We start from the raw sequence: 119317 nt of genomic DNA on the forward strand, positions 1-119317 counted from the left end.
AACGCCTTTTCCCAGGATGGTGGTCCTGATTCGGGGGAGGTGTTGTGAGATAGACCCCTTTGTCTTTGGGTTTGACTCCTTGAGGGGGTTTCACAGCAAATAGTAAAAGTTTGGTTGCCCCTTAACAAGCTATCCGAGACTTTCAACCATCACAGGGATGTAATCCGAGGGCATCCAGCTGTGGCTAATTGACGTAAATTTCACACGTTTCTGATTTGCTTCTCTGCAGAGTCTTCGTTCTTTTCTCCCGGGATGAATCTATCAGCTCATTCCTGTAGTTTTCCTTCAGAGATGTCAAGCAGTCGGTGGGGTAATGGCTGGCGTACCTCAGGGCTCGCTACTAACCCACTGTGTAATTGAAATAATAACGCACGCTGCCTGGAGCACTCGAAGCGATTACTTTGTTTGGGTTGCTAAAGCCACTTTCCCTTCGCATGACTACAAACACAATAACGTGTCGGCCCGCCTTGCAACCCTTGTTTGTTGTTTTTCAGTTGCCTGACGACTGCGTTCCCTTCCACCCCCTGGGAACATGTAGTATTCTTGTCAATTAAATATCTTCAAATGACCGCAGAGATACGATGACCCCACGTCAGAGAAAGCGTGCATCCTCAAAAAACATTACCAACTATAATCCGATGTTGGGAAGACTTGATACTTTAAAACTAGTTTTAGACTACTAGTAATCTAAACCTGTGTAATACTAATCTCAAGCTTTCCTTCACAAAGTTAAATTGTCGGGATCAACTTGAATTACAATTCAAATTGTATTTATCTGGCACAGAACAATACAGATAGGGATTTTAAGATTATGTTATCAAATTAACAAGACACATTTACATTTAATACATTTGATAAAAATAAAATAAACTATAAGCATTTACATAAATATTAATTTAAAATAAATGTTTCATATTTTTTGTTTACATCTTTTTAAATAATAATTTATATTTTGTATAATAGTTTAATTACCCTACAAGTTTCCTAAGTCTTGGAAATGTTTGTTGTAATTCATGTGACACTATCAATTTAAACGGATTGACATTTGTTTCAACTAATAAAAATAGAAAATAATAATTTATATTGATGAACATACTGCTATGCCTCCAAACATGTTTTGCTACCGTTATTAGTGCACCTACACATTTCTACAAAAGTCTTTGAAAGGTTTGTTGCGACTATCAATACAAACAGATTTCAATTTACTGAAGCCTCTGATACTTAAGCATCTGAACATGATTTGCTAACGTTATAAGCTGACCTACTAATTTCTCAGGTTTCTGAAAAGTTTGTTCTACTTAAGGTGACACTATCAAATTAAACTTGTGAATGTAAAACTACTCTGAGGTTGGTATTTCAAGCAGTGCGTGAAAAACAGGTAAAGGGGGAATAGTCTACGAAAGTAGCAAAACTTGTGGGACCTAAATAACTTCCACACAGTTGCTGACTTGAGTTGTGGGAAAATATGGGCGGCGCCCAGGGAACAGGTCACACCGCATGACCGTAAAATGAGCTCACCTCGGATGATTGTTCACTTTTGTGTTGTTGTGTGCTTTGTGCCCGTTCGACCGGTTTGGAGCGTGATGTGTCGTGCACGCCTTTGCCTTGGGCTTTGATAGCCTCCACATCATTTTGTCAACAAATCTGTACTTTCCCTTTCAAGGAGCCGCAATGTTTTTGTGGGAGTGTCGATTGTTTAGGCGTCCGATTACAGATGTAATCCGTGTTTGTTTACTGATAGTTGATAGTGGGAGGGAAACTATTATACAATCTGTGTTTGTAGTGAGTTAAGCTTGTGTCTGTTACAGCTCCATTTGTTATAAAGGTGTGTAATTCACTGATACCAATTGCTGTTATGCCCACGGCTAGAAACCAATGCGACATGGTAGTGACGCACAGCAGTGACATTAAAACATCCTTGCTCTAACATCCAATTGCTGTTTTTTTCTCTCTCGCAGCTCTGTTTACCAAAATAGCAACTGCCTAACAGGGCCAACGGCTCCACGTACACAGATAGATATGAATGAAGCAAAATAAACACGCTCAGCTGTTCATCTCACCGGACAGCGGGAGGCTCAGAGAGGTTTCGTGTCACTCCTCTCCAAACATTGCCCCGTTTCTCTTCTGCTTATGTAATTTCAAGGGTAATAATGTAGGCCAGAGTGTCCTAGCTGGTCTGGACTTAGGCACACACAGACAGGAGGGGTAAAGGGGATAGAGAAAACATACTGCTGTTTTTTAAGATGCCCTGTTTTAGTTAAGATTGAAGGCAGCCACATATGTAGGCTACAGTACATTAAGGGAATCCCAGAATGCATTGCGCTAAACTCGAATTGTAGATATGTGTCTGTCTTTCTGTATATCTCTATGTCTGTCTGTCTGTCTGTCCGCCCCTCCGTCCGTCCACCCGCCCGGCTGCCCGCCGTCCGAATCTGTCTGTTCATACTGGTGGATGAATGTATGGGGCCAGCAATGAGAAAATAGAGCTCTGTGTGTGTGTTTGGATGATGAATGGCCAACAGTGTTCACAGGAAGTGCATGATAACACACAGACGTGATGGTAGAAGCACAAAGACACAGCAACGAGACCAATGTGAAGCTACCTTTATTCTATGCCTGTGAGCGGGTTCAGTCGGCATGTTTCCAATGTGAAGGCACTTCTATAATATTAAACAGGTTATGGTTGCCTTTTTAAAATTAGGCTCAAATGTATTGTAGCATTGCATTTACAAATCTAGCTATTTATTTATTTGTCTGTCTGTCTGTCTGGCGCACACACAGTAGGCTACTGTTAGTTACACAAATTAAAGCTGACACCCAAGCACCCAAGGATGTTTGTAATGCGTACAGTAGCACCACCCCTCCTCCATCCAGCAGACGCCAACAAAAACATGCGTTTCCAACACCCTTCCGCACATGCGCGTGGAATGCGTCCACAAACAAGCGAATACGCATGCGGGCCAGAGTCGCAGGTGATGTCAAACAAGGCCAGCAAGCCCTCCCCCCAATAACAGCCCCCACTGCAGATTCACTAAAGTCATGCTGGGACAGCATCTGCCACCGCCAATACCTCCACCCCCACCCATTCCTTCCAAATATCTCCTCCTGCTCTGATATCCCCCTTCCACCACCCTTTGTTTCCGCTCTACACAATTCACACACACACAAACACACAAAAGGTATCTGCCCTTTTATCGCCCAATTTGTCCTCTATACACATACTGTCAGTCCTTTTTGAAAACATCTTATTAGTCCTATCAGTACTTGAAAACTGAATCAATGAAAAAACAATGGTAATCTAGTTTGGACATTGCAAGGAGTTTGTCTCTTTTTCTGTTTCAGTTTCAGGGGTGTCGAGAGCATTCGATTGGACGAAAATCTGTGCAACTAAGGCGAGTCATCAATTTTTTAACAGAGAATGTAAATCTTCTATAAGTTCACGTTTGCCACTTTTAAAGTCTTAAAAACAGTCCTTGCTCCAGGACCGATCTCTATTTTTAATACACTTCCTAGTTGCCACAGTGGGTGGCCCAGGATATCCTAATTGTGATCAACCCTCACCCGAGCTCTTTCTGGAATACCCAGACTCTGCGTCTCGCATGTGAAATCCTCTAGTCTCCTTAGGCATCTGTTGAATTGGCATATAGCTAGAATCGCAGCGAGCGCGTTGCTGTAATCTTTCGGTCTCGAGCGGGTCACTGGAGCGGTTGACTAAGCAACGGGATCATGTCGGTGCACAGTGATCCGCTGGACTGCCAGGGCTTGTGGGAAACACATTTAATAAGGGTTTAATGTCGACATTGGCACAGAGTTCGGTGTCCTGCGTCTTCACAGCAGCGTCATTTACACACGTGTTCACACACACCTATTGAAATGGACATTATCTCCTTGACAGATTGGATGGGACAGTTTAAAGGGTGGTGCCCACTGTGGGCAGGTGTTGAGGGAGATAAGAAAATCTAGTTTGATGACAGGAGAGGGAGAGAAGATAAAGCGTACTGTATAAAATGAATATTTTTCACAAAGTTGAAAACTGTAGCAATGTGGTCCTTATGTTTTGGCATATGATAATACCAATTTTATTAGACGGGTAATGCGGAACTTTGTCACTGTTTCTAAGCTACCAGCAAATACAGTAACAAAAAATCAGGCCAACATTTTAGAGTTACTTCATTAGTGGACCAGAGAGAGAGAGAGAAAGAGAGAAAGAAAGGTGTTCTTTCATATCCACTGGTTCCATATGGCATTAGTCTTATAGGTGGAGCTTCTCAGTGCCTCGACTTTCCTGTATCACTTTTCCTGTATTGTTGGTAAGAGCTGTGGCACAATGTTTCCTTTGTGTTTTTTACAAAGACCACTGGATAGCTTACGTTAAAAAAAGTAAATAAATCCCCCTAAGCCATTTGTTTAAACTCCACATTGCAAAAACGTAAACTTTTTTAAGTCTGACAGGAAGCTTGTTTTGTTTTTCGACATCATATCATGTACTGTTACTGTAAAACTTTGTGTCGTGTGTAACTGAGCTCACGCATGTTTATTGTTGTGGCAGCTGACGGTTACTAAGCCACTTTGACTCTCCGGCACAAAGCTTGTTGTGTCTCCCTAGAAACATCGCCACACAAAAACACTCACGCTTACGTAAAAAAAAGAAAACTGGCGACCTTGACCTTGATTTTTGGACCCGTTTGGACCTAGATGACTTCTCTCTGGCATTCTATTGAAGGCAATGTTCCCATGGAGTAATGTTTATGATATTCATTACTTTCTAGGGAAATAAATATGTAAGGCTGTGCACCGTTAAAAGACAGGGAGTTTGCTGCATCATATGAGTGAATCTGTGGTGTTTAATGGACTTTTGTGGACGGGTGAGTCATGGTGCGCAAACAAAAACCCCTCCAAAGTGAAACTTTCCCCCAGCCTCAAAAGTGAACTTTGACTTCCACACTGCGGTTTACTTGCTTGAAACCGTCCGTGTGATGGATGCAGGTACTTTTAGGCATGTCAACTTTGATAAACTTCCTTTTTTTTCTACAAGTGCACAAAAGAAGATATGTTGAAGAACGTTGGTAGCCAAATAACATTGGACCCCATTGACTTCCGTTGTAAGGGCACCAAACCACTAAGACATTTCTCAAAATATCTTCTTTCTTAGTTCTCACATCTATCAATTGCATGGCTCCTGTACGAACATATGACCCTCCCGCAACAACAAAACAACATGAAAAGGTACACCAACCTGCTTTCTCACAGCCACCATCTGTCTGCCCTAATTGCCCCAACTTCCTTTGACATGCCCCGGCTTGTAGCGTTTAAGTCACTTAAACATTCAACAATCACATAACAATCTTATAAGGCTGAATAATCAGAAATAAATTTAATTTCTCTTTTTACGGACAGTGATGGTTCACGCAAAAATGAATTTCTCTCCCTCTTGTCATTTCAAACCTGCATCCGCAGAACACAGAAGAAGATATTTTGAAGAAAGTTGCTATCCGAAAAGTGCAGGCACGCATTCACTTCTATCGTATGGACACAAAACCAATGCAAGTCAATGCAGTTAACCACTTTCTTCAAAGTATCTTCTTTTATGTCCTGCCAAAAGAAAGAACGTCATTAAAAGGACAAGAGGGTGAGTAAGTAATGACAAAATGTTTATTTTAGGGTGAACTATCACTTTAAGTATAAAAAAAACATGAATTTTGTGCTTTCACAATGCTTTACCAATTGACACACAGGAACACTTCATCATTAAGTCTATAAATCTTTCGGCAAGCAGCGGTTATGTCTTAACCGTAATCAAACGTGACCCCACACTTAATAGGAAACACACGTCAACGTAACATTCCCCTTTCACTTTCTGTAGTGCCCGTGTGTAATTTGTATTCTCAGAGAGCATTGGTCGTCCGGCCCGGTCCCAAAGGGTGAACCATCCCTCCCGCCTCTCCAAACCACAACTGCACCCCACCTCTTCCTTCGCCATCCCAGGCTGCTCCTGTTACAGGAAGCCCGGCCCTGTCACTGATTCCATGCTGGCATTTTTCCCAGGATACCCCTCCCCCGACACCGATCCCCTTTTCTCTTTTTTACCCCCCCATCCTCTTCCACCCTCCCCCCGGCCAGACCCCTCCGCTACTGTTCCCTACCAGTTTCCCAAGACAAACAAAGACTTCAGTTTGTCTGGGGTCAAGCGGGATGAATGACGGGGCCACGGCGAGGGCCCTTTTCTCTCTGTTCCCTTAAAAGACCACTGCCGATTCGCCTTTGTGATTCTGCCGTGGGGGGAGGGCCGCCAAGTCATTGCAACCTTTGAACTACTTCGCCATTATAAATTTGAGTTCCCCATTTACTTTTATTGTCTGGTATGGCCTTAGTTTCCCTGTTTGTTTGAACATTGTGGTGCTAAATGATGTCGTTCCCAGATCAGATATGTCTATAAACAAATGGTGGCTTGTTTTGCGTTTCGGTAATGTGCGCGCAATAAAAAAACTAGTTCTTTACCATTCTGGGAACGCACCACAAGACGTTGTTCGTTTGCAGAGCGTAGGGACTACATTCCATCAAGAACCCCGCGTTCAGAAAAACCAGTGGCATCTTGTATTGCCTTCTAAAAAGGGCAGTAAGTCGCTCTTCTTACTTCGTAACTCAGTCTGGTCAACCACATCTCTCACAACATTCAAAAAACTACTTAAAACGCATCTCTTCTGTGAATACTTGACAGGCAAATGAGAAAATAAACAGGTCTTGGTCTGGCTTTTGTTGAAACTAGTAACTTTGTATTAGCACGTATTATGTTATTGCTCCTGAATGACATAAACATTTTGAAAGATAGGAGTAAGGAATTCACATTAAGTAATGTCTTATATGATGGCACAAATGCAGGAAAACGAGTGAGTGCAGTATGGAAATTTATTAGGAACAATGAGGTAATATGAAAATATATAAGGAAATATAGACATTTCTCTTCACTCTTTCCTCACAGTAGGTGGCACAAAACTTTGTTTGCAACCTGCCATAAAACGTACAAAGAAGTACGGCGAGAATGACTTATCACGAGAAGAATCAAAATACACTTGAATCGCATAATACCATTAATGGAAACTTAGTCATTCCGTGATATTGTTTTAATCGACATTAAATTTTGCGCAAATCTGTAATGAAAACCTGGCTATTGGCTCCTTTAAGCCACGGCGTGAATATGCGAAAGTTCGCAAGTACACAACTTCAAGATTCTTAAACATTGAGTGTATTCTTTATGAATCGTATGACGACTTCTGCTGTTCACCCTAAATACAAGGTGGATGAGTAACCTATACTGTTCAAAGCCTCAGCAGAGGTTCAATATGTTGTGGATATTGACTAAATAATTGACGAATCATAGGTCACGTTTGATGTTTCAGCAATAGCCATCTTCTTAAAGGAGAGGCGGAAAGATTTCCTGACTTTCTGTTCGTGGAGAACAAAAGGACTGCCGCCGGGGTAGATCTTGTCTCTACTTGTATCCAGACTTGTGTTTTGTTCAGGCATCTCTCCGCCCGCTCTTTGGTAAAGGGGTTGGACTGACCATGTTACACGAAGTGCACAGCTTTTAAAACCCAATAAATCACTTCGAGAACTAAAACATTGACCTCGTATCTGTATCTCATACCCTGTTCACTTAAGGTCATCATTGTTTTCGATCGCTCATACCTGTGGTAAGAGATTTGAACCAACCCCAATGGACTTATTTGGGAGTTGAATCTATAGTGCGGAAACCATATAGGGCCCCCAGAAATGTCCGTCAACTGCAGGAAACGTTTTCACAACTTTGCTATTCCCCCCACCTCCCACCCTCTTCCTTCCAGGACACAGGAATGCAGAGAGGCCAGTCAGGAGAGGACAGCTGTATGTGTTTAACTGTATCCAAGCCACAATCGCAGTACAACGGTGTTGCATCACATGCAGATTTGTCATGCATTATATAAAAGAACATGTTCAGGTATTTCAGCATGCTTTCTGAAAATGTTAATGTTTTAAAACACAATACTGATTATGATATTCCCTCTCTGTCTGTTTTGAGGAACTGTAAAATTTGATCAAAAGTCCCAACTTGGAATCAAGGCTGCGTCCTCTGTATCCTTCTCTAGGCTCTGAACCGGTCAGCTGACCAGCCAAGGCCGGGATTTCAGTGACCCACATTTCTCATACGAGCGCGGTGAGGGAGCAGCTTTAGTCATGCCTTCTGGTGTTTCTCGTGGGGAATGCGTCTATCAATAGCTGTCCATGTTTGTACGAAAGAATGCGGTCGGGCCGGCCACGGAGATGGTCCTGCTGAAGTTGCCGTCAGCTTTGAGATAAAAAAATACTTTTATTTATATATTGAGGGAATGTCTAGTTGATTCCTTAAGAAGCTATTAAGAAGGTTGAACTACCCGATTTGACCCTTACTTTCTCACGGTTTCTGATCAATGACTTTTCGTGTTTCACTTATATGTCAGAGCTGAATTAAGAGACCGTCACGATTTCAAATCAGCATTTCTAGATGCGTTGTGGCCATTGCAGTTCAGTGTTTGTTGAATTTCAACTAAATCAAACCTCAGGAATGACATAAAGTCATCCGACAGCATGATAAAAATCGAGGTTATCACATAAAATAATTGGTTTTTGAACCTTTCCTAAAAACATGTACACATTTTATTGTTGTATTGCTTAAAATTGAATATCAACTTGTTTTGGCAATGCCAAGGTCATGGTTTGAACACCAGGGGATTGCACATATTTGCCAAATGCATAAATGTAAAAGTAAATTTTACCCAAGCACATATCTATAAATAAGACATTCTGAAAAACTTAAGATGGTCTTTGAAATGGTCTCTATTTTCCCCCAGCTATTTGATTTTAAGATTTAACAAATTAGATTCCTTGATCTTTCAATTTTTCGCTGATGTTACAACCTAATCTGTGAGCTTTATTAGGTCGTGTTAATACTTTCCCAAATTTTTAAGCCGTCGGTCATAAACTTTTTGATGCATGTTACAAGACTCGTTCTTACGACTCTAAAGCAACAAATTTCACCATGACACAAAAACAAAACTTTCTGGTGGCCAAGATCATGATTGTCATTATTCTGCACTATGAATTGATCAACTATTTAAAATAATGAATACTCTGTGCATGAGAAGGGTTCGTGAATCAATGGCTGTATTATGACTGGCTTCAGTTGTAAGAAAAGTCATGTCGAATGTCCGGGAGCAGAGAAAAGCTCTGATAGAGGAGACTGCAGTCTGCGCTGTAACTAAACTCTGCATACCATGCATGCTTGAGGGACACAATAGCTCTCTTTACAGCATGCAGTAAAATGGCCATAAAGCGTTTCAACAACAGCTGATCGACCTGAGAATACTTGTTCTTATTAAACTTGTTGGATCGCTTTCGGCTGGCTGAAGTTACTTAATAGTTGCGCGGAAGAACGCTGAGCTGTTTGAAAGGTGTGTTGTGAATATTAGTTACAGTCGGTCTTTATATGTAAAAGGAATTTGCATGACCTCTCCAGTCATTCATGATGAGTACAATGAAACTACAAGCGTGTTATCCACAACTTCACCAATGGCTTCATCATGACTGGATGGTTTCAAGTTAAAATATTACAACCAGATCATGCTATGTAAACTAATAAATAGGCACCTGTGTATATATTCAAGCTGACTGAATCAGCTCTGCTACATTGTATGGATTATTAGGCCTCTAGGAGTTATATCCTTAAAATGGTAACAGCATTACCACTTTTGGGCATCATTGGGCGAAGTCATGTGTATTTAGGCCTCTCTTTAGAATCACAATTTTACAACCCGTGAACACAAAGAAGAGGGAAAAAATGGTGTAATTTCACAATGTTTTAATACGTGAGCACCACGTAAATTGTCATGATGGTAAATACCAAAATACATAGATTCAATGCAACAATATGTACACACACTCAATATTAAAAAATGTACAGGTCTTTATAAAACAAAGACGTTAAAACTGTGGCATACGTCTCAGAGTTTGCTGTGAATCAAGTCCATAACACTTTTGCGTATGTTGCAATACCACCATTCCTTTGCATGGCTTATTAAACAGAGTCTGAATGAGAGTTCAACACTTAAGTTCCTGTGCGGTGATGTCAGAAGCTGTAATCCAATTATGTAGCACCAGTATTCATGCCCAGACATCTTCACAAGCCAAACTGAGCATGTAGTACCGCCGAAGTGTGCTGGCCGGGAAGTCCCACGCCTCACCACGTGTTACAGATGCATCGAGGGCCAACCCGGATGAGAACCTACAGTACAGTTCGCCGCACGTGGCTTTGTTACAGTCAGAAAGCCACTATCGCTGTACTCCACGGGTTTAGGTTTTTAAGCATTTGGTCGCAACAGATTTGTCCCGACCCAGAGTCGCTATCCTCCGCCTCGGCCTCGGGTTTAGCGCCATCTTTGCTCAGAAGTCCTGAAAAACTGGAGCCAAAGATCGTTATGAGGTTAGACACGTTGCCCGTTTCCATTTCCTCGCTTTCCTCGTCGTCGCTCGCGTTTGAGGAAGTAACTTTGGTCCGTTTCTGAGGCGCGTCGTCGCGCGTCGACCCTTCCGCGCTTCTTTTCCTGTTTGTACAAACGTGCGTTTTTAGCGGGTGGCCCGATTCCCCGAGCGTCGCGTTCGTACTGTCCGCGAGACTCTCGTGATTTTGCTCGATAGCATCAGACACCGATGATTCAGATGAAACGCTATCGGCCAGGTCCGAGGATGAGCTCTGGCTTTGCTCTTCTGGGGTGGACGTACGGTGCTCTGCGTCTGGTTTAACCTCCTCTTCGGCGGCTTTCTGGGCCGTGTCGTTTATCTGAGGCTGGTCGTTTTGTCCGGTTTCCTCCGTCTGGTTACATTCCTCTACGGCGGGCGGGAATTTCTCCCGCTCGGAGTCGACAAGGTCCCATTCCTTCCCCTCGCCCTGCTCGTTCAGACACGCGCCGCTGTAGTAGTCGCTCAGATAAACCTGGCGCGCGCTGCGGAGGACAAGCGAAACCAGGAGGTTTTTGTGCAGTTTAATGCCGCCTCGCTGAACGCGAGAGTTGTAGATTTTCCCCAAGGAAATACTCATAATCCGATGGGCTTCCACTTTGAATTCCATGGCTGGTTTCGATCCAGTAAAGGTCGCTTTTGGGGGTACAAAGTTCACCGGGCGTATGGGTCCGATTTCCTCTCAGGATTCTTCCAAAAACGTTACCGTAAAATCGCCAGGGGTGCGACGACACACTCGCCGATAACTTCCGAGCTCTAAATCAAATAAATAAGGTTTTCCCTTTCTGTAGACGAATCACGTAGATAAATTCGTCCCTTTCTTTGATGTTGTGGTTTTAAAACCAAGAGACATACGATTTCCTCATTATACTTAAAATCGGCGTTATTGGGTGCGAGTACGAGATTTTACAACCTTACACATACCCTTCTACACTCAACAATAGTCTAGGGAGGAATGAGACCGTTTCTATTTTTAACTTGTATTTATACTCCAGCGTCAGCGACTACACTAGCCAATCACATCGCTCGTTGAGTTCTGCCACCGTTGTGAATCACACCCCGCCAAACCTGCGAGGACCAATCAGCAAGCGGCATGGCGATGAGTCATATTTAAATACAAACGTGGGAGAATTGTTTAAAGGGAAAGAATTGTTTATAAGCTAAAATGGAAAATATTTTGAAGATTCACGCTGGGTGATTTATAACATAAACAAGCTATATTTAAAGCGCAGTTTTAGTTTGATAACGGATTTGTGTACAATTTACATGTAACATAAACTCAAACAAGTTAAATCTCGTTTAACATGTCTGTGGTGTTATTTCATATTTTGTATTTCCAAATAGTTCACGTTTAAAACACGTATTCGTTTTTTTGTATGGGTATTACTACTGTTTCCGAAAAACATGTTTTCATTCGTTTTACCGTCGAAAGAAAAAAGATTACTTCCCCTTTAATTTTTTTATCGACTTCCTCGACTGATGTAATGGTTTGTCTGCTACAGTCGTGTCACATGACTCTATTGTGCAACTCCATTGCGGTGTCTGGGCAAATGTGAATGGAGCTGTGAGTGGGGGAAGGGCAATGTTTTGTTTGAAGAAACGGTTAGCTACTACGATTACAAAGAATGTGGGAGACTTAACTTTCAGCTGAAGAGGATACTTGTACATAGAGATGATTTCACGATATTTTTTTATTAGTAATCCTTGTGCATTGGTTCGTGCGCGTGCCTGCATTAAGATGTGGGTCATAAACAAACCTGACAGGAAGAGCGGTGTATGACGTAAGGCACTCTCGGTGATTGTTTACCTAAAAATATGAACGATCACATCAAGCGCACAGTTCTTGTGTTCTTATAAACTGATCTTTGATCATCTTAATACTGAAACAATGTCATTATTTAATAGCAAATATTTGCTATTAATAAGGACCACGAGAGTGGTATTAAATATATGAATGAATGTGGCAACTTCTTTTTATTCTTACTTTACATATTGAACCTGTACATGTTCTACTTATTGTATACCGATATAGTGCATGCTAATGATAGGCTGCTTAAAAGTGCCAACTAGTGCTATAAATGTCCTGGCTCATAGATAATTCATTTATAAAGCTTTAGTTACTAAGTCAGTGTTTCTGGCCGATTTGCTGGTTTACGCAACAACAGCGAAGACAGCACTCCTTTAGATAGTCAATAATGATAAGGCGATATGATGCAAAATGAATGAAGTGCTTCAGAGGGCAGATGTGCAACATCTGATAGCAACATTGATACGGCAACATACCTTTATATTTGTTAAATGGTATGACAACAAGCAAACATATTATTCATGCATTTGTCAGACATTATTGTAGAACTAATGCTTCATTTTATTATGCAAATATGTTTTAGTTGAACATTTTTTAAACAATTGTATTTCGTGGGGAGAGATCTCGTGTTTATGTGTTAGAGTGGTCTGCTTTAAAATAAAATGCAGTGGTGAAATGTAGTCATCAATACAAGGAACCAAGGACAAACGTGTCGAAGGGTGTGTATATTTAATTCATTCGTATGTTAAAAACATGAATATATATAGGCCTAATGCTAAAGTACACTTGCCCCTAACGATATAGCTATTAAATGTAAATAGTTAATATAGACTATTACAAGCAGATATATACGGACTATCAGATGTCCCTTCTTCAAATATATGTATGTTTATAAATATATTTACACAATGTGTTGTCCTTTTAATACAATAAACCAAAACAACTCGGTTTATTTACCCGCAAGCATGTGCGCGTGTCTAGACGCTCTATGACCCGGATGTGATTCCGCCGAGTAATGGTGGTTGAGCGGATGCGGGCTGCGTCTCACATGTAAACAACAAACTAAGCGGCTAGCTCTTTGTCTAAGGCAAGCAAAACCAGCGGCGATCAGGAGCATGAGATTATCCCACGAGAGTCGCCTCATCTGAGAAATAAAGAAAATGTCGATGGAAGATCCGTTTTTTGTGGTGAAAGGGTGAGTTATAGTTCGGATCGGAAAATGCGGGGGCTTTAATAGAATAGGCTTAATAACTTACCAGATCTGCGAATGGTGAAGAATCGGTTTAGTAAATAAAGTGCTCGCGAAAAACCATTAGTTAATTTAGTTAACCTGTTTGACAAACGACTCGCCCATCAGCCATCACTAGTCAGAACCGCTGTTTCACAGGGATCGTGTTTGTGTTTCCATGGCAACCATATTATCGATCGTTCCCGCTGTTGTGTCATTTCACGTAATCAATGTCTTTATCGTTTAAAACGTAATTTTTGTATAGTTTAATGCTTCTGGCTTAGTCTGTGTCAGTACTAATGCAATACATGGTACCAGCATGTTTCTTTGATGCCAAAGATAATTTTCATATATTTTATGAATTTTATACATAATAAATTGCTGCATTTGTCGTTGATTTGTTTACCACAGGGAGGTGCAAAAGGCCGTGAACAACGCTCAAGGGCTTCATCAAAGATGGTCGGAGTTATTACAGGACTTGGGTGGGGCCACCAAGGAGGAAGTTGACTGGACCACCAATGAGCTGCGCAACAGCCTCAGGTCCATTGAATGGGACCTGGAGGACCTGGATGAGACCATTAATATCCTTTAAGATTTTGATGTGTGAAAAACGATGTTCAGATGTTGTAGTTCATATTCGTGCCTTAACTTGGGATGCAAGTATTGTGGAGGCCAATCCAAAGAAGTTCAATCTGGATGCGATGGAGCTGGCGAAGAGAAAAGCTTTCATCACGAGCACAAGACAAACAGTCAGGGTACACAAACTTGAGTGACACGCAGCTGTGAAGCAAAGTTTATGTATAAACAGTGGATATAGAAAATAATCACCCCCCTTTAAATGAAGATGGACACTGTTTTTTGTTTTATCCAGCTGTATTTACTCAGTGCAACTCATAACATCCAAGAGAAAGACATAACACCAACATGTCAGAAAATAACGGAGTTGGAAAAAGGATCCCCCCTTGTGTCAGTATTCTGTTGAACCACTGTTTGCTTTAATTATAGCCTTTAGTCTGTTGGGATATGTCTCTAGTAACTTCGCACATCTAGACTTCAGTCTTCTTTGCGGAACTGCTCAAGTTCAGTTAACTTTTCCATGTGGCTTCAGAATCTTTAAGGTGCGTTTTGGCAAAGCTCAGCTGTGACTGCCTTTCTTGAGGGGTGGCTTTTTTCTTGCAACCCTCCCATACAAGCCGGATTTGTGGAGAATTTGTCACGTGCACAAAATGACCACTCTTTGTCATACATTCCTGCAACTGCTTCAGTGTTGATGTGGGCCTCTTGTGAGCCTCTCTGAACAGTTTCCTCCTGGCTTATTCATCCAGTTTGGAGTGACGCCAAACACCTTTCACTTCTTGATAATATACTTCACTGTGGTTCTAGGCATTGATAAGCCTTAGAAATATGTTTATATACATGTCCTGACTTTTATCTGTTAACAACTTTATCCCAGATATCTTTGGGCAGTGCCTTGCCACCCATTGTTGATTGTTTGCTTCGGTTGCATTACAAAGGACTGAAATCGTCTAGGAAATGCTCTTTTCATGCTGAGCTAATCAAAATGACCACAGTTGAAAGTCAAATTGCTTTGTGTGCCATTTAGTAAGATGATGAATTACACCTGATTGAGTTAACAAGTAATTTGTAGGAGGGGTGATCCTTTTTCCAACTCAATGATTCAGTTTTATATTGGTTTCTTTTCAAAGCAACAAAATGTGGTTCTGGGGGTGTGATTCTATTCTATATCCACTGTATCTAATATGCCGTGTTCGATGTCTTGTTTTACCAGGACCTGAAAGACAACATGGCAAGTCCAACTGGCATTTCAGTATCAGAGAGGAAGAATCGACAGGTTTGTATTTCTTGATCTTTACAATCCAAGTTATGTTATCATGTCACAGTTTTTTTTATTTGTTTTGATCAAAGCCTGTGTTACATTGTGATGGTTCGTATTTATATTTTTTAAATTAGACTTTGATGGGGGATAGTGGGTCTCGTGGTCCTATCTGGCAACCCAGCGGTGATAAGTACACCAGACTTGACAATGAGCTGCAATCTGCAAACTCCCAGTTCATAGATGAACAACAGACCCAGCAGCAGGTACATCAACTATTTACTTTTATTATGTAAAATTTCTATGTAAATGTATGAATGAGTAGCAAAATCTTTTCTGTTTTTGGGATGTTCGGCAGCTCATAGCGGAACGACAGGACGAACAGTTAGAGCTGGTTTCAGGAACCATCGGCGTCTTGAAGAACATGTCTCAAAGGGTCGGGCAAGAATTGGATGAGCAGGCTGTGTAAGTCATCTCAGAACTTAAAGGTGCATGTAGAATTTTGTATTCTGGATCTGAATTCATTTAGACTGTATGTCTGTCTGGCGTGTTTTCAGAATGCTGGATGACTTTTCACACGACATGGACAACACGCAGTCCAGGCTGGATAACGTCATGAAGAAACTGGCTAAAGTTTCTCACATGACCAGTGGTAGGTGATACTACAGAAGACTGAACTTTGTTTACCACCTCGCATGATTCGGGATGTGGTTAGAAAACACATTCACTATGCATTAACTTCCTGGTGTCGCTTAAGGTGATTGGATGTAGTGAAACAAAACATAGTACTACTGGCCCTTATAAGGCAAAGCGTGGGGATAACAGGAAGTCAAATTTCCGGTTGAGCGACCGAGAATTCTCACCTTCTACGACACCGCAGGGGAAATTCTCAAAAACATTTTGTTCTGACTAAGCACCCTGCCTTGTAATGACATCACAGTACATCTTACTTATTTAGCTCTTGATACGATTGATTTCATCTGTTTTTTTATTGTGGTTTGATCCCGCAGATCGAAGACAGTGGTGTGCTATCGGCATTCTCCTGGCCATCCTGTTTGTTGTGATAATCCTCTTCATTGTTCTGTGAACAAACACTCCGAGCTTTAGGCATTGCAGGTCTCTGCATATATTCACAAAACCAAGGTGCTTGGAAGAAAGAAAACAAGCGAAAACATTTCCCTCTCCTATTCCATACTATAGTAAGATGCTGCTTTGTACTTTCTTCTTATATTAATAGACCCCAGACGATAAGACTGACACGAGTGTCTAAAATGTAGATATGCTTGTGAACAAACAAGCAGACGAATGGCAGAGAAAATCGGTTTTGTATTAACGTGGTAATTCAGGGTAAAGTATTTAAAATGTGTACTTTTGTCATAACAGAATCTAGGGCTACTAGAAAGTATGTTCGACTTAATGTTCTTTACTTTGCACTGCTGTAACAGTAGGTTTAGACCACTGTAAATAATGAATACTAAATATGAAGCTCTGACAAGTTACACTGGAGTTTAACCAACTAGATACTTTATAAGCAGGTATGGAACTAATAATACTAATAGTAAATTACCTATTCACTAAAAAAGAAAACACATTTCTGTGTTTTTTGTTTACTTATTCCTTTTTTTAAGAAGTTTGTGTGGATTTATAAGTGCGATGTTCACTATGGACGTTTTGACACTTCTTGAAATTAGGGTTTTATGGAAATATTGATGGTATAAATCGCTCTGAATTGTATAGGCAAGACAACTGAAATATCCCCGTATTTACGAAATGTAGTTTTTATGTTTTACAGTTTTGTCTTGAAATTTTTGGGGTTTAGCAAGAATCGCAACACTCTGGATTGCTAGACAATGTTTGTTTGTTTGCATGATTTATCTGTACAAAGTCCAAGAAACGATGAGTTAGTTTTTGAAGGTCAAGTCATATTTTCATTAAGTCATTATTCATTATTGGTTAAGTACATGGATCCTGTGAAGTATAGGTCAGTATTTAGCCAGTGCCTTAGCAGTGAGAAGGGTTGAGATCCATTTCATTTTAGAAATCAAATGTTTGTGACTGTGACGCTTAGTGGAATTTCTCATATTTAGGGTTAGGGTCATTGTCTAGCTTCGGTCCATTAATACTTTCACTAACCGTTGAATTTACTTTCTTATGCTAACGCAAATGAAATCTATAAAGCAGCAGTTGCTAATATGCAAATAACTATTATTTTTTGATAGAGCGACACTACAAATATTATGTTTAAACATGGAGCACATTTACCGTATTGCATTGTATTGTTTGATGTATTTTGTTGTTACATTTTTTGGAAGATTTACGAAGAAACACCATGTTTCACAACTACATATTTCATATTCACATCTGAATATTTACCATGAAAAAATATTAAGGCATAGACTTTTCCATTGTTTTAGTATTTCAAGGCAATTGGATGCATTTACGATAATGCAGTTATGAAAGCAACCTTGTATGGATACAATCATAAAAAGTAAAAATAATTCTTTATTAAAATGTTCATATCTTTTGGTTTGGGTGAAATATGATATGTGCATGGGTTGATGGACTTTACAAGACTCCTCCTCCCTGTAAATGTTCACTATAAAATTTCATTGAGAGAACAAAAATACAGGGACTTTACAGTATTGTTTTACCATAAATCATATCTGTCGTCTTATAAAACAGTATTATGACTAAGTCCCACTGCCCTTCGTCAGTTCAGATTGGTTTGAAATATGACTGAATTGATTTCTCAGTAATATGCAATTTAACAATACAAATAAAACCTCCCCCAAAAAGTTCACTGTTCTAGATGAATAGCAGATAAATGCTGTTCTTGGGTGAATTACGATTGTACATGTTTGCTGTGTTTGTTTGACCTGCCTCTTGTTTATCCTTGTCCATCAGAAAAAATCTGTGTAAACCCCCATATGTTCTCCCCACCCGTCAAGCACTATGTGAAAATCTGAGCCCCATTAAAAACAAATAACTGAAACTGTGTGCCGTGGCGTTGTTTTTTTAAATAACGAAAGGATAATAACAGGATTAAAAAAATCCCTTTTTTTCATATATTAGGTCTGAAAGATGTTTGTTTAACTCGGTTGTTTGTATTTTGTGAAGTAAAAAGCTGAAACAGAAAGTGTTTACGTATTACAAATGTCTATGATCAGATACGCTGTCTAGTCCCTCAGAATAAAAGTCGACAGTGCGAGGCATTCCAGAAGATTTAAAGCAGAAATGTTTTGCATGAATTCTTGTGTAGTTGAACTTGTGTCAGTCATTGTTTCATGATGGGACTTTCAAGCTTCTGTTTGTGTTTCTGACCATTTCCGTGGATGGATATCCCTTGGAAAGTCCCTTTCTTTGTCAGTGCATGTGTGCACATGGGATACAGTGTGTGCGTTTTACTGACCTTATGGTCAATGACGGCGTGGGTACGGCACACATGATTATTTTAATGCTACGAGTGACCGTTCAGCCCCATTGACCTCCATTGTAAATTCCGGCTTGAGATTAGACGCAAGCAGTGCCGCATCTATCAGAATATCAGCATCGATCGAGTGTTGTGTTGACGGTGATCGTCACAGTGTGAGCAGGGCTCTATTGATCCAATAAGCCAGCAGGCTGCATGAACGGATGCAGGGAGGGCATTCAAGTCTGATCTTATGACAGGTGGCGTCTTTCTCCTCCAACCAACCCTGCCCCCCCCCCCACTCGTCCTTTGTCTGGCCTAGTAATGGTGAGAGATCAGCACCTGAGACCGGCAACATTGAACGCTTTTCAAAGAACCAGAAGATTATGATTGTAATCTATAGGGGCATTTAATCACCCCTTTATGTTGTTGTTTTCTTAGCCTTGCTGTTTATGCAGAATTATTTTCTTAAATGTCAAATTATAGGATTATTCATTCAGCCTACGCATGCACGTTTATATTGAGGCATTTTAGAGGTCGACGTTTGTATAGAATGTGCGGGATAGGATTTAAGAAATGTACATACTTTTGACTACTACGAGCTTTATTTTAAACCTTTTCAACTCTCACAATGAAATTCGTGTTAATGTTTACGGATGCAGCATTCGTGACACGGCACATTATAGGATTCTTTGTGTTTATTATTTGGGTAGTCGACAAATACTGAACATGTGTCCTGTGACCCGGCAAAAAATGTGAAAAGAAATTGTTATATTATTTATAATATAGGGATTTCTCTTCGTTGTTTCGAAATTCTTCCTGTCACACCATTGGACACATTTGTCAACATAGTATAGAATATTTAGCACACATTTGACCAAAACACAAAATTTGGGAAGTACATTGTAGGATTATTAATTTAGGATGCCCCATTGTATTAAGCTATCTTAATGTTTATACGGAAACAACATGTGTGGAAAGAAGCATATCTGATTTGTTTGTTCATTCATCAGATGCCTGTGCCCTTTTTTTCAAGATCCCAAAATTGTGGAATAACACAATATATATTTGCTTCAGATTTCACTTCATATTCCTGAAGGAGAGCTGTAAATAGACTCAAATAGCAGTGGCTACAACTGGTTTTGCATCGCTGAAACGGTTCTAAATATGGATTTAGTGTGTGTGCGCCAGGCAGCAGGTGCAGGATGCAGGTTCTGCATTTGGCTCTTTTATCCCGCAGTAAGTGGAGGGGACAGCTGAGCTCGCGCGCCCGTGGGGAGATGGGGGCGGGGCTACACACAGCTGAGCTCATTAGCATCCTTACACAAAACGAGACAACACTAACGCGACATAAAACCGACCACTTGAGAGTCGTCCAACCCGTGTGGGTTTTAAGGGTGTGCTCTTGTGTAATGTTCGTGTGAAATGCCATTTAACCATGTTCACGGACACCTGGGAGCTTTTCTGCGTGACGCTATGAATGTTGGGTAATGAAGGGTTAAATCTGATGATGACAAGACAACGCGCTTATATGATTTTTAAACACTGCTGAAACGTGTTAAAATAAATGCCTTGCCGAACATTACCAATAAACAGAAAACATACGTTACAGGAGTGACGTGAGCCGTCATACTCACGGGGGCGGGGTTTTGACGCGCATCAATACGCAACCAATAAGGCACCACGCGACCAAACAGACCTTAGCAACTGAATAGCAATGCCCTGGAAACAACCCGGTGTAATATTCTCGAAAAATCCAGTTAAAATACATTAAGTTTCCCATTTTCATATATCTGGAATCGACTGATGTGCCTTTAATGCAGCATCACATGACATCCATCAAAATAACCCACCCACCTTGACATCTTCCTGTCTCCCACGTGATATCTAAACGCATATTCTCTGTATTTGGTGTCGTTGTGAATGATGGGGGATCAGGGTGGGATCAATCACTGTCAAATCACTCGGGGAGGACAGGAAAGATATTGACTATGACTAACCTGCCTCCCCCATTTGCCACTCCAAACTGACAGCTGGAGACCCTTTTGCACATCTTGTATTCTCCTGTATTACATCAAATCTTTTCACAACTGAAAAGATTCAGTCGTGGGCACTTGGAAGTATATATATTTTCGTATGGCTTCTTTTAGTAAAATTATTCTAATGTATATTGATGCCCCCTTTTAGGAATAAAGAGAACAAAGTGTCCCACAAAATCCAGATGTTTTATTTCATAGGAACACATATAAATAAATGTAACAAAACAGAATACATTAGGTTGGTGTCATTTGGTGTTGCATGTACCGTAATACTGATTTGATTATGGACAGTAGACTAATGGTATCAGATTGCACAGTGGAGGCGTTTTATTGCACCAGCTCGCGGAGATGCATGGAATTCATTTACTAAAGAGCATTTTGAAGTTATAATCGATGCAACTGCAGCTTCTGTACCTCTACGTTGGTTGGCATTCTAAGAAAAAATGCTGGGTTTATTTTTGCATTGCATACAATATAAATTGTATTTTGCATTAGCGTGTAGAATTGGCTTTACATCATCCAACCCTTTGGATATAGAGAAAAGCAAAATCAATTTGTTTCATTGATGTTATTGAAAACATTGATCTTTATGTCAAACATATTTAAGTTTGAATGCAGACCATCCAAGCTCCTCATAATTTTATAATGTTTATACATATGTGCTTCAGAAGCTTAATGCATTAGTTTTGCCCTTCGCTTTAAAGGAACAGTGTCACACCATCATTGCTTAATAGTGCACGAAATGTTCCCTTAACCGTCTTAACTACAAACACCTCGAGCAGTAAAACACAACATTGCCAATTTCACACACAATCTCATGGCTGACTTCATTCCTAACACTGTTTGACAGTTATCGATTGCAGTTATTGGATGTTACTGAAACAGTCGATCAGAAGCTCTGTGTGGTCTGATCTCAGTTTTTAGCGCTGGAGTCGTCTATGCTGCAGAACGCGGATGGACGCGGTGCTGTTCTGAGTCATTAAACGGGTCACCAAGTCCAAACTCAGTCCAGAAACCTTCTCCCCATTCACCTCCAGAATCTCATCGCCGACTCCGAGCAAACCAGCGTAGAGCTTTTCAGTGTTGCTGTCGCCCATCTCTTCAATGTACACCCCTAAAATCACAGATGGGATTTATATAGTCAGCAATGAGGGGAGAGAATTTAGTAACTCGACTTGCTTACAGCACCAAAAGGTTGTAGAGTTTAAATGTACTGACATTTTATAATGTAGGTTTTGTTAAAAGGCGAATGCCAAAATTCAGAAAGCAACTGATTGACTTTTAAATGTATTAGTACTTGATCAGATGTACATTACATTATAAAGAGACACATATGCATAATTCATTCGGCAGATGCTTTATCAACACAGTATACAACACTAGAAATGTATCTTGAAGGCATAAAATACGTTTAGGAATCTTAAAAAGTGTTATCAAATAAAAATATTCGTAGAAAATCTTTAACTAAATGATAATGAGAAATGTTTTGCGCAATAATAAACTGAAATAAGTTTCAGCTGAGGCACTAAAATAACTAAAAAACAAATAAAAGATAATATATGAAATAAAGAATATATATATATATAATATATAAGCTAATTAAAATATGTAAATTACATTAAAACTAAACTATAATAGCTCTGCTTCAGGCACCAAACAGTTCATATACTGTATGCATGCTGAAAAATACACCAACCTGGCAACTCAATCAATAACCATCTTAAATTAGCTTACTATGAAATCTGAGCATATCATGTGAATATCAGAGGGGGTCTCTCACCAGAGTCTGGCCTGCCTTTGCCCCGTGAGATGAGAAAACCGAAGGGACCATTTGGAGGTCTGGAGAGCTCCAGAAGGATTGTGCCGTCAGGGAAGGCCCGAGCCACACGACCCACCGAGCGCACCGCACTGGGCCGCCCTACGTCCTCTACACTCAAGGCACGCTGGAGGTCCCTAAAACACACATACACACAGATTAATTTACCATAACCACAAAAATGCAAAAACCATGAATCCATGATGAATGACATGCATTCAACACGATCATTATTTTAAAGATATTATGATTATCTTTATTTGAGTCTCCTATGATTGAGAGACTAAATAACAACAGTGCTCATACGGATGGCTGTTTTTGACCCTTGTAGATCAGCATGTCTTTTTCTGACTCGCTCTCTCAGATGCGTCCGAGATGCCAATAATAGCATCTCTGAGTAACAGATCCTTGCGTTCTCATTGGCTCTTGAGGAAGATGATGTAAGCAGTAGTCCTGCTCCAGTCACTGGGGCTGGAATTTCCTCTCTCTCTCTCTCTCTCTCTCTCTCTCTCTCTCTCTCCCTCTCTCCATCTCCTCACACATACAACTCACTCATATAAACACAACATCACAACAGCAGTGAAAAACACACTACAAACCCCCCCCCCCCCCACACACACACACACAAACTCTTCTGGAAAGACACGCAAGAAGCTGAATTTAGCAGCAGAAGTACGTAGAGAGCTGATCATTCCAGAATTCCACTTATGTCTTTGGCAGACCCACGCACCTCTATTTATATCCCCTCTCTCGCTCTCGCTCTGAGCCAGTCAATGGAAAACACTTGTCCTGTTGCACAACATGACAGCTGTCTGGACCTTGCAGCAGTATACTGCTTGCTTTACAGAACAGAGCATTTACATTGTAACCTTCCAGTGCTATCAATGAATTCAGAGATGTTAATAGACAGATTGATTATTCATCAAATTATCATGATTACACTGTATGTATGATTAAGAATAAAAAAAACAGCTAGTCATAAAAGATGCTAATAGTGTATAATTTCAACATATGTCTTATTTCATAAACATTATTCTTATTTAATGGCATTTGTGTGTTCATATTATACCAAGGTGATACAAAGAATACTATGGTTTCACCATCATGATAGTCTCTGAATCTATGGTATCGTAATTGTGCTATGCTGAAAAACATGGTATTACCATGGCACTTTGAAAGTAAACCTTATTTTAGGGTATAGAGTATTATTTAGTATTATATTTTACATAAATATACAATAAATGATACAAAACATTATATTATAAGGATATCTTATTATAATATAATGTATTATTATATTATGTTATGTTTGTAATGTTATCTAGTGTCATCTCATGTTATACAGTATATTCCTATATTTCATTATATTGTCAGATATTAATTATGTTATGGTTATGCTGGGTGAATTATTGTGCTGTACCTGGTGAGTACAGGGCTACAGGGCTGTTCTCCTGGACTGTATGCTGAAGATCTGTCTGTTTTTTTCCTAGTGATCTGAAGGTTTTGAGCGGAGGAGGATCTTCTCAGTTGGAGAAACGGAGACCCCTGGTGGTGAGTCATGATACAGTCAGATTGAATATTCATCACTTGCACTGATCAGCCAGCATTGCAAATAGCTTATTCATTTTTAAACGATAAAACTATAAGAAAACACCCAATATAATGCAGTACTTTCAGATCTCTGGGAATGAGAACAAATATTTGTTTTGCGATTTTGGCTACTTAAAATAGTAACCCTTACAGAACTTCAATAGATCAAATGGTCATAATGGGAATTAAGTTGGTTTTAATTGAAATGCTGTGGGATGTTATCTAGAGGATGTGAACCATACATCTAAATTGAAAGGCACTGCATTTTGTACATTGGTAATGATTTTAATGGTGAACAGATGAGGGTTCATAATGGTATTACATTTTACGATTAAAGTAAAAAAGAAACAATTAGAGCGCTAACCAGGCGGATGGACTGTAGTGAGGGAGCTTTCTTCAGCTGACTATGGTGTCTGTGTGTTGGGCTGGGAGATGTTGAGGGCGAGGTTGGTCTTGGGTTCGAGGTCAAGTTGGGTTTAGGGTGAAGGCTGAGATGATCCATGCTGCTCGAACGTCCTTTTCCCAGCAACCCCGCGCTGTTCAGTCCCATGGCCGAGAAGAAGCGCCGCAGGGACAGTTTGGACCGACCCTCCCGGTGCTCAGCATCTGTCCCTGCTCTAAAACACAGCAGAGTTATTTCAGTACCAAAACATTATCATAGGTTTGAATGAGACACAATAAGATGTTGTGATTCTTAACCAATAGGGGGCAGTACAGCTTTAGAAAAAAATAAATCCTGCCCCATATTTCTCCTGACCTACTTTGAGACTAAAGTGCCAGAGAAATCCGTACCACGAGCCCGGAAATTAAATATTTCGGAGACTGTACGAATTTAAAGGTCCGAACAGAGAGGTTATGGGTAGACTTTCCTGCAGCTTCTGTGAATGTAGAATCTGTTCTTACTGTGAACGGTTTGGGCTGTTGGCCCTGTGAAGCACTGATTTGATTGGTCCTCGGACATGTACGTCATTCAGAGGGCTTTGGGTTGATTCAGCACTGCCGGATGTTGCATCAGATCCCAGCGGTCCTGGAGCTTGCTCCAAATCTGCAGGACATAAATGATGGATAAAGCAACCACAGGCTCATTTCCATAACGTACTAATAATACACATAAAAATATTTATTAATAATAATAACATTTCACTATTATGGTTCATTTTATAAAATGAGTAACATTCGTCTCCCTCATATTTGGGCTGTGACAATATCCATACAAACTAAATGATAACACCTTGCTGACTGAGAAATTTCAGCTTGACTCTGGGAAAATCTTTCATTTTTAGATTTCAAAATGAGGAAAAACTTTACATTATAAAGGGTACCTTAAGGGTACCTTCAGCTGATAGAACATTGCAAAGCAAAGGTCATGAATTCGGCCACAGATGTAAAAATGTATAGATGTATACATCCTATTCGGTTGTTATGTGGTGACGTAAGGAAGGCCATTTCCGGGTCCACGGTTTACTAACATCACATATTTAAGTGGAGCATTATTAACTCACAGTATACACTACAGTCTCCAGGTTTGCAGAATCTCAGACATCAATATTTGAGTACATTATGAAAAATTAATCGCTGACTGGCCATGTGGGATTTCGTTATTAAGATAAAGGTTAGAATCGTGGTTTTCCGATAGTTTTACAGCCCACCATGAGCGTAAATTAGCATTTTTTGTTGTTTGCCTATGGCATCTTATTGACCCCAGAAACAGTATATGAAGACAGTACGTGAAGACAGAATAAACAACCGAATATGAATCAATTGTAAGTAAATCTACAATGTATATTTTTGGGGCACTTGAATAAACTAACCTGTCGTTTGGGACCATTCCTCCCCTTGTACGGGTAGGTTTCTTGTTCTGGGTAAAGAAGGGCTCACCACCAATGATCTATCTTCCCAGTAACCCAACCCAGCGGAGGCCTGCTCCTGAGAGAAGCTCTCCACAGCACCCCCTAAGTTAACGGACTCCATGTGCACAACGCAGTACTCCGGGGAAGAAATGCGGGCGACCCTTCGCTGGCCGCCGGAACTGCCTTTGGAGCTTGATTTCAGTGCAGATTTTTTAGGTTGGAGAGGCGGAGGGGTCAGTTGGGGAAGGTTGGGTTGTTCTCCTTTGGGAGGCAACGGAGGAGCCACAGGGAATGTGATTTTCATCTGTCCTGGTTGTTCTGTGGCATAGGGATTGTGCGGCAATGTCATTACTCCGTTTGTCAAACACATCTGAGTTCCGTTGACCGCGAGTTTGTCGCCGTCCATGAGGCCGTTGACATACAAGGGTTCATTCTTGGTCCTAACCTTCTTCTTCAGCTTCTGAAGCGTTCCTTTAGCGCTCAAATAATCCACAGCGTTTGGCGGACTGCAGTGCGTTCCGTCACTCTGGACGATGGCGGGACTTGTCGTTCCGATATACGTCTCTTTAATCTGTTCGATACGAACCAGGCGATTGGGAAGGGTGGGAGCCACCCAACACGGTATTTTCTTCCCTCCGACTTCACCGTTTGATACCGGGGCTTTCGAGTTCAAGCTAGCCCCGTGTACATCATGCAGAAGCGTCCCACAGGAATTGCACTGCCTGTTCGCCGCCGGACTTCTGTAATGCCCGTTGCCGTTCACCAGACTCTTCTTGGCTTTGGCCTTCCAGAATATCGAACCTGTGTCGGTTTCCGTTTGACAGCCGATGTAAGAAGACAAACTGGGTTTAGACACCAGCAACCCCTGGGCTCTTTCTCCGGCCCTGCGGCGCTGGCGAAGTCGCTCCAGGTAGCGCACTTCGGCATCCTTCTCAGATTCGTCTTCGAAGCGCACGCGTGTGGGGGACTGGCCGTGTCTGCGCCTGGTTCCGCCCGCAGAGTCGCTGCTGGAGGAGTCACTGAGGTTGCCAGAGACCACCGCCACGCCCTCCTTTCCCGCAAGAGGAGCACGGTGTACGCCAACCCAGGACAGCAGCTCCCTGTGGACACACAGACGTGTATGAAACCAGATGCATTCTTGTGAGCTTACAACCAGACTGTACATGAAGAAACAGGCGCATGCGGTCTATCTCACAGCATGAGGCCATGAGGATAAAAGCATGTCAGGAATGTGGAGACCGTGCACGGTGGTACCAAAGCCGAATTTCAAAAGGAGGTCGAGCTGGATACATCAGATAAAATCTATTCCTAGTTGTATGCAATGAAGATGTTGTTCAATGTAAATTATTACATTAAGCATTGCTCACAGTTCTTGAACCCTTGGGACTGTGTAGAGCAGTGAATGTGTGTTAAACAGTCGATCCCGAGAGAGGCAGTTAAGTTCACCCTGAGCAAGTCGACAGCAGCACACCCGACATCACAGATCTGTTTTCCCGTCAGGGATGAGCGAGGAGGGAATTAACAGAGGAGAGCGAGAAGAACAGCTGCTGATATGACAGGTGTAGCGGAGCTGAAAGTGGTTTTCTCAAAGATTTGGTTTCAAGCAATTTGACAATAGTATTTTTACCAATTCGTCTGAATTAAACCCTATACAGTGGGGGAAATAATTATTTGATACCCTGCTGATTGTGTAAATTTGCCTGCTTACAAAGAAATGAAGGGTCTATAATTCTTTATGGTAGGTTTATTTTAACTGATATCAACCAAAAAGATCAAGGAAAAAATTTATATAAAGGTTATAAATTGCATTTCAGTCATTGAAATAAGTATTTGATCACCTAACAACCAGCAAGAATTCTGGCTCCACAGATTATGTGCCTATCTGGACCACAGATCTGTCCTTTCACTTTAAGAAAGTACTCCTAAGTCAGCTTTTTATGTCTATAAAATATCTTCCATTTCAACCTCTTCACCACAATGGTCAAGACCAAATTGGTTTAAAGGATGTCAGGGTCAAGATCGTAGACCTGCACAAGCCTTGAATAGGCCACAGACAGAAGCTTACCGAGAAGGAGACAACTGTTGGTGCGATTATTTGGAAATAGTAGAAATTCAAAATAACTATCGATTGCCCTTCGTCTGGAGATCCCTGCTAGATTTACCCAATGGGATAAATATGATCATGAGAGTTGGGACCAAAGTTAGCAAGCAAACCATTGGTAACACGCTATGTCACAATAGATTGAAATCCTGAAGCACCCGCAAAGTCCTCCTGCTCAAGAAGGCCCGCCTGGCTCGTCTGAAGTTTGACAATGAACATCAAAATGATTCAGAAAAGGCTTCGGAGAAGGTGCTGTGAGACCGAAATTGACTCCTGTTTTCAGATGATCCCAAGAACACCATCCCTACAGAGAAGCACAGTTTTGGAAACATAATGCTTTAGGGCTTTTTCTCTGCTCGGGTACAGGATGACTTCACCCCTTTGAGGGGCTGAGGGGCGGGCCCATGTACCGTAAAATCTTGGACGAGAACCTCCTCCCCTTCACTGGATCACTGAAGATGGGTCGTGGATGTGTCTTTAACATGACAATGTCTAAACTGCCAAGACTATCAAAGAGTGGCTTAAGGAGAAGCACATTAAATATCCTAGCCAGTCTCTAGTCCTATAGAAAACCTGTGAAGGATGCTAAAACTCCAATTTGCTGAGCGACAGCCAAGAAACCTTAAAGATTTACAGAGGAGTGGACTAAAATGTATCCCGACATATGTGCAAACCTGGTGACCAACTATCAGAAATGTCTGACCTCTGTACTTGCCAACAAGGGTTGCTCCACCAAGTACAAAGTTATGTTTTGCTCGGGGATCAAATACTTATTTCACTGATTGAAATGCAAATCAATTTATAACCTTTATATAAATATTCTGTCTCTATCAGTTCAAATAAACCTACCTCAAAAATTATAGACCCTTCTTTTCTTTGTAAGCAGGCAAACTCAGTTTTTTTCCTGTGTAGCGACTCGATTTGGCAGATGCTTTTATGCAAAGCGACTTCAACCAAAACAATTTTTTAATCTTGTATTCATCTTCATGTCATTTCAAACCTGTGTGACTTCTTTTCATCTGCAGAACACAAAAGAAGATATTTGGAAAAAAACAAACCACATTGACTCCCATTGATTTCCATTGTATGGACACAAAACCTCTGAGACATTTCTCAAAATATCTTCTTTTGTGTTCCACAGAAGAAAGAGTCACACAAAAGTCTTAAACAACACGAGGGTGAATAAATGATGACAACTTTTTCATTTATGGTTGAACTGTCCCTTAATAGCATCAAATGTGTGCTAATTTATGAATAGGGAGAAAAAGGTGAATATAATTTTTCTCTATGCATGCCGCATTTTGTTGTTTCATTTGATCTGTTCCGGATGTCATCGGAGCAAACGTGGAGGCGGACGTCCGGGGCGGTTCACCCGTCTGTCTTTGTGTGAAAGTGCTGAGGTAGAGAACAAAACGCCGGATGGGGAAGCGGGATTTAAAGGCACTGACCGTGCGTGTGTTGTATAATACAAGTTGTCTTATGTAACATGTCAGGCCAAAACAGTTGTCACTCTTTAAGCTTTTCATATTAAAATTTTCAAATTTAGACAAAAACTAGCGGTATAATGACTTTTTCACTACTGGAAACCTGTGGTCATAAAAAGAGAAACCAACATCAATATTTTTAGTTTACAAAACTCTGCTAAACTAATAAAAACAGTGGAGTTATCAGTTTTGAGACACATAAAATGAAGATACAACTTGATATTTTTTAACAACTTATTTTGTCCATAGTTGTGGGTTTCCAACAAGCTGTGAAATACAAACAAGCACCTGTTGCTTCTTGAAACACTTGCTCATCTCCCCACAATACAGCTTACGCTTTACACCCCCACACAAACACAAACAAGCTCTCAAGTGCGAGGGTTTCCATGTTTCGATCTGCATAGTTCTTTATGTAGACGCCCTCCCTTCCCATGATGCTTAAGCTTCTAAAACAATCCCCCCCCCACCACCTCGAACCCCCAACGAACGACAGACAAATATTAAGAGACAGAGTTATAGGAAACTTACAGGTTGTCCCTCTGGACGGGCAGGATGGTGTGGTCGGCTTTGAGAGGGTTGGACCGGGCCTTCATACGCGCTCTTTCCAGCAGTCGCTTGGCCTGCTCGTGGCGAGGGCTCAGCAGAAGGTCGTCGGCCAACACAAAGGCCCTGTGGGCCCGCCGGAGAGAGAGAGACAGAGAAAGAAACACGTCAGCTCCTGTGTAGAGTCGGGGGGGGATTAAGTGGAGCGGGCCGTCATCACTAATTAGGCTGACGGAGGTTCAGTGTGTGTGTGTGTGTCTGTGTGTGGTTTGTATTATGGGTAAAATAAGCTTATGTTAATGTAATCTGTTACAAAATTATAGGAATATTACTCATAAATACATATTTTACTTAAAAAAAGTAAAAGTATGATGTAATTTGAAATCATAACAAATCATAGTAATGGAAGGGGTCATTCTTATTAAATTTTGCTGTTTGGGTCCCAAAAGTAGTGATGCACTGATGTGTCAGTCGCCAATATTTATCAGATGATTTTTATTACCCCATTTAATATCAATTTATAACACCATTTGCATTTTGGCTACAGATTTCCTGGGTTTGCTTTCTAAATAAAATACTGGAAAAAACATGTACAAGTGCAAAAAACAATGAATGTGTGTGTTGTGGTGTGCACTAGAAAAAGTGAAAGAAAAAAGAAAACTTTCAACGTTTAGCAACAACCCTTTAAATGAAATAAATAAAAGTAAACCTACTGGAAATTTCCAGGAGCATGTTGTCTTGGTTTTCCAAAAAAGGTTGAATATTATCAATTATATTCTAAAACTGCATGTGTCATTATTTCAGAGATAAGTGCAGAGCTATTTCCCTTGTTCCTAAGTGGAGTTAAATATGAGGAAGAGGCAGGAAAAGCAAATGATACGATCAAACGTTTTCCCCTGATCCCACGTTCCCTCGTGTCTTTTTAGAGTAATGATGGAACCGTAATTGTGAGTCGCAAATCAGTGGACAGAATCACTCAGGGAAGCTAAATCTTCTCATTGTGTGCGAATGACAGTGATGCGAGCGCATTCATCTGTGTTGCCCACCTTTGACTGCTCTCGCTACCTTGAAGGGATATTCCAGAATCCAGATCACTGTCGTTCTGGCCACAGATACCTGCAGAAACAGATTGAGATGGATAATGGATTCCCTATATAGTGCCCACCATCCCAAACCAATTGTTTTTGTCATCTGGAATACATCGGTTGTAATATTAAATTTACCACATTTGTTGAAACGTTTTTTTTTTTCTTTAACTTTACATTATCTTTTGTCACCCCAGGTTAAGTTATCAATCTATAGACAATTTCAGTTATGTGATTATTTTTGCATTTATTTTTGCACCCCCTGTACCTGTACCGTTTTATGTCTTATTCTTATCCCACTGTTCCCTCATATCTGGATTATCCGTTGTTCATGCTTATATGACCTCTGTCTTATTAAGGAGGTCGTGTGCATGTTTATAATCCCGATGAGTAATACGGAAACGTGTTGTAGCAGACAATGTCATCTCATCTTTCGCTCAACATGCATTAACACCTGTCTGATATGTTGGGATTAATTCTGTTACGCATGATATCGTGCGTTATATCGGATTTGGCAGAATGCAGATTTACCTCTGCCGCCAGTGTGCGTTGAGTCTAGACGCTGTTCCGGGTTTGTCCCCTGGCCGCCCTCGTCGTATTTAGTCTGGGCTTTCTGCAGCATCTGTTTGAGAAGGCCACGGTTCATCTCGACCCTCTCGGCCAGTGACAACGAGCTCCCACCGCTGCACACACTCTCCAAGCTGTCGGCTCGCCAGAGTCCGCTTTGCATCGTCGATCCGACCTCGCCGTGATTGTACCTGCGCAGGTGGCTCTCCAAACTGTCAGATCTTTGCAGTTCTCTTGGGAACCTGTGGGCCATTTTGGAAGCAACCGAACACAGGGTTCCTTCGTCTGTCCCCACAGGAACATCGATGTTTGGAAGCACCATCTTCGGCCTACCGGATATCCAGAAGCACTTGGATAGTTTATCAGACGGTGAAACAAGGTCACCTTGAGTTCCACCGACATCACTAGACAGGTTTTCCACACTCGCTCCTTCTCCAAGTCCACGTGGAATTGCAAGCATGGGTGTAACATGGTCATACTCGCTTCTTTCCAACTGAGGCTTCGACTTGCGAGGTTCCATCTCCTCGTCGCTGCTACTAGAGCCCCAAGCGTCGGTGAGAGCATATCCCAACATGAAGGTCCCTGGAGCCATCCTCTTGCCCGGGGTCGCACTTGCGCTTTCTTTCCAAATAACTTTGCGCTCAGCGAGATACTTGACCTTGGACTGCAGAGCTGATACTGCAGAGCTTTGGGTTTGTTGGGTGGGAGGCAAGGAGGGAGTAGATGAGGAGCCAGGCTCTGGGCCAAGGATGGAAGGACGACCATCCTCTGCCTGCATGGGTTCCGGTTGCTCCCTGAGATGGGCGAGATCAGCGTTTTGAAAGGTAGCAGGCAGAGGTTCGGCATCCTCAGATGTGACTGCATCCTCCATGGTCAAGTCGGAGAGTCAGAGGAGCATTATAGTGGCTGAGGAGATGGAGGAATACAATCAATGTTGCTTAATGTGCTGATATTTTATCAAATAAACGTCCATTGTTAATTAAATGCATACAATTATCATAAATTTTTTAGTTGTTATTTAACAATATTAAATTACAAAACATTTTCATTGGATTTACAAGGTGAGAAACATCGGCGTTACGCTCCGGTTACAAGTAACACACATTACATAACCAGACTGCTTTTTTGAAGTATTAACAATGCATTACTTTATAAATGCACACATTAATATTGGAGTTATATTTTATCTGGTTTTTCTAATAGATAATCCTGCGATTTCTATGATGGAAAAATTCTCATTATTTTGAAACCTATTTTTGTGTTTAGCTGCACTATTTATTACAAACAAAATATCTAAATATTTATCAGAATTTTCTTTATTCATTACTATAAACTTAGTATAAGTATGAATTGTATTATCTTATTTCAGAATTCCTCTAAATTGTTCTCCTCAGTATCAGAATGAATAGTGAACGTTGTGATTTTATTTCAAAATGAACCTCTAAAATACATTTCTAAGCCACAGCATATCCACACAAAAGTACGAAGATCTCAGATGAGAAAAAAAACACTCAATACTTTCCATACAAGCAATGCTATTTAGTTACATTTTTAAGGAAGAAATGTAATATTTAAAAACATTACTTTTAAAATTAACTTTCTTCAAAGACGGGTAGAGCCTCTTTTTTCTATTACAACATTCTTCGCAACCCTGACAAAAATCTAGAAGCAATATATAGGTATATAATATAATATAGGTTAATGCATGCATTCACATTCTCTAACAGGCCTCAATTCATCAATATCACATAATTCCTGTGAAGGACAGGCCAACCGCACACATTCTTCATTTAAATTGTGTTCTGGAATTTATGTCTGAAACAATTTTTGATCTTAAGGCTTTCCAAACACTTGTAGGCCAGCGGCTTCAGCTTCCAAAAAGTAGTTTCACTGCGACCAGCAGCCGGATACGTGTTCTGAGAATAATGCAGGTTTTACACTGCAAAAGAGAATCCAAGGCACTTTATTCACATCATGGCTGATCACAAAACCACAGTAAAAAGAGCTAAATATCTGCCATCAGTTCTACTCGCCCCGCTTCGAACAATCCAACACCCCTTTGTTTCTGGAGGCGGGGTTTACAAGACGTATGCAAACAGCCTCTGCTCACGTGGCCACAAAAACAACAAAGATGTCTGCAATGACGAACGAGCGTTATCGCAAGCGCATAGCTGTGTGTTTATTTTTCTAAAGGAAAGAGACACTATGGTCTACAGCTTTAATATCTCAATAAGCAGCCATCATTTTAATAATTTTTATAAATATAATGATTTACTGGCTGTTATTATTGCGTAATGTTTAATGCACAACAATACTAAGGTGCAAATAGTAACTATCTGCCACTATTCATAAGTTAAAATCATCTAACTGCTTAATCCAAAGAAAATAGGCCCTACAGCTATTTTCGGTTAGTGCAAATAGCATAACGCTAAGAAATTTTGCGATTTTCACTTAGTGTTAACAGAACTTACTACTATTTCAACTTAGAGTAAGTAGCATCTGACTTTTTTTAATGAAGACATTATATGACCTCACCTTTCCCACCGAACGGGTGGCGCTAACATAACACACCCACCTATTACGTAATGGCCATGGACCAATGGTGTTTCACTTCCGCTTCTTAGTATGTCCCGGTGCGTGCATATTGTTTGGCTACAAACTAAAATGTATATGCTTTTACATTACAAAAATAGTACATACTTTTAGTGCATAATATAAGTAGGCGAATTGGGACACAGCAAATGTGTAAGGTTGGGAGAAACCAAAAATTTAAGGGGATGAGGGGAACCCAATAATGGGATCAACCCTTATAAGATTCAATAGCTCACCTCAACCAAAGAAAGTTGCCAAACCCAAACATATTCACATAAATGAAGTTAAATCTAATTCTGTATCAGCCCAGGAGAACTGGTTGCTTTCAACTGATAGATCCAATAAGCTTCCCTTTGCAGAGGTCTTTGTGGTCCATCACCCTTTCTGATAGTCCACCTTATTAAAGGCCTGAACTCTTTTTTGATATCCTTTCTGTTCTAAACGATTTTTCATATCTGCAGCCGTGCAATTGAAATGTGTCTCTTGATCACTTATACGTCTTAGTCTTTGGAACTGACCCAATGGTATACTGTCCTTAAGGCTTTTAGGGTGAAAGGTATTTGCATGGAAAATGCTATCGCAGTCTGTAGCCTCTTTAAACAGTGAAGTATACAGATATACATCTTGATCTTTATTAATAGTAATGTCTTAAAAATGAATTTTCTCTTGACTGTATTCCAAACTCAATTAGTTAACCTAACCCTAAACAGCACCAGACTGCTTTCAAACTGCCAGCCATCCTTAAAAACTCGCTGTCCTCAATTCGACAATTCCTAAATGAATAAAACTGACAAAGACGTTCAGGTGTGAGGAACATGCGTTGAACAACTGGCAAACATTGTCTTAAATCCCTGGAACATAGAACAGAAAAACCTAGGTTTCTTCTGCGGGTTTCCTCTGTGTTTTCTGGAAGATTAATTTGATTTAATTGTTCTTCTCTAATGAGGACAACGGTGCTGAAGGTTTTTCCTCCAGGTACCACAAATATGTCACGCTCATATACGCTCCACTGTTTGAGCGCGGTTAACTTGCTTGAATACACACAGACACAAACAAAGCAATGGAATTAAGAATCCTTAAAAAATCATGCAAATCTAAGATTTAAAGGGACAGTTCACCCAAAAATTCAAATTCTAGTTGATCTCATGTCATTCCAAACTTGTATGGCTTTCTGTCTTCTGGAGAACACAAAAGAAGATATTTTGAAGAATGAACACTGGCCCCCATTTGACTTCCACTGTTTGAACACCAAACCACTGAGACATTTCTCAAAATAATCTCTAATAAGAAAAATGAAATTATGTCTGTATTCCTCAAATTGTCAACAGTAGTGGATCATAAAATCAAATAGTTTTAATCATGTTTTAGTAATAAAAGGGTCTTAATGCGTAGAAGCTTGTGATCGTCTTGCGTTTATAAGCCCGCTGGCACTGACCCCAGCGCACATAGAGGTCAACGTGTCGAACCAGGAATAAAAACACAATAATCTATTGTGGGAAAGGGTCTCTCGTAAGGGACCACTCAAGGATAACACAAGCACGGGTCAAGAAAAACTGTTTCGAAAGTTATGACTCGGACACAGGTGCCCGTGAAAGCTAGAGCAACAGTTTTGACTTTCCCATTACACACGTACATAATCTGTTCTTTTCGAGTGTCTTACCTCGTTCTTCCTTCACCTTTCTGACTTCCAGAGCGGCCGTGTGAACCCTGTTAAACACCATTTTAAGATGTTAAAGAATCATATTTGCTTAAAAGGAGCAAAAACAAAAAAGCAGTCGGACAAATCCCATCGTGATCTAGATTCACTTGGCCTTTTCAAAGCTTCACACATTTCTCTCTCTCTCTCTCTCTCTCTCTCTCTCACTCCAGCTGTTTCATGGCACAAAAGTGAGGAAAAAGTATGCTTGGTACACTCCCACTTTTTAAGGAAGCAAAGCTGGCTTCATAAACCGTTGTCTCATCTACAATCCCCGGAAATCACAAACCACACACACTGCTCCAAACACTCCTCTCATGTCACCCGGTAAGGGACCAACTGTAAATGTTGACTACATGTGCAAAGATCACCAGGTTACTATGGAGATAGTCATGACCACCTTAGAGACAAACTGACCTGTGAAAAGTTTCTATTGGTGGAGCTGACTGGATAACTCCGCCCACCGGTGGGAGGGGTGTAATCCTACCCTTGAATTTTGGGAGGAACGGAGATGGAAGAATTTGTAAATGCTGAGTAGAGGAAGTTCAGAAGTCTCCAGGCACATATTCCGGCTGCCAAGGAATTTCCTTTGTTGATTGTGAACGTGGAGCGGCCGGCTTGCCCTCGCTCTTCATTATGTTTGATGACCTAGACATGTCGGTGACCTTCACGTTAAGACAATGTCATCTCAGCAGATCGTGGTATGGTCTCTGCTTTGATTTTTTGAAGTTACTTAAACGCATGATTATTTTTCTTGCAGTACATGATTGAATTGCTGATCTGGGACCAGTTATGCAGAAAAGCCAGATGTAACAGAGACCACTGGATTGGGTCCAAGGACGCATGAACTGCAAGACAAAAAAAATGAATAGACCTTCTCATTTGTGCACTCCATGGAAACAGACACAGCCCTGCCTAACCTTGTTCTAGTTAAAGAGGGAAGTATGTAAACAACACTTGCTACGACCAAATTATATTAAATATTTGAAAAAATTGTTGTTCCAAACAAATTCAAGTATTTATGTATTTTATATAATATATCGATTTTTTGATAGTTTTCGGTAAAATCTCAACAAAAAAATCTAAAAACTGACTTTTAACCTATTTTATCAAATACAAACATTTTATCATTATTTGAGTTTAAATACATTTATAATTTCACTGTGGATTTGGACGACAATTAAATATTATTAAAGAAAAAACTGCATACAAACAATGCAACAAGATAACCGTGCATGATTTCCGGTTCATTGCTTTCAGGGCAAACGTTGCAAAACGTTTTTTAAACGGAAACGGTGGTGCGGTTGAAACCTTGATGTGATGACTCAAGAGTTGAACTGTGGGCCATTGTTTGTGTTCTTTTTTAATACATTTCGGAAAACGTAGCAAAACGTTGCCCACCGGTTTGAGCTTGAACATGCCCCTGGTGGTTTTTTTCTTATTTTTATTTTCTTATTAAGTTGAACATCATTCAGCGTTCAGCCATCTTTTCAAAGATTTTTATTCTCCATAAAATTGTTGCTGAAGTTCTCCAAAGCTTTTTAACTACAAAACCGCTGCAGTGTGATTCAACAGAAAGTGAGAGAGCAGCTCCGGGTTTCAGCTACCCGAATGATTATCAATCAAAATGAATAATATATTTAATATGGCTAGTATAATATAAAATAATAAAATATGGTTTTAATTTCTATAAGCCTAACAATATTCTTAATGTTGATGTCACGGCACTAAAAATAATCAGTAAAGCGTCACATGTATTTATTCATAAGGCCTGTTTTAAAAAGATGAACTTAGTAACAAACGTGTGAAATTATAAACAAAAATAACTCCAACAAATAGCACAAGCTGCACTCTAATGACACACATCTCTGACACTTACCTGTCAGTCTCCTCCCACTACATGATTCCAGAGCTTCCCCAGGATGTTATTGTTCTCTGAAGTCTTCAGAAACTCTGATTTAACAAACGAAGGAATTCTCAAAATCAGCACACATCTTTTCCATGGGGCCCCACTATTGGTTCTGATGGATAATCTGCCCAAAGATTATGACCAGCCATTGGTGAGATACTTGCGTGAATCACTTCAATCTGGCCCCGCTGACCTCAGTCTCCAGTATGACTGAACGAGGCTCAGATGAGATTATTTTCACCAGCACTGCATGAGCTCAGATGTTCTCACTGATTTGTGACGTCACCCATTTCCCCAGCTGTTTGATTGGACACTGTCCATAAACTAAAATCAGATTATGTTTAATCTCGTTTGTTCCAAGACCTGTTGCGTCAATTGTTAAAACTGCATGTTTAAGTAATGTGACAAAATATTACTGTATCATGCTGTATCATCAAATATTTTGGTTTATAAATGTTGTACATAAATATTACAGCAGTAACAATATGGGGCACAGTGGCTGTTTCCCAGACAGGGATTAGGTTAAAGCAGGACTGGGCTTTAGTTAAATTAGGACATTTAAATAACACAAAACATCCCTGATGTGCATTTTGAGACAAAACAAGGGCACTGGTATATTTTATGATGCGAGCTATGCATGGTGTTTTCAGTTTACACAGCTCTAACATTTATTTTAGTCTAGGACTATCTCAAACCCTGCGTGATAAACCACGGGGTTCAAACAGTTAGCAGTGACATATCTTGAAATACATCAGTGCAATTGTTTTGTCTCAAAATGCGTAATGTTTTTTCTATGGCATGTTTGTAAAAACGATTTAAAAGTCCCAATTTAACTAAGGACTAGTCCTGGTTTAAACCAATCCCTGTCCGGGAAACCACCCCATATGTGTTGGACAAATGCCTTCGATTTATAGTGAAACTACGCCACCTAGTGGTGAGTAAAATAATCTTTCTAGCAGTTTCCAGTTTATGTGAGTTTAATAGAAAGAGGATGAGCTATGAGTAATGTTTTCTTTTCTATTACATAATGGTTTGATGATGATAGCTCACAAATTAATATCTGCCAATAAAAGTAAGAAAATATACACTCGTTTTGTACCCCTTTAGACGCCATTTAATATTTGGCCACGTTTAATTTCTATGAAAGTTAAAAGTCTCTGTGTTCTAATGTTTACACTGTTTTTATTGTTATGGATCATTACATTTTCTTCGAAAAAAAGTGTTAATTTTGAAATTCCTGAAATGAGTAAAAATAATAGAGGTAAAAACTATTTTTCGAAATAAGTGAAATACGCCAGTTTAATTAATAGATCATATAAATTGTATCGTTGAACGTTATCTGCCTTCGTTTCAAATATAAAACAAGCTCTTAATAAAAGTCTTCTTGATCATATGACGTGATGACATACGCCATCAGCTGAGCTGAGAGTAAAACGATGCTGATGTCACAGTGCTAGTCGGGCACGCGCTTCAGCTATCAACACACACCAAAGCGGGTACGGTTTCCTATTTAATTTATTCATTAGTCACATTTGACACATTAAGATGTCACAAAGTGTTCAAATATGTTTCCGGTTGGTTAAAAGATGTTAGGACGTTTGGTTCTTTGGGTTGTTGTTGTCGTGTTTTAGGGAAGCAGTCGAGCTCGAGCTAACGCAAAAACAAACAGGGAGTTTATCTGCGAATATTTACTGTCGAATATGTACAATATTACAAAATTATATGTATACGTCATATAGGAGTAAATATCCTGTTTTTGTATTTGTATTTTTGTATAGGTAGTTCATTGGAGGATGGCGTTTGTGAAAAGCGGGTGGCTGCACAGACAAAGTGAGTTTACTTTATTAATAAAGTAAACAAAAAAATTTTGGTTGTGTAAATATTTAATGGATTAAGTGTAACTTGCATCATTACATTTTTTTTACATTTAGTGAATTTAACTGACCCGCTCAGTAGTTTAGTACTAAACAAATGAAAACCCTTTTTGATAGTTAGTCTTATTGTCGTCTTCTCTCAGGCACCATCTTGCGTCGCTGGAAGAGGAACTGGTTTGACCTCTGGTCAGATGGACGTCTGGTCTTCTACGATGACCAACAGCGACGGGACATGGAGGATGAGATCCACATGAAGGTGGACTGCATCAACATCCGCAACGCTAATGCGTGTAAAGGTGAGCGTGATGTACACTTCATCTTATGCCTTTTTCAATCTGTGGGAGGTGAGAAACCGGGACACGCTTCGAGTGCCTTATGTGTCTGGTCTGTTTTGTTAATATATCAAGTTCTGTCGATCTTCATTGTTTATTGCAGAGCTCACGGCGCCTGATGGCAAGAGCAAAGATTCCCTCCTGCAGATCGTGTGCCGGGACGGACGCGTCATTAGCCTCTGTGCAGACAGTGCAGACGATGCATTGTGAGTCATTCAAAACTTTCGCCCAATTGTGAGCACGATAAATAGGTTCACAGTAGCACAAAAATCATTGTTTATCTTTTATCTCTCAGGGCTTGGACCATGGCTCTACAGGATGCCAGAGTCAATATGGTGAGTCACCGCGTGCTTGCACAACCTTTTTATAGGTGGGGAAAGCAAACACATGTTTACCTTTCCAGGAGCACGGCCTGGAGGGAGTCAGCAAACTTTTCCGTGCTGGTTGTGGGACAGAATATGTGTATATATGGGTTAAAGCTCGATTTTGTTGTGATAAATATAAATAAATGATCCAGAAGTAACAGGGACGCCTCCTGACATGATTCATAAGAACTCTGTGTTGTTTTTGTTTGTAGGTCGTGTCAGCCAATCAGGTTGGTTTTGCTGAGGAAGTCATGGCATCAGCCCCTCCCCCTTACTCTGAATTAAATCCGACTCCACAGGTAATGTCACGTGAGGGGTATTTAAAGGAATGTGTCAAATAGAAAGCAAACTCTAAATGTGGCATGGATGCATATGTGTATTATCTGTTTGCTTGTAAACTTGTTTGACCAAGAAGGGCAATTGAGGTCAGTTACGTTTTACAAGCGATGCCTCAAACACAGACCGTCATAAAAGTGTGCTGTGGTCATAATCAGTAAAGCGTCACATGTATTTATTCATAAGGCCTGTTTTAAAGAAAACCATTTGTTTTGGTTTCAACTATCTGTGGCCTGTATCACAAAGCCGGTTTGAGTTTTAACTCGGTAAGTTCGCGTTTAGTTTGAGCATAGGTTTCGGGCTCAAGGTGGAATGGGTTTGAGCGGGTTTCGTCGCTGTGGTAAATGGCTAATCTGCAGGTTTTATTCTGGGTTAGAGATCGCAAACCAAAACTGGACCAATCAGCCCTGAGAAAAGTGACGTATATTCAATTTCATATTAATTCTAATTAAAAACACATTCATACAATTATTATATGAGTTGGTAATTAATATTTATGAATGAATATTAAACATAGCATTTAAATTAACACACTATATTTGTATTGTATTACTGTATTGATATAGTCGGTAGCTGCCTTCTCAAAGCTTCAACCATGTTTATTCCTGCCTTGTAAATGTGTTTCAATTCATGACATTTTTTCTTAATGATCTCTTCATCTTTGACAGAGTGACTTGCGCTGATACTCGCTAGAAGTCGATCAAACTGATGATGCTTTCCATGTTCTGTGTGTGTTTGCCGCACAAACTCTGGATCAAACCTGAGTTGACAGAGAACGTTTATACGCAGCGTTGTGCTACAGCTGATCCTGATCTAAACCAGGTTGGGTTCGTCTGGTTTTGTCAACTCAAAACGTACTTCGCAACTCTGTGTTTGTTCACCTCGCTTCTGATACAGGCCACAGGTAACATAAAAAAACCACATCGCATGCATGTTAATTTGCTCCGTTTCTGTTTAGGTGTACTACCCTGATGGATATGGAGGCTATGTGCCTCATCCTCCATCTTACGCCACACAGATGGTGTACGCCGCAGACGGACAGCAGTATGCCGTCACCTATCCTTATCAGTATCAAGGTAGTAGGAAGTTGGTTTACCTTCGCCTTGTTTTATTATGCCATTGTTAACTTGATCTGGGTTTTAACAATGTGGCATTCATCGATTATTATGATTTATTTTTAGGGGGTTATGCACCCGGCGTCAACAATGTTGTTGTGCAGGAACGTCGCCGTGATGACGGAGGTGACATCGCTCTGGGAATGTTAGCCGGCGCTGCCACAGGATTGGCCCTCGGCTCCCTATTTTCTGTATTCTAATGTATTTATGCCAACCCGGCCTAACCCGTGACCTCCTTAAATATCCTACAGCCTATTTAACTTTCGTCTTTACACATTTCCAATACAACACGTACTGTAGGTGTGATATTGTACCTAGGGGTTGTGTTCGTTTTTTTGTCTGTGTCAATTGATCAATTTGGCTTTGTACCAAAAGCATAGAAAACCTGTTTGCTTTGCAAATGTAATCAGTGGGTTTTTAAGGACGTATGCTAAATTATTGACTATTAGAGTCGAGATATTGATTATCTCTAAGGTTAATAGATCACCATTCTCATTAGCTGTCTTTTTGTGCGTCGCTCTTATTAAGTCCAAAAATGACATTATACTAACAATAGCCTGTAATAAAATCGTACAGACCCTGAAAAATGATGGAATTGATCATAGGCAAACCATATGTAATATATACATAGTTTTATTGGTTGGAAAGAATTGCTTCATGGCTACATTAAGAAAGAATGACACTAAATCTTAGATCTACTTTCCCATAATTCTCCGCCTTTCCTTGTGCATGGCCTTTTTAACATTTTGTTTTGACATGTTTGTGCATAATGTTTTCTCCCTTTGTAAGATATATTTATTTAGTTTGAACTGGTGTGTTTCGTCTTGACTCCTGTTTGTGCATGGATATACATTTTATTTTTGCTTAAAGGAGTTAATGTAAAACTTTCAACCGTCTCAAATGAACTAGCACAATTATTCACAACGTTTGTGACCGAACTCTTTAGGTGAAATCAATAAGGGAAAATTTGGTAATGATACACAGCAGTAATGTCGCATTGATTATACTTGTAACATTTACATATAATAGTGCTATTGAATTTGAACTTTGTTGTTGTGCTTTGAACTTGAACATGCACATTAATGAGTACATAAACTTCAATTAATGTAATACAGAATGTTTGTATGAGAAGGAATTTCAGATCATGGCTTTGATTGAACTCTCGTTTGCTTTGTGAAACTTATCTTTGAGTTTAATATACTTCAATGACTATGAAATACCTGGTCACCAATTATATCATATTATGCTCTTTGTGCATTATTGCATTGCCGGTTCAACTTCAAAAGTATGTCACTGCAACATCTAAATAATTTGTATAATCCACCAATATATTAAATTGTGTTATTTAAAGTATTAAACTAAGATGTCCTTTTGCCTGTTTGGTCAATTATGTCAAGTGTCAGATATGTGCACACCCTTTCACAATTGTTTTGAAATACCAGCGATTTACATTATAATGCAGACATCTTTTCAGCACTTTAGTCTGTAATTTACCTTTTATTTTACAAAGTAGGAAAAAACCGAGTAGAAAAATAATAAAAACACTTAAAAAGTTGGTCAAAAACAAGAAAAACACTGAGTTTTGACATTATCAGCCAATCCACAATGTATTCGCGTAAAAATTGTAAACACAACCTCCACTGGTTTCACATTCTGGACCAAATATAGTAAAGATTTTTATACTTTTATTTTGTAGTAAGTCAACATCTGACCAGCCTTTAAGGCACAAGTAACTTCACTCATAACAAAGTGTTTCAATGTCCAATGCTTATTGTCAAAGGCTGACTCAAAAGATATGAAATTACATCATGATCTGAAAAGAAACAATACATCTGTTTTTGGCATTGTAAACACAATGGAAAAATATAAATAACTTCCACCATTTTAAAGAATTAACAAATCCCTGCACAAATTCTAAAGCTGGAACGACTTGATATCCAGAAATATCTGTTGGTTTATCCTTCCTGCCCAAAGTCTTCTGTAAACTTCTTGAGCTTCACCAGATCTTCCTCATTCACTGTAGGCTTGGTTCTCTCTACAGACCTACACATGTCCTCCTAAAGAAACCCCACAAAGATCAAATCCAAGTAAGCTCTGTGAATTTCTGATAAAGCATTATTATACTTACCAAACTAACTATTGGCTCCAGAAGTTTATCACTGGGCACGTCCACCCAGGTCATGGGTGCTGCATTAGGGTCGTTCGGAGAGCAGGGAGTCAAGAGGTCATCCACGGCGACATCAGGGTTGTTCCACGCTTTGCCCCTTACCTGTTAAAACAAGCATGTGAGGCGCTTAATCTCTGCTTTGGGATTGTTAAACTAAGGACTAATAATAAAAGTGCGTTTGTACCTTTTTAAAATGGGTGGACGACTGAACTGTACGAATGGGCTGCATCAGGGCGTCTCGCACCATGATACTGATGTCGGCACCAGAGTAACCCTCAGTTTTCTTCCCCAGCGTGATGAAATCGGCTTCCGTGAGGCTGTTGGGGGTGGAGCCAAGGTGGAGCTTGACCATGAACGAGCGTGCGGGTTGCTCGGGAAGAGGGATGTAGATGCGCTTTTCGAACCTGAGCAATATCAATAAAAATTAAACGAACGCAAATAAAGAAAAATACAGAAACCTGTGTAGACAGAAAAAGGTCAGTACCTTCTTCTGATGGCAGAATCCAGCGTCCAGGGGATGTTGGTTGCTCCGAGAACCAGAACTCCCTCGTTGTCGTTTCCCACACCTTAGATTTTCACAAAATAGGTATAAGGGTCCAGAAAGTAAAATCTCAGGACCTTGTTCCAGCTAGAGTGACATTACCTTGCATCTGGACCAGGAATTCCGTCTTGATCCTGCGAGCCGCTTCGCTCTCGTTCTCGTTTCTCGAGCCGCACAGAGAATCTATCTCATCGATGAATATGATGGAAGGCTTGTTTTCACGTGCCAGATTGAACAGATTCTTCACCAACCTGAAGATGACAAAACCATGTAAACCGGTAAATAATCAGATCTCTACTCCTAAAATAATTGTAATATGATCGTGTTGTCTTTAAGTCCCCATCGTACTTCTCGCTCTCTCCCAGCCACTTGGACACCAGGTCTGACGACGAGATGGAGAAGAACGTGGAGTTGTTGGCCTCCGTAGCCACGGCTTTAGCCAGGTAGGACTTTCCCGTTCCGGGAGGTCCGAACAGTAGAATCCCTCTCCAGGGAGTCCTTTTCCCTATGGGGAAGGGATGGCAAAGTTTAGATCAGTTTGGAAAGACCTGTGTGCACATGTTAATGATTTAACCCATCATACCCGTGAATAGATGGGGGAATTTGATTGGCAGAATGACGGCCTCTTTAAGAGCCTCCTTGGCTCCCTCCAATCCAGCAACATCACCCCACTTGATGTTGGGTTTTTCCATGACAATGGCACCTATTAAATAAATAAATATTTTTTACTTTGCTTTTTGGCTTCTTTCCTAACTAAATAAAGGTACCCAAAGGGATAGTTCACCCAAAAAGGAAAATTCTGTCATAATGACTAACTCTCTAGTTGTTTCAAATCTGTATTCTGTTGAACACAAAAGAAGAATTTTGAAGAATGTTTATAACCAAACAGTTCTGGTGCACCATTGACTAATATAGTACCTGTTTTCCTGTTATGGTAGTCAGTGGTGCCCCAGAACTATTTGGTTACAAACTATCTCCCAAATATTTTTTTCAGCAAAACAACACAATGTATACAGTTTTGAAACAACTTGAGGGCAAGTAAATAATGAAAGACTTTTCAAGTGAACTATCCCTTTAATAAGCGATACTATTTTTATCATTTTACCCTGGAGTTGATTCTTGAATTTCTTTTTCTCTGAATCACCGTCATCACTGTCATTCCTATAAAGTACAAATTGTTATAAGTATGTAATGTATTCGCTCTCTGTGATCTCCGCAGACTCAACGTGAAATGGTTTCTAACCCTTTGTCATCAGACTGAGGGACCTTCACGGGTTTGGACGGTGGCGCGCTCTCCTTCTTCTTCAGGTACTGTTTCAGCTGTTCGGCTCTTTCCAGATATTCCATACATTTCGCTCTGATGCTCTGCTTGGCCTTGTCTCCCTGAGCTTCATCTGCACCATGAAACACAATGCATTACTTTGAATCAAAATACATCTAAAGTGTAAACGATGTAATAAATGTAGGTTCTGAATTGGGTCATCTATTGCTGTGCATGTCCAGAAGCAAAACCAAATAGATGTTAGACTGCTTACATTTGACCACGTGAAGAAAATACTGGATCGCATGTTGATAGAGGCGAAGAGCTTCCTCATAGTTTTTGGCTTTGTCCTCCTCTGACGCCCTACTGGCCAAATCTATGGCCTTCTGATGTACAGAAGAGAAATAAAAGATAATAACATTTACACATTTAGCTATTGTTATTGTTATTGTCAGACCTAGAAATGTGTTTTTGTTACATACTGTTTGTGTTAAATAAGATCGTGTTAAAGTGTAGTGTAGTGTATGAATAACAGGTTTGACCGGTGTAAAGACAGACTGAAGAATGCATGGCAGACATAAGTTAAAAAGCTTTAAAATGCATTAAAAAGTTAAGAAACACGTTGTCACATTTAGTTTACAAGCTAAACATAAAGACCTAATGTGCCTGCCTAGCCAACATACGGTAAACGGAACATAACGATAAATACATCGTGTATATTCTTCGGAATATATGGCGATACATACATTAAATGTCCGTGAATAATTGACAAAACAATAGAAAAAACACACACAATAAATATAAAAAACGTCGTACCTGTAAATTGACATTCGTCATCGTTGTCGAATAAATCGGTCAATATATAATATATCGTACGTCTCTTGAAACTGAACTGATGGTTTGTTACTGCGTCAGTGGAAATGTAACAAATATCCACATTTTTTTCTTCAAGATTCTTAAATAATTCTAGAAAACTGTCTAGTCAAATCTCTGCGTACTCGAGCACTTCCGCGATTTCACTGTTTACCGTGACGTAACAGATGACGAGGAGTTGAGCTCCGCCTTTCCAGACACGCCTTGCTAACGTTTCTCCTCAAAGAAATCCTCAATTGAACATTTCAATAATAATGACACAGACGTATTTTTTCGTTCATTGTATATTTTAAACGATGCATGACTTTTTTATTTTCACAAATATATGTCCTCACAAAGACGAAAGCAACAGGATGTTAAAATAGAATATTTCAACTTGTAAACGAAAAAGTTAGGGTGAAATACAGCATGAGTCCGTCTCCTCAGTAATATATGAACTAGGTTTTGTTTTCCCTTTGGTTGTGGCTGGTTTGTCTTTCATTTTCCTTGGAAAACGACTGATTCATGAACTTCATTGACATGCTATTTTTTCACAATTCTTTTTTGAAGGCTAAAAAGACCCCACACCATAACCAAGACTGATCTCAGCATTGAATGTAAACTGTCACGTTCCACCATATATCCATATGTACATATAAAAGAATACCAGCATTACATTATTTCAATATAACATGACATTTGTGTTGTTGTCAATTGAGAAGCTGCAAGCAAGCACCATCGAAACATCCGCTGTTATGATACTGACAGTCTGTTCTTCTTCACCTCTCCTGAGAGGCTGTAGTGTATTTATCTTTTATGAATTTGACATGGAGCTAAGAGCAAACAAAACAGTCATCAACTGCCTCCATTCAGCATCGGCTGTCGCAGAATCCTAAGAATTCGATCATTCTTTGTAAGATCCTCCGGTAATTCATTATTCTGTAAAGAGGACCAAATGAATTATTCAGGTTAACCAAGGTCGTCTATAAATGATGTTCATTATTGCTGCATTTATCATATTTGAGCTACTACCCTCAGTGGGTTTATACTTATTTGAACTACTTAATCTGCTTTATTCTGGCCAGCGGATATCAATGTCTGATCCACTAGACGTCATGCAATGCATCCCAAATCTCATACTGTATCGCATATCGCTTATATTTGAAAATAGATGCCATCATTTTAAACCTCTTGAATTTGATAGCACCTCATGGGATAGAAAGGTGTCCATCTGATGAATACTTACAGAGGAAGCAGCAGACCATCCAGTATTTCTCGCATACTGATTTTTGCATACTATACAGTATAGAAGTAAGCACTTTCGGGCATAGCGAGGGAGTTATACCTTGTTAGGTAGAGCCGGGTCTGCATTTGCCTTCAGCAAAAGCGTGACTGTTTTTGGATCACCACCCATGACGGCTGCATGAAGAGCTGTCGAGCCGTTCTAGAGTTAATAAAAAACACAACTCAGAGATATTAAGTAAGGGAAGATAATATATTCTTAAAAATAAAAATATCATCCTGTATATATGACAGGCCGAATAAAATGACTTTGGTTCCGCATTAAACCAAAAGGACATTTTCTGAACACGACTGAACTGTTCAAACTTAATGTTACTCAACCAATATTCATAAATAAAGCTGAAACGATTTAAAGTACATGTCGAAGAAGTCAGATGATGTGTTTTTTACATTCAGAAGGCAGAGAGAAGGGGAGAACTTGAGGAGCTCCTCGATTACTTTACAGTGTCCTTTATGTGCAGCCTTGAAGAGAGCCGTGGAGCCATCCTTCGTCAGAAACACAACCCAACACAGATATGAGAGACTCAGACAGGATGCTTTTGGAAGTAATGTGATCAATAACTTATACACACACCTTCCCATCGGCGTCACGGTCTGCACCTCGTAAAAGCAGGACTTTAACCACTTCATCATGTCCCATCTGGGCTGACATCCAGAGCGGTGCTGTACCATCCTGACCCAGAAACAGAGGATCTGTTATTTTCGTTTGTGTAGTGACTGCAACATAGGACACTCATCACAATACTACAAAAACTCACATGCATTAAAAGACGAAGCAAAGTCAAGAGTAGGTGATACTTTTTTTTAATATAAATCAAGTTCGCACCTCTCGTGGTTGATTGACTTTAGCCCCACAAGACAAAAGCTGTCGTAAGACGGTCACATGACCTTCCTGCGAGGCCAAAAATAACGCTGTTGCTCCATCCTGAAAAACAAAAAATGTTTCAGGTGCAAGTTCTGCAAATATGTTGTTATCATCTTTCTCTCAGGAATGTGTCTGGCTCATGAAGTAACCTTATATAAAAGCTGGCACAAACACGTCTCTTACTGGCAACAATACTAACGTTTAGCTGGTCGTGGACATTAGCGCCGTTCTTCAGAAGAGTGTCCACAACTTTGGTGTGACCGCTCTGACAGGCAGCAGAGAGGGCAGTACCACCATCCTGTGCCATAAAAACAAAAGGGTTCATCAAGAGATTGATGTATTTTTCCAGTTCTCTTTTCAATGGATTACCGCACCTTGGTCCGAAACTCAGTCGAAGCTCCAAATTCAAACAGAAGCTTGACAATTTCATTATGGCCCTGTTGTGAAGCGAAGAAAAGGGCAGTTGAACCTGTCTGGAGAAACAATGACACGTACATCAACACCACACATACTGTATATACACATCTGAGCTATACACATCTGAGCCAAGATTTTTAGGTCAGACAGAAATAACCTTTGGTGCACGGCAAGGCATGTCAGTATACTATATTGCTTCCTAGTACTGGATTCTGATTGGTCAATCGTGGCATTCTGGGGTCAAATATATAAAGTATAATTTCTCCAAGCAAACATTTTTCACTATAGCCGTGGTGGTTTCCTATCTCTTGTTTCACGCTGTGGTCGCTTCTTTCCACATAATAAAATAATTTCAACTCAAATGAATATTTTATGTCCGTTTATTTATTTATGTGGTTGAAAGGGGGATCTACAGTCGGTTGGTCATACACACAATAAACCTCTCAGGGTCATGAATATTTGTGATACCACTAATATTTGACCATAATGACATGCTGATTAGACTGTAACATAATGGACATAGACAAGTAGACAAGATACACAAAGCATCCGTACCTCTCTCTGTAGGTTAATATCTGCACCTTGCATAATAAGCTCGCGGACACACTCATGGTGGCCACCGTACGATGCCACCATTAACGCTGTGGTCCCGTACTGTTAAAACACATCAATGATCAGTGGACAAAAAGGGACTGCATTGTTTTGTGTGAAGAAGAGAATTACATACACCATCTTTACAGTCAACGTCCACTCGGCCACTGTTCAACAACAGCTGAAGCAAGGCCAGGTTTCCGTTCCTGGCTGCCCAAAACACAGCATTGGCAAGCGGAGTCTCCTTCTGTTCAACATATAAACAAACACACACACGGGCAGACGAAACAGACAAACACAAATGGTATTTATTTATTTATTACGCTTTCTTAGATCAGAAATGCACATTTACTATTTTCAAACAACTTAGTCAACTTTATACGTTTCACTATTATTTTGACTGTCTTTAATTTATTAGATAAATAATTAACTATTATTTAGGATTAATAGTTTATTTGAAAACACCATGCATTTATGTACTCTATATTGTGTTTTCTATAATTTCTTGTTTTCCTTATTTCTCTAATGTTAGTTCTCAAATCTATTTTTGTAAATCTGCTTTGAAATACAAATAAATGAATATAACAAAACGTAAGCGATAGTGAAATAACCATCAATCGTTTTACGATATTTATATTATTTGTAAAATCCTGTTTTATTTATAGCGTAAATACATAAATGATTGCTGCACTGGGAACACACAGTCTTTTATGTATTTATAATTTTTTTTTTTTTATTGAACATTTTGTTATAATAAAAAAATGTTACAACAGAAACTTAACATAAAGAAACACTTAGATTAACGAAAAGATAGAAAATAAAACATTACCATGGCTCGAAACAGACAAGAAAAGACAAAAAAAAAATTATAACAATAATAAAACAAAACAAAAACAAAAAACAGGAGAGGGAGTTACACAAATAATACAAAACAATACAAATTAAATAGGTTGAAAAGCTTATAAGCAGAGCAAATTTTACAAGTCCTTTGTGCTTTCATATTGGAATTCATATAAATACAGAAATACAATAAAAACATTTTTGTTATTAGAAAATTTACATTCATGTATATAAAATTTACATAGAGAAGGGACACACGGTCATAAAGCCATAGACACGTTCGACTTCACGCAGTGCTGCACATACTGATATGCCTAATTGCGTATGACATAAAGTATCGCGAGATCTGACTGTTTCGCATTGCTCTCAAGACGCTCTCGCGATAGTTTGAAGTTATCTGTCTGCGCAGCGCAGCATCAAGTCGAACACGCCTCAAAAGACGCGCAAATGATGACTGTTAAAATGGCGAAGGTGCGTTTTTAAAACAAATTCTCTCAATTTCTCTTTTTTATGTATAATTTACATTGCAGCAGACTGTTGTCAGTACGCCTATCCGTGTTGATGTTTACCTTGAACGACATCCTTGGTAATTCAGTCGAGCTTCATCCTGTCTCTTTCACATTGTGCGCCATTCATCCACAATGCGGCTTTCTGTCTTTCAGGCAAGAATATACAGTGTTGTCTACCGCAGCGACTGTTTCACGACACCAAGCCTACGCGCCAGATGAACCAGCAGGTTTTGCATCACCAGCACCCCGTTCCCTCTCTCTCTCTCTCTCTCTCTCTCTCTCTCTCTCTCTCTCTCTCTCTCTCTCTCTCTCTCTCTCTCTCTCTTCCTCTCTCTCTCTCTCTCTCTCTCACACACACACACACACACACAGGTTTGTCAACAATATTTCTTATAAATTGATGCTAAACGTCACATCAACAGCTTCAGTACGTTGTAGTAAACTGAAGTAAGACTGCATGCATGCATTTTATGTGTGCAGTCATCCTTGCATTGTTCAGATTATGATCAATAATACTTAAAAGATCTGCACATGTTTATTTTAGGGTCAGTTGTTTGTTACCTACAGTTTTGAGACTTCCACTATAGACATTAAACTCTAAAATGTGTCTGCTTATTCGTTTCATTTTTTTACAGCTGGACAATGGATTGTCTTCCTGATATATTGTCTTGACGGATCTTAATCTCGAGGTGGTCATAAAAGAAGCCCTGGAAAAAAATATCCTGTCTGTTCTACCACTGGAAGCAATGAAAATGACCTTCTCTGAGCTGATGTTCACTCGTGGCAATAAATGTCTGTGAGTGTTCAGGTTGTTTGGCATAATATGCAAGTCTGGATTCTAATATATTGATTACATTTACGTAAAGGGCTTACATTGCATTTCACTCTATATTGTATCTCAGTATGTGCAATACACTGGGATCGAACCCACGACCTTGGAGTTTACGTTTACATTTAGTCATTTAGCAGACGCTTTTATCCAAAGCGACTTACAAAGAGTTCAGGGAGCAATAAGCGATATGTCATACAAAGAGCAACAGTACGATAGGTGCTAATACAAAGTTACTAGTTTCAACAAAAGCTAGACCAATACCTGTTGAGAGAAGAGGGTTAGTGTACGGTTTTTTTATTTTTTTTATTTGTCTGTCAAGTATTCGCCGAAGAGGTGTGTTTTAAGTCGTTTTTTGAAGGTTGTGAGAGATGTGGTTGACCGCATTGGGAAGAATGTTCCACCAGGAAGGAGTTGATACAGGAGTTTCTAGCGCCATGCTCTAACCACTGAGATATTATCTCTATATGTCTATGTTATCAAATATATATGTATTCAGTTTAACCCACTGATTCTGTGACTACTGATTGTTCGTTTGTAGCCTCATTCACTAGTGCAGTGGTTCTCAAACCTTTTCGTTGTAAGGCCCCCTTTGTGTGGAGTGCATCGCTCTGCAGCCCCTCCAAATAAAAACCTATATTCTTAAACTTTGAATTTTAATTAAACCAAAACACATTTAGTTATACAATGCTGGAACATCAATACGTTTGTGCTGGAACATCGATTTGTTTGGTCCGTGGTCTTATTTTTCTTTATGGTTTGATTCCAGAAAAGCTATGATACATTTCTTTACTTCATAAAATGCTTCAAAATCTATGGCGCCCCTTGATCCATCTTGGGGCCCCCAGTTTGAGAACCACTGTACTAGGGAGCCATAAACAAAACAAAAACGTTCTTGTAACAGCTCTTAAATGTTTTTCCATTGCCATCCTGTGTATTCAAACCTCTGCATCCATATGGTGAGTCTGATGAATGAACAAGTGCTGTACTCACTTAAATGTTCTGTGCCCCCTGAAAATAAAATGACTTGGTATTTTCTTATCACAAATGCAGTAATCCATTGTCCAGACAATATGTTTAAATACAACACAATACTATTAGAGGTTTGTGGAATTTAGGAAAACGTTATGAGATTACACGAGGGTGAGTAATTGATGATTAATTCCCATATATTCCCGTTAATTCCCATGGAAAGTTTCCAGTATTGAAAATTCCTGGAATTTTGCAATCCTAAATGTAAGATGTTGAAAGTTGATTAAATATGACGAAAATAGTTAATGAATTAAACGTAACTTCACTTTTTACTGATAATTTCTCTAACAAAATACTCTTGACCCTATACAGCGAAATATGAAACAATGATATGGCGTTGAGGTATGTGTTAGTTAAAATATCATTACTTTTCATTTATTTCATGTATTACAAATGTTGGAAACATGACATTTTCAACTTATTCAAAATTTGATGGCTTCAGCAGTCAACACCGACTAATTTGTTTAGGACTATCAGTATATTTAAATTTATGTAAAGTTATTACAAGATGAAAAAAATTTAATGCATTTTGTAGGTTGTTTGCCAATTGTACTTTAAAAAGCCCATCTTAAATACGACGTACATAGACTGCAAATGACAGGTGTAAATGATGAAATGTAATAACAGGTGTAAACTATGACACTGTGACCTCAGATGCTAATACAAAGAAACGTGGAGAACATGAAAGAACATGACTCTGCTGTCCACCACTAACATTACCTCCATAATAAAGACCGGTGTTGATGGACTGTACTTTGCAGATAAAGTGTTTTAGATGTGCATTCATTATATTAAAACGCACACGTCAGACTATTATTAAAACATTGCTGACTGATTCTAGTGTGAAATACTGGCATTCTTGATTTTGCTGAGTAAGGCATGATCCTGGTCTTATGCTGGACCTGGAACAGCATTAAAATTAACTTCCCAAATCCTTATCATGACCAGATAAACTAGATGAATACCCTGTAACTCAGAGCCAAACATAAACACTGGTACTCACTGTAATGCTAAAATCTGATTCTGGCTCAGTCAGGTTTGTTCCATAACAAAAGAAGATATTTTGGAAGTGAACAATTGGATGGGTATTAAAATTGATTGTTGGTTTCCTCTCTCAGGATGACACAATAAAGCAGGTGTGGACACACCTTCCATGTGATGGTGTATATAATGCAAAAGACATGTTGCAGTTCACAGCGCACGCTACCCGTACCAACCATCCACTTTCTGAGAGACTTTTAGTTTGGTAAGTTTAAACAAAAAGTTTGCGTAAATTTGGTGTATTTATTCTGAACAATGCTATCAATTGAAAAGCGATTATTTTGCAAGTTCTGTTACAATGCTAGGATGTTATCATGCTATCGTGTTTTTCAAGTCAAAAACAACTGAATGTTTGACCTCTTTATGTTCAAATGATGAAACTCAAAATTTTCCTGGTCACTGAAAGCCATGACCTTTTTTACTTGTGTCCAGAAATATGTATAGGGCACACCGGGTGGCGCTGTTTGGCAGGGCAGCGATCTTCGTGCTTCTCATGTCGGGACCTCTGAAGGTGGCATCGGATTCAGAAGAAGAGGTTGTGTCGGAGTGGACGCTCTGGAAAAAACACAACGAAGTGTCATACGATGAAAAAGTAAATGATAAGCAATTTCTAAAAAGCTATATGTTATTATATATGCAAAGTATCACATCGAGGTTACGTTTTTTTGCTATTGTAGAGTGATGATGTTCAGAGAAGAGGCGTCTGGGAAACCAACATGAGAACGATTGAGAAAAACAATGATGATTTTCTCTTCGGACTGTCATCTTTTAGCATGGCGATGAACAAATATGGGGACCTTGTAAGTTAACAAAAGATACACTATAGATTATATCATAAAGGTAAATGTTACATAAAGGTATTTTACCTTACAGTAGATCACATGAATTTCTTTAAAATCTGGTATGTGTGACATAAGCTTTTAATCTTCCCCCTTTACTTTATATTGAATAGTCAATTGAGATGCATTTTTAAAACTATATGTGCTACATAATACACAGTAATATACAGTTATTCTACAGACCCAGGTGGAGTATAAAAGTTTACTGGGTGCCCCTATAAATGGGCCTGTGAACAGGAAAGGAAAGGTTGCATCTGCTCGGACGCTCCGTTCCAATGCCAGTAGACTGCGATCGACCAATGTTGACTACAGAGCGCTGGGATACGTAACAGAAGTTAAAGACCAGGTTGGTTTCTCAATAATAATACTTTAGTCATATCCCAAAGTGACAGAGGTACTTACGAGTATATGCATTCCCTGGACATCGAACCCATGACTTTAATGTTCATGCCTTTAAGTACTAATAACGGCCAACTCTGCAGAATTGAAATGCTGAATGTGCAGGTTGTAAGAAGCGAAACTAAATGTTATCTGTATTCAGGGATACTGTGGTTCATGCTGGGCCTTCAGCACTACGGGTGCCATAGAAGGACAAATGTTCAAGAGAACGGGTCAGTTAATGTCTCTGAGCGAACAGAATCTACTGGATTGTTCCAAATCTTACGGCACGTATGGCTGCAACGGAGCCTGGATGGCAAACGCGTACGATTATGTGGTCAAAAGAGGGTTGCCGAGTTCGGACACTTACCCCTACACATCAGTGGTGAGTGATTGTGACCATGATTATGTTTTTCATATTTATTGATTATAATAGCATATTAATGTTATTTTGTTCTATTTATATACATTTCTCAGGATACCCAGCCCTGCTTCTATGACAGCAGTTTGGTTGTCGCCAAAATAAGAGACTATAGGTTTGTGCCAACTGGAGACGAGCAGGCGCTGGCTGACGCCGTGGCAACAGTCGGACCAATCACTGTTGCCATAGATGCTGACCACGCAAGCTTCCTATTCTACAGCTCAGGTAATATCTAGCATCTTTAAGACACATAAACAAAGAGTAAAATGATTTTATTTGTATTTATACTATTTTTACAACAGGGATTTACAAGGAGAGCAGCTGTAACCCTAACAACCTCAACCATGCCGTTCTTCTGGTTGGTTATGGTTCAGAGGGGGGTAAAGATTACTGGATACTCAAAAACAGGTGGGAGCACCTGCACACTGTTTTATTAAGACTTATCTTACCACAGTACAGATATCTGACCTTGTCTTTAACTTTCAGCTGGGGAACAGGATGGGGAGAAGGTGGATATATGCGAATGCTTCGGGATGGCAAAAACAGCTGTGGCATTGCTAACTATGCTCTATATCCCATTGTGTGAGATGAAATTCAATAAACGCTAATGAAATATTACATCTGAGCCCGAAATCAACTGACTCATAATTCTGGTGATAAAATAAGACAAGCGCTAATATTGTACACTAAGACAAGTCCCGCTATTGTGGAAATATTGAGTTTGCAGCCTTATCACGGGTGACAAAGCCTCTCCCCTTCTGTAAACTCTAAGCGCGTGTGTTTGCCGCCACATGTTGTACTTTAGTTCCCACAATATGCTTTTGACGGAGACAAGGGCATGTTGTTAAATGTTATGTCTTGTTCTAAAGCCTGCACTGTCAACAACCGGTCTGATGCTGCATTGTTGTGGAAACTGTATCCGTTTAGTGCCAATCATACATGATAAATCTGCTGAAACGTTTTTAAAAGCTAAAAGATGAAAAATGTGAAGATTCTGAAATCAAATATTGATAAATTGACTATACAAACATGTAAAGCAAAGCATTAAGAACATTTCAATCGCTATCAATAGTAATCAATAAATACATACACAATATATTCTATTATATCAAAATAGTTAAATAATACATAGTACTTAAATAATACAATGACGTAGTACTTTCCTACTTGTAAAATACAATACTTGAAAATACTTTTTGTAAAGTACTAGTAAAAAGTGTGATAAGTATGCAAAATTAAGTATATTAAAATAAATAAATAATATACTCATTAAATAATAATCATTACAAATTCATATTTTTATACGGATTAGTTCCATGATGGCTTGAACTGAACAGATGACGCATTGTGAATGAAAATACTTTAGTATTTAATATAGTAAACTATAGTAAAATTCCTAGATACTATAGTGTTTTCGAACCTTACAATGGGAAATAAAGACTACCGTCTTTAATACAGTTGATCAATTTATTTTAGTTACATTAGTTAAAATGACTTAAATATAATATACTACGGTGAAAACTAAAGTCTTCTACAGCATTTCTTTTGTGTGAGGTATATCAGGAGTCAAGATCTCTACCTAGAATGAGTTCAAGAAGGGCTGGGACACGCCATAAGTTAATGATTGATGAAGTTCCCTGCGGTCACAGATATTCCTCGACTTTCCTATTGGTGGTGCCAGCACATGGAGAAAAATCTCTGCCCTGCCTCTCCTCTGTACACACACCTAAACAGGAAGAAAACGCTCAATTATTTTGACCGCAAAGAACGAAGGCCACACTTGAGAAGCGTGACGGTTTACCTATTATCTTATCATTCAGCTCGACGATATGCACATTTCTAGATGGCTGAGATTTTATTCTTGGGAACTTCTTGAATTCTGATTAAGAATTTGGTATCGGATCAGGGAATCAGCACTCATTGTTTGTAAAGGAGGATGAATCGGTATTGGGTGGTGTGGACGGGAGTGCTGGTGCTGATAACTGTGGATTTCTGGGTCTCTTCGGATGATTCGGGGTCTCCACGCGAGCCCATGTGGGATAATAATGGACAAGTAAAGAACAATGCTGAAGAAGCAAGGCATCATCTTTTTAGAAAGTACTGTGAATCCACGCACAATAAGGTAAGACGTTTCTGTAGATAAAAGTGTTATATTATATAGGAAAATGCAACGCAAGGCCTCGGGACTGAAAACACAAGAAACAAATGCCAAATCTCTTGCATCCGTTCTTAGATTAACAATTAATAACTGCAAGAATGCGTCTTGGGTAAATGGGTCAAATAGTTTCAGGCTTATTTACGTTTCGTCTAATCTAAAGTAAATCTGATCAGAAGCGTTCACTTAAACGTATGCAATGTTTTTAGGGTACAGCAGATCTGAGACAGGTCAAAACATGTTTTGCCTTAGGTATGTTAGATAAAAGATTTTAAAAGCGTGTATGCACTGGCAAAGAGCCAAAATAAACACATTCAACTATGTGCAATGTCCATGCACGCACTATTGCACATGTATTCAATATACTCTTTATGTGCATTTTGCTAAGTTATGCGTTATGTAGCAAAGGTTCGGTAACAACAAAATAGTGTTGAAAAGTTGTAAAGTAATACTTAGGGTTAAGGTTCAGATTCCTACGGTAGCTTTGATTCGAATACATCGTCGATTAAAGCCATGCAAACCACACAGTCATCCATACACGCAGAAACACCTCAATACTTACTCACAAACTTCTTTTCTGAGAGAAGAACTTTCTTTTTTTCAGTTTCACTGTTCCTGTTGCCTGAAACATATATCATCACCTCATTTGAAAACGTTCACGTGTCAAAGACGAAAAAGGGTTTAAGCATAAAAACAATCTTTAAATGGTTGTTGTTCCAAAAAAGGAAATCAAATTTGGTTTAATTTAATTGCATTTTTGTTTTTCGGAGAAAAAAAGAAAGTAAATATCACACATTTTCCCCTGATAGACAGAAGACACATTTGTCAATAAGATTTTTGAAAGCACAATAAACTGTAATATGCTCCCTTATTCTTTTATATATTTTATTATGTACAAATCAGAATAAGCTATTTTGAGCTATTTTTATAAGCTATATTGTACATAAATATAGTATTACACTGAATGACAATGTAAAATTATTTCAGCCAAATTTTGACATTTTATTCTCCAAAAACTTTACTTGGAGACTTTATTACATTTAATGTTCTTTCTATGGACATTTAAACGGTTTTGAAAGTTTATTTTGATGGGGACAACTTTGACCCTCATATATTCAGATTATTCAGTGTAAATGATTTGATTTTGAGAGTTACATCTATCTATGTTTGTACAGCATTCCAAGATGTATGCCCATATGCTGATTATATATGCAACTCATATCGCTAATTGCTCCCCGAACTCTTTGTAAATGGCTTTGGATTAAAACGTCTGCTGATTGACTAAATGTAAATGTAAACTGTATTTTTATAGGACTGTGGCCGTGGTCAGTATAGAGAATGGAAAGGAGCGCATAAGGGACTGTGTGTGCCGTGCCACTGCAACGGTCTGTCTGATGAATGTGACCCGCATACAGGAAAGTGTCTGGTACGAGGTTATTTTTCAGCTTCATTTTAAATGTCTTTTGCTAATGTTTGCATTTTTATAAATTCGTTTAAATACAATAAATGATTAAATGTTAATCCATTCCTAATGACATGAATCATGCTATAGGTATCCAACATATATGAAATATACTAAAAAATATAGAGCTAAACAAAACTAATACAACCAAAACAATGTTGCATTGTTTCGAACCAGCTTCTAATCTTCAGTAGTAAAGAACTTTATTTAAATTGGTCGAAAACATTGGTTCCTCTAGCTCTTCAAAAAGGTTTTTATGCATGTATAAATATGTCTACATGCATAATGTGTCATGCAGAACTGCCAGTTCAATACAGCAGGTGACCACTGTGGACGCTGTATGGAAGGTTACTATGGCAACGCTGCTTTGAGAACCTGTAGTATGTGTCCGTGCCCCTTCACAGAGCCATCTCACAGGTCTGATGTCGTCTTATGGCATATGAATGACACTGAATACTCCTCTGTGTACAGATTGATTGACAAAATATGATGTTTTGTAGTTTTGCTCTTGGATGTCTGAGGGCTGGAGATGAGTTTGAATGTCTGTGCAAACCGGGTTACTCTGGGACTCGATGTGAAAGGTGTGTGTGATTTATTGAAGTATGTACGACATTGTGCAAAACTCTTTAAATGTTTTCCCAAAATTGCTGTTGGAGATTAAACAATATAAACGATATTTCCAGACAGTTTCATAACATTTTACATGTGCATGTTTTAGGTGTGCGCTCAGATACTATGGCAACCCTTTAGCCGAGAGAGGAAGCTGTCAACCATGTAACTGTGACCATGCTCACATATGTGACCCACTAACAGGCGGTAGGCAAACTCTCATACTGTATTATCATACAGACAACTGAAACAATTGTCGTAAAAGCATGTTTTTTGTCCGATAAACCTTTAAAGTGTCATGTTTTCAGTCATAAATCTTTAGAGCCTTTTAAAGCAAATGCACAAATGTCCACTCGGACATCACTGTATATACATGCGCGGAAAAAATTACGAGACCATTCCAAATTTTAATTGAATCTGTTTTCTAGATTGTGGTCATTCCAGTTCAGAGTCTGTTGAATTTCAACACATTCAAACCTCAGACATAAAGTCATCCAACAGCAATGTGAAAGACTGACAGCCTGAACCTTTGTTTGAACTGTACGAGGAATATAGTTGGTAGTTTACAGAATAAAAATAAAATAATCATTTTGCAAAAAGTAATATCAGAAACCTGAATGGTCTCTTGATTTTTTTCGCGGTTGTATAGTGCACATCATCACATATATAATGTGTCTTTCTTCCACAGATTGTTATGAAGCCGATGATCCAGACACTGACATATGCTTAGGTTCGATTTCACACTTAAACATCATTTTACACTGTACAGTCATTATACATGCTAGACCGGGTTAGACGTAAACCATAACAGACTAACTCTAGATTTTTATCTTGTAGAGTGTGACGACTGTGTTGTTAAATTAATGGAGGATTTGGAAGCAATGGACACCAAGTTTCTCTCTTTGAAGAATCAACTGGAGCCGGTTCGTCTGAATGCGGCTTTAATCGCCGCGCTGAAAAAACTTGAAGATGCCACTGCTGGGACAAAGGTCTCTAAAAACATCCACGACATCAACAGATTTTGCACTCTACCTGATTTTGTTTACTCTACACGCCACATTGTTATCACAAAAAATACTGTTTTTTAGGTTTTGGTGGATAAGTATGGAGAATCTGTCTACACGTTGAAACTGAAGGTGGAAGAATTTGAAACTGATGTCAAAAATGTCAAAGATGATCTTGACGTTCTAGATGACAAGGTGGTGTTTACTTTTTATTAGTGTTTATCTTAAAGGCATAGTTCAACCCAAAATGAAAATGCTGTCTTTATTTACACACTCTGTCATTGTTAACCTGTATGACATACTGTAAAACACAATATTTTGATGAAGCTTGTTACCAAAGACTGTTGGTGCCTGTTCACTTCTATTGTACGGACACGTAACAAATGCAAGTCAATGGGGACCAACTGTTTTCCGTTACCAACATTCTTCAAAATATCTTCTGTTTTGTGAAGAAAGAAAGCCAAACAGGGTTGAAATGCTGACAAAATGTTCCTATAACTATAACTGTGGCTATGCAACTTTACACATCTTTCGCCTGAAAGTCTTGTTTATCCTGTACAGGCGATTCAGGCTTCATGTTCTGCAGTTCAGCTGCTGAAGACTCTTGACCAAACCTATCAACAGGGTAACAACCTGCGTTCTAACAGTGTGAAGCTCTTACGTAAAATCCTAGGTAAAACCACTCGACCCACTTGGCCTCCTCAAATCTTATCTTAACTCACTGACAATTTCTTTTGGCAATCAAAACATCATTGAGTTCAAGTGCCATTGACCCACAAGGTTACCTCCTCCTGTACCTGTATAGAATTTTTGGAAGAGCAGAAGCACTCAAACCAAACAGGTGGTAACACAGAGGAGGCTAGAAGGATGTTGAAAGAAGCCAGACGAATGCTGGAGGAGATAAGAACACACAACTGCAAGGTTCAAAGAGAAATGGCTAACGAAGAACTCGAAAATGCAAAATCAAGTAAGTCGCAAAGTTTGAGAATTTTACTACATCAACATATGTTGGTCTCTAACAAATCTCTATCCAGATTTCTCAATGCTAGCTAAGCATAATGCTTTTATCTTGTGTAGTCTTTGACCTCATCATGAAGAACTTTATGGTTCCTCTAAATGGCTCATTTATCTCGGCTGACCGTATTGGACAGAATCTAATGGATCTGGCCGCTGGTATTAGAGACATACAGGAGGCTCTCATAGACGCAGATCTTGATGTCATGAAGGCTAATGGTGTGAACAAAGACAACGAGGCTCAACTGGAAAATATTTTGGTAATTTCAAAGAAATACCAAAAATTAAGCAGATTTTTACATATGTTGATCTTACATTATCATCCAACGTTTGTTCATCAGAAACATCTGAAGGTACTGGAGAAAGCGCGAAGAAACATCATTGCAGACGTGAACATGACCAGAAGGACACTGACCGATATCTCGGATCTTCAAAACAGGATGGAGGGCTTAACAATGGTGACAAGTTTTGCTAAATCCAATTTACATGATTTTAGGGGGAAAAAATCACACGATGGATTCTTACTTTTCGCGCTCTGTCAGGAAATGTCACAACTTGCAGCTCAGGTCGACGGCGCAAAAAAACTTCTGATCGGAAAACTTGACCTGCTCTCTCAAGCCACATCCAAGGCGGCGATCGTCAGACGGGCCGAGGAGCACGCTAAAGATCTCATGAATCTGGCTATGGACTTTCACATGTACGTGACTCCGATCGTAAGCTATGTGCATATCACGAACGCAGTCAACATGAATTAATTAATTTATTCATACGCGTTCCTGGTCTTTTTGTACATGCTTCATCTTTGCAAATGACTCCCAAAAAGTTTTTTTATCAAAATGTATGTTTGTCCATTAAAGAAGCAAATTTGGAGATTGTAATGGCATCTAGCGGTGAGGTTGCGAACTGCAACCAAAAGCAACCGCTCCCCCCTCCCTTTCACAGTGGCTTCCTGCTAATAATGTCCGCTATTGTTTTAGGGCCATACTTAACGTCACCAACGCATCCGCTGTTCAGAATGCAATCGAAACCATCAAAGTATTTACTGATGTCATTGATGCCATAAAGGAGGCGGAGGCTGCAGCAAATCGGGCTAAAGAGTCAGCAGACAAGGCGCTCAAGGTACCCAGCATGCTTTGTGATTGGCTTCTCTACTTATTATCAATTATATACAAACAAATACATAACTATGTCTATTTCATAAATCATAACGTCCAGGACGTACAAGGGGAGGATCTACAAAAGGAAGCCAATGACTTAAAGGATCGTGCAAACGCTCTGCTAGACAATGCCAAAGATGCACAGATACAGCTACAAGGTTGTCAATTTCCATAACTGCATCCATTCCAGAGAGATAACGTCAAATAAATAAACCCCTTTCTCAAGAGACCTACAATAGCATAAATCCTGTTATGTATGTGCTGCACTGTGTAAACTGCAACATAATGAAACTGTATCTACAGGTGTGACTCAGAAATGTGAAGCTCATAAAGACTTGATCCAACAGGCTGAAGATAAACAGAACCTGCTGCGGCAAGCAATGCAAGATGAGCTGGAGAAGCTGAGCAACATAAAACGGGGTGAGATCATCACTTTGTTGGTCGATTCATGTGAACTACTGTTTTGCGCTAACAGTCCCCTAGAATAATGGAGATTGTCTGTTAAAGTACAAAAAAGTAATACAAAAAAGGGAAGACTCTAACTTATGCAAATGAGCAGTGATGCCATGCCATCAGTCAATGGGATTTAAGAAATGACAGCTACAATGAAAGCTTAGCACAGTCAAATTCACATTACCTCACCAAAAATGTTTCTTATCTTGCCTTATAAAACTCATTGAATTGTTATTTTGTGTAGATGATATTGGTGCTCTTATCAGCGAAGCCAAAGAAGTGGCTTCTGATGTCAACGGCACAGCCAGTGACGCATTAGCCCGAATACACAACATTAGCGAAGAACTCAACAAAACCAGAATTTCCACCCAAGACCCGAACCTAAACAACATCCTCAATGATGTCAACAAAACATGTGAGAATCCACATTTAAACAGACCCAGGCCTCATGAAGATTGGCTATAGATGATGAGTTGGACCTCTAAAGCTAAAACGAAGATTGCTTTGCTAACCCTTAAAAATTGGAATCTCTAAATGTTTAATATTGCACCCTTGACTGAATTTCATAATCCTAAGAAACATCACTCTTTTGTTTCAGTGACAGAACTGGATCAGTCTTTCCCTTCACTCATCGATAAACTCCAAGAAGTGGAGAATCTACGCCAAAACGTGTCGCTTCCAGCCAACATGTCCAACAACCTCCAAAAAATCAAAGATCTGATCGAGAAGACCCGAGACTTGGCCAACAGAGTGAGTGATCTTAGGAAAACAGGAGATGTTTCATCAACCCTGTTATATTATATTATTTGTAATCTCTGATTTTGTAGGTCAGAGGACCAATCTTTTTCTCTGGGAAATCTTACATTGAACTTCGACCTCCTAAAGACATCGAAGACCTGCGAGCCTTCACGGCTCTAAACCTCACGCTGCACCGGCCCCTACCTCGGGGTGACGGAAAACGAAGGCGTAGACAGACGGACGAAGGCGACAACTTGTTTGTTCTTTACCTTGGAAATAAGCACGTGAGAACTCTTGCTTTCTTGATTGAGTATTGAAAGATCAAATGTTGAGAAGCTATTGAAATGGGTTCAGGTTCTTACACATTTTTCTTGTTGACCAATAGACATTTGAGGATTACATTGGCCTTGTTGTGAGGGACGGTGTGCTGTTTTGTGTCTATAAACTGGGTGGGATCGTGCATGAGATGAAGACCAGTGAAATCACAATGTCAAGCAATGAAAAAGCCTTCATGGATAGAGTGGATTTTCGCAGGTATTTTTGTAGTTTATAGCTGATTTGTTATACAGTATTACAATAAATTACACATCAATGTTTTTTTCTTTGTCCACAAATCAGAGTTTATCAAGATGCACAGGTTATATTCACAAAGACCTTCACTTCATCTGAACCTTTACAACTACCTCCCATTACAAATCAGGCTAAAACCACTGTTGGATTACTTAATCTTGATCCTGGTGACGTCGTTTTGTATGTGGGTGGATACCCGAGTAATTTTACGGTAAAACACACATTTTATTGTTTTTCAGGCATTTTTTTATTTCATCTTTTTGACTAAAATGAATTATCTATCAGGGTGAACTACAGTATCCCTTTAATATTAATATCAACTGTTTTTTCCTTTTTCTGGTATTCTGAATTTGGTTTACCAGCCACCAGAAGAGCTCCGGTACCCCGGATACAAGGGCTGTATTGAGTTTGCTACATTAAATGATCGCATCCTGGGTTTATACAACTTTCAACGTGCTGTCAATATCGCAAACAATGACAAATGTCTACGGTACTAAAGTTGATTTTCTCAGAAAATTCTAAGAAGTAAAGAAAACAAATTTAAATATGACTTTTTCTTTCCCCAGGGGAAACGTTCAGGAACTGGGATATTATTTTGACGGTACCGGTTATGGAAAAGTTAACGTACTTAGCAGACACACAGTCATCAATATAGGTGTTCTGAGTCATCAGATGGATGCGATATTTTTTTACATGGAAAACAAGGTACACAGCTTTTGAACTTTTAAATTCAGTCAACTCTTTTATTCTTTTGGTTTATAAAAATAATAAAGCAATAAAATAATAATTTATTAAGTTAAAATGTAAATATCTTTCAATGCTAAACAACGTTTCACTGTAAAAAAATATGTTACCTGTTACCTCCAACATTAAAATAATGTTTTTTTAAGTTAAATTTCTTTTTTTTACAGAACTCTTCCTACATTGTGACAGTGGAAGGAGGCTATGTTGTTTTGAAGGGTGGAGGCAATGACAAAAACACTTATGAAAAGACCCAAGTTAAAGTATATCCCAGAGTAAGTTTTTGACCTTGGCCCAAATTAAGACTTGTTTTATAATAACTTCTAAATAAAGTTGTTTTGATTCAGTTGCCATTAAAAACTAATTATTTGCCCACTTCAGACCAACTTCAACGTGATCAGGATGATTCTGAATGTGCAAAACCCATCAATAAAGATCACAGACTCCATGGTTGTCATTTATCTCGGAAATGTCAAGGGTCTCTTCAGCGAGGCCTACATTGGGGGTGTGCCGACTGAAGTCCGACAAAAGTAATTGTATTTTCGTTTTTACTTTAGATGAGAGCAGAAAAACACCATCAAAGTATGAATCTATAAATAAAAGTCCATGAGTTAAATGCTAATCTAGATTTTTCTCCTCCCAGATATAATATTGTTCTTCCGTCATTAAAAGGATGCGTCAATAACGTCCAGGTAGATATCGCTGCTATTTTTACAGAGGAAGTTGGAATTGTCCCGGGTTGTTCGAATCCTTTACTGGTAAGAAAATGTGGATTATTTGATAGAACATTTGATGCATAGACACTATCTTTTTATTAATCCAGTCTTTTTCGGTTTGGCTGTTTTAAGGGTATCCGAGAAGCCACTTTTAATTTGGGAGGTAGTCTGACTGCTCCACAAACTGTTGAAGACAAAGACTCGGAAACAATGCTTTCATTTGGATTTAAGACATTTAAGGAGTTCGGTCATTTGATGTACGATGGTATAATGGTTAGTTGCTCCAAGTACCTGATATACAACCGTACATAGTTGTATATAATATAGCTGTTTTATTAAAAATTAATGTTTTCTTATCTGCAGAACCTCTCTTTATCCAATGGATTTGTCGAAATGACTCACAGTAACAACATCTTAAGATCCAAAAACAAATATGAAATAGGAAAATGGCACTATGTGACAGCCTACAAAAACAGCTCAGGGTAAGAAAATGTCTGAGTTGAAATCTATTTGACGGGACCGTTTTTAAAAACTAACGTTGAGCATTTTGTTCTCAGGATGCAGTTTCAAGTTGATAACACAAACATGGGAGATACACTGATACCATTTGAACCAATTCTACTCGCCAATGACAAAGTTATTTTGGGCTCCTTCGATGGTTGCTTGAGGAACTTTTACATACGGAGGTTTCAAGTTGTATAATTTACACGCATTGCTATGCGTTTGCATGATAATGCACATTTATAATTGAATGACGTTATGATACTGTATATTAAGACTATGGCCCTGTGGTTTAGTCGACAGAGCAACTACATTCCAGCGAACTTCGTCGCTTTCGTTCAAGAAGGAAACGTATCTGTGGGGTCCTGCAAAACCGAAGGACCCCTACTGAACATCACTAAGAAGAGCGCAAGACATGCCGAAATTACATCTGGCATAAACTGGGAATTTAATAATAATAATGTAAGTGATCAACCTTTAACCTTACCTTTACACCAGAAGAAATGACGTAATTAAGAAAGGTCATCACTATATGTTATAATAATGAAAATGGCTAAATAACATGAATACATGTAAGTTTGCACAAGCAATGATTTTTAAGTATTTTCTTCTATGTTTTACATGCCTCGTTGCTTTTATCGTTCCTGAAAGCTATGATGAAACATATTAATAGTTCATATTATTCGTGCTTTGATAATCAACATCTTCAAAAAGTTTATTTAAAGACAAGATTATAAAACAAACACACATTTGCACGCGCTAGTAGTTCAACAGTCACTGTGCCTCGAACTAAACATTTCGCTATACATACTTTTGTATAGTGAAATGTTTGTTGAAGTATCAAAGTCATTTCGTTATTTGAAACCATGGTGTTATGCAAATTTGGCCTTATTGCGAACTTTTTAAAGTCCCAGTGAACCGGATGTTGCGATAGTTTTTACTTCTGTATTTTGATGGAAATATCCACATCGATAAACTATTTACAATAAACACTGCAATATTTCATGACAAAATAGGCATTTTAATTTTTTATTTCACTGGGACTTTAATACTATGCTGTCTTGTTTGTTCCCGAAAACGTCCTTGTTGCGTACTTAGCGCAGCGAGCGTACTAACCACATAAGGATTTTCAGGATGGTGCTTTCACGCAATTATTTATGCATGCGTCATTTCATTTTTTTATTTTATTTCTATTTTTTTATTAATTATACTTTAGGTTTGATTTAAACTGGACATTCACACATTGTATGTCTTTATAACCATGTTTGTTGATTTTAACAGGGTTTATCTACAAAAAGTTGCAGGAACCCAAGATCTATAAAACACGCCTACCACATTGGTTACAACAGCCAGATGCGGTTTAAAATAGATTTAGGAAAACTCAATGACAGGTCATTCTTGAATCCTTGATTATACAAGTTTACAATGGCTTTGATTCTACAGTGTTTATTTTATCCATGAAACCTTTTTTCTTTGTCCTTCAGGCCCCAGTTCTCTCTGGATGTCCGCACCAAATCATCTGATGGACTTTTATTTCATATCACGGGGAAACGGGGTGAACCAGTTGTCATCTTGAACCTGACCAATGGAAAAGTCAAACTTTCTGTTGGGGGAGACAAAATAACCTCCTCACAAAAGATCCATAATGGCGATTGGCACAATGTACGTATAGGAAATTTAGTACCAAAAGTGGTGTGTATCTGTAACCAGAAACTCAGAATTTTTTGGTCACGGGTTTGAAATTTTGTGTGTACAGATCAAGTTTGGTTTGAAACAAAAAAGCTTTTATCTAGCCGTGGATGGCATCCCAACACCTGATGGGCGGCTCTTAAAGGGGTCCATCCATGATCTTCAGTCTCCTGTCTATGTGGGACAAGGACAAATTAAGACCCTCCCCAAAACACATGTACGCATAGATAATTTTCTTATTTCAGCACAATTTTATGTGGATAAAAATGCTCTACATTAAAAATCTCAAATTAAAGTACACCTGTTATTGTATTAACTGTAAACGGTAGTAAACTAGAAAGTTGTCAAATTTCTTACATCAGGGAAAAGCTCATCCTCAGAAGAGCGTGATCGGATGTATTCGTAACTTCAGGTTTTCCAAAGTTCTCCTTTCTGAACCAGCTGTCAATCATGGTGCCACACCCTGTGTTAAAGGGATGACCGCGAAGGGGGCATATTTTGCTGGAAACGGTGCACATGTGGTCTTAGGTTTGGCCCTTCATTTATACAAAGCTCATTTTATATATATATATATATATATATATATATATATATATATATATATATATATATATATGTGTGTGTGTGTGTGTGTGTGCATAGAAATTTTTTTTTTTTCGTGTACAGAAAAGTATCTTTTCTCTGGTTCCACGTTCAACCTTGCTTTTGAGTTTTGGCCCAGAAACCAAACAGGCCTTCTCTTCCACAAGAGAGATCAACATGGACACACCCTTACTCTGTTTCTCAAGAGAGGAAAGGTAAACCAACAAATTGTAAAAGCTATTTTAGCATCTGACAACAACAGTATTTGAAAGAGGAGGTGGTTTGTGATTTCTTTAGGTGATGGTGAAAGTGAACGACGGAAGGCGTCACTATGGCACTACAGTTACTCCAGCTCGAGTCCTCTGTGCTGGATTCCATTATGTCACAGGTACTGCGTTGCTGCTTTTGAGTTCTGAAAAGTACAAAATTGCATTGAATTTTACGTTATGAGATTTTGAGATGATTGTACTTTCAGTTTCCGTACGACATAAATCTATCAAGCTGAGAGTGGGTGAGGTGATCTCACGAGTCAAAGGGCCGACTGTACCCTGGCTTTCAAGCAGAGAAACGATCTACATCGGTGGAATTTCTGGTAAAGTCTTGCACGTTGTATCCGTTTCCGTTTTTCTTCATTACAATCACAAAATGTTTCACCTTTTTCATTGTTAATGCAGAGAATATCCGCAGAGGAGTGGAGGAGCAGATGTCTTACGTGGGCTGCCTACGAAATGTACGGCTCAACCATACTCCTGTGTCATTTGAAGAGGTGACGAATGTGTTCGGCCCCATAAACACCAACGAATGTCCGGCAGAATAGTGGCAGTATAAATCAAAGATCAATAACTGCTTGTTTGAACGTTGTCTCTTCAAAACATTATAATTGAATTTATCGAATGTTCATGAAAAAGAAATCAGAGATTTTAAGCTTGGAATGTTTTGAAAATGCTTGGATACACTATAAGAGAATATGTCTTCTTAATTTAAAAACATCTAAAAACACAGCTTTTTAGGCCGATATCTTGCTGAAAATTCTTGATGGATTGGTAAAATTTGTATAAAAATATGTATTAAACATAAAATTGACTGGTCTGTTTTATTCAGTGAATGTAGAATTGTACGTTTGACGTATGGTACATTTGTACTCGTCCTGCACTGTGGTGTTTGATGGACCGCGCAAGTTCGGAGCAAAAAGATTGAAACACTCTGCACATTCATTATTTATTTATGCATTTGCATTAATATGTGATTAATATGTCCTTCCTGTAGCAATTTCTTTCTTAACTCATGCACTCTCTCTCTTCCTCTATCTGCCTCATGTTATACTCGCGTGTATTATTTCACGGGACATACTATGTATTTTGCAGTCAATGTTCAATAATAGCACCATTAGGCAAACAAAAGTTAAAATTTTTGAAAAAATATATAATTTTGAGGGAAAACACGTTTTGCTTTATTTCTACCTTATTTTGTGAATAAGCCACTCCACGTCGTCAATTTAAACGCATTTTATTGTATTATTATTTAATTTATAATTTATTTATCGGGAATACAAGCCACTCCAGGCAGACCGTCAGGTTAAAATAAAACAATATTTTTATGTTAAAAAACATATCTTTATTTTTTTGTTAATATGCAGCCCCTGGCCGTCAGTTTAACGCCTTTTTTGCACTTTACGTAAGGGTGCTCAAGCGCGCAGCCCTGTGCGTCGTTTCAGTCGGTGCGACAGGAGGCATCTAAGGGGTTAATGTGGTAATTTCCTGGTTGGAAGCAAAGGGTGTGTGACTGTCAAGAGTCCTCGTCCTTTTCGAAACCTCATCCAGTTATATTACCTTTCATATCTCAGCGGGATGAATGAGTGGCGTTGAATCAAAAGACGCCACCGCACCGTTGCGCCTTTCATGTTGCGTAATGACAGCCGGCTGATAATTCGCAGCTCGCGCGGCCTGATGGAGGGCACGTTTGCGGATCCGAAAACACCATAACATTGCAGATCGGACGCGGAAGGGATCGGACTACGTTCGGGCGATATTTAATCGTGCGTTGGTAATGAAAATGTCAATGCATTTGGGCGCAGATGTCGGTTGCGTCGGCGAGCGTTTGATTTAGCGCTTTAAAACGAAACAACTGGACGGTCGATCTCCACTGCTGTGTTTTATGATTGTGTTTGTTTGTTTATTTGTTTGTGTGTACGCAGCGGGGCTTTATTTTCGTGTGCAGGAATAAACAGTGAAGATGGCAGGCCCTGATCAACCGCAGCAGCAGCATGTTGAAGAGAAAGCCGAACAGATAGATGACGCCGAACTGGCGTTTCAAGGCATCAACATGCTGCTCAACAATGGCTTCAAAGAAAGCGACGAGCTCTTTCGGAGATACAGGTGACATTGTGTATTAAAAAATGTATTTATTTGTAAATACTGTTTATGCGTAACCGGTCCCTCTGCTTTGTTTGGGATGCATTACGCATTTAAAGTATAGTGTTTTGCATTCCCCTACATCAATGATGTCACTTAACTGATGTTCATTGTGTGTGTGTGTGTGTGTGTGTGTGTGTGTGTTTTTAGGGACTTTCAGGGTTGTGCATGCGTACGTGAGAATTGTGTAGCATGGATCGTGCAGCTTTATACTGGTGCTTGGCACGTGATGTCACGTTGGGAGAGAGTGTGCGTGTTATGTCATGAAGGGCCTAAAGTGCACATGACGTCAAATACATAGTGTGCATGCTCACTTGTCATATAGTTGCAAAAAACGGATAGTTCATCCAAAAATGAAAATCGTCGTTTACTCACTCGTGTAATTTCATGGATGTAAATATGTATTTGTTCAGATGAACACAAAGAAAGATATTTGATAGGACGTTAGTCATTTTCAGTTCCGGGACATTCAATAAGAATTCAATGGTAGTCAAAGGTGCCCGAAGACTATTTGTTTTACTACATTCTTCAAAACATCTCCTTATGTGTTCAACAGAACTAAAAAAATATGTTTTTCCTACTATGGTACTATGATGATGTCATGTGAACGTTCTTCCAAATATCTTTCTCTGTGTTCATTGGAACAATGAAAAGTATACAGGTAAATTGAAGATTTTTTCGGATCTTTAAGACTACTGTGCATTATTCACAAAGATCCGTACGTCCCATGCACCTGCTTGTTTATTTGTTGAATCTGTCCGATTTGTTTAACGTGTGCTGTTTAAAACCAGTTTTTATGTGGTTTTCTTGCAAACGTCTTTAGATGCATCATTTCTGCGCCACATGCAAAAACCTAATTCTGTATTCTCATTTAGGACCCACAGTCCACTGATGAGTTTTGGGGCCAGTTTTGTCAGCTTCCTGGTACGTGACCACTTTTCTACAGCATTGCCCTCAATTCTTCCCTGCCGTTATTAGATAAAGAAGCCGGGAAGTGTAAATGAGATGAATGTAATGGAGAAGGAGACAGACAGTGCAGTATATATTCTGTATGTTCGGTTTGCATCGAATACTCAATACTTACTCCATTTGACAAGTATGCGGAATACAATAGCATACACATACTAGGCCTACTGTGCACTAGACCTTTCATGTGTCACAAAAAAAGGAAGTGAGATTAATTATGCAATCTAAGCATTTTTATTTTTCGAGACGTCGACTGGGTGCTGCTTAAAGTGTGACATTGTTTGAAACGTTTCCGCTTGTCATGGCACACATAATGCTAATAAAGAGAGATTATGTCATAAGAACCTTAACCTTCAAGACAGAGTTTGATTTCTGTTCACTAACAAGTAAACAACTAAACGTGTTTGTCTATGAACTTTGCATAGCAACTGCGAACAGTATTGTGATGCATGAATCAACCATTGTTTGTTATTAACAATGAGTGTAAAAAGTGCACGTTAAAGACGAAAGATCGTCCATTTTGTGCCTAATGCCAGTCATTTCCTTCTGAGCTTGTAATATCCACTATTTGGCTATATTTCAGTTGTATAATTTGCAGAAATAAAAGGAGTTCTTTATCATTGAATGGCAATGAAACTGTAGTGGTTTCTGTATTGGTGAGTTTCGCTTTTTAACAAACGAACATTTGGCTTTGCGATGGACGAAATCGTCTGTTAAATGAATAAAGTTATATATGTTCGCTCCTAGAATGCCATGATGACATTCGAGGAAGAGAAAATGCAGATGGCCAGCGATGATCTGAGGACCACCGAAAAGCTCTGCGAGAGCGACAACGCCGGCGTCATCGAGACGATCCGCAACAAAATCAAAAAGAGTGTACGTTTGTGCGTCACACTGTGTGTCTTTGGTGCAAACACCACCAAGATCATGAGTTAAATTCTCAGGAAATGCAACCATATCTCCAATGCGCTATAGGCCATTTTGAATAAAAGCGTGTGCTAAAAGTGCATAAATGCTAATGTACGTTTTTATCTGCATCAGATGGACTCCCAGCGGTCGGGGGTGGAGGTTGTGGATCGACTCCAAAGGCAGATCATCGTGGCGGACTGCCAGGTGTACCTTGCCGTGCTATCCTTTGTCAAACAGGAGTTGTCAGGTACATCACATAATCTTGTTTGTTTTAAATTAGAATAATGCTGATTCAGAGAATTTCATTCAGCCGTTTTGTTAAGCCATATTAGAATAACTATTCATTACAAAACACCTGCAAAACATGCATCGATATATATTTATTAGCGTCACAATCACCTCCTTTAGCGTACATCAAAGGAGGCTGGATCCTCCGCAAGGCCTGGAAAATGTTCAACAAATGCTACAGCGACATCAGCCAGCTCCAGGAGACCTGCCGCAGACGGTCCTCCGACCAGGAGGGGCCGCTTGCCTCCGATCAGGCCAACCACAACGCGTCACCTACAGAGTGCGGTGGCAGGGTGACCGAGGAGGTTTTGGATCGTCTGAAGGGTTCAGTGAGCTTCGGTTACGGGTTGTTTCACCTGTGTATTTCAATGGTACCGCCACACCTGCTCAAGATCGTCAACCTGTTGGGTTTCCCCGGCGACCGCCATCAAGGCCTTGCCTCCTTAGCGTATGCAAGTGAAAGCAAGGATATGAAAGCGCCGCTCGCCACGTAAGTGTGGATGACTTCTAATTAATAAATATGTATTATATCGTTGCTGTCCTTCCGAAAAATTGTATCATATTTTCACTCCAAAAAGAGGAATTTGCTGTTTTTCAGAACTTTTTAATACTCTTTATTGGTTAGATGTTTGCAAAACAATGATGATAATATATTATTAGAGTTACAAAATAAGGTTACTTGCATTAAAAGGGGTCCATGTATGGTGCAGTTTATTGATGTGTGTAAGCATGCCCTCATATCATTAAACTGGTTTCATGCTGTGGTTACATAATTGATGTAATCCAAAAGGTCACAGCTAGAGATAAAGGGCATTAAGGAGAAACAAATGATGCACAAGCACATATTCCTGCATTACTTTTACCTTTACGTCCTAATAGACCATGCATTCCTCGAGTCTAATTTGGCTATAAAGGAGGCTTTGTTTTTTGGTGGTTAATTGCTGGAGGCTGACAGATTGCAAAGAGCAGATCTAATAATAGAAATTAATTTAAGCATGCTTAATCCTGTAAGAGTGAAAACCCTGGGAAAGAGATAGATAGATAGAGAGAGAGAGAGAGAGAGATCTTACCTTCTCGTTTTCCCTTCAGTTTGGCCCTGTTATGGTACCACACCGTGGTACAGCCCTTCTTCGCACTGGATGGTTCAGACTCACGCGCAGGGCTCCTGGAGGCCAAAGCCATCCTGCAGAAGAAAGCAATGGTTTACCCAAACTCCTCTCTCTTCATCTTCTTCAAGGGACGGGTGCAGAGATTAGAGGTTCGTGTTGTTTTCCGGCACAGTTGTTCAATGGTAAAAGCTGAAACAAAACCAAATGTTTATTGATGGCTTTATATGTTTGCTTTATAGATGCATATTGATAATTTGGATGACCAGAAATCTTACGCCGTTTTGTCTCTTTCAGTGCCAAATCAACAGTGCATTGGCGTCATTCCAGGATGCTTTGGAATTCGCCTCAGACCAAAGAGAGATCCAGCACGTGTGCTTGTACGAAATCGGTACGACTTTTTGTATTGCATGATGCCAAATATTTTGATTGTGTTTGCTGTAATGTTTTTTTTTACTTCCAGGAGGAAATCGTGTCTTTGATCTTGAGTTTTTCTTTGATAGTGAAAATCTGTGAAAACCAATTAAAAAAAATGTTTTAGTAAGTATTACCAAAGACTTGAATGTAATTTGTTCGTTTATTTTATTGAATGTTTTTCAGGTTGGTGCAGCATGATCGAGATGAGCTTCGAAGACGCCTACAGGTCGTTCGAAAGACTGAAGAATGAATCCCGATGGTCGCAGTGTTATTACGCTTACCTCACTGGAGGTCAGGATGTTTTCTTTCTCTCGCTCTCTCTTTTGGATGTTTACCTCATTCTTATGCTGGGTTCCCACCGAATGTGAATCAAGCGATTTGTGCGTGTAAATAACATGCAAAGACACGAATAGACAACAACTCTATTGCCGTAAACGCACGTCAGACTCGTCTTCTGCGCAAGTGGAAAAATTTCAGAAGATCCTCCCTGTCACATGATGTTTTTCGCATCACTTAAGTGTACATAACTAAACTTTTCCCGCAGGATTGTTTGTGTTTGCTGTGAACCCAGCATTAGAATAACTAAATGTTTGCATTTCTCAACTTAGTTTGTCAGGGAGCCTCTGGTGATCTAGAAGGAGCCAATGCTGTATTTTGTGACGTCCAGAAGCTTTTTAAACGCAAGAACAATCAGATCGAGCAGTTTGCAATGAAAAGAGTACGTTTCAGTTTGCTTTTTTATTTCTAGTCAGCTTAATGCGTCACATTACAAATAAATAAAAACCTTTGCTCGCCAGGCGGAGAGACTGAGAAAGATCTCCCTCACTCGAGAGCTGTGCATTCTGGGTGTTGTGGAGGTGCTGTACTTATGGAAAGCTCTTCAGAATTGCTCTTCCTCCAAACTCCAGCTTATGAACCAAGGTGAGTTTCATTGATATCAAGTATGGATTGTTCTATCTTCACTGACAACACACTTGAACTTCTCTTTTCCTTTATTTTTAGTGCTACAAGGAGTGGATGACCAGTCGAGTCTGGGCCTCAAACATCTACTGCTTGGTACTATTCAAAAATGTCTTGGAAATATTAAAGACGGTATTCAGGTTAGTCTTGTTGTGTTTACATAACTGTCAAAAATGTACTGTAGCAAAAGCAGTCCATTGAAAAGAAAGGTTCAACGAAATATGAGCTTTCTCTCATAATTGACATGCGCTCATGCCATTCCTGAACTCATTACCAGTGATGACATAAAATCTCATTGGTTCTCACATGTCTTGAGACTTAAGCACGCATTTGTCAACTTGTCATGAGACACGTAAAGAAAAATGAGATTATTTATTAATTTATTAATATGCCGCCAAATTAGAATTTGCCACACCTAAATGCATGCTGCCATAAATTATAGTTTTTTTTTAATGCATTATTGGTGTCCATGTGTGGCACTTTAGGTGTAGATAAGTTGATGGCATTTTCATATAAAATTATTAATTTACCTCAAGTAAATGATGACATTTTAGTTTTCAGTGAACTATACTTTTAATTATGTTATTCTTTTATTGCTCTTAGGTTGTGCCACGATGAACCAATTAATCGAATCCAGAATAAAAGTTGTGTTTACATAATATATGTCTGTGTACTGTGCATATTAATTTTCTATTTATGAACACATGCATGCATTTAAGAAAATGTTAACAATTATATACAATTTAAATTATTGGTAAATATAACTATTTATATAATTCCTGAATGTATCCATGTTTGTGTATGTACATAAATATAAAATTAATATGCACATTAAACAGACATGTATTATGTTAACACAAAATTGTATTCTGTATGCGATTAATCACGATTAATCGTTGCGCAATATTTAATTTAATATAAAACGTTTTTAGTGCATTTTTCCCCATTATTTAATAGGACTGTCTTGTTACTGAGACAGATTTTACAAATACTGGGACTTCTGTGAATTTAATTGGTCATATTTAATGCTGGATTTGATTTTGTTTGGTTGTTTGTTGGTAGTCGTTCCAGATGGCAGCACAGGATGAATATGGCCGTCTGAACAATAGCTACGTGCAGCCCTATTCTTACTATGAGCTGGGCTGTGTGTTACTGGCTAAACCAGAGGTAAAAGGAAACATTTGCAATTCTATTTATTTTCTAAATAATTTTTCTTATTATCAGGAATGGTGGATTCACATGGTACACGCCAGTCGCGGGTGTCCAGTTCATTTTCAAAGGTAACATGCAGTAAGCGGCAAAACGCGGGCCGTTTCATTCAAGTGGTGCTTGTGCATCCAAAATCCCCCTAAGCATCCATGGGCACGGCTCTTTGCCACAGGCGCAGCTGAAGATAAAAACATTTTATCTTTTTGTAAATGACAGCGGGAGCCACATCGGCTTAAAGGCGGCTGCTGTGCGGCAATTCCACCGCTCACCGTGTACCGTGTGAATGGCCCATAAGTCTTTAAAATACATAAAGTTCTTTACATGTAAGTTTAGAATTATATACAGAACAGAAATAAATGCAAGAAGGCAGATTCATGTATTTTATTTATAGACAAATTGTAATGAGATATGATTAAATCTTGGTTCATTAATATTTGGTTGTATTCATTTTTTAAGACTCTGAGTAAAGGACGATCTTTACTGCTTCAGGCCAAGGTAAGACCACAAGATTTTGGTACTTTTATGTGGTATGTTAAGTGTTTCTGTGCATTTTAATTGGCGACAATGCATTTGCTTGCAGGAGAATTACACGGGGTACGACTTTGAGAACAGACTTCACATACGCATCCACTCCGCCCTCGCCTCCATAAAGGAAGTGGTCCCCCACTGACTCCGCCCCCCCACCCAGGAAGTGCACTACACCTTGACCACTCTCGTCCAGCACCTTTGAAACGAAAAGCCATTTCAAGTAGTCATGCTTTTCTGGGAGGAAAACGCAGTCAGCTGACGTCCGTAAACGCAGAGGATCAGTTTCTTTTCAAATTTGCCTTTAGTGTAGTACTACGAAGTAGTTCATAAATCATTGTTCACGCAACCGTTGGTCTTGTTTATCTCATTTTTGTGTTCACTCATACACTTGGTTCCCATTTTGGTGTGCGTGTCTGGAATTGATCTAAAAACCAGAAAAAATGGGATGCGTTGATAGATGAGACCAAATCTTGAGTTATCAACCGCGTAGATTATTTACCATAGCTTGTCCTACCATACTAAATACATTTGCATGAAATAGACTTAACATTATAGCATTTACACACAAATATCTTGCATAAGCTTTATTTCAAGGGATGAGATCTGAAATGATATGTTTGTCACGATATGCACCGCAGCAATATCTAGCCTAGTGGTCGACTGATGGATTTTATCCGGCATCCAGAAAGCATGATGACCGATCATAATACAATTTAATTATAGAAAATGACAATTTGTATATTTAATGAATACTTGTTTTACCAGTTTGTATTCAAATTTCACAAAAAGCAGTTATTTGTGATGCCAGTAATCCTGAAATAACCAAATGTCAGCCAATGGCATCGGCCTATCACTTGAAACAATATGACAGGCATCGAATTGAAAGTTTATTTATTGTGTGTGCTACTTACTAACACTACACCACATTTCCTGTCTGTAAACTTGGGCAGGTTGATCTTGAAAATCTAGTTCACTAACATTCATTGGCAAAACATGCCATTACACCTCATTTCAAATGTTTGCCATACCTTTCGTTATGATGTCCTCTACTGCAAGATATATATTTCTTAAGAGAGAAGCCGCGCACAACGACCTACCGGTTTTCCTCTAGGTCGGATGAGCTCGTTTGATTTTCAGTTGTGTCTTTTTGACAAGTCGTATTTGTTTTTGTGCCAGATGTGCTGTAATGATGTCGTCAGCCTAAATTTATTCATTTTCGACATTGTACAGCACATCAGTATCTCCTTTTGATAACGTTGCCTCTGAATAACTTGAATTCATCTGGGTTTATGTATATATTGTGGCATTGTTGTGAAACTTGCACTTCCTTGTTGTTTTGGCCCTTTAGATGTTAAATGTCTGTACGAGGCTTTACTATACAGGTACGTTATTCTCTGTGAAGTCTCTCAGTCGGTGATATCGGCTTGGTTTAAATGGTCAGGGTATGGAAACTTTGTGAGGATGGATAATATTAGAACTTGTAATAAATTAACCAAACTTAACCATGAAGCTGTTCTCAAGTTCGTGTCTCTTTATTGACTTGTGATTGTTTCATGTTATTTGTATCATCAAGTCGTTTTAATGTTAACAATCAATCGTGCATCCATGCTGCATTCACGTGATCTCCGAATGATCGGAAATACGAGTTCCCGAGGTAGGAAATAGCACCCGAGCGCCCTCCGATGTGAGGAGCATCCTCTCTGCGGCCTGCGGTGGATGGCCAACCGGTCCATGTGTGATGTCATGTCATTTTACCGTAAAATATGTATATTTTACAGAACCTGTTATGCAATATACACAAATGATTCTTCGAAATCACTGCATAGAAGCTTAAATAAACACAGTTTTCGTTAATAACTTCATCTTGCCAAATAATGACCACAGATGAACAAAACCCTCCCACTTTTAACCCGCGAAATACAAAAGAAGCAGTGACAGAGGTGTATAGTCCAATTTTGCGGTAACACTGCATGACTGGCAACCCCAGTTCTGTGTTACTTCAATGTTATAGCCACGCCCCTCGGTACTATTCAATTTAAATGACAAATTAATTCAGGCGTAAATCATGCAAACATGTTTAACAAGTGACATAAACACGAAAATAATGAAAGAATAAACTATAGAATAAATATAGTTGAATTAATACATTTCCTTTTTATTTCAAGTGTGATATATAATGCTAGTATCGTTAAAAGGTTTAAGAAATGCAGGATGCTGTTACCGCATAACTGGCAACCCCAATTCTGCGTTAAGTCTGTTATAGCCACGCCCCTCGGTACCATTCAATTTAAATGACAAATTAATTCAGGCGTAAATCATGCAAACATGTTTAACAAGTGACATAAACACGAAAATAATGAAAGAATAAACTATAGAATAAATATAGTTGAATTAATACATTTCCTTTTTATTTCAAGTGTGATATACAATGTTAGTATCGTTAAAAGGTTTAAGAAATGCAGTATGCTGTTACCGCATAACTGGCAACCCCAATTCTGCGTTAAGTCTGTTATAGCCACGACCCTCGGTACCATTCAATTTAAATGACAAATTAATTCAGGCGTAAATCATGCAAACATGTTTAACAAGTGACATAAACACGGAAAAATGAAAGAATAAACTATAGAATAAATATAGTTGAATTAATACATTTCCTTATTATTGCAAGTGTGATATATAATGGTAGTATCGTTAAGAGGTTTAAAAAATGCAGGATGCTGTTACTGTATTTATATGAAGACGCTCCCGGTGCATTCAGTTCTCTCTTTCCGATTCGCTTTCCTCCTAAAACCCGGACGATAAAAGGGAGTGAAACATCGACAAATTGATTTAAGATCAGCACAGGTAAATCTGAGTCGATCCAATGTGTAGATATTCTATAATGTGCACGAGAGCATAGACCCACAAAAAAAACATTAAATTATGTATACAAATATTTCCCAATTACAATCAACAATAAGCGTCATATGGTTTGTCATTTGTCTGTTATATGACATTTATGAATTGCTGGTTGTTTTTTTTGGTAATCGTTTGAATGATTTTCATCTTGCACTAAATAATGTTGAATTGATTCAACCTGTTGGTTTACATGAACCTAGAAAATGTCCATATCTACCCCAACAATGAGCTGAAAAAACCCAGCACATAGGTTATAGTTTTTGTTGCTTTTTTAACGTGTAGCTGTTGAATGTGTGTAGTTTTTCTCCAGAGATGTTAAGGCGAAGCTCCAGGTTGAGGTTAAAAGGATACTACCTTCCAGATGATGCAGCCGAGAGCGGTCATGGATTCAATTGGAAGATCTCCTATAGAGAAACTCCAGCCAGGTGCTCCTCTGTTTCTGCAAACTCGTATCAAAATCATTATCTTTTCTTCGTCTTATATATTATTTTCTTTTCTTATATGAAGGAAATCTTGGACGCATAGAGGTCGTAGTGCAACACCCACATTGACGCCCATGTGTGCCAATGAATTACTGACACCATATATGAATGATTATTCAGATGATAGTGAATATGATATGGGTTAGTATTGCTGATATATTACTCCCTAATTTTTTCAAAATTGTTTAATCGGTCCTTTCTCGTTTTTGGGTCTAGACATGAGTCCTGACCTCAAGGCAGCCGCCCACAACAGGAATGAAATGATCAAGACTGAGAGCTGCCCCAATTTGTCTTGTCGCCAAAGCAGCGCTTATGGATTTCCACCTTTAACCGATGAACCACATCACTCATCCACACTCAACGGTGTGTGTGTGGACGAATGCAGTTGTTGAATTTTATGTACTAAATATATTTAGTGTTACACATAGTGTTATCTTCATTTCCTACAGACTCAAACCATGACCTGGAATATCCAAGATTCACCTTTTTTGACTCTCCAGGTATTAAACCTATATTGCTCTCTCTAGTATGACACTTCATTTTTCATTTAAGAAAAACATTTTATTATAAGTCATTTTTTTGGGGGGAAAGATCTCGCTTTGGCACGGAACCATAACATCTACAGAACGCAGCAATCTTATGATTTTCATCTCAACAGGTAACCGCGTCTCTATTTTGTCATTTCTAATAACAGCAAAATTATTTATTTCAGCAAAATATGGTGTTACACAAACACGTTTGCATCCTTATTTCTCTCTTTTTGCATCTTGCAGTGAAGGTGTAAGGAAAGCGGTCGTGTTTTTTCTCATCTTGTCCTTGTTTGGTGGTGAGTGGTGTTTTCACGATGCTTTCGGTGTCTCCATTGATGTAGATATGCTGGCATTGGGACGTTTAGATTGACACATATGGGCCGATTTGTGTAGACACATCCAACAATTTAAAATAAGAGGCCAATATAAGAACTGTTAACGTAAGTCAAAAAGAATCTGGATGCATGCTATTCTTTAATAATCCGTTTAATCTTTAATGACACTCTTTTCTTCCAGGTCTTTGGTACTTCCTTCCATTCGCCTCTCCATTTCCATGGCCTCGCAGTACTGAAATTCTTCCACCGTCAAGAGACAATGTAAGGAGAATCCCTACCAAATGTACATAAAGTATTGCAAACTTCTTTGCGGGTTGTTTTATTGGATTTTCTTTGTTTTATAGAGCCATTTTTCTTATGAAATGCTGGCGAAGATGAGGAATGACATCGCTGCCTTGCGTGAAAGAGAGGCCAACATTATGGTATGGAGAAATACAATTGCAAATACGTGGTTGTTACTCTTATTTAAAGAAACATACATGAGTTCGAACCTCTCGTTCTGTCACAGAAAGAAATCACGTCGCTTAAACTGGAGAATGAAAAGCAAAAGTTAAAGTTTGAGGTGAGAAGGACTACACAGTGTTGATCTTCCCAAAACACCAAAGATGATTTTTAAGTTACTTATTCATATAATCTGTGTGTTTGCCGTCTTGTAGATATTCCAAAAATACGTGACCATGCAAGAACTGAAGTGAGTGTCGTTTCCATCTCATTTTTGTTTTGTTCGATGCTTTTCATGATTCTTTTCATCAGCATTTGATACAATTGTTTGGCCTTCACGTGCTTAAAATGTTCAATGCATGATCTGTTTTTTCTTCGAAGCCTCGAATCTGAGTACCAGCAGCAGACCTCTGACCTGAGATTGGAAGTTTCAAACATCAGAGAAGCGTCCGACGTCCTCAAGCAGCAACTGGATGCGCAGAATGCCCTCAACACCAAAGTAAAAAGTTTTTGTTGATGTAAACATACATATAAAAACACATGCTATCCCAGAGTTCCCTGCCTTTGATGCTCCCACATTAAGATGAACTTTTTTGGAACGTATACAGGACGTTAATAACATCGTTCAGAGCGTTTTGAGTTTGTACAAGTCTGACGGCACGGGGATGGCAGACTACGCTCTGGAATCCTCAGGTACGTTGTTTGTCGATCATTTCACGTATGTTGCTTAAATGTTTGGTGTATTATGTTTGTTAAGGCGTGTTTTATATTCAGGTGGTAGAGTCATCTCAACCCCTTGTTCTGAAACGTATCCTTCAAAGCCTTCAGAGTTCAGATTGTTCGGTATACCGCTGTGGTATTATTCGGAAAGCCCCCGAACCGTCATACAGGTGAGACACTGCACACAAGTATTAAGGGAATCTATACTTATATAATAATTTTGATTTGCTCTCGCAGCCGGAGGTGCATCCTGGGAAGTGCTGGGCGTTCCGCGGCTCAAAGGGTTTTCTGGAGATATCGCTGTCCTATCCGATCAGGATCACTCACGTTACCCTCGAGCACATTCCTAAGAGGCTGTCGCCGACCGGGAAGACAGACAGCGCACCGAAATACTTTGTCGTTTATGTGAGCTCACGATACATTTCTCATGACTCATCATCGTGTTATAATTGAAGGACACTTAGGAAAATGATGCTATTTTCCATCTTCAGGGTTTGTTCAACCAGCGTGATGGAGGACAACTGTTGGGGAGCTTCACATACAACCAGGACGAAGATCCTATTCAGACCTTTAAAATACCTGTGCGTCACAAAATTGTCTTTACACCAACTAACACCATATAATGTCTTAAAAGGTGAACATACTCTGAAATTACTTATTTTTTAAAGGAGTCTACACAAGTTTACAACATAGTGGAGCTGAGGATCCTGAGTAACTGGGGTCACCCTGAATATACCTGCGTCTACCGGTTTAGGGTACACGGGGTACCTTGGGTCAGCAATGGCTTAAAGTGACTCAAACGAACAATAAAAATGTGAAAGCAAGAAATTTTTGGTGGTGTTGAAAACTAAAAGTCAAATTTTTACAAATTGTTCTATAAGAGATATTTGGAGAAATGTCTCAGTGGTTTTGTGTTCATACAATGGAAACAAAGTCATAACGGTTTGGAATGACATAAGGGGATGAATACATTTTTTTAAGAAAGGTACCACTTTAAAACGTTTTTAATATCTATTTAATTTCTGCGTTTCAAAATTGTAACAAAAATCAAATCCACTATATAGGTTTTTATTATTTAGGTGTGATATACACACAATAACAATGCCTTTTATGTACAGAATAATTCTCTTACACAGCTGTAGGCATTTATGCATCTCTACAAAATATACACAACAAACAAACACAAAATAAATGCACGTGGGGTTGAAGCTGTAAAACTGCAACGCTGTGATTCTAAATTTCGCAGTTGATGCTGCTCAAATGTTTCACATGATCAGATTCGTTCGATATGATAACACGCTTCACTTTCTAAACAAATAAAAACAGCGAAAACATAACTCATACGTAAGATCGCTATATTAAAAATGAATGAACAAACATAATCTAGTGAGAACAGATAAAAGTAAAAAATATATTTGTTTTGCATAATACTGCATGTGCAGAATCTGCTCTGTTAATTTGCATTAAAAACAAACCCGTCAGTCATTGCACAACTCTACTCTTAACACAGTGGGAATGTTGTCAAATAAAATGTAAAATATAAGTTAACCAGAAAAAGAAACAGACAGTGCTTATGACATTGTTTCTTCTTTAGGAGGATTAGAAATTGCACATTAAAGCTGTTTTAACCATTACAGTAACAGTGGCCAGCTTGTGATTTAAAATGTTTTTTAAATGTTACAAATCTGTGGATCTATAAAGACTTTATTTTGCATATGCATTTTTCATGGTGTTATTTAATATATCAATGTAAAAACAATAATTTACCTATACACAGGAGGAGAAAATAAGAAGTCTTTTTAAACTTGAATTCACTTAAAATATTTAGCTGGCCAACAACCCCAGGGCATGTTTTTAAAGTAAATGTAGTTTATGGATAGTCTCGACTATACATTAGAGGGTTCAGTGGGTCAGTATATATCCGGTAAATGGGAATATTCACGGTCCCAGTAGCCGTTGGAGAACAGCCAGTCCTGAGAGCCATTGTGTGGATTCGGACCCTGATGAAACCACCTGTTACAAACACAGAAAAGGTTCAATTTAGTGTGCACAAAACAACAAGAATCCCATTCTCATCAACAAGTATGACTTTGAGAATATGTAGTTAAGTTATAGTTAATGATAATGGGATCATTCTAGCTTTGTTGTGTAATTTGTTCAACAGCTGGAACAAATGAACAGATGGCTCAACTAATGTTATCATGTTTTATTGTGTTAGTTAGCTGTATTTTTTTGTTATCGTGGCTTAAATCAAAACCGACTGCAGTTTGATTTATATTAATTGGAATGCACAATAAAAAAAACATGATTTTAAGTACATTTCGTTCAACCTATTCGGCTGAGTGTTTGGCTGCAACACTTGAACCGGGTGTACAGTTTCGTCCTGATCACAACCTAGAAGGCCACAGAGCTCTGTTTACATCGACTTATTCCACATTAAATATACATCATCAGAGCGGACAATAAAAGAACGATCCTATTCACAAACATAGGCAAATGGAGAATTTACAAACAATTTCAAATAGACTTTCTGCGGCAGACCACAAAAGAAGATATTGTATAATAAGTAAACAACATTGACTTCCATTGTATGGACACAAAACCACTGAGACATTTCTCAAAATATCTTTTATTTGGGATCTACACAAGAAGAAGGGTCAATAGTCGTAAACATTCCAATAAATAGACAAAGGAATAAAGCAAGTGTCAAACCTGGGGCCAGATGCGACGTTTCTGCTCACCCACAAAGTCAAAGGGCGAAAGAAATGGATGGGGAAAGAAATGAACCAGGATTAGTCAAATGAGTCAATTGTGCGGTTAAAATGAGTATACACAAAAAAGCAATAACTGCAGTAAATATGGTATTTAGAAAGTTACCACGGTAAATGCTTGAGAAGAGTGTAAGAAGAGTGAACAGCGTAATGAATCTGTACAATACAGTAAAACAGTAGCCTACTATAATCCCTCCGTACCTCGTCTTCCACTCTTCATCTGACTTTGATCGACTCTTTCGAGCGGCTCTCTGCTTCTCCTCCAACCTCTTTTTCTCCTCACTTGCCAGATCTGACGTCACAAGAAAAGTAGTAAGTTTTCCTTCAAATTGAACCTGCAATAGCACTCAAATAATAAGAAAATCACGCTCACACACACACACACACACATACCAATATCTCCGTTTTCCATGGCTCTTATGTCGGGTCTCAATCTGCTGTCTGTTTTAGGAATCACGTCTTCTATCTCTTTGTCCAGCTCGTTGAGTTGCATTGCGAATGTTGTGAAGTTGTACATCTTTGATAAGTGCAAACAAACCCATTATACAGACGATGAGACTTTAAGACTAAACGCCCATTGGTTGCTGTGTTTTTCAGCTTTCTAGAACTAACCTGGGTGGAGTTGGCAGGTCGTGGTGCTATTCTCCACAGCAACTGACTGCCTGGAATCACCTCTACCGAATCTTCGCCTGGTTGAGGTGTTTCTTCAGAGTCTGCAACAGATGCCTACCGAATACAGAGAATAATTCAATGTTTTAGGGGTTTCGGTCAATGTTCTTTGGCTACCAACGGTCTTCAAAATATCTTCCTTTGTGTTCTGGCGAAGATAGAAACTCATAAAGGTTTGAAATGACATGAGGGTGAATACATAATGTACAAAATACCTGTTTACTGCTTTTTTTCTCCTCCGACGGTTTTTTATTGTTCTTTCGGTAAGCTTCGAACGTAGCCTGGTCGACTATGTACATGCACTCCGTCCATTTCCCGTAAAGCATGTTAACTTTCTTTTTGCTGCGTGGAACAAATCAACAAACAAATCAACTAAACCAGTGATGTGACAAGCAAAAAGATGTAAGAACATTTACCATGGAAGTTACAGTATACAAAAAAAACACACACACTTACCTCTTGTCCAGGATGTAGCCTTCAACCTTGTGTAATTCCTTCCCAAAAAGACCACAAGGTTTGAAATTCAGGCAACATTTTTCGCCGGTCCTGTTTAATAAGATTAAGAAATAGAAGTCTTCAATCATGGTCTACCTTTTGAATGGATAGTTTACCCCAAAATAACCATTCTTTCATCATTTAGGGGCGATTCACATTTTGCGTCTAAAACCACACGGAAATCACAAACTAGTCCAATGACCTAAAAAGTTGCGCTATTTGCCATCTCGATGCGACTCTGACGCAACTAGCAAAATGTGCATGCTGCTCCGTATGCGCGTCACTCCCTATTTGCGTGCGCCTGCCGCGTGTCTACATGACAAATAATGAACTTGCGCACACATAAGACGCAAAATGTGAATCGCCCCTTATCCACTTGTATGAGTTTCTATCTTCTGCAGAACACAAAAGAAGATATTTTGAAGAATGTTGGTAACCAAACAAAATTGGCCCCCATTGACTTTCATTGTATGAACGCAAAACCACTGAGACATTTCTCAAAATATCTTCTTCTGTGAGTCACGTACAGATTTTGAACCACATGAGGGAGAATAAAACTGTACCTGTGGTTGATAACCTCCACATTCCCATACTGTTCGATCCACAGCTGTCCCACGATGATGTTGTGGACACAACACGTGGGGTTCATCCATGTGTATGCCTCATTATGCCTGTAATGAGTTTCTTTTACTCGGACACGTTTACCACATCATTGTGACAATATTCCACCAATCAGTGCTTACTTTGGAAGTTCTAGAGTGATGATGCCCCTTGGCTCCGCCTCCACGCTCTTGCCCCAGAACTTCAGTTTAGGGTAGATGGAACCATGGAATACGAAGTCCTTCTGCAAACCCTCGGCGTGGAAGGCGCTGACAGGCGGATGGTGACTCACCTGTTCCGAAATCAACCGGAAACCGAGATCATCCCTACGGGGTGAGAGAGGGTATGAACTCAAGATTTTGTGTTTGCATTTCATTGTAGTTGAGTGGATGGAGAGGGAACTTTTTTACCTGACTAACTCATATGTTTCTCCTAGAAGAGGGTTGAAGGGTTTTCCCGTCCGGTCCCACTGAGACGCCACGGCCGAGACGGCAAACGCTGCCACACACTGAACACAAATTCATGTAGAACACAAAAGAAGATATTTTGAAGAACATTGGCAACCAGACAACATCAACCCCCATCGTATGAAAACAAAACCCCACAGACGTTTCTCAAAATATCTTTATTTGTGTTCCAGCGAAAAAAAGAGGGTGAATAAATAATGATAGAATTTTCATTTTGGGGTGAGCTATCCTTTTAAACGTACCTTCATTCTTTCAATAGAATCGTCTGATACATTGGCCTGGTGGATGAGATACATGTGCTCCATGTATTCTGTAAGCCTTTGCAGAAAGCTCAGCGGCTCATTAAAAATGACAGGCATGGTGATCTTAGACAGCTCCTGAAATAGAGAAAGAGATAGAATAAGTGAACTTTTAAAAGATATTTAGCAATAAATGTTTACAAAATGAATAAAGTATCGCACCATCCCAATGCATTTCCTCAGAATGCTCCAAATACTGAAGTCATTTCTGGAGAACATGGGCGCCGGTAAACTTGTCCTGCGCACAAATAACAGCAAAACATAATATCATATGAGCTGAAGCATGTAATTACAAGAAATCAAAACTGGACAGCTGTATCCATGGTAACTGGTAATGTGGACACAGAGATGCAACATGTCTAGACTGGTATGATCAGTCGGGTAACAGAAGCTTTGTCTTATTCAGCAAACCAGGGCCGAAATCCGATCACTTTCAGACACTGAAACCTGTTTTTTTTATATTACACATGCTACATTTAAACAAAATGATCGAGAAATGTGACGCATGGTATGGTAATTTTGCTTGTTCCACGAGAAGAAGAGATCAAATAGTATGAACAAATATTATTAAAAAAAAAATCAATGCATATTTAAATCAATATATTTTCTTATATTTTGTTACTACAATATTACGAAATAACGTACACAAAGCATTTAATTTGGAAAAATCTTCGGCATTTCACGCAAAGTCTGTAAACTCTCCGTCATCAGCCGTCAGTCAACGTGCCGAGCCTTACAAGTTCAAATTACAGCGTTAAACTCGGCTACCTCATCAATCTTTTACACTTTCATTATGTGCGCCTCTTCTGGCTTCGGCTCGCTAAATTATTTACCACAAACAAAAACAAAACACAAGATGAGAGATGTAAAAGAAATTGACAAATAACAAAAAACAATTTTGTTAAAAAAGTTGCATGAAATATTTATTATAAACTTTCTTTATTTTATACACTTGTTTATATTATATTTGTTTTGTACAAATGTTTAAAAACATTTTGTTGACACTTATACGAAGAATTCGTAACAGTCAACACGAACATGTTAATTCGACAAAGTCGTTTAATTTGTTTACTCTTTCTTAAAACTACAATCACACAATTATAAAGTATGCCCACCTGTGCTTCCTCATTCCATTAACCCGGGACCCTTCGTCATCCTCCTCACCACGGCAATCTTCCCGGGACATCCTGCCGTCGAGACGACTCCGGACGCTGCAGAAGTGCTTCACGTCCTCCTCGTCTTCGTACGAGTTGCCAGCCGTCTCAAATCCGCTCACCACAGGCTCCGTGTCCGAATCTGCGGAGACCAAACACAAACAGACATGATTCAGGGACAATGAGCGTCCGACGGCAACAAGGTCCTGGAGGAAACCTGAGTCGAGGATCAGGTGGCATTTAATGAAGGCAAGTAAGTTACTCGGAAGTGTCTGGACACATCGCAGAATAAGGTGTCTCACTTTTATAAAACACATTGTGAAAATTTACTTGTAACTATGACCAGCATATCCATCGCAAGTTCTCATGCGTTTAAGCTGCATTCTGTAACTTTTTGCTTATTCGATAAAAAAAGTTATACAATTTTTTTCCCTAAATTAAGAAGGTGATGGCGATAATACACAAGCAATAAATGCGACTGACCAGACAGAGCGTCGTAAAATTCGTCTTCGCTGAAGGCGTTGCGGGGAGACGATCCGTTGACCAGCGACTGTTCCAACTCGTGATGTTCTGTAGCCAACGTTTGCAGAGCCTCCGACAGGATTTTAGTCTTTTCCACCTCATGCTCTAGTTTTGAACTGCGGGCCTGGACGGACATTTACATTACACGTTACATTACACTCATGTCAATGGGGGCCCATGTTGTTTGCTTACCAACATTCTTCAAAATATCTTCTTTTGTGTTCTGCAGAAGAAGGAATGTCATACAGGTTTGGATGGAATGACATGAGGGTGTTTCACATACCCCTTCCTGTTTGGAAAAAAGTCCCAGGCAATGGTGCAATGAGAAGCAGGTTTCACTGGATGCTTCTGACACTTCTTTAAGCTTCTGAACAATTGCAGAAGGAAACCCTGCAGCAAAAGCGCATGTAACTTTTGCTTATAAAGTGATTCAGCCAATCAGATTCACTAGTTTGAGTAATTGAAATTGAAAGGCCTCACGTTCTGCGAGTCCATCCTCCTTAACCATAGACAGAAGGGTCAACACCTCCATCTCCAGCTTTTGATGACAGGACTCGGCTCGCTGTGACAAAGAGGAACACAAAAAAAAGAGAAACTGAAGCAGTGAAAGGTTGGCTTAGTCAATGAAACCCCTTCCTGTGGATAATAAGAAAACAGGAAGTCCTTTTCCTTACACTGTAGAAATATACAAGCGCTCTTATAACACAAATAAACCACGGCCAGGATAGATAGTGTCGTCACATGATGATGGTTTCAGGTAGACAGCTGCTTCTTCTCGCACACGAGGTGAAAAGAGCGATCACATGCGTTTAATCAGCTGATGTGATCTTTAGATTAGATTAGATTCAACTTTATTGTCATTACACATATACAAGTACAGTGTAACGAAATGTAGTAATGCGTTTAAAATACATTACTTTAAAATAATCTTTAAAATACATATACGCTATAAAGAGAAACGTAGTGACCTCTCACCTGAAGCGATTCGGAAAGATCGCCCAGAGGCACATCACGGTCCTCCTCTTCCTCGCTTTCTGGATCCTGAGAGCAGTAATGTGTGCTGAAGGCTGAATGTTCCTCAATGGCCTCCACCCATTTCTGAAAAGAAATACACAAAAAAGAATTGCATGTGTTAAAATTGATGAAGACATGGAGGGAAGTTTTACAATTGCAGATTTGAAGGTCCAGTGTATGACACTTAGCGGCATTTATTGGTGAGCTTTGCGTGATTTTTTACTGCTGATGGTAGAAACAATACGTGGAATGGCTTTTCTGTCACATTGCTCGCTCACTCATAAACACACCACGTGGCTCAAGCTTCAGAGTCTGTTCGCTCTAATGGAGGCTTGAAATGAGATGCGCAGGAAAGTAGTTCTACCATCAAGAGCATTTTACAGGCGATAACATGACAAACATTGAATTTAAACATTTTAACAATATCCTGTGGTGTGGTAACCATGGTATTTGCTGAACAATTGACTCCGGTCCCTTCAACTATTTGAACGTGAATGCACACCCGAGGTGTAACGGTTTCGTTTCGCGTTGTGGCTGTGTGCAATACGATGTCGTAAAATGTAACAGCCGTCGTCAGTTATTCCCTACATACAGTATTGCATTTCTGTCAATAGATCCTCCAAATAAAATCACACTACACCATTAAGTGCCACTTTACACGTGTAATATATTATTTAATATATTCAACAATGTAGTGTTATTTACGTATATTTATATATATATATACACACATTACATTTACATTTAGCAGACGCTTTTATCCAAAGCGACTTACAAAAAGTTTGGGGAGCAATAAGCGATATGTCATACAAAGAGCAATAGTACAATAGGTGCTAATACAAAGTTACTACTATATGTAAATGTTTGTTACGTGGGTGGGCATGTGCATACCTTTCTTGTGGCGTCAGGATCGCCCTTCTGAGAAACTTTGAAATGGTGAATGCTGTCGTCGAAGCACTTGACTGTGAAATAGCAGTTATCTTTCGCCTTTATCTGAAAGTTGGACAGAAAAAAAGAGCTTGACACGTCCTGGTAACGATTCTTATCTCGAAACATGATCCAGCATCTAATCTGACATCACATGAATCTTACCATGCATTGAGCCTGGGTTAAGGGTTTGCAACCTTGCCTTTGTGTTTTTGAATCCGCGTCTGACCTTGGGTGACAAGAGCATAGAACATAAAATATTTACTACATCATATTTATGTCAAACAAATCGTCATTTTGGATTAAATGTATGTGGTGAATATGATAAACAACTTAAAGGAAACAATTAAGAGTTGGGTACCCACTGTTTGGGGTACCACGACATAACTCCATCGTCAAGAACCACCCAATACGAGCGCCATCCGAAGAATCTCGAGCTCTGAAACAGCGACAATTAGACTTTAAATGGACAAAAAACTTTATTTCAATTTTATTTATATTCTGAAATTATTTGACATTTCTTATATATATATATATATATATATATATATATATATATATAATATAATTTACATAAACTCTAAACATTCATTATCTTCTAATCAGCAGTTATTTAGGATTTCTTTGAGAAACGTAATTTGTACCTTCCAAAGTGTTCCTTCAAATGTTTCAACATGACGTGTTATGCCCTGCAGAACCAGTATTATAACATTTTCAAAAAAATCATACAACACAGTAAATAGATGCGACACGTGCCTATTTGTCATGTTAATGCATAACAGTAATCGTTCGCCTTCAAAATGAAAATTCTGTCTTATTTACATGCCCTCTTGTCATTGTTTGGTTTTATTTCTTCTCCAGACCACAAAAGAAGATATTTTGGAAAATGTTGGTCACAGAAAACCATTGGCTTGCATTGGTTTTGTGTCCATGCAATAGAAGTAAATAGGGACCAATGTTTTCTGGTTACCAACATTTATCAAAATATCCTATTTTGTGTTTAGCACATCGAAAATCACACAGGTTTAAAACAGGGTGAGTAAACAAAGACAGAATTGTAATTTTAAGGGGGAACTATCCCTTGCATGGTTGCAGAGCTGAAATGTTATTTGATATGTATTTGTGAGATTATGTTTTGGCAGGATTGCAACGATAACAACGAACATACTTTCATAACGTTGCCCGTAATGATCTGCTTGATTTCTGCATCGCTAGCGAGGTCAAACACAGTCTGATCTGAAACAAAAACATTAAATTATGCTACATTATATAATCTTGAATGATACAATTGGGAATATAGCAGTAAAAAATTTAAAACCCCAAAATTAAAAAATTATTATGGCTTTAAACAATATAAATTCGGCTCCGATTACCATTTTTGTTTTTGATGTACGGGTCGGCACGGTGCTGTAGAAGTTTGATGGCACATTGATTCTGACCCCTGTAGGCGGAGCAGTGCAGCGGTGTGTTTCCCAGCAGGTCTGTGCAGTTTATGTTAGGCGGTTTCTTCATGTTTAACTGCACAGGTAATGAGAATTACAAGGTAAGACTTAAACATAAAACATCCAAACATGGCTTTCTTTCTTCTGCAGAACACAAAAGAAGATATTTTGAAGAATGTTGGTAACCAAACAACCATTGACACAAAACCAATGAGACACTCAAAATATATTTTTGTTTGTGTTTTACAGAAGAAAGAGTCATTTACAGATTTTGAGTAACATAAAGGTGAATAAATGATGACAAAATGTTTTAAACAACAGCAACAACTTTCTGGACATCATTAGAAAAACAATATGCTAATGCTAATCTGAGACAGGGTGTGTTTTTCTGTCTTGTTCAAGTGTCTTGTTCAGAATGTTTCTGAGAAATTTTAATGCAAGAACGTCGGGAAACTTAAATGCAATTTTTGCTCAACGTCCAGGAGTGCAAGACTTTCACAAGGGGATTTACATCTTACATCAGGTTAGGACAGGCCAACAAAGTAAAACAAAAAGTGGTGTACAATTGTAAAAATGTTCTTTACTCGAAAACCTTATATTTCTAGCCTCCAGATGAGTATATTATTTTGTTTATATTAAATAAATATGAAAACTCTAAAGTCTTTAGGCTGTTAAAGTGACAGTTCACCCAAAGATTCTGTCATCATTTATTCACCCTCATGTCATTTTAAACCTTTATGACTTTCTTTCTTCCGCAAGCAAAATAGGGGCCAGCAAACAACATTCTTCAAAATATCTTCTTTTGTGATCTGCGGAAGAAAGAAAGTAATACAGGTTTGAAATGACTGGTAAATAAATCCATTTTTTTGGGATAAGTACTTCAAGTACTTCACTTCAAGTAGTTTTTGAGATGGTTACCAGTCTGGTGAGGGTAGCTAGTGCTCCTTCCCGCGCAGCTTCTAACAATTGCTCCTCTAGTTTCCTTTCCTCTGTTCTTTCCGCAGCTAGAATGTAAAAAGCATCCATCAGCTATATTTAAAGTACACTCACAACAGAAACAGTCGCCAGTAAAAACCATAGGTTCAAACAAATGCTTACCCTCCAGCATGCTTTTGATCTCAGCGCTCTCTGTGACGTCTTTCGGGATCTCAGCGTTGCCATTGATGACAGAAGCACAAGCGTCATGCAGAAGAAGCAGCATTACAACTTCCTACACAACACAAACAACATCAGCAGCTAGAATTCAATCACTATTCAGGGAAAGCATTCGATTGGACGAATCTTTGCGTAGTGCATGATGAGTCATCAATATGCTCCATGCGTTTTGTAGCACATAATACCTTTCTCCCTGTGAATGCTGCTTTATGGAGGGGCGTGTCTCCAACGTTATTTGGCAAATTGGCATCTGCTCCGGCCTATGAGAAGGTTAAACCCACAATCGCAAAGTGTGACTTTAAATATACAAATGTTGTGAAAAGACTAAAGATTAACATTACACAGGCACTTAAAGTACCAGTTGAGCTACAGGATCGCATTTGTACCTTCAATAACACCTCGACCACATCTCTGTGTCCAAAATAACAGGCAAGATGAAGAGGCGTCCAGCCGTGGTTAGATTTGCTCTTGCCTAAAACAATACAGTACCACAAGCATTTACAGCTATAAGAAACTCTCATGTTCGCATGTAGAAATACATGAGAAGTCAATTGAAACACAAACTATGATGTGTCTTACCCTTGCAGTTGATGTCAATATTGGCCTCTTCTTTAATCTTGGACATCAGAAGCTTTTGGATACCCTCTAGGTTCCCGTTTCTGGCATCCCTGAGGAAAAGCTCCTCCGGGTCCATATCCTCCATGACTTTGTGAACAAAATAACATTTAAAAAACAGTTATGTACACAGTATATACAAAAACGTTAACTGTAAACAAGATAAATGAAAGTTTATTTGAATAGCCAATAGGCTGCATGTCACAATTATTATCAAACTATTTTTAGTCTGAGGGATATATATTGAAAATCTTTGTAGTGCGTGATGAGTCACCAATTTTCCAAAAGAAAAAGCCATTTAATTGTGTATATATGTTAAATATGATTGTCCATTTTAAGAACTAAAAATTTTGATTTTTCTGAGATCTCTACATTTTACGATTTGTGAAATGTTTTGTTTTCTTTGATGTGCTACAAAAGCAGAAAGAGAAATCCTGTGAAACTAGCATCTTGTGATGTTTTTGTTTTCATCTGAGAAAAATGACCCCAAGCTAAAAAAAGCCAACACACGATGTCCCTTCGACATCCATCAATATCCTTTCAACGACATCTATTTGAAATATCCGAATTCCGAACAAACAATTCAATCCTGAAATAAAAGGCCACTGTAGCGTAACTCATTCTTGACATTATGAAAAATCTCATACAAAGCAAAACATTATATTGTTCGAGAAACAGAACCATCTATACATGAAAAAAAATCTCGGTATGCAGATTAACAACAAATGATTAAATAACTATATTAGCTGTAAACTACACATAAAGCTGCCTTTTTTGTGAACTGTAGGTCAATACCATGAAAAGAACGTGGAACAACAGACATTAAATAATAAAGTTGGGTAAAAACGCTTGATGGGAACATTCTGTCATCAAAGTGCTGACAAATATTAAGACTTCTATCTTTTTTACACAATTTTTTATTGCTGACTATCTGAGTTTGGAGGTGATGTTACGGTAAACCTATGAATCAGATATGCAAAATGCATTTGTGATTCCAAGGTTAGATCAAATGCATCCATCAAATTTCCAAAAGCTATGTTTCAATGAAGAATTCATGTAGTTTGTGTTTGATACTGTCGCCGTTGTTATTTTTAGTTTTGTTTTATTCGTCATTCGTGTATTATATGGTCATTTCAATAATAAAAAAGTTAATGTAGATGTCAATCATTTCCTGAAAAGATCCAAGAAAACTGTTACAAACTACAAACATGTCACTAGGTAACGTAAGCAGTGTCGTTCACCATCTTGATAAACCTGCTTGAAACAGATTGCTTTGTACCAATACCCCATCAAGGATCTCAGAGGTTGAAATTCAACAAATAGTTTCAATACATTGACTTATACATTCAGTCGATTTAGGTCAGTAGATTACTGAGGGTTTATCACTTCTCACCCCTCACTTTGACATGTGCAGCAGACACACAGCAGGACATCAATGTGAGAACTACCCTCTACAGCAGTTAAATAAAATACCAAGAATAATTGTATATACAACAAATAAACATTATATACAAATAACAATGAATAAATCAACCCTCCCAACAGGCATTGGTCTGGCTTTGGTTGTAACTAATAACTTATTGTATTATTGCTCCTGTATGACGTAAGTTATCACGTGCTTGCTCCCTGAACTCTCTGTAAGTCGCTTCGGTTATGAATGCAATATTAGTAGTCCTATTTTAATCTTTAACAGTTTCAAACTTTATTTACAAAATACTTGCCGATTTCACGCAGTCACACCGTGACATGAGTATCCAGTACACACCGTGCCATTCCTGATCCGAATTTAACATCCGAAACTAAAAGCAAGTCTCCGCGAATTGTTTTGTATTGTAGTATTCAGAAGGCATGTGATGTGTCTGCACTCTTCCTGTTTGTGTAACACACATGCTAGTCCTTCCTAACAGCGCATAGTTCATTGCAAGCATCCCGACGTCTTTGAATCTGTTGTGTAATTGCGCATCCTGCGCGTGAAACCCACACAACGCAAACTAACATCACTCGGCACAGTGCGTAAACGAACAGCTGACTGACAGCACGTATGTTGACGGCGTACTTCCGGTTTTTAAAACGCGATGAGAGTGTGGTTTAAGAAAGTGTTTAAATGCGTATTATAATTACAATTGTTAAAAGAGCATACTTAACAACTCAGAATAATACACGCAAAAGAATCGCTAATAAATAAGCGTGCAATATGACTATTTTCACAGCTTTATTTATGTAGCGCTTTTTACCATTTTCATTGTTACAAAGCATCTGCACAAGAAAACATTGACTATGAGCAAAACATATAAGGTGATGCAATTCAAAACGCTGGTCAAATATCAGACAGACTATAAATTCCGATATATTCTAGTGTTAATTAAATAAAAGTTTAAAATTATATGTATGTTCATATTAAAGGTATATATTTAAAAATCTATCTGTTGCGTTCATATATTTAGTTTTTCAGTTCACTTGCGGCAGGTCTCTTATTTTGAAATACATTGCGGAAGTCATTCGGTTCGTCAGCATGGAAGCATCTGCAGCGGACGGCGTGTCAGCGCCTTTACCTGGGCGATGTGCTTTTTACGTTACAAAAAAGAAACGATATTGCAAGATGACTGTTGGGAAAGGAAAAACCTTCTGCGGGGAACATGCAAACTCTGTATGTTTGTTAACGAAACATATATAACAGTGTCGATTGTTTCTTGTTTGCCATGCACAACTCGACTAACAGTTGCCAAATCAAAACTTTCACATTTGTATATAGGGTGAAGACACCGAGAAAAAACGAATACCGTGTCCTTTGGACCCCAAGCAGTAAGAAAATAACTTCTGTCATAAGTTTGGTTTGCATTTTAATGAATGTGTTTTAAAAGTGCACACAGAATCCATAAACACTTATTCAAAGTGATCACATCATGAAACTAGTTGTATGGTTATATGTTAAATAATCTCATATTTTAAACAGTACTGTATATGAAGATAATTTGGCTAAACATCTGAAGAAATGCAACTCCAAGGAAAAGCCACAACCCGTAAGTCTTTTCAATCTTATTATATTTTTATAAAAAGAGTCATAACATCGTACATCATGACACGTGCTTTATCTTCTGTATTAATGTTCTGTAAAGGTGCTTTTTAAATAAAGTTTGTTTGCCGATAACAAATATTTTACATTCGTTCTTCATCAGAGATATTATGTAAAGGACATCAATGCCGGATACGGCAGCGAAGGCGAATCCATAGAGGAGGTGATGGCTTGTATATCTGTATTTACCAGCTTTGAGATACGTTTGTAATAAACGTAATGTTTGAATGTAGATTTCAATCGCTGATCGAACCAAAGAGGAACTGGACGAATTGATTGTGAAACTCAAGACTGCATTACAAGGTATTCAGCTGTCGTCTACTGCATTTGTGTAACAGAAAACTATATTATAGAAAAATCGCTTACTGTGTTCCCAGGACTGAAAACCAATAGTGTTGAAAACACATTTTCACACACTGCTCTGGATGAAGCTTTAAATGATCCAAAGAATGGAGATTCTGCCTTCAAACACCTTAAGCAACAGGTAATCCAGCGCTGCAAACTCTACACAAAATTAATAAACGATTTTTGTGCTTGTTTTCAAGAATATTCTGTTTCACAGGCTTCGATCTTAGGAAACATGGAGGCTTTGAAACTGCTCTGCCCAGACAGATGCTACATAGAGTTTGGTGCTGGCAAAGGAAAACTGTCCCACTGGATTCACGTCGCTCTCAAAGCAGCTGAAAATGTCCACTTTTTGCTCGTGGAGCGGTCTAGTACTCGTTTCAAGGTGTGATGTCATCGACTTAAAGCTATTCTTTACCCATGTAAAAAATGGATAATTCTTTGCTCAGAAATTGGATTGAATTACTATTTAATGTGTCTTCAAGGTAGATGGCAAACACAAAAATGCAGACTCGACGTTTGACAGGCTGCAGGTGGATATTCAGCACCTTGATCTGAGTAAGTACCCTCAACACTTTCTGAATAAAAATAAATGTGCTGTCTAATTGATTTATTTACTTTAAATAAATATGCTTGTGTATGTTTTAGATCAAGTTCCCCTCTTGAGAGAAAAAAGACTTCCTGTGGTTGGTGTTGGAAAGCATCTCTGTGGTGCTGCAACAGGTTGACACACATCCTACAACTTTTAGTAACTGAAGTTCATAATACAAATTCCATTTAGCATCATATGTTCCTCAACGTAACTCCGCAGATCTCGCCCTTCGGTGTTTATTCGAGCGCATACGCAAAGACGATGATGAACCTCCAACCAAGCGTGTAAAGCACCAGCAAGAGGAGGGAGCTGGTGATGAGACAAAGCCACGCGAAGGTCTTGACGTGTCGGGACTGGCCATCGCTTTGTGCTGCCACCACCGCTGCGACTGGAAACACTATGTTGGAAAAGAGTTCTTCAGACAGCGAGGTCTCGGCCCGAAAGAATTTGCTGGCTTTCAGCGCATGTCGAGCTGGGCTACGTGCGGTATTAAGAAATTCATCTCCAAGATGTCAGAGCAACGGAGTGATCATAAAACAGAAGAGGAAGAAGAACATGAGATAGATGAAGAAGCTGTATCAGATACCCTCAACAGGTGAGTGTTTTATCAAACAGTGAATATTTCATAGAGCTTATGATCATTTGCTGATCTAATGGTTTTTCTTCACGTCCTTGCAGTGTGATGTCGGTCGAGGACCGGGAACAGATCGGACGTTTTTGTAAACTTTTGATCGACCAAGGAAGAGTGCATTACCTCCAGCAAAGAGGATTTGAATCCAGCTTGAAATACTATACAAGCAGAGACGTGTCGTTGGAGAACGTGTTACTAACCGCCGTACCCTCATCCAATCAGAATTCAGGTTAATCTAAATTGAACACGAACAGCACATAACACAAACACAATATAGCAATCCTGTATGTTTTGTTTTTTATTTGACCAATGTGTATGGATGTCTTTTTTAACTCACATTTGAAGCGCTAGCAGGAACAGGAAGTTAAAAACAGGACGTTGACAATAATAAACAAACAACATTAACGAAAAACATTTACTGGTAAAAGGCAGGATGGGACATCACAGGGTCGGTACAACGATGTTTGGTTCATAAGAACAGACCAAGCCACAGAAGACAAACCAGCGGACTGAAGCCAGCATGCTAGTCACGAAGACGACGCTATCTCTGACACGCCATCCAACGTCATGTTTAGCACCGATGTGAACGTTTGGGACCCTGTAACACATATTTGAGTCTGTCATTATGGGGGTCTGAAAGCTTTTGTTTTAGTAATGTTTTATTTATGCAATGTTTTATATTAAACTTCAACTAAAGGTTTGCACACAATACATGTTGAGTACGGCATAACCTCTTTTTCTGGCCTCTTGGATGTAAAAGTGCATGAACTCGCGGCCGAACAGCTCCCTGTCGTTCTCTTCCTCGTCTACATCCTCGTTTAAGTCAGGAAGTGTAACGTCATAGGTCAAAGGGTTGTCTCGAAAATTCACAAACCTGCCAAAAACGAAAATAATTTTAATCTTAGAAAAAATGCAAATACAAATCTACACAACTGTGACATAATTTGCAAGAAGTTATAATTTTTTTAGTGTTAAGAAAGAACGATATTTTCTGTTTGTTTTTCAAATACACACATAAATGAAGTAAAGATTTTTACTGGTTGACAAAGACAACATATGTTCTATATTTCACATTTCAGACATTTTTAAATATATGCAGAAATGTCAAATATATATATATATATATATATATATATAATTTATTAGCCATTGAATACAAAATAATTCTATATTACAGAAAATGTTTTATTTGTTGACAAAGGTAAAATGTCTATATTTTGAGAAATAAACAATTATTTTATTGGTTGACAACAATGAAATGTTTTCTTTATTTTAAATACATACAAAAAGAGAAAAATTAGTCGACGATGATCAAATATTTGTATAAAAAAAATCTAAATAACAGAAATAAAGGTTTGATGTGTTATTTGAAAAAGACTAAATATTTCTATAAGTTAAATGCATACAAAAATGGAGGGGTTCTTGCTAACCTGAGGTTATTCATGCTCTCCATTAGTGGAGGAATGTCTCGTAATTTATTTTTGCTCAGAACCAGCGTGTCCAGACTTTGCATCCGGCTGATGTCGTCGGGCAGATACTCAAGTTCATTTCTCGGGAGCCAAAGGGTATGAAGTTTGTCCATTCTAGATCAATCCATAATTCCGAAATATCGCTTGGTTTAAAAACATGTGTCTGGAAAATCTAAAGAAGATTGTGACCTGTAGTTATATTTCACCTGTGAATGTCATCTGGCAACGTATCCATTCTGTTACTTCCCATGTCTAGCCATTCTAGAGAAGGAAGGCTGACCACACAGTCTGGAATTGTGGTGAATTGATTCATGGAGAGATCCAAATGATACAACTTCTTTAGATTGCTAAACTGTGAAAACAATAGATAATTTCTTTAAAATTGCATATGGAGGGTGTAAATTATCATATGAGAATATGGGAATGTAATCTCGATACCTGAGCGGGCAGGTCATCTAGATCATGATTCATTGCCAATTCCAATTTCTCCAGATTTTCACAAGAGCCGATTTCCTCAGGCACATAGTTAACTCTGTTATAGCTCAACAAAAGCTCTCGCAAACGAGTAAGTTTACCTGTTAGTCACAAGAATGTGTTTAACAAGTTAGTGTTAAATGTATAATGTAGAGGTCAAGATATACTTTTGAAGTCATTTTACTGACCTATCTCTCTGGGAATCTCTGTGATTGAATTACGAGACAAGTCCAAGACTATGAGACTCTCAAAGTCCGAGATGAACTGCGGGATCTTCTGAAGTCCTATTCGGTGTAACTGCCATTCCTGGATGTGGGCGAGCTGGGCCAGAGCTGCAGGGAGAGTCTGCAGAAAAATAACAGTTGTAGTATTCAAGCACCCAGTAAACCACTGAGATATTTTGTGTTAAGAAAGAGTCACATACAGGTTTTGAATGACATGAAGCTGAATAATGATCATGTCTGTATGACATTGGTCATTTCGAAAACAACTCATTTTAATGAAGTTACTCACAAAATACAAATCATTCTACCTTCCATTCTTCTCTCTCAATCCGAAGAATCACACGTCCCTCCTCCGTCACAACTTTTTCCTTTAGCTTGGCCAAAGCTATGCGATCCTCCCAGGCACCTGTCAACCTACATTAAACATTGTGATCATGGTTTTTGGGTCCCCAACCTTCCTGTGAATTTGCATGAAAAAACTGCTTCCTGATACAGACAATGTTATGTAACTGTCAGATAAGGTTCCCCACCTGTGATTCGTTAAAAAAAGCATCTGGTTAGTATTCAAACCCGCAACCTAGGAAACGTGTCTTAAGCATTAACCACTAAGCCACGAATCTTTACTTTGGGTTAGAGATTACTTGTATTGTTCTACTTCATAACTTGACCAAATTAGCAGGGGGAACACATTCTGACAGCTGGCAATGTTACTGTCAGATAAGCTCCCTCTGTGTTCCATAAGATAGAAATATGAAAGATTTTTTTGTCTCAAATCAACTGTATAAAGATTTCAAAAGATTTTGAATTCTAACATTCCCCTGTGATCAATAAGAAAACAGTTTGGGCTGGAATCAAATCAACATAGAGTATGAACTACTATACATGGAGGTTGTGCACATACCTACCCACTGCTCTCCGTTCTCTCTGCTCTTTTTCTTTTGTCAGATCATCTTTGCTTTTCTTTATCCTTGTCTCCCAGAGGGATTTGATGGAGTTCACAGACCCACAGCAGACTGTGACCCCCGTCATGACCACAAACAACCCTGAATATCACTTTGCACACTCCGTGTGTTGGAACACCAAGCTGTCTTAAATACACCAGTCAGAATAAAATGTGCAGAATAAGACTTTTAACATAACAGTGTTAAATTTTTACTTCATCATTGAGCGATTAAAATTGAACAGATAACATAAATAAAAGCTCTTTATGAATTACCTTACCAGCTCTCATTTACTCAAATAGTCCTTACAAAGCAATTCATGTTTCCTCTGGTGGGTTTTATCAACACTGCATAAATGCTACAATTCCTCTTATAGTTCCAGTAAGCGTGATGTTCGATGAAAGATTTCTCTTTAAAATAATGATCCAGTCATTGGTTTGAAGCAGCCCAGGCCAAGGTCTAAATTTAACCACAGACAACACATGGGAATGGGGCGGTCACATGTTAAAGTTGGCACATAAGCAGCTGTCCACTTTTTCATACCTCACCAGACTCACCAGAGTTTAAGAATAGTAACAATGACGCTTTGGGACATGATAGGCTCTCAAAAATAACCACTTTAAATTTTTTTGGACAACCTCAAAAATGCTTATATAATACATTTTACATGCATTGCAAATTGATGTAAAGAAAAAATCATAAGAATACTGCAGAAAACTGTAAAAAAATGTTGGTTTAACTAATAAATTAACTCGACGAGAAATTCAGGATTAAGTTGCAACCAGGTTACTTTTTTAACTTCTTCTTTAAAGTTAAAACAACACATTGTTTTTCAGTGAAGAGGATTTTATTTATCGCAGATTAAACATACATTTTCTTAAATGTAATGCAAAAATATTGAAATGCCTCCAAAAAGAAAAAACTTCCCATGAATTCATGGTTATAATGGGAATTGTATAGACTTTAATGGAAACTGTATTGGTCTCTGTGAGTCTAGTGTGTTTTTAATGGTTTAAATGATATTTCTGACAAACTAAGCATTTATATCGTTTTAGTATATTAAGTAATTCTCAATATAGCACTACATCATAACTTCTCTAACAAAATGTCTATGTAAAGCACTGTATGACATGATCTCTACTCCTTATAAACTGCATACAGAACGCATAACGCAAATAAAGATTTGTTTTTAAAGATATATTCAATAAACGTGTCCGCTGTGGGACTCCACACAGCCCTACTTGCACAATTTAACATTGAATCTTTCATCTGTCCGATGGCCACGTAACAGATGAGTTTATATCGATCGTACAGTAACTTCTTCGCAGACATCATAACGCTATCGGACAGCTCCTTCGAAATTACTGCGCATGCGCAGCTGTACTCCACCGTCTCCAGTCTTTCGTCGACGATTTGTTTGATCAGCTGGTGTGCTCGCTCGCACGAGAAGGGTCTGTCCGGGGTGGTCTGATAATGGACGAGCAGCTGGTGGTTGTCTGATGTGTCGGGGACTGGTTTTCGTTTGCTTTCTTCCATGTTTGAGGTTCTTCTGTGAAGGGGAACCAGCAAGGATGTGCTGGTGTTCCTCTGCGCATCTTCTTTGCGCATATTTCTTCTGTTTATGCTTGTTTCTTGACGTTTCTGTCGTCGCTCTGGCTGCTTGTTTAATTAAAGAAGAATTGCGTTTAATTTGGTGTAACCAAAATACGAATAAATAATAATTATTTATAAAAACATACTCAAGACCATTACATAATAAAAAGGATGCTAATAAATAACATAAGCCTATTTAAAACCATTAGAAAACATCGTCAGGAACAAGACACAGTAACAGTAGAGAACTAAAAAGTTCAATGATGGACTTTATTAAATGGACTTTATTACACTTTCTTTTTCAAGATTGCATTATGTCATTGTTTTGATTTATAAAATATGAATTTCCTACTAGTCCTACTAACATCCATTTTTTTATTTTACTTTTTTAATATGTCTGCTATTAAATTTAAGTAATTTAATCTAAAAAGTATGATATAGAAACTTACCTGCATGTTCTATAACAGATGGCTTGGTTTGAACCTATTTCATTTCTGGATGTAGCAAACACGGGGTTTAAAGCTGTGACCAGGCTTGAGCAACAAGCTCCACCTCCCACTGATTCACTGTTTGGCTTGTCTAAAGGATCATAAATCCTAAAAGATTCATCAGTCTCTAACACAGAACAACTCAGTCCTTTACTTCAACCATGCAGAGATCAGTTTTCTGCTTTATTATGGCACACTGTTATTCAATTGATGGTCAGAATATAATAATAATGTGTAGTATATCCAGCATCTGCTGTTATTTTCAATCAAATAGTGTATAAAAATGTATTTTGACAGTTCAATCATACTGAATATAGAATGTATTACACTGGAAATGAATTGACCACATTGCATAGGTTTTCTATAGTGGAATATATGTCGAAGAAATTATTAGTCTTTAAACAATTTCACAAATGTATAATTTAATAAAACACTATCTTTCAAATTCACACACCCACACAGAACTACCTCAACAAAACACCATTATTTAGCTGTTGCAATACATTACCATTCCTTTATATTTGTGTCAGAGAGTAGAATCAAAATAGAAAAACTAGTAGAATAGACAGAATGTATCAATATCCTTTCCTAATGGCAAATTTGTATATTGTGCACGTGTATAATCACGTATTTTCATTGTACTTTCAAAGCAATGACATTAGTTGCAAAGCAGCACCTTGGAAAAATCTGGAGGTGTTTAGTAGATAATATGTACTAACAGTCAAATATAGACACATTTTAAGAGCTCCTGTAAAATGCAAATGGAAGACGTGACATTACGCTGTGACAGTATCTTAACATTAGACTATAAATCAGTGGTGAAAAAGGAGCACGAATCTGTGTTCATATTGCTACATTGAGTTAATATCCCCTAAACTTCATCGTTTCACAATACATGACGGTAGATGTAACATCCTGCAGTAAGGCAACAAGAGGAGAGATCCTTAAACCAACAGCGTACTTAACAGTACACAGAAAAACACAACGTAACACTAGTTATCTATCAGCATCATAACGGTTGTAAATACACAAATGGTCTGCAAATGTGCCATGTCATGATGAAAGAGTGGGCTCAAACATGAGCTTTGTGCCCCAGTTATGGGAAATCCTTAGTGTTGAGAAATGGTGTCATCGGTTTTACAGAAGACAGGTTTCCATGGCTCGATGTGCTTGGGGAAAGCTTTATTTAAGGTCCAGAACCATGGAAGCAGGGTTCTCCAGGTAGGATCTCCACATGTTGGAGAAACGACACATGGTTGCTCCGTCGATGATTCTGTGGTCGGCGGACCAGCTGACAGTCATGATGTGTGCTTTAACCAAGTCGCCCTTTGAGTTGAATCGGGGAAGGACCTACGGAGATTATACAGACAGTATGAATGAAGGTCAGTCAAATGCTGAAAATACACAATGCTGTCATAAAATCGTTTACAAACCTGCATCTTCCCAAGTGCACCGATAGCAACCTCGGGAGGTAATATAACTGGTTTTGCATAGGTTCCTCCAATCTGTTCAAAAGCAAGAGATGCAAACAATGAAACAAATTTAGCTGCAAATTATGGGAGGTCTCTGTGTAGCTTCTGACTCACCGATCCTATATTCGAGAGGGTGAACGTTCCTCCCATGAGATCGCTAGTTCCGAGCTGCCCTGACGCTCCCAACGTCTGCAGACGGTTGAGCTCCACGCCGATTTCGAAGACGCTGAGCATCTGCACATTCTTCACGTTAGGAACCAGAAGACCTTGGGTGGTGTCCATCGCCAGTCCAATGTTATGAGCAGCCTGAAAACAGATCAATGCTAAATGATCTACCCCAATTAAATCACAACGAATCAAAATAATGTCTTTAGATGGAAAGTTACCTTGTAGGTGATATTTGTGCAGTTTTCATCCAAAGATGCATTGAGAATGGGAAAGTGGAGAAGTCCGAGTGACGCAGCCTGTTTACGAAGAAAGCACACATATAAAACCCAAATCCATCTTTTTTTGCGCAATACCACATGTGCGATGATTTGAACATCTATAAAGAAGGAAATGTTTTTTACCTTGATGAAGAAAGGCATATAGCTGAGCTTCACTCCTCGAGATTCAGACAATCCCTTCAACTCAGATCGCAATCGGACCAGTTGGGTCAAATCCACTTCATCGCAGTAACCAAAGTGAGGAATCTTCAAAGCCGATGACATCGTCTTGACCATGGCTTTCTGAAAACCTGTTGCCAGGTCAATGCAAAGAAAGCCAATTCAATAACACATTTCTAGGCTGAACGTTATGCAATAATGTCTGGGTCTGAGTCAAAAAGGTATTAATGAAGCTCACACGGATAACGAAAAAAGGTCAGTGTGATATTTGAAAATTTGTAAACAAAGTTCACCTTTTATAGATTCAGTGCGGTCTTTGCCCGTAAACACAGGTTTGGGGACAACAGGAGTGGGAATGCTGGGTGCGGGTTTAGCAGCTGGAGCTGAAGGTACAGATGGTGCGGGAGGGGGCGGTTGAATCTCCTCGAAGGGGGCCGGGGGTAAGATGGCCCCTGTCTGTCGGGCTATGAAGTTGAGGATGTCCTCTTTGAGAATACGGCCGTCCTTTCCAGTGGCAACCACTTCACTTAATTTAATCTAGGGACAATTAAGGGTCATTTTAGCAATGGGTTCAATGGTTTTTAAAACAAGGAAATATGAAGATGGTGTTGCATTAAACAAAAGCTTTAGTTAAAGCCAGTGGATTGCTTTATTACCTCCTCTACCTGCAGCCATGACAACAACACTACTATCTGAAGCTATGTGAAACTGGAATGCTATTCTATTGCTCTCCAAAGAGGAGCTACGAACGTCTGCAGAAACATCCATGGCTGAAGGTAATATCTACCATGAGGCTGATTTATTGAGGCTAGTGCGATGCCTAGCAACTTTAAACCCTCGGTTAGAGTTTATGACCCCACATTAGAATTACTAAAGACCAACCCCCACCGACTCTGATGTTATGCTTGGCTTGAACCCATGTGGGTTTCTGATAACACTGGACTTTCCAGTCTAATCTAAACTTCAAAAAATCTATCTATCTAATTATCTATCTATCTGTCATTTCTGGTGCAAGAGAAATCATGACTTACGTTGTTCTCCATGGCTAAGCGCCTTACGGCTGGAGTGGCCTGAGTCTTGTGACCCTTGATCTCCTGGTGGGTGTGCTCCTCCTGAGACATGGCCGGAGTCTCCACCACATCCTCCTGAGGTCCCTCCACTGTACAACATCATAAAATATTATTTCCAAACCATATCTAACAGTCTAACTTAATATCAAACTATCAGCACTTACCCTTTCCTGTGTCTGTTTCAATGTCTACCAGAGGTTTTCCTACGTTGGCGATGGAATCTATTTCGTAGTAGAGTTTACGAATGATTCCATCATAGCGGCTTGTGATCGTGACTGACGCTTTGTCACTTTGAACTTCACAGATGCTGTCGAACTGAGAAACCTTATCACCTACTTTCACATACCTGATACACAAAAGATGATAAACAGATATTATAATGCCCCCTGCTGGTAAATTGATGTAAGTGTTGTATAGCTTGCCAAGAAAGAAAACTCACCATTCTTTAACTGTCACCTCCATTATACCTTCCCCAATATCTGAGAGCTTGAACTGCAAAATTGGTCCCGCTGCAACTGTAAGGAAGGGTCAAGAAAGGTCAATTTCATTCTACATGTTCAGAACTCAAGAACCCTGATCAAGATTCTTTAAATTTACCATAGCTTGTGTGAAAGAACCGATGCTGTGGCCCAGCAGTAAGTGAATACGAATGAGGTCGGTGTGCAAGGCAGGCTACCTGGACCCTAGAGCAGCAGTGCTTGTGCAGACGTGCAGAGACCTGAAATAACAAAGCTCATGTAAACAGAGTTTTAAAATATGACCACAGACATTCACACATAAAATCATACTTTATACATATCCACAAATCAGAGTACATGAATGACTTTAACAAACTAAAATTATAGAAAAAATATTTTCATGCATAAGTGATCCAATTTAAAGTAGATAACCCTCACATCACTTATTTGACATTAACTGTGGTTTTATTACAGTAAAAAGTGCAGTAACCATGTTTTATTGGTGGATTTAAACCCATTTGTTTAACCATAGTTTTAATACAGATATAACCAGTTATTTTGTGGTTACTGTGGTTTTAAACCAAAGAACTTTGGTAAGAGATATAATTCAACAGGATGCTTGTAATTTAAAAAAGGTCCGTTTGTTTACATTTTGGCAGCTACCCATACATATCATGCGTGTAGTGATTAAACTTGAGCTGTTAGCTGCAGGTTACTTTCGTATTTTAATGTCTTATACCCATTAATTTGCGCCAAACGGACGTCTTAATATAGACCGTATTCATTAAAAGTTTGTGCAAATGTTTAAATAATTTAAATGTGTAGTGAAGACATACCAGTCGTCTCATAAACGCGAATGGACCCCGCACGGTAATGACCGCCGCCATCTTTCCTCACCGATTTTGTGTAGCCGGATATGACGATGCACTCACGCCCCGCTCCGCTGGCCAATCAGAGAGCTTGTATTGAAGGACAAATAATTCATAGGCATCGCTGAGTGTTTTAAGATAAACAGATAAATCTATTAACCTCTCATACAGATTACTTACTGTCACGTCAATGGGAGTGGTTATTAAAATTAATAAATAAATAAACAAAAAACGGAACTTTGTTTTTATTTCATGTTAATACTTCTATCTGAATTAAACTTTCGACACAACTTCAACCAATCGCAAAGTAGTCAAAAGTGAGTGAAATTAGGTAACAAATGTATCAAGTCCATTTATGTAGAAAATAATACAGAACGTAACGTACAAATTATATATTTCCTGAAAAGTAATCCGAAAGGAATTATATCACATCAATAAATACATCCCACATTTAAATTACAATGTTTACTATATAAAACCCCGGTTGGAGTCATTTTGTTTCAACAACATTTCGCAACGCAATGCAGCCTGGACCTTTTTCATCTTTGTTCACTGTTTATTTATTTATATCGCAGTTTCATCCGTATACATAAATAACGTAGTATTTCCAAATGCATTACTCGTTATTTCATTAGATTAAATAGTTCCCAATTCATTTTTGATAGAACTGTACTTCATAACCGAGGCCTCCGCGCGTTTTATTCATATTCTTATCCAACCCAATGTTTTAGGACACGTTTAAATCCCCAACTGCGCCTAAATAAGAGAAATAAGGGTGTTTGGTGTCAAAATCAAACCGTCCTTGCTTATCTCCTTTTACATCTACAATGCGCGTCGCGTCACGCTACATCTGCGCATGCGCGGAGCTCGTCCACCATAGCAGTGTGACTGGCAAGACTAGTTGCGAGTCTTGACCGTATCGCTGGGAATTTCGTCGATTTTTTTTATTTCCGCCGAGTCAAGTCGTCATTTATTTATCCGGACCTACTAGCCATCGCGACGTACAGCGCATTCTCACTTCTGTTTTGAAAGACTGTCGGTTGCGCCCGGGGGATTGTGAGAAGTTCGCGCTTGTCGCCGCATTGTTTGTGCGCTACACGGCGGCTTATATTAACTTTAGTACAGTGTGGAAGTTGCGCTCCGTCTCTTTTTGTGATTCCCGTGCGCGCGTCTTCCATCTGCGGCGTGCTTTGAAGTCGAACTCGCGGGTACTTTGTAGAAATTTCTCGAATTTCGCGAAAATGGCCGCAACAACGTTCGAAATGGACGGAAGTGTAATGGAAGGGGTGAGTGTTCGTTCGCCTGTCCTTTTCGTTTAATTTTGTCTGTTAATCGCTCATCGTTTAGTAAATCGCTTTGGCACGGCTAAAAGTTTATTTAGCGGTTTCTTGAAACTAATGTCCGATGGTTTTCTTTGAAGGGAGGACAGATTTTAAGGGTGTCTGCGGCGCTGAGTTGCATCCAAGGGGCGTCAATCAAAATAAATAAAATCCGAGCCGGTAGAAGCACACCGGGTTTGAGGTAATGGTTGTTTGGTTTAAAACGCATTGTGTGTTCAGTTATATGTGTTTTGGGGGCATTTAAATAGTCATTTGTGATATGTGGAACATGTTACCCATACCCCCTCCCTTTGCTGTTCAACAGTGAATCATGAAACAAAGCAAAGTTGGGGTCTAGCAACTCAATTTTAACGGTACTGTTGGAGTCACCCGTACAGATAAACGACTATTTATCAAGAAAAGCAGTTTTTTTACAGTGTACGCCACTGAAAATGGAAGTTAAATAGTTTAAGCATGAATTTTTTATGGGATCCTTTGTTAGTTGGCACAGAAGCACATGGCTACTTTCCATGTACTTTTCATTTGTGCTGATAGCTTTTCTTTTTAACTTTGTATAAGAGCATTTTTAAAACCCTTCTTTATATGTCTTGTGTAAATTTACACGTGAACGTTACGGAACGGATCATGTAAAAACGCATCCAACAATAAAAGTTTGTTCAATCTCAAAGTTTGATATCCACATCTCACAAAGCATTTGCGTGTCTCTCCGTATCTAATATGAATGTTTTTCAAACAACACTTATCTCCTCAATTGTTATCACACACCCCCCCCCCCCTCCACCCCAACGTCAACAGGCCTCAGCATCTGTCAGGTCTCGAACTGGTGAGGGACATGTGTGACGGCAATCTGGAGGGAGCCACAGTGGGATCCTGCGAAATTACTCTCACTCCTGGGAAGATCAAGGGTGGCAATCTCATCGCCGACACTCAGACGGCCGGGTAAGAGACGGAACGCTTCATCAAAGCGTTTGATTTCTACATTTTCTTGCGTTCTTGAAATGTCACTGAAACCGGTCACAAAATGCATTTTGGGGTCTTTAGACTCAAGCTGTTTTTTGTGGGTTGTGTAGAAGCGTTGGGCTGCTGATGCAGGTGTCTCTGCCCTGCGCCTTGTTCGCGCAGGGTCCTTCAGAGCTCTGCTTGAAGGGTGGAACTAATGCTGAGATGGCACCTCAGATCGACTACACGATGAAGGTATAAAGCGCTGGCTGAATGGCTGTTTAACTTTTTCAATCTTCATCTTTAATATTTATTATGATGAAAACTTCCAATTCCCTAGGTCTTCAAACCGATCATGGAGCGATTCGGAGTTCATTTCGACTGCGATTTAAGAATGAGGTAAAACTACAAATGAGTTGGAACCTTACATTGTGCATCTGATGATTCTCAAACGGGTTTCAAAGCTAACCCGGAAACGATTTCCATTGAAAACAGAGGGTACTATCCCAAAGGAGGTGGAGAGGTTGTGGTCAAGGTGACCCCTGTGAAGGAGCTTAGTCCCATAAACATCACTGAAAGAGGAAACATCACCAAAATATACGGCAGGGCGTTCGTGGCTGGAGTTTTGCCATTCAAGGTACAGGAAAACCAGCGACAACCATCTCATAAGAGCATAACTGGCCATGAAAAAGATATGGCATTGTTTTCCAACACATCAGTTTTGTTGTTTATAAAACAGTTTATTTTGTAATTTAATCGTTCTTTGTCCAGTTGGCAAAGGACATGTCCACGGCGGCAGTACGCACTATCAGAAAAGAGATTAAGGACCTGTACATCAACATTCAGTCTTTGCAAGAGAAGGACAAGGCATGCGGCAATGGCAACGGCATTATGTGAGTTTATCTGTGCTCTTGATTCGGCCCCATCTAGCATTTTTGACGTTTCGTTCGTGCTAACATGGCGTTTGTGTCTTTTGGCAGAATTGTTGCGGAATCATCCACTGGCTGCATATTTGCAGGGTCATCCCTTGGCAAAAAGGGTAAGTTGTCTGGTTGCCCGGAACATTCACATCAGATGCTACAGAACAATTGGTTCAGTGTTCTAGTTTTGACACTAGAGGGCACTACATCACAAAGCAAACCTGTACAGAAGAGCTTATGTTGACCAGAGGGTCAGGGAACATTGCTAAGCCTGAATTAGCCAATTGGATGCAAATGAATGAGACTATTTATTGGAAACATGATTGTTTCTTTATTGTCAGGCGTGTATGCTGACAAAGTTGGAATCGAAGCTGCCGAGATGTTGTTAAGAAACATCCGACACAATGGTTGCGTCGACGAGTTCTTGCAAGACCAGGTCAGCGAGGCATCTGACAGTATTAACGCAATAACAGCATTAATGTATGAATCGGTGTGGGGTAAATTATAAGTTTCTTTTACAGCTTATTCTTTTCATGGCCCTGGCGAATGGCACATCAAGAATGCGGACCGGCCCGATCACTCTACATACGCGGACAGCAATCCATGTCGCCGAGCAGCTCACAAACGTAAATTTACTGTCTACAGATCTATAGTTGCATCTAGACGCGTTCGATTGGAAAATCTAGGTCACCGAAGTACGTTCTCAATTTCGTGTTTTTTGTTTGCAGGCGAAATTTGTTACACACAAGGCCGAAGATGAGCAAGCCAACAACGACACCTACATTATCGAGTGCCAGGGAGTAGGTGCCACCAACTCGAGCTTGTAAACGTGGCTCATCCTCAGCCAACCTAAATGGAGGACTTGTAGCAGAGAGACACTACTACTGTAACTGGATAACTTAAAGATAGCTTGACATCATCTTCACGTTATCTCAGGATTCACGTTTTCATAGTTTCCGCATTGACCACGGGCCAGCCAGCCCTGTCCGTGCTTATTCCCTATGCTTGCCCCTTCCCTCTCTAAAACCTTTGTTACTCAGGGTATTGCCTTATACTGTAACGAATCGTCACCTTTCGGATAGTTCCTCTTTGCAATATTCTCACCTAGTTTGTCGGTGTGATTTCAGTTTTGAAACACTCAGATTTGTTTTCCACACCCTAACATAAGCCTTAAGGGTTAGAAACCTTCCGCTACATCGAATTGATCGAACCATTTTGCATGGAAATAGTAATTTACTGTACATTTGTCACTGGTAAATTAAGTGCACTGTGTGTACACGGAGAAAAAGAAAAGGTTATACAGCCCCCTTAAGTTTATGTAGCTGCTTTTTGTTCTGTGTTATTTAAGACGTTGTGTTGGTAAGAAACAAATTTCTGAAATTTCATCTTCGTTTTTCTTTCTTTTCTTCCATTGAGGTGCACAACAATTTTTTAATAAACTTGTGCGCTGTTGGTATTTGTTAAAAGTTGATTTAAGAATGACAAATGCTATTGGTTTCATTCCATGTTCATTATTAGTGTTTATTTATAAGATGGAATTGCAGTTTACTTTTTTGGCTACTTTATGCGAACTTTTGTTAGTTCCGTTCAAATATTTTTCAGGACAAAAAATACAATAAAATGAGTTAAAGACATTCATGTTTCTAACGTGACTTTCATTTAATAGAGCACTTTTTAAGTCTACAGTTACTTTTAGGTAGTTTTGCTATTTTGTTTATAAGCACCATAATGATGTAATCAAGCTATTGGCAGCCTTTCTTATGTACCTTTTAAAGGTATTTAGTGTGGTATTCTGCTGCCTCACACCCATATCAGGCCCTCTTAACAAATACACCAAAAGAAAGGTCTTGTTTAGCTCGTAATGCAAATCTTCACATTTAGACAGTCTACAAGTGTTTACGGTTACCAATCCAGCCGGAGTCTTGTCCCTTGGGCCCCTTTGTGCTCCGGGCCAATACAATTACTCCCGGCAGATGCCAGAACAATAGGGGGAGAAGAAGAGAGTGGGGCAAACCATGTGATGAGCCGTGAATATGCATGGAGCCCTTGGGTCTGGAAAAGGGCACATCTACATTGATGAAAGGAGAAGCTTCCCTCTGGGAGGTGGTGGGTGTGGTTTCTGAAGGGCATTTAAGGGTCTGTCAGTCTGATCATTGGCTGTCTGGTACATCTGTTGCTTTGAGTAATTAAGCGCCGGTGGAGCAGAAAAGGAACATCTTTGCATTTTTATATGAAATCTTTTAATTGACGTTCTGTTTTAATTAGAATTATTCAGGAAAACATCGTACCCCAAAAAAATTCCTCATTTATTCGCCCTCATGTCATTTTAAAACTGAATGACTTTCCTCTGCAGAACACAAAAAAAAATATTTTAAAGAACGTTGGTAACCAAATAACATCGGCCCCTATTGACAAAACCACTTTGACATTAATATGGTATTAAAACATCATGAGGGTAAATGAATGAATTGTTCGTTTTGTGAGAACAATCCCTTTTAGCGCTTCAAAATATTGATCCTACAGAAAGGTTGTTACATTAAAAAAGCCTTAATGTAACAACCTTTCTATAGGATCAATATTTCTTACTGCTATGACAACACAGATGACTGAGCGTCGTCACAAAGTAATGAGGTTTGATTTTGTCCACAATAATGACATCGTAGATAACAGGAGGTGTTTAAGATGAACCTATTTTTCATTGCGTCCGTCACCCAGATTACATTGTAACAGATTATTTCTAGGCAAAATACAGTGAGCTTTTAAATATTTTGATTGGTGTGACATTGTATTTATCATTTTGTTAAACATAGTGTGTTGGGTTTTAATAACCGCATGGACCTTGCACTTACATATTGTGACAAGATAATCTTTGCCATTTTCTGAAGCATATTATGTATGACCATGCTGATCTGAAGTTTAACCAAAAATTTAAATTCTGTTTAAATTATATACTCACCGTCATTCCACACCTGTGTGTCATTCTCACTTCCACAGAACACAAAGATACCTTAAAGAAGGTTGGTAACCAAACAACATTGGACCCCATTGTGTGCACACAAAACCATAGAGACATTTCTCAAAATATCTTCCTTTGGGTTCCACAGAGGAAATGGTCAAATCCAGGTTATGAATGATCCGTGGTAGAATTTTTACTTTTTGATGAGCTATCCCTTTAACAAATATGGGACAACCAACTGGTTCTATAACTTTAAACAAACATATACTAGGAATTTAGTGGTAACATGTAATTTTCTTATCAACAAGCAAATTTAATTTATTTTCAAAGTCACAGTAGTGTTGGTCAGAGCATTGCTATTAGTGGATTCATCTTTCATGAACCTAAGACACTTAAAGATGTCGATCTGTAGCCTATGTGTGACAGTTAGGTCCATAAATATATTTGTCTGGACATTGTGAAGGTAGTTTTCTTTATCATTGAGAGGATAATGTTATCATGCACCACTTTTATCTCATATAGATGCCCAGGATTGTTTTGTTGCTGAGCTCAGCTGTGTTTTTTTCTTCTCAGAATGTACCAAATTGTTAATTTGGCTTCTCTTAATGTTCCTGGCATCTTTCTGATGGATTTGTTGTATTGTATTGTGGTATGGAGATCATTTTAAACCTCATGATGTGGGTTCCCAGCAACAGCCTCCAAATGTAAACACCACACGTAGAATCAACTCCAGAACTTAACTGAATTATTTAAGGAAAAGTCCATACCTGTCCAATTACTTTTGGTCCCTTGAAAAAGGGGGGCTTCATATTAAAGAGCTGTAATTCCTAAAGCTTTCAGATAATCTGGATGTGAATACACAGAGAACACACAGAGAAAGATATTTGAAAGAATGCTTGTAACCAAACAGTTCTTGGCCACCATTAACTACCATAGTAGGAAAAATTACTTGAACACACAAGAAGATATTTGGAAGAATGTAGGAAAGCCAACAGTCCTGGAGCACCTTTGTCAATAGTGGCCAATAACTGTTTCTGTACAAACTGTACACATATTTTCTCTGTGTTCATCAGAACAACTAAATATATACAGATTTTGAACAACTCGAGGCCAAGTAAATATATTTTTGGAGGATCTGTTCCTTTAACCAAGTGATAAGACTGATGACAGATCATAACGAAGAAAAGAAGAATGAACGATTGATTGAATCTCTCAGGATTGGGACTGGAAAAATACGTATTGGTTGACCACTTTTTTAAGTGAGTAGGAGTGAACTTGTTTTTCTCATCATGCTGAATCTTAATGTTTTGCAGCCTTCCCACAGATTGCAGGAGTGGTTATTGTCAACAAACTTCCTTCCCGTCGTTGACAAAATCAAGTGTTGTCTTTAGTATTCTGTTCACAGGCCAATTCATTTTTTATGGGATAATTCACCCAAAAATAAACAATCCGTCATCATTTATTCACCCTCATTGAAAAAACCTGTATGTGACTCTTCTCTGAAACACAAAGAAGATATTTTGAGGAACGTCTCAGTGGTTTTGTGTCAATACAATGGAAGTCAATGGGGGGGACAGTGTTGTTCGGTTAACAACATTCTTCAAAATATCTTCTTTTGTGGTCTGCAATTTTTGAGACCATGGTCACCTCTCAAAAATAGTGTCAAGGGCCAACCTCAATACACACAGTGAAAACATTCATATTCATTTACACTTGACAACCAGCCAGCACATGAAACCCTTGAATTCACTTGTTTGCTCGCTAGACTTTCCGTGATGTCATCATGTCTCTATCAGCTGAACAAAAGTCTAACATGCTCCAAAAACCCCTGAAATACTACACGTCACACTGTAAGAAAACAACAACAGGGTCCAAGGTATGCTACGAAGCGGCACGTTAGCGCCGTTCGTTCGGAAAAATAATGTGAGGCAGCTTGAAAGTCACACCTCTCTGGGACTGTAACACAAGACGCATGTGAGGAAACCTGAGCCGGTTCCACCAACCAGATCCTGCCCGTTCTGTTCCGCTGGCACACAGTGTCCCCACTGTATAAGCTGTTGAGTCTGTATATTATCCAAAACACTCTCTGTGCTCTGCATGGTTGGGGGTCTGACGAAAGCCGTGGGTGCCACCAAACCCGGTTCTGTTAAACCTTCATGAAGGCATGTCAGACGTTGGATCCTGGAGGTCCCAGGAGAACAGCGAATGTAGTCAGTCAGGCCCAGCGGTAAACAAAATCTGGATCTCCTTAATAGGAGGTAAGATGGGCTTGCTTTAAAGCTGCATGCTTTTGATATAAAACAAACCTAGAGGTGTGAAATGTTGTTTTGTGGACTTTATAAAAACCTTATGGGCTACGAAGACTGATGGGTTGCACGCAACAGTTCTCAACTTGTGTGCTGTAGTTGCATTTAATGTAATACGATTCAAACTGCTGCCAAACTAATGTATATTATTTATATACACTGATTTATTATAAACTCGAAGTCGATAGTTCCTATACACTAGTTCCGTTCAGGAAGGTTCAGTGAGTTGTTTACTAATTTGCATATTATTTATAGTATTCGTCTCACGCATAATGCTCCAAAACATCCGACATGCTGGATTCGTGCTTTCACACACACAATACAATGTAAAATGTATAGACCTATATTGTTAATCTTCTTTATGGTGTCCATTTGTTCAATGTGAATTGTTTCCATTGGGTGACCGCAGTGCGATTCATACATGACCTCTCCAGCTGTTGTTGTGGATGACCCGAATAAACAGTCTGGTGTGGGCCAATGACATTTGATATTGTCTGGCGATTTGGGTGTTTGGGTGCTCTGGATTGCTATGAGCAAATGATAGACAGACAGACCGGCATTTCTATCAAATAAAATTGTATTATCTTTTTACAGACAGACAGATCGATAGATTCTATAAAATAAAATTGCATTATCTTTTGACAGACAGATCGATAGATTCTATAAAATATAATTGCATTATCTTTTGACAGACAGACAGACAGATCGATAGATTATTAAAAATAAAATGTTATTATCCTTTGACCGACAGATAAAAAAATCAAGGTGGATCAGTGCAAGTACGGTAATCCGTTTTGTATGTCAAGAGTAAGAATTTTATTGGCTTTAATTAAACATTTTATGTATA

The 119317-nt window shown here is 39.0% G+C and overlaps 14 protein-coding genes and 1 long non-coding RNA gene across 22 annotated transcripts; 7 read left to right on the forward strand and 8 right to left on the reverse strand.

Moving 5' to 3' along the window:
- Positions 1–9854: 9854 nt before the first annotated feature.
- On the reverse strand, positions 9855–11478 carry ier5 (immediate early response 5). The gene has a single exon (XM_079472012.1). The coding sequence runs from the start codon at positions 11135–11137 to the stop codon at positions 10331–10333; it is 807 nt and encodes a 268-aa protein (XP_079328138.1). The 5' UTR covers positions 11138–11478; the 3' UTR covers positions 9855–10330.
- Positions 11479–13352: 1874 nt separating this feature from the next.
- On the forward strand, positions 13353–18386 carry stx6 (syntaxin 6). The gene is made up of 8 exons (XM_079472236.1): positions 13353–13529; positions 13974–14142; positions 14222–14317; positions 15352–15414; positions 15534–15662; positions 15755–15861; positions 15954–16048; positions 16407–18386. Exons 1-8 carry the CDS (start codon positions 13495–13497, stop codon positions 16481–16483), a joined length of 771 nt encoding a protein of 256 aa, XP_079328362.1. The 5' UTR covers positions 13353–13494; the 3' UTR covers positions 16484–18386.
- Positions 18387–21010: 2624 nt separating this feature from the next.
- Positions 21011–38304, reverse strand: kiaa1614 (KIAA1614 ortholog). Of its 2 annotated transcripts, XM_079470674.1 has the most exons (12): positions 38048–38304; positions 36586–37016; positions 36133–36179; positions 31845–32786; positions 31275–31344; positions 30214–30354; positions 26062–27200; positions 25154–25295; positions 24615–24867; positions 24081–24205; positions 22625–22797; positions 21011–21958 (listed from the first exon to the last, which is right to left on the reverse strand). In XM_079470674.1, the coding sequence occupies exons 4-12, from the start codon at positions 32749–32751 to the stop codon at positions 21765–21767; spliced, it is 3144 nt and encodes a 1047-aa protein (XP_079326800.1). In that variant the 5' UTR covers positions 32752–32786; positions 36133–36179; positions 36586–37016; positions 38048–38304; the 3' UTR covers positions 21011–21764. The 2 variants fall into 2 exon arrangements, with proteins under 2 accessions (XP_079326800.1, XP_079326799.1); XM_079470673.1 differs by lacking the exon at positions 36133–36179 and having other exon boundaries at positions 38048–38285.
- Positions 36654–43531, forward strand: plekhb2 (pleckstrin homology domain containing, family B (evectins) member 2). Of its 4 annotated transcripts, XM_079470677.1 has the most exons (9): positions 36654–36824; positions 36929–37110; positions 39856–39907; positions 40095–40247; positions 40387–40489; positions 40579–40618; positions 40861–40947; positions 41943–42060; positions 42166–43488. In XM_079470677.1, exons 3-9 carry the CDS (start codon positions 39871–39873, stop codon positions 42297–42299), a joined length of 672 nt encoding a protein of 223 aa, XP_079326803.1. In that variant the 5' UTR covers positions 36654–36824; positions 36929–37110; positions 39856–39870; the 3' UTR covers positions 42300–43488. The 4 variants fall into 4 exon arrangements, with proteins under 4 accessions (XP_079326803.1, XP_079326804.1, XP_079326802.1 ...); XM_079470678.1 differs by having other exon boundaries at positions 36701–37110; XM_079470676.1 differs by lacking the exons at positions 36654–36824; positions 36929–37110 and adding an exon at positions 39477–39573 and having other exon boundaries at positions 42166–43531.
- Positions 43447–47142, reverse strand: LOC306902260 (vacuolar protein sorting-associated protein 4B-like). Its single transcript, XM_079470675.1, has 11 exons — positions 46885–47142; positions 46343–46454; positions 46051–46201; positions 45913–45968; positions 45391–45510; positions 45156–45312; positions 44910–45058; positions 44751–44832; positions 44451–44670; positions 44228–44368; positions 43447–44156 (listed from the first exon to the last, which is right to left on the reverse strand). The coding sequence occupies exons 1-11, from the start codon at positions 46903–46905 to the stop codon at positions 44055–44057; spliced, it is 1311 nt and encodes a 436-aa protein (XP_079326801.1). The 5' UTR covers positions 46906–47142; the 3' UTR covers positions 43447–44054.
- A 73-nt stretch (positions 47143–47215) lies between these two features.
- On the reverse strand, positions 47216–51744 carry ankrd29 (ankyrin repeat domain 29). 2 transcript variants are annotated; one of them, XM_079471856.1, is made up of 10 exons: positions 51505–51744; positions 50232–50342; positions 50060–50158; positions 49462–49560; positions 49287–49385; positions 49049–49147; positions 48797–48895; positions 48581–48708; positions 48266–48364; positions 47216–47859 (listed from the first exon to the last, which is right to left on the reverse strand). In XM_079471856.1, exons 1-9 carry the CDS (start codon positions 51514–51516, stop codon positions 48298–48300), a joined length of 813 nt encoding a protein of 270 aa, XP_079327982.1. In that variant the 5' UTR covers positions 51517–51744; the 3' UTR covers positions 47216–47859; positions 48266–48297. The 2 variants fall into 2 exon arrangements, with proteins under 2 accessions (XP_079327982.1, XP_079327981.1); XM_079471855.1 differs by having other exon boundaries at positions 48613–48708; positions 51505–51730.
- A 3020-nt stretch (positions 51745–54764) lies between these two features.
- LOC306902933 lies at positions 54765–55622 on the reverse strand. The gene is made up of 3 exons (XR_013787494.1): positions 55588–55622; positions 55006–55501; positions 54765–54901 (listed from the first exon to the last, which is right to left on the reverse strand). It is a non-coding gene; the product is annotated as an uncharacterized lncRNA (long non-coding RNA).
- cts12 (cathepsin 12) lies at positions 54783–56570 on the forward strand (the record flags this gene model as incomplete). The annotated part of the gene is made up of 7 exons (XM_079471857.1): positions 54783–54938; positions 55024–55146; positions 55367–55531; positions 55727–55948; positions 56041–56209; positions 56287–56392; positions 56471–56570. 7 exons carry the CDS (start codon positions 54783–54785, stop codon positions 56568–56570), a joined length of 1041 nt encoding a protein of 346 aa, XP_079327983.1.
- Positions 56571–57666: 1096 nt separating this feature from the next.
- On the forward strand, positions 57667–70462 carry lama3 (laminin, alpha 3). Its single transcript, XM_079472227.1, has 38 exons — positions 57667–58106; positions 59452–59565; positions 59900–60018; positions 60102–60182; positions 60320–60417; positions 60899–60940; positions 61048–61199; positions 61299–61409; positions 61776–61887; positions 62020–62181; positions 62292–62488; positions 62570–62686; positions 62771–62925; positions 63206–63347; positions 63444–63543; positions 63689–63805; positions 64083–64253; positions 64437–64588; positions 64666–64860; positions 64962–65110; positions 65195–65357; positions 65509–65636; positions 65713–65851; positions 66058–66162; positions 66269–66417; positions 66531–66645; positions 66736–66876; positions 66967–67085; positions 67161–67289; positions 67401–67566; positions 68386–68495; positions 68589–68766; positions 68861–69010; positions 69156–69321; positions 69460–69590; positions 69673–69763; positions 69851–69967; positions 70050–70462. Exons 1-38 carry the CDS (start codon positions 57921–57923, stop codon positions 70190–70192), a joined length of 5112 nt encoding a protein of 1703 aa, XP_079328353.1. The 5' UTR covers positions 57667–57920; the 3' UTR covers positions 70193–70462.
- Positions 70463–71040: 578 nt separating this feature from the next.
- ttc39c (tetratricopeptide repeat domain 39C) lies at positions 71041–79671 on the forward strand. Of its 2 annotated transcripts, none has more exons than XM_079471362.1 (15): positions 71041–71410; positions 71570–71750; positions 72662–72710; positions 73500–73628; positions 73794–73908; positions 74070–74439; positions 75039–75207; positions 75353–75446; positions 75656–75763; positions 76081–76190; positions 76270–76393; positions 76475–76572; positions 77495–77599; positions 78098–78136; positions 78222–79671. In XM_079471362.1, the coding sequence occupies exons 2-15, from the start codon at positions 71608–71610 to the stop codon at positions 78309–78311; spliced, it is 1743 nt and encodes a 580-aa protein (XP_079327488.1). In that variant the 5' UTR covers positions 71041–71410; positions 71570–71607; the 3' UTR covers positions 78312–79671. The 2 variants fall into 2 exon arrangements, with proteins under 2 accessions (XP_079327488.1, XP_079327489.1); XM_079471363.1 differs by having other exon boundaries at positions 71078–71418.
- Positions 79672–84563: 4892 nt separating this feature from the next.
- On the reverse strand, positions 84564–97779 carry osbpl1a (oxysterol binding protein-like 1A). The gene is made up of 29 exons (XM_079471825.1): positions 97427–97779; positions 95670–95795; positions 95477–95562; positions 95276–95350; positions 95034–95145; positions 94854–94939; positions 93867–94011; positions 93662–93729; positions 93138–93182; positions 92859–92932; positions 92659–92722; positions 92458–92559; positions 91528–91650; positions 91033–91114; positions 90836–90942; positions 90514–90676; positions 89992–90172; positions 89039–89114; positions 88820–88954; positions 88521–88618; positions 88254–88436; positions 88074–88181; positions 87472–87561; positions 87231–87357; positions 86959–87072; positions 86740–86863; positions 86548–86638; positions 86288–86308; positions 84564–85588 (listed from the first exon to the last, which is right to left on the reverse strand). Exons 2-29 carry the CDS (start codon positions 95791–95793, stop codon positions 85486–85488), a joined length of 2907 nt encoding a protein of 968 aa, XP_079327951.1. The 5' UTR covers positions 95794–95795; positions 97427–97779; the 3' UTR covers positions 84564–85485.
- Positions 97780–97959: 180 nt separating this feature from the next.
- Positions 97960–101391, forward strand: trmt13 (tRNA methyltransferase 13 homolog). 2 transcript variants are annotated; one of them, XM_079471190.1, is made up of 12 exons: positions 97960–98352; positions 98458–98507; positions 98659–98725; positions 98882–98941; positions 99012–99081; positions 99156–99262; positions 99341–99508; positions 99609–99681; positions 99772–99846; positions 99935–100310; positions 100394–100575; positions 100775–101391. In XM_079471190.1, the coding sequence occupies exons 1-12, from the start codon at positions 98218–98220 to the stop codon at positions 100819–100821; spliced, it is 1410 nt and encodes a 469-aa protein (XP_079327316.1). In that variant the 5' UTR covers positions 97960–98217; the 3' UTR covers positions 100822–101391. The 2 variants fall into 2 exon arrangements, with proteins under 2 accessions (XP_079327316.1, XP_079327315.1); XM_079471189.1 differs by having other exon boundaries at positions 100779–101072.
- On the reverse strand, positions 100742–103542 carry lrrc39 (leucine rich repeat containing 39; the record flags this gene model as incomplete). The annotated part of the gene is made up of 8 exons (XM_079471191.1): positions 100742–100944; positions 101078–101220; positions 101777–101929; positions 102022–102167; positions 102254–102390; positions 102478–102634; positions 102822–102927; positions 103415–103542. 8 exons carry the CDS (start codon positions 103540–103542, stop codon positions 100874–100876), a joined length of 1041 nt encoding a protein of 346 aa, XP_079327317.1. The 3' UTR covers positions 100742–100873.
- Positions 103543–105687: 2145 nt separating this feature from the next.
- On the reverse strand, positions 105688–110090 carry dbt (dihydrolipoamide branched chain transacylase E2). Its single transcript, XM_079470736.1, has 11 exons — positions 109977–110090; positions 109280–109400; positions 109122–109197; positions 108847–109028; positions 108644–108771; positions 107906–108149; positions 107577–107743; positions 107394–107471; positions 107122–107313; positions 106969–107040; positions 105688–106885 (listed from the first exon to the last, which is right to left on the reverse strand). The coding sequence occupies exons 1-11, from the start codon at positions 110025–110027 to the stop codon at positions 106718–106720; spliced, it is 1479 nt and encodes a 492-aa protein (XP_079326862.1). The 5' UTR covers positions 110028–110090; the 3' UTR covers positions 105688–106717.
- A 690-nt stretch (positions 110091–110780) lies between these two features.
- On the forward strand, positions 110781–114842 carry rtca (RNA 3'-terminal phosphate cyclase). Its single transcript, XM_079471692.1, has 11 exons — positions 110781–111295; positions 111430–111530; positions 112145–112288; positions 112420–112543; positions 112629–112687; positions 112784–112925; positions 113060–113181; positions 113269–113327; positions 113550–113644; positions 113730–113834; positions 113937–114842. Exons 1-11 carry the CDS (start codon positions 111251–111253, stop codon positions 114033–114035), a joined length of 1095 nt encoding a protein of 364 aa, XP_079327818.1. The 5' UTR covers positions 110781–111250; the 3' UTR covers positions 114036–114842.
- Positions 114843–119317: the final 4475 nt, after the last annotated feature.

Source organism: Barbatula barbatula (assembly GCF_947034865.1).
Source record: "Barbatula barbatula genome assembly, chromosome: 13".
Classification (NCBI taxonomy): domain Eukaryota; kingdom Metazoa; phylum Chordata; class Actinopteri; order Cypriniformes; family Nemacheilidae; genus Barbatula; species Barbatula barbatula.

Coding starts and splice junctions, on each gene's coding strand:
- LOC306902260 (XM_079470675.1), bottom strand. CDS start 46,905: ATGACGAATGTCAATTTACAG. Junction 45,511..45,912: donor ATTCAAGAATCAACTCCAGG/GTAAAATGATAA, acceptor TTTATTTAATAG/GTGCCATTGTCATGGAAAAA. Junction 44,671..44,750: donor GATTCTGCCATCAGAAGAAG/GTACTGACCTTT, acceptor GATATTGCTCAG/GTTCGAAAAGCGCATCTACA.
- stx6 (XM_079472236.1), top strand. CDS start 13,495: ATGTCGATGGAAGATCCGTTTTTTGTGGTGAAAGG. Junction 14,318..15,351: donor GCACAAGACAAACAGTCAGG/GTACACAAACTT, acceptor TTGTTTTACCAG/GACCTGAAAGACAACATGGC. Junction 15,415..15,533: donor CAGAGAGGAAGAATCGACAG/GTTTGTATTTCT, acceptor TTTTTAAATTAG/ACTTTGATGGGGGATAGTGG.
- ttc39c (XM_079471362.1), top strand. CDS start 71,608: ATGGCAGGCCCTGATCAACCGCAGCAGCAGCATGTTGAAGAGAAAGCC. Junction 73,909..74,069: donor TGTCAAACAGGAGTTGTCAG/GTACATCACATA, acceptor CACCTCCTTTAG/CGTACATCAAAGGAGGCTGG. Junction 75,764..76,080: donor TTACGCTTACCTCACTGGAG/GTCAGGATGTTT, acceptor TTCTCAACTTAG/TTTGTCAGGGAGCCTCTGGT.
- trmt13 (XM_079471189.1), top strand. CDS start 98,218: ATGGAAGCATCTGCAGCGGACGGCGTGTCAGCGCCTTTACCTGGGCGA. Junction 98,508..98,658: donor TGTCCTTTGGACCCCAAGCA/GTAAGAAAATAA, acceptor TATTTTAAACAG/TACTGTATATGAAGATAATT. Junction 99,082..99,155: donor ACTCAAGACTGCATTACAAG/GTATTCAGCTGT, acceptor CTGTGTTCCCAG/GACTGAAAACCAATAGTGTT.
- plekhb2 (XM_079470677.1), top strand. CDS start 39,871: ATGGCGTTTGTGAAAAGCGGGTGGCTGCACAGACAAA. Junction 39,908..40,094: donor CGGGTGGCTGCACAGACAAA/GTGAGTTTACTT, acceptor GTCTTCTCTCAG/GCACCATCTTGCGTCGCTGG. Junction 40,619..40,860: donor AGGATGCCAGAGTCAATATG/GTGAGTCACCGC, acceptor TTTTGTTTGTAG/GTCGTGTCAGCCAATCAGGT.
- lama3 (XM_079472227.1), top strand. CDS start 57,921: ATGAATCGGTATTGGGTGGTGTGGACGGGAGTGCTGGTGCTGATAACT. Junction 68,496..68,588: donor TTAGGAAAACTCAATGACAG/GTCATTCTTGAA, acceptor TTTGTCCTTCAG/GCCCCAGTTCTCTCTGGATG. Junction 69,322..69,459: donor CGGTGCACATGTGGTCTTAG/GTTTGGCCCTTC, acceptor TTTCGTGTACAG/AAAAGTATCTTTTCTCTGGT.
- rtca (XM_079471692.1), top strand. CDS start 111,251: ATGGCCGCAACAACGTTCGAAATGGACGGAAGTGTAATGGAAGGG. Junction 112,688..112,783: donor GACTGCGATTTAAGAATGAG/GTAAAACTACAA, acceptor CATTGAAAACAG/AGGGTACTATCCCAAAGGAG. Junction 113,182..113,268: donor GGCAATGGCAACGGCATTAT/GTGAGTTTATCT, acceptor GTCTTTTGGCAG/AATTGTTGCGGAATCATCCA.
- dbt (XM_079470736.1), bottom strand. CDS start 110,027: ATGGCGGCGGTCATTACCGTGCGGGGTCCATTCGCGTTTATGAGACGA. Junction 109,029..109,121: donor GAGGTGACAGTTAAAGAATG/GTGAGTTTTCTT, acceptor TTTGTGTATCAG/GTATGTGAAAGTAGGTGATA. Junction 108,150..108,643: donor GCTTAGCCATGGAGAACAAC/GTAAGTCATGAT, acceptor AATTGTCCCTAG/ATTAAATTAAGTGAAGTGGT.
- kiaa1614 (XM_079470674.1), bottom strand. CDS start 32,751: ATGGAGGATGCAGTCACATCTGAGGATGCCGAACCTCTGCCTGCTACC. Junction 27,201..30,213: donor CCCGTCCAGAGGGACAACCT/GTAAGTTTCCTA, acceptor GTGTGTCCACAG/GGAGCTGCTGTCCTGGGTTG. Junction 25,296..26,061: donor GGAATGGTCCCAAACGACAG/GTTAGTTTATTC, acceptor TATGTCCTGCAG/ATTTGGAGCAAGCTCCAGGA.
- ankrd29 (XM_079471855.1), bottom strand. Junction 49,148..49,286: donor ATGTCCACGACCAGCTAAAC/GTTAGTATTGTT, acceptor TTTGTTTTTCAG/GATGGAGCAACAGCGTTATT. Junction 48,709..48,796: donor ACCGTGACGCCGATGGGAAG/GTGTGTGTATAA, acceptor TTTCTGACGAAG/GATGGCTCCACGGCTCTCTT.
- ier5 (XM_079472012.1), bottom strand. CDS start 11,137: ATGGAATTCAAAGTGGAAGCCCATCGGATTATGAGTATTTCCTTGGGG.
- osbpl1a (XM_079471825.1), bottom strand. CDS start 95,793: ATGGAGGATATGGACCCGGAGGAGCTTTTCCTCAGGGATGCCAGAAAC. Junction 93,183..93,661: donor TTACGGGCAACGTTATGAAA/GTATGTTCGTTG, acceptor CTGGTTCTGCAG/GGCATAACACGTCATGTTGA. Junction 87,358..87,471: donor GGCTACATCCTGGACAAGAG/GTAAGTGTGTGT, acceptor TGTTCCACGCAG/CAAAAAGAAAGTTAACATGC.